General features: G+C 40.1%; 14 protein-coding genes across 28 annotated transcripts in view; 7 read left to right on the top strand and 7 right to left on the bottom strand.

The window, feature by feature from the left end:
• LOC108147681 (AF4/FMR2 family member lilli) overlaps positions 1-13,148 on the top strand; it is a 16,809-nt gene extending 3,661 nt beyond the window's left edge. The window contains exons 2-3 of one of the 2 annotated variants that reach the window (XM_017274379.2): positions 1-1,708; positions 10,917-13,148. The exon at positions 1-1,708 is cut by the window's left edge and continues 2,703 nt beyond it. In XM_017274379.2, the coding sequence (XP_017129868.2) occupies positions 1-1,708; positions 10,917-11,005 (1,797 nt within the window). In that variant the 3' untranslated portion in view covers positions 11,006-13,148. Of the gene's footprint in view, positions 3,237-10,916 lie in introns of those variants that run through there. The other variant, XM_017274378.2, reaches the window with a different exon arrangement.
• Positions 13,149-20,423: 7,275 nt separating this feature from the next.
• On the top strand, positions 20,424-23,014 carry LOC108147649 (endoplasmic reticulum-Golgi intermediate compartment protein 2). The gene is made up of 3 exons (XM_017274310.2): positions 20,424-20,897; positions 20,968-21,786; positions 22,446-23,014. Exons 1-3 carry the CDS (start codon positions 20,777-20,779, stop codon positions 22,862-22,864), a joined length of 1,359 nt encoding a protein of 452 aa, XP_017129799.1. The 5' UTR covers positions 20,424-20,776; the 3' UTR covers positions 22,865-23,014.
• LOC108147650 (arginase-1) lies at positions 22,919-45,647 on the bottom strand. Of its 2 annotated transcripts, XM_017274311.2 has the most exons (5): positions 44,999-45,635; positions 44,256-44,459; positions 43,969-44,155; positions 24,757-24,856; positions 22,919-23,406 (listed from the first exon to the last, which is right to left on the bottom strand). In XM_017274311.2, the coding sequence occupies exons 1-5, from the start codon at positions 45,219-45,221 to the stop codon at positions 23,047-23,049; spliced, it is 1,074 nt and encodes a 357-aa protein (XP_017129800.1). In that variant the 5' UTR covers positions 45,222-45,635; the 3' UTR covers positions 22,919-23,046. The 2 variants fall into 2 exon arrangements, 1 of the variants encoding a protein (XP_017129800.1); XR_005977282.1 differs by lacking the exon at positions 22,919-23,406 and having other exon boundaries at positions 24,772-24,856; positions 43,216-44,155; positions 44,999-45,647.
• On the top strand, positions 29,895-39,332 carry LOC108147648 (protein elav). Of its 4 annotated transcripts, none has more exons than XM_041708453.1 (3): positions 29,895-30,115; positions 31,531-31,825; positions 34,532-39,332. In XM_041708453.1, coding segments are annotated over exons 2-3 (1,464 nt in total). In that variant the 5' UTR covers positions 29,895-30,115; positions 31,531-31,824; the 3' UTR covers positions 35,995-39,332. The 4 variants fall into 4 exon arrangements, with proteins under 4 accessions (XP_041564387.1, XP_017129796.1, XP_017129798.1 ...); XM_017274307.2 differs by having other exon boundaries at positions 34,481-39,332; XM_017274309.2 differs by lacking the exon at positions 31,531-31,825.
• A 344-nt stretch (positions 45,648-45,991) lies between the features above and the next one.
• Positions 45,992-62,383, bottom strand: LOC108147647 (carboxypeptidase D). 2 transcript variants are annotated; one of them, XM_017274304.2, is made up of 9 exons: positions 61,482-62,383; positions 54,009-54,244; positions 53,460-53,939; positions 53,280-53,380; positions 51,113-51,230; positions 49,182-50,508; positions 48,887-49,110; positions 47,607-48,817; positions 45,992-47,528 (listed from the first exon to the last, which is right to left on the bottom strand). In XM_017274304.2, the coding sequence occupies exons 1-9, from the start codon at positions 61,929-61,931 to the stop codon at positions 47,359-47,361; spliced, it is 4,317 nt and encodes a 1,438-aa protein (XP_017129793.1). In that variant the 5' UTR covers positions 61,932-62,383; the 3' UTR covers positions 45,992-47,358. The 2 variants fall into 2 exon arrangements, with proteins under 2 accessions (XP_017129793.1, XP_017129794.1); XM_017274305.2 differs by lacking the exon at positions 61,482-62,383 and adding an exon at positions 56,455-57,096.
• A 108-nt stretch (positions 62,384-62,491) lies between these two features.
• Positions 62,492-64,552, bottom strand: LOC108147651. Its single transcript, XM_017274312.2, has 2 exons — positions 64,351-64,552; positions 62,492-63,545 (listed from the first exon to the last, which is right to left on the bottom strand). The coding sequence occupies exons 1-2, from the start codon at positions 64,393-64,395 to the stop codon at positions 63,210-63,212; spliced, it is 381 nt and encodes a 126-aa protein (XP_017129801.1). The 5' UTR covers positions 64,396-64,552; the 3' UTR covers positions 62,492-63,209.
• A 1,873-nt stretch (positions 64,553-66,425) lies between these two features.
• On the top strand, positions 66,426-69,470 carry LOC108147692 (probable methylmalonate-semialdehyde dehydrogenase [acylating], mitochondrial). Its single transcript, XM_017274406.1, has 2 exons — positions 66,426-66,556; positions 67,675-69,470. Exons 1-2 carry the CDS (start codon positions 66,527-66,529, stop codon positions 69,205-69,207), a joined length of 1,563 nt encoding a protein of 520 aa, XP_017129895.1. The 5' UTR covers positions 66,426-66,526; the 3' UTR covers positions 69,208-69,470.
• A 316-nt stretch (positions 69,471-69,786) lies between these two features.
• On the bottom strand, positions 69,787-73,309 carry LOC108147691 (ATP-binding cassette sub-family B member 10, mitochondrial). Its single transcript, XM_017274405.2, has 6 exons — positions 72,770-73,309; positions 72,502-72,708; positions 71,467-71,669; positions 71,110-71,391; positions 70,304-71,047; positions 69,787-70,238 (listed from the first exon to the last, which is right to left on the bottom strand). Exons 1-6 carry the CDS (start codon positions 73,176-73,178, stop codon positions 69,969-69,971), a joined length of 2,115 nt encoding a protein of 704 aa, XP_017129894.1. The 5' UTR covers positions 73,179-73,309; the 3' UTR covers positions 69,787-69,968.
• Positions 73,310-73,720: 411 nt separating this feature from the next.
• LOC108147665 lies at positions 73,721-78,478 on the top strand. The gene is made up of 6 exons (XM_017274349.2): positions 73,721-73,828; positions 73,893-76,262; positions 76,328-76,998; positions 77,064-77,426; positions 77,488-78,048; positions 78,220-78,478. The coding sequence occupies exons 1-6, from the start codon at positions 73,813-73,815 to the stop codon at positions 78,379-78,381; spliced, it is 4,143 nt and encodes a 1,380-aa protein (XP_017129838.1). The 5' UTR covers positions 73,721-73,812; the 3' UTR covers positions 78,382-78,478.
• On the bottom strand, positions 78,106-80,986 carry LOC108147668 (apoptosis regulatory protein Siva-like). Of its 4 annotated transcripts, XM_017274355.2 has the most exons (4): positions 80,863-80,986; positions 80,505-80,787; positions 79,174-79,531; positions 78,106-78,665 (listed from the first exon to the last, which is right to left on the bottom strand). In XM_017274355.2, the coding sequence occupies exons 2-4, from the start codon at positions 80,650-80,652 to the stop codon at positions 78,602-78,604; spliced, it is 570 nt and encodes a 189-aa protein (XP_017129844.1). In that variant the 5' UTR covers positions 80,653-80,787; positions 80,863-80,986; the 3' UTR covers positions 78,106-78,601. The 4 variants fall into 4 exon arrangements, with proteins under 4 accessions (XP_017129844.1, XP_017129847.1, XP_017129845.1 ...); XM_017274358.2 differs by lacking the exons at positions 80,505-80,787; positions 80,863-80,986 and adding an exon at positions 80,021-80,131; XM_017274356.2 differs by lacking the exons at positions 80,505-80,787; positions 80,863-80,986 and adding an exon at positions 79,666-79,787 and having other exon boundaries at positions 79,174-79,605.
• Positions 80,987-80,997: 11 nt separating this feature from the next.
• On the bottom strand, positions 80,998-84,163 carry LOC108147667 (28 kDa heat- and acid-stable phosphoprotein-like). Of its 2 annotated transcripts, XM_017274353.2 has the most exons (3): positions 84,086-84,163; positions 82,017-82,076; positions 80,998-81,963 (listed from the first exon to the last, which is right to left on the bottom strand). In XM_017274353.2, the coding sequence occupies exon 3, from the start codon at positions 81,913-81,915 to the stop codon at positions 81,313-81,315; it is 603 nt and encodes a 200-aa protein (XP_017129842.1). In that variant the 5' UTR covers positions 81,916-81,963; positions 82,017-82,076; positions 84,086-84,163; the 3' UTR covers positions 80,998-81,312. The 2 variants fall into 2 exon arrangements, with proteins under 2 accessions (XP_017129842.1, XP_017129843.1); XM_017274354.2 differs by lacking the exon at positions 84,086-84,163 and having other exon boundaries at positions 80,998-81,971; positions 82,029-82,136.
• LOC108147666 (exportin-6) lies at positions 82,564-89,300 on the top strand. Of its 2 annotated transcripts, none has more exons than XM_017274351.2 (11): positions 82,564-82,753; positions 82,859-83,382; positions 84,435-84,590; positions 84,669-85,051; positions 85,187-85,383; positions 85,977-86,413; positions 86,483-87,032; positions 87,184-87,353; positions 87,433-87,642; positions 87,873-88,308; positions 88,379-89,300. In XM_017274351.2, exons 1-11 carry the CDS (start codon positions 82,751-82,753, stop codon positions 88,454-88,456), a joined length of 3,144 nt encoding a protein of 1,047 aa, XP_017129840.1. In that variant the 5' UTR covers positions 82,564-82,750; the 3' UTR covers positions 88,457-89,300. The 2 variants fall into 2 exon arrangements, with proteins under 2 accessions (XP_017129840.1, XP_041563079.1); XM_041707145.1 differs by having other exon boundaries at positions 84,669-85,063.
• A 675-nt stretch (positions 89,301-89,975) lies between these two features.
• LOC108147672 (tyrosine-protein phosphatase 10D) lies at positions 89,976-109,137 on the top strand. 4 transcript variants are annotated; one of them, XM_017274363.2, is made up of 12 exons: positions 89,976-90,053; positions 91,439-91,817; positions 99,349-99,595; positions 99,752-100,030; positions 100,913-101,591; positions 102,547-102,995; positions 103,543-103,971; positions 104,073-106,225; positions 106,298-106,556; positions 106,634-106,762; positions 107,299-107,818; positions 108,203-109,137. In XM_017274363.2, the coding sequence occupies exons 2-11, from the start codon at positions 91,644-91,646 to the stop codon at positions 107,793-107,795; spliced, it is 5,295 nt and encodes a 1,764-aa protein (XP_017129852.1). In that variant the 5' UTR covers positions 89,976-90,053; positions 91,439-91,643; the 3' UTR covers positions 107,796-107,818; positions 108,203-109,137. The 4 variants fall into 4 exon arrangements, with proteins under 4 accessions (XP_017129852.1, XP_017129853.1, XP_017129856.1 ...); XM_017274364.2 differs by having other exon boundaries at positions 89,997-90,031; XM_017274367.2 differs by lacking the exon at positions 89,976-90,053 and having other exon boundaries at positions 107,317-107,818.
• A 4,953-nt stretch (positions 109,138-114,090) lies between these two features.
• Positions 114,091-114,943, bottom strand: LOC121467938. The gene has a single exon (XM_041710688.1). The coding sequence runs from the start codon at positions 114,815-114,817 to the stop codon at positions 114,413-114,415; it is 405 nt and encodes a 134-aa protein (XP_041566622.1). The 5' UTR covers positions 114,818-114,943; the 3' UTR covers positions 114,091-114,412.
• Between the last annotated feature and the right edge of the window lie 25,873 nt (positions 114,944-140,816).

Raw genomic sequence — 140,816 nt, 5'->3', positions numbered from 1 at the left:
AAGAGCGAGCAAATGGAGGACAGCAACAACCACACCCATCACAATCCCAATCACAGCCAGGACAGGAGCCACAGCACCAGCAGCAGCTCAATGGCCACGGAGGAGGCGGAGGAGCTGGAGCTGCGGGATCAGGAACAGGAGCAGGCGGAAGATCACCTGCAGCAGCAGCAGCATCAGCAAGCGGCCCAGCAATATCTGTTGGCGGCGCGTCACTATCACAACAGCACGCCCAACACGCTCAGCAGCAGCAGCATCATCAGCACCAGCAGCAGCAGCAACACCAATCCCAGCTCGCCCCATACTATTTACCGGCAGGAGCCGCCGGGAACGGATTTCTCGCGCACCACCCCGCCGCCGCAGCCGCTGCCGCCTATGGGAATGCTGCCGCCTATGGCAATGGACTACAACATGCTGGCTTTGGATATGCCCATGCCCATGCCCACGCTCATGCACAGCAGTATGCTGCAGTGCAGCAGCACCAGCACCACGCCGCTAGCTACTACCACCACCACCAGTATGCCGGACACTATGCAGCCGCCGCAGCAGCAGCTGGTGCACCACTACCACCAGGCGGTGCTCCACCCGCACCATCAGCAGCTGGCGGAGCAGCATCAGCGCCAGGAGGACCAGGAGCATCATCATCAGCAGCAGCAGCGGGAGCTTCACCAACTGGATCATCATCATCAGCAGCAGCAGCAGCCGCCGCCGCAGCAGCAGCAGCAGCAGCAGGCACTAATCCTGGCGGACAGTATGCCGCACAGCAGCAGTTCGCCCACCAGCAGCTCCCCGCCGCCCACCATGGCCATGCCCATGCCGCTCACCACCATCACAGCGCCGCAGCTGCTGCCGCTGCAGCCGCCGCCGCCGCACATCACCAGCACCATGCCCATGCCGCCCACCATGCACATGCCCATCATGCCGCCGCCGCCGCCATGCTACCAGCAGCTGCAGCCGCTGGACCCCACAATGAGCTATCACACTATTATTGGTAGTGGCTCGGAGGCGCATGCGCATGCCCACGCTGCCGGAGGTGGCTACGGATCGAACCAGATTGCCACCAGCGATGGACAGATCCTGCAGCTGATGCCAGCCTCCCTATTCGCGCCCTATGCCCCGCTGTCGCCATACTCGGTGGCCGCCCAGCGGTCGCCGCAGGAGGGCGATCTGCCGCCGGTGCACACGCTGACCACGGCGCTTCACGCCCATCAGCAGGGCGGGCAGCAGGAGGCCCAGACGACGCCCACGCTGACGGTGCTCTCCACACCCTACTCGCCCACGGTGAGCAGTTCGCGGGCCACTCCCGCGCTGGAGATGGACATGGCCACGCTCATGCAGCATCAGCAGGACTACGAGATGGAGCAGTACCAGCTGCAGCATCAGCAGCTGGAGCAGTTGCAGCAACAACAGCAACTAGAGCATCTGGAGCAGCAGCAACAGCAGCAGCATCAGCACCAGCAGCAGCAGCAGCAACAACAGATCCTGGCGGATCAGGTGCATTCGATGGGGCAGCAGCCGCTGGCTAAGAAGCGGCGCGCCGCCGGCACGGGAACCACGCCCTCGACAACAAAGCGGCGGCGTAACAGCAGCGTTGGATCGACATCGCCGCACTCCACCACCCTGCCCTCCGGACGGATCAAGTGCTTGGAGTGCGACAAGGAGTTCACCAAGAACTGCTACCTCACGCAGCACAACAAGAGCTTCCACTCCGGTGAGTACCCGTTCCGCTGTCAGAAGTGCGGCAAGCGCTTCCAGAGCGAGGACGTCTACACCACACATTTGGGGCGCCACCGAACGCAGGACAAGCCGCACAAGTGCGAGCTATGCCCCAAGCAGTTCCATCACAAGACCGATCTGCGCCGCCACGTGGAGGCGATCCACACGGGGCTGAAGCAGCACATGTGCGACATCTGCGAGAAGGGCTTCTGCCGCAAGGACCATCTGCGCAAGCACCTCGAGACGCACAACCGGCCGCGGGTGGTGGGCAAAAAGACCGCCGCCGCTGCTGCGGCCGCCGCAGCAGCAGCAGCAGCAGCAGCATCCTCTGTCGTCTCGGTGGCGGGATTGGGTGGTGTCCCAGTGGGTGGGACCATCAAGGCGGCCTTTGCCCGCTCGCTGACAGTGACGGCTGTTAGCGAGCCCCCAGCTCCTGCTCCGGCCCTGGCTTTGGCCCAAGTCCAAGTCCAGGCAGTGGTCAATCCCAGTGTCAGTCTGAAGCGGCCCATCGACGATGTGGCCGCCGACGACGACAGCCTGCTGGAGGAGGACGAGGATGAGATGGAGATGGAAATGGAAATGTTGGAGGAGGAGGACGAAGAAGAGGAGGAGTCCTCCGATCTGGGCGATCACCACATGATGATCAAGAGCGAGTTCGTGGAGGAGGATCGGTACCAGATGATCGAGAAGAGCATAGAGTTGTACTAGAGTTGCAATGAGGACAATAGCGCTGGCCAGGATCTGGGTTTTGAAATGCTCTGGGCTTTGAGCTGGGGGTGGATCGGTATCGGTATCGGAATCGAAGTCGCAATCGGAATCGGAGGGCAACTGAGCGCGGCTTGGACTGCGGGCGCAGTTCGAGCGGCTCTGCAGTTGAGTGTCCTGTTCTTGGCAAGTCAGTTAGCCAGTCAGTCAGTCAGTTAGTAACGAGTTTAACGCCCAGTTTATTAAACTTGCTCGTTGAGAAAACACAATTTGTTGCTTGGCAGGCAATAATTCGATGTTTTTAACCGTTTCATTAAGTTTAACATATTTTTTTTTTATTTGGGGATAAAAACGACGAATGTACTTAGAATTGATCGCAAAGCCGCAGCATTTCAATAACTTAGACAGCCGGCCACTCCTTGACAATGACCCCCAAATCCAAAATCCAAAACCCAAAACCCAAAATCCAGAACCCAAAAACCCAAAATGCCACCCACCGCGCCACAATCCATTCCTGTAATTTGTGTGAGTTTGCCATATGTGTGAGACAAAACGATTGAAAAGACAGACAGAATTCCTAATTGTTGTAGCAGCAAATTATTTAATTTTATTTGTATGTTAAAATTGTATTATTATTATTTGTACTTTAACTATTATTACGATGCTTATTTGTAAAGCCTTATTTGTACGTGTGAACCTTCAAGTATACCTCAGCAACAGCAGTCCAAGAAACGCTTAAAATCAGGGCGCCTATAAATATATATATATATATTATATACATACATATTCCATTTTTATATATGTAAACACTAGTTTTAGCACTTTTTTTTGTCGTATTTTAATTTGTAACTTGTTTAATTATTATTTGATTATTGATTATATTTTGTAATCGAGAGAAAAACAACCACAACAAATGCCATATACACGATATGTAAACTAAAAATCAGCAACTATATGCCAATTGATATATATACCTATATCTAGTTACTAGACAAACGCATATATACACGCATATATATTACCATATATATATGTATGCTAGCCTTAAAAACGCCAAATTGTCATAGCAAAGGAAACAAAAACTCAAGAAAATGCGAAATCAGGGATATTATTATGTTTCTAAGCCACAAAACGAGAACGCAAATATTCGCGTATTATTATACCTATATATTTATTACGATTAGTTGCCCCTAACTTATGTTCCACCAATAAACCATGTGTAATTATTTAAAACTTTATTTGATCCCTATCGTATCTCCCCCATCCTCGAATCTTAAATCTTGTTTGTAATTATTTTTTTTTTATTTTAATTGTTACCCATTCAAATGCTTTCCCTCCTGGCACGCCTACAATTTTTTTTTAAATGACAAATATAAACAAAACCAAAAAAAAAAAGTGAAAATTACGCAAATTATGTTTTTTCTTTATTTGATTTGATTGCTTTTACTTTTCCTTATTTTTCAGTTTTCAGTTTGGCTCGTTCTCGACGGATTAAAATGGAAACATTGGTTTGAAAACTCTATTCTCCACCTGGATATTCTCTAATTTTGCAGACCTTGTGCCTTTCGACCATATTTTTATTATGAACCTTCCCCTCTTCTTGGCAACCATAAGCCATAAACTTTTAAATAAATGTATGTGTTTTCTCTCTTTCCTTTTTCTTAATTATTTTTGTAGAAATTCGTTGTTGTTTCTGTTGTTCTTCGCTGCTAGTTCCAAAGAAATTACGTGCGTGTCTTTAATATTTATTTTTCGACGCCGTCTTTTCACCTCTCTGTTTTCGGTGTTTCTCTTTATGTGTTTTCTGATTCTGATTCAGTTGTTGTTGAAGTTGAGGTTGAGGTTGAGAAACGGAGAATTCGGAGTTCGGGTAAGATAGAGATTTTTTGTTTTGTTTGAGGCTCAGTTTTTGCGAAGAAAGAAGCGAAGCAGAAGCAGAGAACGAAAGACACGCGAGACATGTGTAGATACAAAGATAGGCGTCGCTGAGAGGACGAGCTCGTTGTGCGGCAACTGGCTACCCGTTCCACGTTTGCCGGTGCCTCAAGGATCCTCGGCATAAGGGACTCCGATCCATCCATTGGATTCGCCATCCTTGCGATGCCAAACGGTGATCTAGGATTCGCGCAGCCTGCGAACATCGCGCCAACACATGTTGAAGTATCTGTTGCCCTGCATTCCCTCCATTTCTTCCTGTGGCGAACAGATACAAAAACAGAGATACAGATACACTCGGGCAACGGATCGGAAAATTTGAGGCCCAGGGGGTGCAAATAGACGCACATTTATATATACATACATAAGTTTGGATTTATGTATGTAGCAAGCCGACGCTAGAGAATTGGCAAGCAGCAGAGAAGTATGTCTTTCAAGTTGGCCCTCAAACGGTGGCATAGCAACTAGACATTTCTAGCGCCTACATTCGAAATGCATACGAAATGATTTTATGCCATTTTTTTTTAGAGCAAATTCGAACTGAATAACTTAAAAAAATATATTTTGAAAAATGGAACAGGGAATATGAAACTGGCAATAAAAATTATATATTGGTAAATGCCTTCCTCGATTAATATACCCTTTCTCCTCTCATTGTATTTTATATATTTCAATTTTTTGCCAAATGTATGCCTTATAGCACAAGTTTTATTATGGAGATAAACAATTTAAACAGTCAACATATTTTTTAATGCATATTAACGTAAATTGCGAGTGAAAGAAATAATATTCACTCATCGCTGTTGAAATATTAATGAGTGTCTAATTTTAAAGAAGGACTGTAAACTCATTTAAGTATTTTGTTTAATTAGAATAATTTGGTAAGAGGTATATAACATTTACATTTGAATTGTTTTAAATTTAAGAAAATATTTATAATTTTAAAGACTTCAGATAAGGATAAAAAACGGGGCATAATAAGTTAAGGAACTTAAGTATTTGTTTTTTTTTATAATTTATTTTTAATTTAATACAAGAGTGGTGGGACTATCTCTAGTTCTAGCATAGTTCGATTTCGCAACCAATAATCTCGCGTTTGCCGGCTTTGCGGCGTGTATCTCAAAAATACGTTTTGGGGGCTGCGCTTGCGCGACACTCGCGGCAAAGGCAAAGGCAACAACAGCAACACCAGTTGCGGCAGCAGCAACAATTGTGGCTATGTCATCATAACGTTGCCGTCCTCTTTCTCTGCTTCTTCTTGCGGCGTTTGGTCGCGCATTCGTATTGGTGTATACCTGTATCTGTGTCTGTGTCCCCATATATCTGTATTTGTATCTTCTACTCGGTTTTCGGTTGCCCGTGCGTTTTTCTTGGGTTTTTGTTTGGTTTTGTTGAACATAAAAACTGGTTTCCTGTACATATGCTCATCCAGCAACAAACCATCTGTAATTTTAATTTTTCGGCAAGATGTTGCGCTCTGCCGCTGCCTCCCTCTTTCGCCGTTTCTATCTGGCTCTGTTCTTTTTTCATTTTCGTTTTCGTTTTCGTTTTCTTGTATTTTTCGGCAGAGATTTTGATCGGTTATCCAGGTAGAAATTGTCTACCTCGGTGAGTCCGTGTATCCGTGTATCCGCGTGTGTGTGTATCTTGTAGATACGCGTACCCTCGAAAGACAGTAGATCGCTCCGTCTCGCTCGCACACGACAGTGTAATCCTTGAAATGTGCTCGTTCTCTCCCTTTTGTGTTGTTCTTTCCTTAGCCTCTTCGCCTGTTTCTACAGATTCTCCAGCAATATATATATATATATGTATATAAATAACTATGTATGTATGTATGTTTGTGGAGCGTTAGCACTTACCATGATTCATAGTTATACACACACAGATCGGGCGAAGGAAAGAATCTTCCTGCGAAGAGGAGAAGTAAAAAAAAAAAAAAACATACATATATAGACCGAAAAACTTATCGCACAATACACAATAGCTTCGCCTTGACAGGCTTTTGTGTCTTTGTTTTGGAGGAGGAAGCAGAAGCAGGAGAATATTGAGGATGGGGAACTATTCAAAAGAGACAGCCACAACCGAAAGTTTATGTATGTGTTTGTGTGTGTGATGTGCTATATGATCGATGTGCAAATCTGGACACCCTCCTCCAACTCCAGCCCCTTCTTCCCACGCAACCAGCGAACATGTGTGATCTGCGCACTTCCTTGGTTCTTTCCTTTTCGCCGACTGTGTTTACTTTCTGCCCGACATTTGGGTTCCTTGCGCATAACTGTTCTTTTGTATTTGCTGTTCTCAGGGTCACCCCTCCAGCTCCATTCCCATTTCCATTCCCATCTCCATTCCCATCTTCATCTCCATTCCCATCTTTATCCTGAATTCCCGTTTTCCTCTAGAAACCAGAAGTTGTGGACTCTGTAATTTACAGTTGTCTCTGGCCAAATAAAAACAGTATTTATTTGAAATAGGTAAAATATAGGGTGGTAATATAAATACTATAATATTGAATACACAGGGAAAAAAGAGCTCTAAAATTCGACGTCTTACGTAAAAACACTTTAGAAAGTAAAGCAAAGCCATTTAGTAGCACTAAATAAAATGCAATTTGTATGAAGCGTTTTACTTTTTAAAATGTTCCAACCCTTGTTTGTGCACCTAAAACTCTTTCGGTTTTTTTTTCTGTGTACTTATCTGTGTAAGATGCAGTTTAAAAAATACTTGGATTTTTAATTACCCTGATCTTGCCAAAATTATCAGATAATCATATATTAGAACCATGTTCTGATATTATGTGTGTTTATTTCCGATACCCGCGGACTTAACTTAAAGTAATCACATTGTTTATTATCAAATATGCTCGTGCCTTTTTACAGGTCTTGGTTTCGATGAAAAGGTTAAATTGGAGCTGTCACAGGGCTTCGGCTCTCTTGACATCTAACACAGGAACTCAATCAAATTAGCCCTCCGAAAAATGAAAATTAACCAAGTACCCAACTCCCTCCCTTTTCACACCATCCCATTGCGGGGATGCGAAGTTTTCGTTTTGTACATGGAAATGATGTACAATTTTCCATCTTTTTTGTATTTTTAGTAGGTTTTCCCTCCTTTTGACTTTGGCTTAGAGCAAGAAATCTCTTTTTTAATTACCGAACATTTGACAGCATCCTAAAATGCTTATTGTGTTCTATATATAAAGGCTCACAAACACACACACACACAAAAACACACAATCAAAAGCATCTTAACAATTTCTTGCTTTCATTTTTGGGCATGTGTGTGAGCGAGCTCTAGAGGAAACCAACCCTCGAGCTACGACCGTAGATATTTGATTTCCAAAATTCAATGACAAACGGCAACAACAACAGCAATAGCAGTACGAAGAACCAAAAACAACAAAAACAAGAACAGCAACAGCAACAGCGAGCGGACCAAGATGACAGGATAGCATGGCGGCCGCATCATCATCGGCATCATTATCATTATCGTCTCGCTCAACACTGTTTCGAGCATCTGCCATGTCTGGCCAAGATTCTGAACGTCTGTCTAGAACCTTAATTACGCCGCTTGGAAAATGGCCAGATATAGATACAGATACAGACGAATAATTCCCTACATCTAGGATGAAGGCTCTCATTTGAAAGGGGATTGCTTAGATAAAGGGTTTCCAAGAGCACAAATCTAACATAGAAATTATCCATGGGGTATGCTTTTCTTGAAAACGTTATATACGGTCTGCTTTAGATCAAAATATTAAATACACTTGTTTTGAAGGAAATGCATAGAAGTCCAGGTGATTTTAGCCTTGATAGTTCCTGAGATAATAGTTTCGTTCAACTCCTATTTCAAATCTTTGCATTTAGATATCCAATCATTAAATCACCTTTATTAAAATTTAAGGATTAGGTTCAAAAATTGATATATTTTTTCAGTATGCTTCTGTTGGCATTTCTCACTAATCTTTATCTTCTTATGCGCATTTTTTTTTATTATTTACCAATGTGTGTGCAGATTTCTGTGCCTTTATTAAATGTTCACTGTTCAAAAAACAATACTTTTTGCATATAAGCACTATTTTTCATGAAACAATTGATCGGGATTTCTTACTGTTTGCTTTATTGAAATAAAAAACATAATTTAATAATTCTATTTATAAATGGTTATGTTTTCGTTATTAATAATATTATGATCCATATATTTTTTTTATGGTAGCCAATCTTTTAAAGTTATAATTATGTGTCATAGGGAAAAATAAAGGTGGTTTTCGTTTCTTTCCACGAACAAAATAGGAATTAAATAGGTTGATATTTAAGTTGAAATAATTGACTCCAGCGCTAAAAAGAGTTTTTAATACGGTAATTGCTGTAGCTTTACTTTATTCTTTTTGTCCTGTTTCGAGCCTTTTGGGATCAGCTTTGTCTATATCTATATCGCTGTTTCAGTCCGAGTCGATTTTCTGCTAACTGTGTCGCCCCGATGGGCATCCAAAACAAAAGACTTAGGCAACGAACTTACTAACGAACATCGAATTCGAATCCTCTCTGCGAAAAGTGTGCGGCGAACGGCGGGGATGGGGGCGATTTTAAAATTTTAAATGATATATGCGGAGCAGGGGGGCGGGGCTGAATGGGCGGGGCAGCGGTGCTGCCGCATGGCAAAAAACGAGGAGCGTCATCAAATGGCGCACAGCTGCGCCAAGCGAAACAACAACGCTGTTTTCATCGTTGTCGTCGCCGCTTTTTTTGGCCGTCCAGAAATTGTTGCTACATTTTGAAGCTTCACTTCATGTGTGTGTCCTAATTCCAATTCAACCGAAATTTTGTCTCACAATCAGTTAGAAACAAAAAAAAAAAAAAAAAAAAAAAAGACGACAGAAAGAAGTAAAGTAAAACAAAATAAATCTTTTTGAGCCCCGCAACGAACCAACGACTGAGTTTCAACCAAAATACAACAGACAACAACAAAACTAAACTATAGCCAAAACTTTTTTTGTTGTTTTTTTGTTGCTTTTTTTTTTTTGTTGGTGTCTTGTTGCTGTCGGCGCTTTATCCGATTTTGTGTTGTTGCTGCTGTTCTCTTCTCTTTTCGTATTTTTTATGACGAGTTTCCGCTAATTGCTGATGCGCTGCAGATTAACTGAAGCCCGGCGATCCAGTAACAAAATTCAAGCGCTAAGATAAATGGCCGCTGAATAGGGGCGGCGTGGGAGGGGCGTGGCGGGGAGGGGCGTTTGCTAGGATAGAAACGGCCGCATTGCATGACCAAAAGTTTATCCGTGTAACTTTTGGTTTGGATTTGACTGCCAAATTAGATAACTATATTAGCTTTAATTGTAAAATGAACAAATAAAGGCTGGTAGAAGGTACTGTTGATAGTTGAAGTTCCTTCCTTTTACGGATATAACTGTAAGGGAACGTTAGGACTTTAAGGATCAAGATCCAAAGTCATTGAAAACAATTCACCTCAGTGAAACAATAAATAAATCAATAGCCATATAATAACCGTTACTACATACAGTGGGCAAAACAAGTTGACGAACGTTTTATATGCAGTTCCAGTGCAAAGTGTACTTAAAGATTTTTTAACTTATATGATAACCCTATAAAAATTCGTTATTTTCATATTATCCAAAAAAATTGGTAACAATTTGCCAGCCTTCTTAGATTATTTAGACAATAACTAAATGTATATATATAATTAGTTTTGTAAACAACTTAAAATTAAGTTTTTATTCAATCAATTAATTATTAGCAATGATATTTTCTTAAAACTCATGAAACTAACTGTCCTTGAATCCTCCCCGATTTCGCGCCGTGTATAATCTAAGCCTTAGTGTGACGCATGCATACACACATCAAAGTGTAAGAAGAAGACGGCCGAGCCGAAATTAAAAGAGGAATAAAATAAAGGCGTTCCCCCTTGTTGTTGTCGTTTTTTGTGGATTGTGGGCCACAGAAACACAAAAAAAAAAAAAAAAAACAAAGCGAGCGATGGTGATGAAGAAGCAGAATCATCCGAATTATAAGAATTACGCCGAAACCGAATCGGTGAGGAATATGGGAAAGGGGAAAGGAAAAGAGCAACATCTTAGATATCAGATTATAGAGCGCTGGCCTTATAGCCATATAGCCTTAGCTAATAATTCCAGCGGACGGCATTTTTCGATTTTTCGAGTGCGAGCGAGATCGCTGTGGGACCGCTGTGTGCATATAGGCATAATGAGTTAAAATTGGATTAGAGATTTATTGGATTTGATTTCGGTGTGATTCCTTTATATCAAGTCTTACATTGAACCTGAGCCCCCGACTTCCCCCCCTCCAAATCCCCAGCTGCATACAGATACAGATACTGAAATTGAAACTGAATCTGAATCTGAAACTGAAACAGATGTTTGAAATGTCGCAGATACAGATAGATACTTGTCATCATCTGCTTGTCCGGCGGAGGGGACTTTGACTAATTAGCCAGCCAGTCGAGCTTTCGGCTTGGCCTTTTCTCCACCCAGCACTTTGGCATTAATCTCCGTCTAACCTTTCGATCCCCTCACTTTCGTTTCGTTGCAGCATCCAGGAGGCAGCCCAAATCGCATCCATCTACTATGTACTCAGCGGTGCGCAGGCAGCCGAACGCCCACAAACGGATCAAAATTTAAGTGAAATTGAATCATTTCGGACAACCCGTGAACTTTGGGCTTTGGGCCAAAAGAATGTAAGGCAAACAAAAAAAAGGGAAGGATGTAGCCCCCAAGTAAAAACACCATTCGAATGGTGTACAATTTAACCCCGACCCCGATCATCACCACCAATGGACTTCAGGATCAAGACAGAAGCTCTCACCACCCCCCCACCCCCACCCCGCGTACAAAAATGTTTTTCATTTCGAAGGTTTTGTTTTACATATTATAGTAAAATCAGTGAACTAGTTTGGTTTTCGAATGGGACCTACACTCGAGACGTACTAAGGACAACCCAGAGGTTATTCGAATCTCCTTAGTGCAAATTTAGTATAACTCCCAGTTAAATATAAATGTGTAACAAAAGAAGTAGTAACCCGAATAGCTGTACCAAGTGGCTATAATCTTGAAGCCCACTTGAAGCCCCGTTTTATCCACAACAACAATTACAAACACACACGCGATTGCATTCATTAAAGCTGTACATAGGCGTGAAAAGTCCAAGGACTAAAACGCAGAAGGGAAGCTGCAGAATATTGTCTCCTATATCAACATTGTGCATATCATTTATTGGGCAAACGGTAAAAACAAAAAAAAAAAACAATAATTAAACTTAAATAGCAAAAGGTTAAACGCAGGAGAGGCAATACTTTTAGTTGAAATTTAATTGAATTAACACTATTTGCGAAACGCATTTCATCCGTCAGTTGGGAGTGTTTACTGTGCAATATATAAAGTATTTTTTTTTTTTTTATCGAAATGTTAAGGACGAAACTTAGCGATAGCAAAGAACCACAAACGATTACCTCGGCAGAACAGCTCATTAAGTAATAGAATCTACCTCGTTAGCAATAAAATGAAAACACAAGTGCAAGCAGATTAATTTTAGTTCGATTCTCATTTTGGAACAGAGAACAAGCTTATACATATATACAAAACAAGCGCCGCCAAGGCGAACAAATCGAAGAAAATGTCAACTAATTATACGTAAAACTAAAACAAATAACTTTAAATATAATTGTTTATATGCTATTTATACACACTATACATTATATACGATGGATACTTCTAGGCTTAATGAAACCTGGCCACCCAAACCCCCCTCCCCCACTTTTCCCCCCAGTTGTGCGGCATTGTCATCAGTTTAAATTTGAATCTTTACAGTTTGGCCAGCTATCATGAATTTGTTGCTCATATGACAAGGCAACCAACACCCACAACCCCAGGGGGGCGGTGGCCAAAGGTCATAGGTCAGGGGGCACCAACATCCCCACCTACCTACCCTCTCAATCTCAACAACGAAAATCCAATTGAGAACTAAAAACAAGTGATTTTGATAGTCCTGCAAGGAAATAATCTTGCAGCTTAAATTATAAAATTTGTCCGCCAGTCTTAGAAATTCCGTTTCAAGTTTAAAACAGCTTGAAAGTAGTCTTAAAAAAAACCCTATATACCTATAAACTCAATATCATCAAGTTAGTAGAACCCCTTGGAGGACTATTACATTTTTTCGGACCACCGAATATATTTTTTCTTCCCTGAACTTTAATACAGTTTTGTTTGTGTTTAGAATTATACGTAAATATAGTTTTTTTTTTCCTTGACGCAGAACACCTAAGCAATACTTGATGCAGGCAACTCTTTGGTTCAGACCATAACGATTCTTTCGATCTAAGCTAAATGCTAAATTTCTTGAGAGAAAACTAAAGAGAGAAACTAAAAAACATATTTGAATTATGTAGCAACTACATGTTAAATTTTAGCAATTAATTATTAAATAAAAGGGAGCACAAAACCCGCATGAAACTTACAAATTATACACACATATACGAATATGATGATCGGGTATATATTTAAAGGAAATTTTAAAGCAGCACCAAGTGAAAAATGAACACTGAAATCGCCAAAGAGTTTATAGCAAAAGTTGAACAGTGGCCAAATGCATGATACATCAATGGGAATTTTTTGTACAAAAACCGAATTTCACAAAAGGAATACATTTTTCTTTGTATTTCATGTGTATTCTGTATCTTGAACAAAAGGTTTTTTTGTATCATTAATGTTTTAGTTTTTGAAAAATAGCAATGAGAATATTGTTTAAATATTTAAGTTAGACCCCCTGAAATGGGGGGAAAAAAAACGTTTAAGTTATCAGCTTTTTCAATAATTTAATGCCATTAAAAACCTTGCAATAAATATTATTTGCCGAAATTCCCACCCTTTCAATTAACTGACAAAGAAATCGGTTTGTACAAGAAATTGCCCACTTATGTGTAGTAGAACTTTGTAAAACAAAAGATGAGAAAAAACCCAATAATTTGACAAGGAACCATGTACCTCACTCCACCAGTAATGGCACAAAAAAAAAAAATAAATAAATAAAAACCACAGCACACAGATGAAGGATCACTAAAGTCAGAATCGTAAGCGATAATTCCCAGTTATTTGTTTCTGTGTATGTTGTGTGTGTGTGTGTGTGCATTGATATTTGTACATTTTTACAAACTAATAGCAACCTCAGATGCAATCGCAACAGTCGCCAACCAATCTCAAGAGAACCCAACTTGTATCAGGAATTTCAACAAAGATTTTATATAATAAAAGTTAGGAAAAAAAACTCAGTGTTAAATGGATTTGGCACCAGGCCAATCACATATATATATGTGTGTGTTCTCTAATAAGCACATCTCAATGTATGCCAACTCGAATCGGAACTTAAGTTGTAATCCCAGGATCCGCAACCGAATGAATTTATGCAAAAAACAAAAAACCAAAAAAAAAAAAAACATTGGCTCCCTACATATATCTCTATCTCTAAAATAAACCTGTACATACATTTATGTGTACGTATGTATGTACATATAGACGACGGGTCTGCCACCCCTAACCACCCCTTTACACACAAGGAGAAACGAAATTGTCAAACCAAAAGTAATGGAAACAAGAAACTGACACATGACAGAAAACATAAAGTGAATTTTTTTGAACCGAAATAAAGAATGTAAACTACAGTTTTTAGTTTTACTGGGCCAAATTGGTGGAAATGCAACTTTTCGATTTAGTTGTGGAATAACAATTATTATAATTTGACAATATCTGTAATGTCATTTTTGTCTAATAAAATTTAATTAGATTGTTGCTAAATATAAATGATTTTGATTTTGATATATATATATGTTTTGTGGCAAGTTCCAAATTTTTAATAAGATATAATACATAATAACCAATTGCCAATATAGCAGGTTATTTACTTATGTTAAACGATTTTTTTGTAATATTTCAAATTATGATTGGAAGAAACAGTGATTTTTCAGAGTGTATCCACGTCTACACGTTCATGAAATGCAGCAGGTACATGCAACGTTACAGGGGATGGGAAGGGAAAAAGTCTGGGGCGGAATCGTGCAGACCGTGTCCAACTAAAAGGCGCCGTGCATCATTTGGAATGACGCCATCGCCGAAGCCGGGGAAATCAACAGGTAGTGGCGACGGCCCGACGACCCAACGACCGAGAGTTTCCTGTGCTCGGAAAAACTACGGTTAACGACAGCAAGGACCAAGCGGCCAGAATTGATAAACGAAGACCAAAGACGATGAGTGACTCGCAAAGTGGACCCTTGCACTGCTTGCAAGGTCGGAATGGTCGGAAAATCAGGTGAGATGCATGGGAACAACGTTTATGCGTGGCCAATTCTCGATATAAGCAAGTTAAGGGTATCTGAATATCACTTTTAGCTATTCAAATGGGTTAAGTGAGATACTACTTAATTACATAATAAACATTAAGCCAAATATATTGACATTAAATGCAATGCATTTCAAATTCCGTATTTTGATATTAAAAATATTAATTAATGTGAAAAATATTCGATTTAAAATAGTTCCTATTGGATTATTAAATATGCCTCAAAATTAAATTAAAATTCGCTTATTGAAATCAAATCAAATGTTAATTTAATCAATTTTTGAATATTTTCATATTTAAAGTAAACATCAAAGGGAAACTATTTAAATTGAATACAAAATATTTGGATCAACTACGTACTTTGAGCAGTGTATAAAATATAATTAAATTAATTTACAGTTGATAGCTTTTCAAACTTTCAAAGCGCAAATTACTCAATTCAAAGTTCTTAACAAAAAAAGTTTAAAAGGAAATAAATTTGTAAATATTTACAAAATTTAAAATTGCAAGTTTTTATAAGCTACTTTGATTTGAACAAGAATCTGATTAATAATATAGGCAACATATGCTTTTTGTAAGCATTTCAAAACATGACATTGATTTTGTAATATTCAAGTTTATAATATTTAAAGTTCTTGCTACTTTTTCAATTTTCAGAGTTGCAGCTTTACCGTGATATATGCCATCGCATAAACGCCCCGCACTTACACTGAAAATATTAACGCAAAGTCGACCTTTCCCCATTCTTGGTCGATCTTTTGTGGCTGTCATATTGCCGTAATTTATTGTTGCATGCCATGTTGTTGATTCCCGTGTGGCAAGAATAAGGAACCCAGAAAGCCAGGAGGTTTCGTTGCACCACCTTAGTTCAGTTGCAGGAACGCCCTTTTGCACCTAAAGAAAATAGTGGAAGTACGACAGGATTCGTTTATGTTTAAACATTGTTTATTTGTCCTAAGAAGTAACTTATTAGACTGTAAATTCTATATGAATATTACTCCATTTTAAAAATAAGGACATAATTCGTATGAATTTGTTTTAATTAACATTTTTAATTAAATTATTATTATTATAATTATTTAAAAAATAATTTGTATTTAATATACATAAAGCGAAGTAAAAAACTTAATTTAAAAATATTATTATTTAATGTAGCTTAGCAATTGTATTACATTTTTGTACATTTTTCGCTGTGTGTGCACTTAATCCAGCGGAAAATCAAGAAACATAATGGCATTTCAGGTATAGCCAGGTACAACAGAGCCTGAAAATCGATTCACATTCATGTCCGTCGTTCAGTGTCCGATTTCCATTGTCCAAATGATTTCGGGACTGTGTGGGTGTGTGTGCGTGTGTGTGGGTGTGTGCGCCAGTCTTTTGATTGAACAATCCGATTTGGTTGCATTCGCTGCAGTCGCGTTGGAAAAAGGGAAAATTTGGGGAGCGGGCAATCACAAGGCAATCGCAGTTGAGGCGGGTCAGGGAAATGAGTGCCGATGCGCAGACGAGTGAAAGTGGGAAAGTCTTCAAAGCAGGTCCATCGATCAGCAGAGTTTCCGTATGCTCTTGATTCAATATAAACAGCCTGTGCTGTTCTTAAAAATTAAAAAACTTCTATTGCCTTTATTTGTCTATATTATTGATTAACTCAGATAAGTTTTTAAGAATGTTTGTATATTCGGTTTGTTTTGCTACCAATTTTAAGGCCTGTATGATGGAACTACATTTTGCCCTACAACTAATGACATTCACAACGATTTCCATATGCCTTCCCATCCCTTTTTCAGGTTAAACTCCGGCCAAAGTTTGCTCCGGGAAAAATTGAAATCGTTTAAGGCACTTTATGCTCTTAGCTGCGATTTAAAGGAGCTTAGACTTACGCCAGGGACACTCGCACTCAAAGGCAAACACTGCTGATGGCTGGGCAAACAAATGATGAGCATGTTTTGTGTTCAGCAAGAAAATGCTGGGGCTTACTTAAAATACCCACAACAATTTCATTTTTATTTCTTCGTTTTTTTTTTTTATAAATTTGTTTTCTTTTAAATAAATATGTTTTGTTGGATATACTTGACTAAATTTTAGTTGCGGTCAAAAGGCGAAGAAAATGTACTGCAAATCGAAATACAATTTTTGAAGAACTATGCAAGCCTTCAGAGCGGATCTAAACGTTCAATTTATTTGCTGGGAGCACGGAAGACGAGACCTTGAATGCTGAAAGCCCCCAGGACCCAGCCATCCATCCCAGCCACCCACTCGACCCACTCCCCGCCCCCCTCTTCCCCCTCTAACCACTCTACCGACCCCTTGGTCAGAGCCCGATGCTTCCGCTTTGAATAAAACGCATTTTTCAGCAGCGCCAGTGTGTGTGAGTGTGTGTGTACATGAATAATGTAAATATATACAAGGACAGTCACATTTGCACGTATGTGTGTGTGTGTGTGTGTGCTTATGTGCTGTCACTGTGGGCGTTTTTTGGGCAGTTGGGCAAATAACCCCCCAACTCCATCACCATCCCCACCCACCTTCAACTGCTGGCTGGGCCAATATTGAAACTTTCCACTATACAACGCCAGCACATACACACAATTCAAATTTGGCATGTGTGTGGGAACAGGATTTATGCACTGAACAAAAAAACGATGGTTTTTTTAAGCCAGTGAGAAAAGCCTTCAACTCCCAAAACGCCTGCTTTTAAATTTAGTGATTAAAAGTATTTTATTTTAGAAATTTACTTTGTTTTCTCAATCCAAATATTTATATTTTTTATTATTGCTCCTTATCTGTTTAATTAAAAAAATTAAAACATTTATTTATTTAATAACAATAATAACCAGATGTTTCCTTTTTCGTTAAGTGGTGTTAATGATAAATATCTAAGCTGTATGCGTTTCAAAAGACGTTCCACAAGTTTCTAAACATTTTATTTGCTTAGAATACAAGCTTTTAGGAAACAACATTTTAAATCGTATTTCGGTATCAGTTTTAACAATTTCTCAGGTGACATTTTTATAGGTTCGCTGTTATGGGAGATAGTTCTTTTTTTGTTATACTATATTTATAGGAAATAATAATTTATAAAATATTGAAAGAGTTTTCTTATGTATACTTAAAAAATAATGATGTTTTTTATAATTGCAGATATTACTGGAAAAAAGGAAAATAGAATAAATTTGTGCACGGGTACTGGACTTGCGTGGCCTTAAATTCCGACTTTTTATCCTACTTTCAGTCGAGTAAGCCTTAAATTCCATTTCCCTGCCCCTTTTGGATATTTAATTTTGTTTAAACATACATACATACATACATACACATGGGCACCAGAACACGGACACAACGCACACACGTGCGTTACATTTCAAATAGCGCATAAATTTTGAAAAGTCCATGCAAAATCAAAACGAATTTCCCTGCTGGACAGCATCCCTCTGTTTTTGAGGAGTGGGTTGGAGTTGAACCACATGTGCGTTGCCCACCCACACGAGCACCCACACTCCTCCCTCAAACCCGCCCACCCCCAACCCCCCTTGGCGTCGCAGAATTACGCATGCTTTCAGCTCTAGGCATTGTTGTTGATTGTGCGTTGGGTGGACCATGGGCCTGGGCCAGGGCCATGGCCAAAATGTGCAGAAAGCATAAGCCTAAGCTTTTTTATCGCTTCGAAAATGAGACAGACTGAAAAAAAAGTGAAAGTAGTCCAAGCACACTCAGAGGAACAAAGTCTTTAATGTTTTGTTACAAATGGAAAGCAAGGTTCTATTTGATTGGTCTTCAAAGGAAATTAACTAAATATAAATACATGAGTTACTTGGTCTTAGCTTTTTTTACAATTAGGAAAACAAAATAAGAAACACTCAAAGAAAAATCCTAAAATAATTAAAAATTTTAAAAAATCGCAATTAATTTGTAATTAATTAAAAAAATATACAATTTTTAAAACAATGCGAATTTTTTTGGAACTCAGGCAAAAAAATCATAAATTTAAGAACTGATTTTTAAAAACACAGGAAATGTTTCTATAAATGCAAAAATTATACATAAACAAGATAACCTTTTTTTGTTTTAAAACAAACAAACAAAAGAAACTTACAAGCAAGCCGAAGTTTATATGTATACCCTTGCAGCTATTGCAAAACAAAATATTCCTTAAATCAACTTTTTTGCAAAATTTAAACATTTTAAACTGTGAATGCCGTTCGATTAGAAATTTTATGACGATTTCACTTTTTCTGTCCAGAGTTTTGATACAAAAAACAATTATTATTGTCTTTTTGGTTTTTTAAAGAAGTAAGTAAAAAAAACATTTCCAAAGAGTCTTTTTGTTGTAACTTGGCCAAAATAATAGCCTGATTCCATTGCCGCATTAATGGATTTTTTAAATGTTCCTGATTCCATTGGCGAATTAGCATTTAATGCTACTACGTCATGTGAGTGGCACGAACAGCTGTTCTGAGTTTGTTTACTTTTGAATTTTGGCAAATCCAAAAGAAATAATTAATAATTAAATAAATCAACTCTATAATGCTCACATCCATAATGCGACCGAGGCGTTTGCCAACTTGGACGACAAGGAAGGGAAGCTGATGGTGTTGTTTGACGGGTTTGCAAAGGAGAACACCACAGTTTCTAAAAAGGGCAAGGGATCCCCGTATATGTGGGAGTTATATCCAGCAGTAATGCACTGTGGTACTGCAAGCAGAATTTGCAGCGTGCACACTTGTTTTCAGTCATCTTTATACAAAATAGATTTTATATTCGAATGAAATCAAAAATTGCGCCAACCATGCATATAGAAAACAGCTGTTGTAGTGGTGGCACAAACAAAATATCGTTAAACATCGGTATTTTTCGGTATTTTTTCTAAAAACGTTAGGGGCGAATGATTTTTTATCGCAATTACTTTAAATTAAGCCTTTAGCCTTATGAGATTCCCTTTGTAAATAAATGCGCATTAGGCTTAATGCGCCAATGGAATCCGCCAATAAGACAGACATACAAATAAAACAAACAACTTGAGAATATTTAAATATAGATAAAATGGGTTTGATACGTTATTATACGTTTACGTGTAGATGTAAGTATAATGTGCGTAGATAGTATGTATTCAAATGTAAATTAAGTAAAATTTGTGAATAAGATGTAGATATTATGGTAGATGTGTAAATTCAAAAAAGCAAAAATGTAAATAACCCTAATCCATGAATAAATAAACATACGAATTTACGGCAAGCACTACACGATAAAATAATTAATTATTCTAAAATCTAACAACAATAAAAACAAAAAATCTGGCTGGAGCGGACTGGCTCCCGTTGCCGCCTCTTGCTAAGCGTGCCGGTCCTCCACGCCGTAATAATTTTCTTATCAACTCTCTGGCCGTCTTTCTTGTCCGGGCCTCACCTCTTCTCCTATCACCTTCGCGAACTCCGGCTCTCTTGTTTTAAATTTGGCGGGTCAACGACCGTCTGACATTTGGGGTGACCATCCAAAAAGAAACGCAGTATTTTTCAGTATAAAATCACCCCTGCGCTGACATTCGATATGGCTATCGATAACCCGGCCATAACAAAGAATTCAAGCCCTTGCTGAATTTTCAAATTTGTAAAAGATATTCCAAGCTATCGATAAATATCGTTATGAGTACACGGATACAGTGCCAGCTTAGCAAAGTTATCCACCAAAGGCTGCCACTAAAAAGATAGTTTTGCCAGGTGGCAACATTTCTCCCAAACAGCTGTTTTATGCACCGGCTGTAAATAAATCGTGAAATCTCCGAACAGATTTGTTTATTTTCCACCGCCTCTTTTAAACTTGGCTTAATGGCAGTCACTAACTAGGAGCGATCTTACCACACAACCAGGAGCATTACGCCCACACCAACGCACAATCCGTAGAAGGAGGCAGCGGTAACAAATCGGGAGGGGGGCGGTGCCTGCTGAGCTTCGGAGTACGTGGCAATGAAACTGAAACCGAAACTGAAACTGAAACTGTGTTTGAAAGCAAATTGAGCGTGCAATTGTACACTTAAGACCAATCCCGTTTGCATTCCCAACCCGCGCATCAAGATGACGGCCACGTTGCGTTATCGCGGCGACAAGAGCAATCTGCTGGAGTTCGCCAAGAACCTAGATGCCTTCAAAAAGGTGCCGGAGAAGTACACGGAGACCACGGAAATCGGGGGGACACGTAAGTGCACTTCACGATTAAATCATATTCTCCATGCAGATTATATATGTACTCTTCCAATTGCGTATAGTCTCGCTGCTGAGCCGCCTGCTGATTGTCTACCTGGTCTACACGGAGCTGCGTTACTATTGGCATGAAACGGACATCGTGTACCACTTCGAGCCGGACATTGCCCTGGATGAGCAGGTGCAGATGCATGTGGACATCACGGTGGCCATGCCCTGCGCCTCGCTGTCGGGCGTCGATCTCATGGACGAAACGCAGCAGGATGTATTCGCCTACGGAACGCTGCAGCGCGAAGGCGTCTGGTGGGAGATGTCCGAGCATGACCGACTGCAGTTCCATGCCATTCAGATGCAGAACCACTATCTGCGCCAGGAGTTTCACTCGGTGGCCGATCTTCTGTTCAAGGACATCATGCGGGATCCGTATCCGGCGCGGGAGAGTCCATCACAGCTGCCCGCTGCCGCGCCGCCAGGAGCCCTGCCCGTGATAATGGATCTCCAGCTGCCCAATGGCCAGCAGCACAATGCCGTGCCGGAGAACAAGTACGATGCGTGTCGGCTGCACGGCACTCTGGGCATCAACAAGGTGGCCGGAGTGCTCCATCTCGTGGGCGGGGCACAGCCCGTGGTGGGCCTCTTCGAGGACCACTGGATGATCGAGCTGCGACGCATGCCGGCGAACTTTACGCACCGCATTAACCGGCTCAGCTTTGGCCAGTATTCGCGGCGGATTGTCCAGCCGCTGGAAGGCGATGAGACCGTGATCCACGAGGAGGCCACCACTGTGCAATACTTCCTGAAGATCGTGCCCACGGAAATCGAACAGACATTCAGCACCATCAACACTTTTCAGTATGCCGTCACCGAAAATGTGCGGAAACTAGGTGAGAATCTAGGGTTTTATTTTGAGAGGCTTATTAAGCTTATACTACAATTATTTATGTCACTGACGAACGAAGTTTTTAAAATATTATACAACTCTTAATAATCCAAGCTATAATGCTTTAATGATTATTGATGGGAACTTGGATAGTCCTAACAAATTTAGGAAAAATTCCTTTGCCCTACTTAGAAAAAATTGAATTTTTAGACAATAGTTAAAAAAAGGCTTTGGTTCTATCATGAAAATAGCTTAACTTTATATTTTTCAGCAACTTTTCCTAATCGTTTGCTTTAACCAGCAGATTGCGAGCACAATTCGTATAATAACTATATTAAATAACTGTCTGAAAGTTAATAACTATACTTATTTAACCAAGTTAAAATCCAAATTCTAGAAACGATTTAAATTTATAGACTTAACTTAAAAAGAATTTGGTTTAATATAGTTTCCATCATGAAAATAGCTAAAATTTATTTTTTATCGATTTCTTTTAAACCAACAAATTCCCAAAGCCATTCGTATAATAAATATAATAGATATCAGAACTATACATGTTTAAAGAACGCAGATAGTTTTATCAAATTTTAGGTAAAATTCCTTTGAAAATAGGTTTACTTTATTACGCCTACAGCAACTTACAAATTTCCCTTAAACCAACAGATTCCGAGCGCAATTCGTATGGCTCCCCGGGCATTTACTTCAAGTACGACTGGTCGGCTCTCAAGATTGTGGTGGGCAACGACCGTGACAACTTGGCCACCTTCGTCATCCGCCTGTGCTCGATTATATCCGGAATCATTGTCATCTCGGGCGTCATCAATTCGCTGCTCCTGGGCCTTCAACGTCGCGTGCTGCGCACATTTGCTCCCGAATTGTACCAGCGGCTGAACAATGCCAGAGCAGCTCCGTTGGCTGCTCCGTCGTCTGTTGCTGCTGCTGCTCCATCGTCGATGTCCGCCGTCCAGGCTGCGGCAGCGCCGCCCGTCAACGAACTGCTGCACACGGCCAATCTGATGGCCAACGTGGACATCTCGGCCTATCTGCCCACGGCGCCACCGAAGCTCAAAGCTGGCCTCTAGCCGAACGGCCAGCGAATCTCAGTCTGCAATCTGCTAACCGAATCTTCCCCCGTCTCTTTAAACTAATTTTTTTATTCTTTCATTAAGATATGGAAAAAAACAAAAAAAAAACGCACATACAAATATGGCAAAAAATGTTGTACATAAATATTGATAAGTTCAAGCTGGCGGTGTTGTGTCCTTTAATCGCTGCCCAAGATGCCGGTATCGATGTTGCTCCAGTAGCCGGATCGTCGGTAGCCAAACATGCTCTTCAGGATCTCCAGCCCCGACTCCACGGTGGTGCGCACGTCGCGCTCGCTGCCCAGCTTCGGGTTGATCTCCACCAGATCGACGCCCTGCACCCGCTTGGTGTCCCTCAGGGCCTCCACGATGCTGATGCCCTCGCGAAGCGTGAGGCCGCCTCGCACCGCAGTGCCCGTGCTGGGCGCCACATTGCTGTCCAGGGCGTCGATGTCGAAGCTCACATGGATCTTGTTCTGCGGATTCAGTGCGTCCAGCGTCATCTCGATGATCTTGGGCACGCCCACGCGGTCGATGGTCTGTTCAACAGAGTGCACAAATGAAGGGCATTTTAGTCAGAGGCTAAAAATTCTCTATTGTGAATAAAGGCTTTCTGGTCAGTAAAGGACTATGGTATTTAGCTTTTGGTTTAGTATCTTCTACAATGTACGTTATGCGATTGGGTTCTAAAAATTTTCAAGTTATGATCATTGTATAAATATAGATAAAAATAGGATAAAAAAAAAAATTTAAATTCAAATGGGTTAGAGCAAATTTAAATTATGATTGCGAAAGCCAAATGCTTGCAATCATCTATGAAAGATGAAGAACATTATAGATTTATTGCAATATTTTTGTGAAAATGCGAATGGCTTACACAAATGATGCCGCTTGAGTTGGTCCTTCAATTATCCTTCGTTATCGCGACTGTACAACAAAATCCCCGCCCATTGCAGATGCAAAATCATCACCACTTCCCCACCCCTCTGTCGCCATTTCGCATACCTATTGGGAAAATTCTATTCCAATTCCGATCGAACTAATGAGCGATAATAAATTTGCAGCTTTGGCTGCCCCGGAAATTCACAAGCGAAATCGGGAGCGAGAGGGCATTAAACCATTTTTCAACAGACGTCGATTTTGCACGAGCCATAAATAATACATAATGGGCAACGAGCCGTTTCTGACAAGGATGCGGATGCGGATGTGGCCAGGCACGTAATTTCGTGTGAGTCACCACCACCGTTTCTCGGTTCTTGTTTCTCGGTTCTTGTTTCTCGTTTTCGGGATCGCATCGGATCGGAAGTCCTGTAACACAGGGGGTGGCAAAAGTGGGATGGGGCAGTGGTAGGGTCTGTGACAACCCCTATAAATGCCAAGCTTACAACGCACACACACACACACACAGAGAACGAAGGACCTATGTGTAATGCCGTCGGCAGTCACGCACGATCGTCATCCGATCCTGCCCTATAAAACAGGGATCAGGGGGAGAAACCGGAATTTTACAATTTTTACAACTGCCAGCGAGACAGTAAAGGATCAGATCGGATCGGATCGGTTTGGATCGACAGATCTGGGAAAACAAACTGGAATGCAGTGAAATGAAATGCAATTCGGTAAAAGGACTATCAAGGCTTTCTACCTAGGTGCCACAGCCTTTCTCTAGTTTCTACACAGTAAGAAAATGTATACCAAACAAAATATATATATCATGTCTTACAACATTGCAATTTTTCTCAAATAATAATCTACGATATCATCCAACCTACTGTTTGTATTACATCTTGACTTTATATTATTAACTAATTTGATTGTTATGACGGTTAGAACAAATGTGCATGGTAATGCTTATGATAAGATAGTAGATCATCTCTCAGTGTACTCACATCCATCGCATAGTAGCGTATCCCGACTTTGTTCAATATGAACGCCTCGTAGGGGTCAATGTCCCGCAGTCCGATGTAAACCAACTGATCCTTGGGCAAACTGAAATGACAAGCAAAAAACAGTGGGATCAGTACGTGGCCAACTATCCGAATAAGGGATAGGAATGGAATTGGGATTGGGATTGGGGCCTCTTCCATATGGGAATACGGATAGTTCAGGGGAGTGGGTGGGCCGCAAACAGCTGACGTGTAAACAAATAGTCGTGGGTTCCGCTCGAAGGATCATTAAACTAAAAGGTAGGAGGAGAAGAAACACTAGAAGCCCTTTAAGTGCGGGTTGTCTTGCATTATAAGTAAAACAAAAAACTGGTGCAAGGATCATTTGGGGAACTCTTAATAAAGAGGAGGGGTCATAAACTTCGGTAGAACTTTGGGTTTCCGGGATCGTGCTTAAGTGTGACAGCTTTAAAATTCTGTAAGGTCAGGCAAAGATTACTCTGAGAATTTTGGATTTACAAAGTTATTGTATTTCAAATTTATTTACATTGAACTTGCATCTCTTTCGCTAAATCTTGTAAGTAACAATTCAATTAACTTAATGAAGTTCCACCCTTTAAGTCTTGAGATCACGTCAGTAATTAACCTTTTATAAGCCTTATTTAAAAGAATTTATAGATCCTCACGAAATCTGACAGATAGCACACCCTTTCACAATGTGAAAATTGGATTATGAAAATCGGAAAACATTTTGTAGAGTCAAGCGCTATCTTTCCCTTCTGTCTTCTCTTACTTCTTTTCTTTCAATATTAGAATATTATTTTTAACTGTTTAATAATTTAATACCCTTAATTTATTAACTTAGGTCAATAGGTATATTTAAACAGAAGAAAAACCAATTCTGTCTAGACAAACTTTTGAAAAAGCTTTTCCGCAAATTTTAAGATTATTGGTAGCACATAAATGATTTAAAACTTTCGATTTTTAATTTTTCGAATGTTTTCCAACGTCAGACTGCTATCTGATCCAGTCTCTCTGCCCCTCTGCCCTCTGCCCACCATCCGATCACCCAGTGCCGTTTGCCATTCGTGATCCTGATTAGTAGGCCAGGTGGCAAGTCCTTGGCCCGATCTCGATCGCAACCCCAAGGACTGCAACCGAATCGGATTCCCAACGAGAGCAGCCGCCTGCACCGCGACAATGGTGAAAATGTCTGAATAGGAAAAATGGGAAATATGGGAAAAATGGGGAAAACGGCAACAAAAACAGAACACAAACGGAAAACAATGCCGCCAGCGGCAAAAAAAAAAGAAAGGGAGAGGGGAAACACATGCCACGATTCAGTGCCAAATGTCCTGCGATCAGGGGGATCGCCCTCCGAAAGTACCTATGACTATATGAATGCACCCCTCACCGGTTTTCTATTCCTGCATCGATCGTGCATTGCTCCTGGACTTTGAACCCGGTGTCTTATGGTAATTTTTATGATTATTACTTTTAGTTTCGGGGGAAAAACTGCATCTGTCGCCGTGGCCGTGGTCTCAGCTGCGGATCGACTTGGATCGGTTTGGATCGGTTAGGATCCTGCCTGCCCAATCCGAATCCGGCTCGAGATCGTGGACATTTGTGCAGTGAGACGTGCAAAGTTAAAAGCGCCCTAAGGATCATTATGTAAATATGCGAAAGAGAAAGGAACAGGCAGAGAAGGGGGTGGCTTTCGCCCAATGAATACACAGAACGAAATAAAAACTTTCAACTGAAAATAAGCAATTTATATTATTTATCAATTTTATGAGCATTATCTTACTGTAAAATCTCCAAAACACAGAATAAAAATTGTATTATTTTCGCTATAAGAAAGACAATGAAAAACAAACTTCAAAAACCGAAAACTGCCAACTTTATATTGCCTATTTTTTACTTCTTGAAGTAGTTTAAAAAATAAGAACAGCTAAAAAATAAAACAAATTTAAAAATAATTAAATTTTTCTTTATAAACTTAAACGAAAGAAATCATGTTTTCAAAACGTGTTATTTTTGTAAGAAGCTGATTGAAAAATTAGATCACTAATAAACTGAATAAACTTTTCCTTTTTTCAAAATATGGGTCTGTTAACTTTCGCGTTTTAATTTAACATCTAATTATATATAATTAAATTATAAACTAATAAAATGTACATATAAAGGGGGGGTGATAACCATATCTGCTATTTATTAAACTAAGCTACCGAAGGAGACACAAAAATGAGATTTTGTTGGATTTTTTTGCCAGTGTACTGTGCATGAACGATGGCCAGTTCGCCCAGTTCGCTGCAGTTCCTGTTTGAGTTTGAGTTTGAGTTTGAGTTAGAGTCCTTGCTTCTGGTTGCCGTGTCTCCTGGCCTTTGGTGCAGCATAACTTTCGGTTCGGTTTGTTTTCGTTGCCGCTATTCTATTCGGCTAGGTGTTTATGTAACGCTAAGGGTGGGCAACGGCTTTTCGGAGTCCCTCCCCTTCGAGCCGGGGAAAAAAAGAGCAGACCATCCCATCCCATTGAATTTTGCAGCTTTGTTGTAATCTTGTGTTGGGCCTGCTTTTTTAATCCCGCTTTGTTGTAACGCCAGGCGGTTGTTGTTTGTGTTTTGTTTTTGCCATGGCTAAAACGGATTAGGCAACCCTTTCGAATTTGCTTTGTACTTTTTTCTTCCTTTGAATTTTTTTCAAAATAAAACTTGCATTGCCTACTGTTTGGGGGTAGAAGCTGTGGTGAAATTTTCGGGGGAAAAAAGAACACGTGACCGCCAACTTTCACTATCAGCATACGTCAGCGAAATGAAAGCTGATGTAATTTTAATGGTATTATAAATGATCCCATCATCGAACCGATAACACTCACTCTTATCTGATGAGTGGTCCTAAATTTCGATATCAGTTAAAGCTCTAAAAATAAAATAAATATCAAACTATTTGGGTTATACATATGGCCTTTAAAATAAATGTATTCCTCAATAACTATAATTAACTTTAAAACAAGGATATTTCTGATACCAAGCGGACTGTTGAAAATGTTTAGAATCCTAGTTCGCCAAAAGACTTTGTAAAGTTAAACTTGCAAGTCCATTGATTCGACGACCACGGCAGCGGCCTTAAGCTTAATTTATTAAACATCAAAAGGACGTATGTACATATGTATGTATGCACATATGCAGATTTGTATGCTAACCAAACACTTGCGACGCCGATCTGTCTGAATCTGAATCCGCATGAGGACAGCAGTAGCACCACCCCAGCACACTTCCGTTGCCACTAGCACCGCACCACCATCACCATTCACCACCCTTTGGAAAGGACGACAAAAACCACCCCCGGCTAAAAGTTGCGTTACACTACTCGACGTGCAGTGCATTCTCGCTATAGAGAACCAATTGGAAACAATGATTCACTGTAAAACGTTATTAAAATAAACACATTTCTCATAATAATTTTTTGTTTTCCGCAAATAAATCTACAAAATTGTTTAACAATATTCTTTAAACGTTTATTAACAGAGGAATTCACTGTACCTCATTTCGCGAGCCAGAGACTTCGTCTTCTGTTTGTAAATTGGAACAGAGCGTCCGACTGGAACAGGGTAAAAAATCAGCACATGGAACAGGAAATTACAAGGGTTGGGGGAGTCGGAGGGTGGCTATATTCGATACGATATATGGCATATAGTATATACTATGTGGCGTGTCGAGTGCCGAATACAAGCGCAATTAGGCACACGCACGCAACAAAAACGAAGGGAAACATTGAAAAACGGACACGATTGCAGTGTGTTGAAATTGAACCGGCTCTCGAAAATGGGTCCTCGGTCCTTGTTTTTGGGTTCTATTTTCTTGGCTAGGGGGTGTACGAGGCATGCTGCATGCGGAAACCACCCCAACCGTTGGCGTTGGTGGTTGCTGGTGCAAAAAAAAAAAAAAAAAGTATAAAGGAAACGGAACCAAAAACCAAAACAGCCCTTAGAAGGCGGCTATTTGGCAAGGATAATGGTCGCGTGCATCATAAAACGGTTGACGACCTCGTTGGAAAAAGCCTATAGCAATGATTTCCATTAGCACTACCCATACGATAGTCTAAGCGTGGGGTTTTTTTAAAACGTCTTTTTTAAAACGACGGCGAATTCGGGGCTCGATAGGACGGTAGGTGGCATCCCCAAGCGGCTCACAAAAAAGGACTTCAATTATATGTATGAATTACATAAATTTCCTTGAGTATGGATTATTTTTAAGGAATTTATTAACAAACTTAACAAGCAATGCATAAATATATTTTGTTATTGGCTAAAGTCAATTGCCAAAAGAGCGCGTGGATTCAAATATTTCCCAACGCTGGAATTGGAATTGACAACACTGCCGCGGTCTCTCTCCGTCGGGCTCAGAGAATAACCGCCATTTTAGTTCCCGGCTTAAGCCGTTAAGAATATCTCTTTAAGTCCACCAATTGTGTTTAATAAACTAATGATTTAGGCATAGGACTGAATTTGTGGATTTCTATTTCTGCTAAAAAGTATTATCTCTTGTGGAATAATATAGCCATCGCTCGATCGTTTGATTTGTATGAAAAACTTTCGGTTGCTTGTGCGAATGAGGCAAAGAACAACTGAGGGCGCAGTCGATGTGCAGTGGCGCAGCAAATGGGGGCTATCATGTAAAAAAAGCAAACACTTTCATTCGTAAATGAGGTGAACAAATTAAAGCGTACATATACATATACTTTCCTCTACACAAAAATTTTTTTTTTAAAAAAAAACTTTCTATTTTCCAAAGGAACATTAAGTGCAAAAGTCAAAGTACTAAAGCTTAAATACAACAGAAAAGATAAGGAATTTCTTTTTCAAATACTTTTAATTTAGTTCTCGTTAAAAGCTATTTTTTAGAATTTGTCAAAGCTAAAGTCATCATATGAACATGATTTTCTTTACATTTAGTTAAACATCCCCAACAAAATGTTTTACATACGCCCATGTCGCCGCTCTCTTTCGCTCTCTAACTCTCTTGTTTTCCACGTTCGCTTCGAACACGTATTGCAACCCCGAAAGCAAGAGCAACTAAACTGGGAGGTTTCTCAATGTGGAAACCGAAACCGTCATTCCCTCAATTTCGCATTTCATTATTTCATTTCATTTCCACGCCAACCATCGTGCGCCGCAGTTTGAACGCTCCTGCCACAGCAAGAAGAAAAGCCAGGAAAATCGAAATCAAAATCTCGTGCCTGTGTGCTCTTTCTGCAATTGATTTTTTTTCGAAAGTAGTGCAAAACAATAACCGTTGAGTTGACAACTACAACTACAGCTTTGGCCGAGCAGTAACAACAACAAGCGAATCTCAAACGAAATGTAAGAATATCTCTCGGATATCCGTAACTTGTGCAATCGAACGAACAACAATAACAAACAACAAACAAACGATATGAAAATGTTCATTTTTTGCAAAATGATCGCGCCGCGCTGAATAATTGTGCAATTATACACACATATATTTTAGTGTTCACATATATCTATTTTTTTTCTACCCGCTATACATAGTGGGTGAGTGAGTGTGTGGAAGTTGTCTACATTCAAACAAATATTAATAGGCAAAACAACAATATGCAATTCGGTGGAAGAGGCTGAAGAGAAGAGGGACCCGAAAAAGTTCAGCAAACGGAGAAGAGATGGGCGGCGGTTGGCCAGAGTGAAAGAGGAGGGCTAGTCCAGTCCCAGACCGGAGATAGTAGTTGCGTTAAAATCTACTGCTAATGCGAGACGAGACGCCTCTGTGCTGTGTATCTGTAAATGCTTCCCAACTGTATGTGTGTGTGTGTGCGTGAGAGGCGGTGTGTGCCAGAGCGAGAGAGCGCCAGTTTCAAAAAGGGCGCAGCTAGCATATCGATTTTATGTGCAAGGAGCATTGTACGCAACAACAACAGTTACAGTTAACCGATAGAAGTAGACATTTTGTCAGGCGAAAAGAGAGAGAGCGGGAGGGTGAGAGTGTGTAGGTGGCTGAGATATTTGCAGTAAACAAAACGCCGGTTGCCATAAAAAGCAAACGCACACACGACCAAACAAACACCAGTGTAGTAGTAGTATCAACAGAATTGCATTTAAAATTGGGGAAAAACGCGCGGAAGGGCAACTTATGACAGCTCCACAGGGATCTACATCCAAAAAAAGTTAGCCCAAGAAACGAAAACACAAAAACAGCAGCGCGTGTTTAGTTCCAACAACAAATAACTTATAGATACTAAGTGTCCGTGTGTGTGTGCCTGTTTGTGTAAGAGAACGCGATCTGTTTTAACAAAAAATCAAATACATACGCACGCACAAACGTATATGTGGGTATAAAAACAATAGCAGCCATACATTGTATATCCGCCCCGCCACCCCCTCTTTAACCCTCGACTACCAAAAAAAAATATACAAATCAGTGCAGCCGCAGAGCGAGAGATACTGTTATAATGAGCATTTGGGTATTTGAAAAAACGCAAAAATAGCCACTCACACAATAGAATTGTATAACAAACAACAAAATGTTCTCGCTACTATGTATCATATTTTTTGTTTGCCTTTTTTTGTCAGTGAAATATGAAATGAATGATGTGATTAAGGGAGAAAATCAATAAAATCGATTGCGATAACCATCGCTTGCACACACACACACACAGGCACACCGCAAACACCCCTCAACTAAACCAAAAACTAAAACTAAAACCAGCAAATACATCATATTTACCGCTTCTTTTGTTTTGTTTTATTTTTTATTTTGTCAGACGGCAGCGACGACGAAGACGCCAGCGTTTATTTATTAACAAAAACCGATTACATTACAACAACAACCAACACGAAAGTCCTGGACCACCGGAGAGTGTGTGAGCGAGAAAGCCAGAGTGAGAGAGTGTGCAAGAAGGAGCGCCGTGAGAGCGCGCGCGCGTACAACAAGGATTTCCAAGCAAACGAAACAAAAAAAAACTTAGCGAATTAATTCACTTCACAAACAGCAAAAACAACAAATATCCTCCCCCAAAAACAACAACACACACACACTCGCTCTCTAAACTATAACAAGTGAGTATTTAGACTAAGAGAGCGTAGTATAGGTTACGAAGATCGCAGGACAAGAGAGAGTCTTTTAAAGGGTGCGGTGTCAAACCGATACAGTCAGAATTCAAGAGCTCAAATATTTTCAGCTCTTACTAAATTTGCTCACAATATATTGTAAAATCTTGTAATAACTTTAATTTAAAATATTTTTTTGTCACAAAGTGGTTTGAGTAATAGAGGCTCTACTGTAGTTGCCTTGACCGATAGCTGAGTGAGCGAAACCACAGTCTGCGTGTCCCAGTAGGTGGGCATAAGTGGGTGGGAACGGGTGGAATGGGATGAATGTGTGTGCGCGTGACCTTTTGACTCTTTCGTAGGCACTACACAAAAAAGGTGAGAATTGGCAAGACGAATTTATGAACTTCATTACAACTTGTCCAATACGAACTACTCAAAATCTATAAAGGTTATTTAGACTGCCCTTTTGATTCTCATTTAATTACATTTTCCTATATAAACATTAAAAGTATTTAAATACTGCTTGTTGAAAATTATTCGCACATTTGACTTGAGTCAATTAAAAAACACTTTCTTAAAACTAAGAATTATTAATTCTTTGAAAAATTATCTACGCTTTTAATTAACCATTCATCCTACATCCATAGATTATTTTGCTTAAATAGCTGAATATCAAGAGTTTACCCATTCCAATTAGGTCAAAATTATTTGTAACACCATTTTCAAGACTCTTAAGATCTTCGTAAACAATTGTAGTACGCGGCCTTAACTTAAATAGGTAGTAGTTATAGTAGTTTTTGTTAACTTCCAGTTTAGTCACCCTGAAGAAGTAGAACCGTAAAGGCCATATGCAAATTATGAAAATACTGTCATTTCCACCGCGATCGCTTTTTTTGACAGCCCTCTGACTCTGTCGCACATATGTAGTTCATTGAACCGAAACATCCTCTAGTTTTAGTTCAAGCAACAGTCTCTGTCTCTCTCAGCCGCCCCCTTTTCCTTTCCCGCAGCCTCTGCGCCTTTACAGCGTTGCCATGTAAATGCGAAACGACCCGGCTTAGGGGGTGGCAATGTCGCGCGTTTAACCCTTAAGCGGTGGCAAGTTCCGCTTTTACATAGAAGCCGCCGTTCTGCGTTTCGCAAAGAAATTTTACAACTTCTTTGGCTAAGGGTGGGTCCTGCCTATTGCTCATTTTTGGTGTTTTTTCCAAGGGGTGCGAGTTGATTTCTCGCATATCCTTAACCCTCCGGTTGCCGCATTACATAACTGGGCGGGGTACACAGTACAACGCACTCACACATACAAATTGAGAGCGCTGTAACAGTTTGCCGAAAAGGAAACGGTTGATTGGTGGGGTAGGGTGTGAGGAGGGGGTAGAGAGAGAGAGAGAGAGCAAGAGCGGCTAGAGCGCAAAGCCTGGCCAGAAGGTCCTGCGCTCGCCTCAGAAGCATCCTGTGCCTGTGACGCAGCGGATCTGGTATCGCTTTCGCTCTGTAACCACTAGCGTAACAACTATAATATATAAATTCAAAAGCAGTATCGGATAATTTCAATAAGCGTACGAACAAAAGCAATAGAAAAGTCGCAAATCACTGACAGAGCAAAAGCAAATCCCGTAAAGTTCAGTTCTTCTAGTGCCGGAGGTGTGTGTTTGTTTAAGTGTGTGTGTTTCTGTGTCTGGGGAGCTTTGATTGACAGTGCGGGGGTGTGGGTGAGAAAGGGCGGAATAGAGACCGAGAGAGAGAGAGTGGCTGGACAAGAATGTGGGCCGCTGGGCGGCGCCAGTGAGCAAAGCTCCCTTAACTAAACGTTAACCGCTAACCCACTGTAAAAGAGAATGCAGACAACCGCAGGTCCTTAATTTGTACGAAACCAAAAAAACAATAAAAGTAACTAGTGGGGAAATGTAAGAATAGGTTTGTACGTAACAACTAATACATAAAAGTCCTTTTAACAACATTAGACTCATAGACCTGAAATGCAAACAAGCCTCGGTTCATAAAAGGTATGAATTCGAGAAACTTACAAAAAACAATTGAGACAAAAAGGCTTGGGCTTCAAAAAAAAATAATTATAAAGTTTAAAAATGAAAAGTAAATTATACACTATTTAATCAAATTTAGGAACAATAAGTATAATTTTTAAATCATTTCAAAATAAAAAATAAAAGTGTGGAGATTGCTAACAGAAATATTATGTTTGTTTCATAAAACTATTTTAAGAATTCAAATCCACAGATTGAACAGGGTTAGGTGGCTAATAAAGGGCAACACAATATTAGATAAATATAAGATTATATCTACAGACCCCAAAAGACAGAGGGACTCGTTGACATAAATACCATTTTATCATTATATTTGACTACAAACGCAAATGTTATAAGGACATTTGTTTTATGAGTCGGTCAGTGAACACTTTTGGGATCGAAAATAACTTCTTATAGCTCAAGAACAAACATACATACATGATTTAAAAACTAAGAAACCTTGAGAATGAGAAATTAAATCCAATTTCTATTATACATTACTATACCGTTGTAGACCCACTAACCCACAGTAATCGTAGACATTTTGATAGACAACCAAGAAGTACTAACACATCATGCAAATGGTTTAATCTTGACATTTAACTATTCTTTCCATGCGCCTGCCCCTGCGTTGGTCGTGCCAACCAATTCTAACTCCTCGAATCTTCCCGATCCCACCACCCAGTGGACTTTATGATGGCAAATACCGGAGCCGGTGGTGGAGTGGAAACACAGACGCAGCTTATGCAGAGTGCAGCGGCCGCCGCTGCGGTGGCGGCAACAAATGCGGCCGCCGCTCCCGTACAGAATGCGGCCGCCGTGGCCGCTGCCGCCCAGCTGCAGCAGCAACAGGTGCAGCAGGCGATCCTGCAGGTGCAGCAGCAGCAGACACAGCAGGCTGTGGCCGCGGCCGCTGCCGCCGTCACCCAGCAGCTCCAGCAGCAGCAGCAGGCCGTTGTGGCGCAACAGGCGGTGGTGCAGCAGCAGCAACAGCAGCAGCAGCAGCAGGCGGCGGCGGTGGTCCAGCAGGCGGCTGTCCAACAGGCAGTCGTACCTCAGCCGCAGCAGGCGCAGCCCAATACCAACGGCAATGCCGGATCGGGTGCCCAAAATGGCAGCAACGGCAGCACAGAGACGCGCACCAATCTCATTGTCAACTACTTGCCGCAAACAATGACCGAGGACGAGATCCGTTCGCTCTTCTCCAGCGTCGGCGAAATTGAGTCGGTGAAGCTGATACGCGACAAGTCGCAGGTCTACATCGACCCCCTCAACCCGCAGGCGCCTAGCAAGGGCCAAAGCCTGGGCTACGGATTCGTCAACTACGTCCGGCCGCAGGATGCCGAGCAGGCTGTCAATGTGCTGAACGGTCTGCGTCTGCAGAACAAGACCATCAAGGTGTCGTTTGCCCGCCCATCGTCGGATGCCATCAAGGGCGCCAATCTGTATGTGTCGGGGCTGCCGAAGACGATGACCCAGCAGGAACTGGAGGCCATCTTCGCCCCCTTCGGAGCCATAATCACGTCGCGCATTCTGCAGAATGCCGGCAACGATACGCAGACCAAGGGCGTGGGCTTTATACGATTCGACAAGCGGGAGGAGGCCACCCGAGCCATTATCGCGCTGAACGGCACAACGCCATCAAGCTGCACGGATCCCATTGTGGTGAAGTTCTCCAACACGCCTGGCAGCACCAGCAAGATCATCCAGCCGCAGCTGCCCGCTTTCCTCAATCCCCAGCTGGTGCGACGCATCGGTGGCGCCATGCATACACCCGTTAACAAGGGACTGGCCCGGTTTTCGCCAATGGCCGGCGACATGCTGGACGTGATGCTGCCCAATGGACTGGGCGCAGCGGCGGCGGCGGCCACAACGTTGGCCAGCGGTCCAGGCGGTGCGTATCCCATTTTTATCTACAATCTGGCACCGGAAACGGAGGAGGCAGCCCTGTGGCAGCTATTTGGTCCCTTTGGGGCTGTGCAATCAGTGAAGATCGTTAAGGATCCCACAACGAACCAGTGCAAGGGCTATGGCTTCGTCTCGATGACCAACTACGATGAGGCGGCCATGGCCATTCGGGCGCTCAACGGCTACACCATGGGCAATCGGGTGCTGCAGGTCAGCTTTAAGACCAACAAGGCCAAGTAGAGCGGGCCAATTGGAAGTGGATAACGATGCAGCAGCACCCCCAAAACCATTATCCTGAATCTAAACATCCTGACACACCCACACCCACAAACCCACACACACACACACACACACAACACACATATATAAATATGCATGGTATAACGGTAACTAAGCGCAACAAAACAGTATGTGTAAAACACACACGAAAAACAAGAAAGTAACAGGCAGGAGAAAGTACTCTCTCTCTCTCTCCATACGACGACACAACGAAACGGCGAAAACCCAAACCCCAAACTCCCCAAAAAACCAATACCTTTTTAACTACATAAATATCCCCCTCCAATATCCCCAAATTGCCGGCCTAAAACGTTGCAATAGCAAAATTCTTCTTGTTTAGCATTTAAGTAACAAATCGTTAACTAAACGAAACAAACAAAAGAAAGGAGCTGCCTGGAGTTAAAACAGAAAAAGAGAGCAAAGCAAAAAAGCAAAAAAGCAGGGGGAGTGAGAATGAACAATGAGATTATAAAGAAAAAATTGCAATATGAACAACACACTCTGGCAGCTGTGAAAAGGTCAAAGGTTGCCGCAGTCAAATTACTCGCAAAGCAAAACAAAGAAATCAACCAAACACACATACACACAAAAAACTAAGACAAATTTAACTTAACTAGCTAAAAAGAAAATGAGAAATTTTAAAAATTTATTAACCTTAAGTAAAACGCAGCAATGAAATCTTCCAAACAAATGAAAACAAAAAACAAATCTGTTAGTTACACTCCAAACTTTTCTACCATAAAAACTTTGAAACTTAATACAAAAAAAAAAAAAAGGAAACAAAACAGAATTAAGAAATTAGAGAAGTTCAGTGTCTAGGATTTATAAATGGTGCTTATAGGACATCAGTTTGGCTTGATCGATGAGGGCGGGGCAAAAAGTATTCGAGGGGCGATCGAGATGATCGCGCGCATATAATATTTATATATACATAACATGGAGGCTGCTACAGTATTACAAGAAACATAAAAACAAAAGCTACATACTTAACAAACGAATGGCGAACAGAGCACGTTTAATAATTCTAAATATATATCCATATGTATGTGCGATATTTCTATATCTACCTAGATATACACTTAAATATAGAAGTTTAACGAATTTTTTTATGTTTTGTGTTTGTTTTCTACACTTAGAGAACGAAACCCGATTGGAGCAAGCCAAACTCATATCCTGTAAGCACAACCAAACACAGTGAAAACTGAAAAAATATATAGAAAACATATAGCATGATCAAGCGAAAGTTAGCGAACGGAAAACAAAAGTAATACAATAATTTATGCGCAAACTTGAAACGTTTTACTAAAGTAAATAATTGTTAGTGAATATTAATACTGTAATTGTGTGCGTGTGCACCTGTGTTGCAGGTATGTAGTCCACTATATACAGGCACATGCAGGCGTAGGCACACCCTATATACTTTATATATTGTATAGTTCAAGGAGCAAGTTAGCATAAACAAAAATATTAACAAAATACTTGCTAAACCAAAACATTTTTAGCGTTTAAACAAAGCGTAGCACAAACAATTTACTAAAAACAAAAAGGTACAGCAGCAACACAACCATTTTTTATATGAGAACAGTTTAAAACAAAGTAAAAACAAAAAAAAAAAAGCAATGGAAAAAAATTAATTAAGGGTGTAAAAAAAGCATTAGCAAACCGATTTCTCTAGCCAAGTAAGTGAACAGAGAATAAAGGGAAGGGATACATATAGACGAGGATACCTTCCAGCACATCCTACATTTATAATATCCCATAAACCCCATGTCCAAACCTAAAACTTTTGTGCAATTTTTGCGTTACTTTATGAGTTGAACTTCTGTAAATTTTTCTTCTTTTTTTTTTGTATCTTTTTGATTGTTATAGCGAGAGATTGAGACACACACCGAACACACATAAATATCTACATATATAATTTCGATTCTGGATTCTATATTCCGTATTTAAATTAAGTTTTGTTTGATTTCTTTGTTTGCTTTGTATACGAATTAAAATTGATAATAGGATCCTGCATCCAGTCCATAAAACCAGTCCGACCCAACCATGCATATTTATACGAATGATTTGTGTTTGATTTGTTTATAAAGTTAACCTAAGATGACACAACCCCAACCGATTTTGAGTTCTCTCTCTCCAAATAGCATAAATTCTAAACCTAAGATTCAAAAAGCATTGAACAGAAGCCGAAAAGCGAAATAGAAGTGGAATTAACTTTGATTATTATTACGATACCTAGCGCTATGTGTAATCAGATATATATATATATATCTCCCTAACTATAATTATTTTTTTGTATAACTATAGGCCAACAAAGAAATCTTTTTTTTTTTGTTTGAACAAAATTCGCAACAAGAAATCTAGTCAGAAGATGGAAAAGAAGAAGATTACGATGAAAAGGAGCAAGAACTTTCGAGGCAGCCGCATATAGGGATGTATGGTAGATCAAACCAAAAGAACTATGGCAATTTCTAGCTAATGAAACAATCGATTGAAGCGGCCTGCTCTCCCCTTTCCAAAGATTTAGCCCCTCGAAACCCTCAAAAAAAGAAGGGAGCAAAGCAAAGGGCAAGCATCAAGTCTGAATGGGGAATCCCCAACTTTGACTTGCTGCTTCTCCGGATATATTTGCAATACATTTTATACAATCTGCTAGTTTATTTATACACCCACATAAGAACACACACACACACACACTATAGGACAGGACAACAGGGAGAAAATCCTGTAGAAGCGAAGATTATGTACTTGATTTTGTTTAATTTGTATTTCTGTCATCACATACTCTCACACACAACACACTCACATATATATGTATATTCAATATTTAATTTAATTAACTAATCCTTTACTATATATACTTATATTTTTTGTCATCAATGATCTAATTAATTGTATTAATTCTAATTCTTGTGCAATAGTTTTAAAATGCAACTAACGGCAAAACAACAGTAACAAATTTTCATGCATCTCAAACTATAAATTACAAATTATAATTTTATTAAGAGAAGAAAATGAGAAGCGAAAAATGGAATCTATTACGAATATGTAACTTAAAACTATCATTATTCTATATACCGCAAAATGAAAAACAAAAGCAAGCCACAGCAAACTAAAAAAAAAAATTTAACAAAATATACAACAATTATTTTTTAAGCGAATTAGATATGTATTTCGCGTACATATATTTATATCTCATCATTTTTCTTTACATATTTAGTTAAGTAAGCAAAGAACCAAGAAAACAAATGGAAACGAAACAAAAACATTATTTATTGTATTTTTATAATTACGTAATTTAATTTAATTCAATTTGAATTCAATATTCCTTTGATTTTGAGCAAAGCGAAGATGAACAAGATGATTACGATGAAGAATTAGTCTAATTATACACACAACACATGAACAGAGAAAGAGAGAGAATAAGCGGCTATATTATATTGGAAATATATAACTTCAAAACTCTCAATCTCCTCCCAATCTCCCCTTTTCTCAATATCTCTCTCTCTCTTTACCCCAATGTTTGGTTTAATTTTAATTTTGTATCTTGTATTTTATTTCGTTTACCAACTATTTTGATTTCGTTTCAGCAAAAACCTTTTTTGTTTCAGTTTAAGTTATAATTTATGATTTTATGCAATACCCATTTGATTTGTCACAGCGACGTGAACACAACACATCAGTTTTAGTTAATATCTCTAGCTATATACGATCTGTGTGTATGTTACCATGTAAACCCACGTTAGCTGAGAGATTCCTGTGAATCCTATCGAATGATTATGATTACGTTTATTTAATATGGTTTATTTCCTTTCTTTGATTTTGTGAATTTTGCTTTTTGATCTAATTATGCAACGAATTATGTTTGACAATTACGATCCATTCAAAAATTTATGTTTACTCTTATGATTTCATTTGATTTTCGCACCAAACAAGTAAAAAAAAAAAACGAAGAAAAATTTATTTTCAATAAAAAAACACTTGAAGAAAATTTTAACATCATTTTTATTTATTTGTTAATTTTTGGTTTTGTTTGTTTTTTTTTTAACTGTATGATTTTCCCACCTCAAAATATATGTTTTCCCAATCCTGAATCCCCAGGATTTGCTTCTCTCTCTCTCTCTCTCTCTTTCTCTCTTTTTGAAACACTTAAAAAAACCAGACGGTCACTCAAATATAAAGGAATCGATCTAGTCAAGGCTCATCTATAAAGAGGTGCCATCGGAATCCGTTGATCTCAGCAGAAAAGACATTCCCGACCGACCCAGTTTTGGTTTAGTCCTCGTAACCCTAAGATCTAAATGGGATCCCCCCCGCAAAAAAAAAAAAAAAAACAACCCAAAGACATGCATTCCAGTTTTTGTTGCTCGGTTTAGAGACTCTGCCAGTTGCGATATTATTTGTGTGCAAACGAGAATACTTTTAATTTTTGTAATGCCATTATGTTTAGCGCTTATGATTAATGAATCTCTTAGTTTAGTTTATCGGAGAAAGTACAGTCACCACTCTCTCAATTTACATAAATTTGGGGACATGTCACGACATGTTCTGTGTATAATTTTGAACCTGTATCCTTGTATTGCTTAATTGTGTAATTTTTGTAATTTTTAGAGCAAAGTTTATCTATCATTTCGATGGGCAGAGAACAGGAACTGCTTAGCGATAGCTATAACGATTACACAAATAATACCGTAAATAATCATTGACAACAACAACAACAAGGATATATATACCTTTCTATATATATTATTATAATTAAAATGATGCAGACGACGACGACGACAAGAAGGAAGAAACTATTTAATTTATTTTATTAACATATTTATATCGATTAATTAATTAATTATAATATTTATCACACATTTCAAATGATATTTCAAAATGGAAAACAATACAAAACCTAAAAAAAAAACGAATACAAGCAAATGAGAAAAAGATATTAATATTATAAATGTATTTCAAAATATATGATTATGAGTTTTTCTTGCTTTTTGCATATATATGTATCTCTCTATATAGTATATATCAGAACACACCGAACTTTTGTTTCAAGATTTAGTTGGATTTTGGTTACCTTGTTTTCAATTTGTATTTCAGCTGGTTCTTGATTCATTTCAATTTCAATTCAGACTATGTTGGAATTTCTTTCAGAGTTATTAATGAGTTAAAATATTTTCATTTTTTCTTTGAAACATTACACTTTGGGCTTTCTTTTTCTCTATTTTTGATGGCATTTTTCATCTTAGATGGTTTGTTGTTTTAATTCATTTATATCAATAAAAATATATTTTTTAAAGTGTATCTTACACTTACACACAACTACACAAATCACTCTCTATATCCAAAATTTGTTTCAGTTTGTTGTGTGCCCCCTCTCGAAAAGAGTATGCTCTTTGTTTGGTCTTATGATTTCGCTCAGTGTATTTTAAAAGTACGCTTCTTTGGTCCCAGTGTATAAAGCCAGCTAAGAAGGAAGATTTAACGAGAAGATGATGATATGGAGGGCATTACTTTGAAAGGAAGATCCGATCCGATCCGATTTTGACATTTGAGTTGATTCCCCCCCTTTCGTTCCTTTCGTTGTGGGCCGAATATATATGTATATATACATATATACATATGTATATAGAACCGATCGATCCGTAGCCGATTTTCGTTTCCGGATTTTCGATTTTCAGTTCGTTGTTGCCGTTGTTATATATTGTTGTATTGTTCGTATTCCTCACTCACTTTTATTGTTTCGTGTGATTTTTCGGTAAGTAATCGGAGAAGAAAGCGCGGCGGCGATCAGACCGATATAACGCCGATCTGTACTAATTTTGGCACACCTTTTTTCCCAATAAACATTTTGTCAGCCAAACTGATGATTTCTCTAAATGGTTTTTATCTCTTTTTATTGATCTATTTGTAGCAAAAAAAAAAAAAAACTGTAAAGTTAACACATGAAATCCTGCAGCAAGTATAATAATTTATGAAGCATTTTCTAATTTGTTTCTTTCTCTTGATTTATTTTCAGGCGTGTGTTCTTGTTGTTCGTTCGATTTTAAATTGAATTTATGCAAAAAAAAAAAAAAAAACGAAACCAAACAAATTTCAAACACATTTCTTCAAGTTGAATTTCGATTGAATTAATTAATTGATTACTTGGTTAAAACGATAATGATTGTGTAATTATATTGATTGATTGATACTTTAATATTAATTGTAATTATTTAAAGCATAAACCACAAATGTCCACAGATCCCGATCCTTGATTCCAGATCCCGAAAATCCTCCAAATTGATGTACATATAATGTACATACATGATTTGTATTCCCCACACACGTACACACAGAGAAACACTTACGTTTTGTATTGTAATTTCAAAAGAAAACCTTAGCGAGCCACAGATAATTTCAAAGAATTTCAATTTAAAAGCTTTTTCTAGTTTATAGATTTGATTTTCAACCAGCTATGCACAATCCACAATCCAGCATCCTCACACCAACCACTATCCATTGATGACTCAGAAACTCGAAAAAATGTCAGCCAAATATACAGTAGAACTTTTATAACTCTAATGATCTCCAAGTCATGAAGTATTTATTTTGGTACACAGACGTATCTTCAGACCGTTTCAATCTTCAATTACAAGGATCAATACACATTTAATGTCAAATTATTCATATCGTTTTGTACATAAAATGAAATATGGGTTTGATATTTTTTTTTTTTTAACAATTGGATATTTTTATGTACTTCAAAATTATATGATCTTCAAAAATGTCAATGCATTAATTCTAGTTTAGAGTTATACAATTTCAACTGAGTAGTACAATTTAAATATTTATTTAGTTGGTTGAGAGTCTTTTGTCTGATAATGTATATAAATCTGATTTCGATTTTCGTTCTTATTTCGGTTTTTCACTCCGTGCCAGTCATTCTGTCCGTTCTGTGTGATTATTTGTGATTTGTCGTGTAAATAGGAGTATGCCTATTAACATATCGATTTGTATAGTAATATATTTTGAGTTTGAGTTTGAGATCGAGTCGAGGAGAATTTGAGTTTTTTACCAAATCACTGAACCGAAAAACAAAAGCACCAACCACGCCCAACCCCGCCCCCCGAGATCTTATGTATTAATGCCTAGTTATTTAGCGCTACATAGATACGATTTAGAATGCGAGAGTAGAGCTCGAACTTTCGTTTGATTTCCGGGGATTTCCTGGATTGGGTTCCTTTATTAACTGTGATCTCTGATCTCTGATTTGATCGCTCTTCAGTTAACTTGTTTTCTACCGTCTCGACTGACTTTCCAAAGCTTGGAAGAAAAGCACGAAACCGAACTGCCCAAGGCAAAAAGCAATGTGTAAATTAAATAATCTATAAATAAGCAGATGAAAGGTTGATAGCAACTAAACCCAAAGACTGAGGCAAGCACAAAAAATAATAATGAAACCAGAGAAAAACAAATCGAAAAACGAGAGTCAAAGCAAAGAATACAAAAAAAAAAAAAGCAAATAATTCTTAGTTCGTTAAGGCAACTGTGATAAGGCGACCAAACCCCACGCCAAAAAACCCTCAACCCAGCAAAAACCCCCAACCCAAGCCACCCACCCCCCCAAAAAAAAAAAAAAAAAAAAAAAAAACAATATATAATATACATATAAAATATGGAATAAATAACCCCCCGAGAGACTTAAGTGCGACTTGTCTAGCTGTAAGCCGATCATTTCTGAATTATGTGTTGTTTTCTACTGTGTCTAGTGTTTTTGTGTTTTAACTAAAAACTGAAAAAGTGTTCTAAAACAAATCTCTATTAGGCCAAGTGGTAATGAAGCTCTTTTAGCCCTATATACCGCTAATGGACATTTGTGAAGAAATCTTTTCGAGCAAACACAAAAACACATGGTACACAAGCCAGTGTTAAATGCATATTCATTTCGGAACTCACCAATTGGGTGCGATTTCCTGGAGGCCAGCGTGCTGCCAGGTGGTCCGGAGCTGTTCCAGCAGAAAGGACACGGGCATCCCATGGATGTTGCCCGACTGCGAGGTGCTGTGCAGATTGATGTCCGCATGTGCGTCGATCCACACCAGCGACAAATTCGGCGTGTGTTGCAGGTGTCCGGCCACAGATCCTGCAAGATGCAATCGCTTTTGGATTCCGCAGCAGGACAGCAGGATAGCAGGGGAGCAGGACGAAGGATATGGATATGGATATGGATTGGGGAGACTCACCGAAACCGATCGCATGATCACCGCCAATGGCCAGGAACTGCGAGTTCTCCGCCAGCATCAGTTTCACCTGCTCGATCAGTGCCCGATTGCAGGCCATGAAGTCGGCGTAGTTCCGAATGTGATGGTAGTGCACCCGCTGCTGCTGAAGCAGGGGCTCGTCCACGGCGTACTGCAGATTTCCGTAGTCCCGTATTACCAAGCCATCTGGGCAATAAATCCATTTATTTACACACGAATATTCAAGGTCTTTTATTGCTGGGATTTGAGGTCTTTGAGACAAAGCTTCTAATTGAAACATCCCCCAAAACTCTTTATGAAAAAAAACCCATTTCCATTGGCCGTTTTTTTACTATTAAACATTTAAAAATCCAATTATCTTCTGTATCAATTAATAATCAAATCCATTCTTATTTTTTTATAAATTAAAAACCGATTATCTAGTGGATCAAATATACATAAATCCTCTGAAAATGTACATTATACGATCGTTGAGAAATTCCTTTTTTGCTTTAAGCCCTGTCTGATGTAATCCACATATATGATTTTGAATGGAATGATTAAGAGCACTATATAGTTTCCAGAGTTGAGAGAATATATTTTTATAAATCAAGTATTAATTGTCAAATCTTTTGGTTATAATATTACTTTTTGATGACCAAGGCAAGAGCGTTTTTTCCGTATTTTAAATTTCTTAAATTGTTCGTATTTGTATTTCGTATCGAATGAACAGACATCTCACTCACCATGACTGCTCTGGAGCACCTGGCGCAGACTGCTCTGCCGGAGGAGATCCGGCGCCAGTTCCACGCCCTGTTTGCCCTGCCCCTTGGCGAAGGGCACTCCGATGATGCCCAGAGTCTGCTCCGGTTCTTTGGAGGCGCCAGTGTTGGTAGCAGTGCCAGGGGTTGTGCTCTTTCCCCGATGGAGGCGGAGACACCTTGTGGCTAACTTACGGCTCCACCACATGCTGAATTGACTCTGTTCGCTACGCTGAAAGATCCACAACTGAGTGACAATACAACGACATCGACAACTTGGGAACGACAACGACAACTTGAGAACGACAACTTGAGAACGACAACGACAACTATCTCTTGGGCTCTGGACCCCCTGATAAAGCTGGTGCGACAGTTCAGCTCAGATCGGTGGACATTGTAGTGGCTGCTGTGTGGCCATATAACAGTGCGAGAGCCGCTGGATGGGCGATAAGGCGGCTATCGCCAGATGACCTTGATCCTGGCTCTGACGACAACAGCGACGATGGCCAAAGCGTCACTCTCCACAAAGGCAAAGGCCCGATTTGGCTGGGTTAATAGATGCCAACCTTTGCACATACAGTTCAATTATTACATTTAAACATGAAGTAATTTTCAAATATTAAAAGAATTTAAAAAAAAAATAAATACAATGCGGAGTTAAGAAAATACAATTAAGGTAATACAACTGAAACTCCAACAAAAAATAAACAAAAATGCCTAAACTCGATTTTTTGTTCCATTTTCTATAAATTGAAATTCATTTTTTCGTTTGATTTTAATTTGTATTACCTTTGAGTTTAGATGTAAAACAACTACATCAAATAAATACAAAGCGGAGTATTTTTTCTCTGTGCACTGTGTATTTTTGCACTGAGGAAACATCCATGTGATTCATCTGATCAGGAAGCTCGAAGATGAACTCGTCCAGTTTGAGATTACACCTCCGCAGAGCTACTTTACGCTGATTTCAGTTCGTAGTTTTTTAGGTACATTATTATTTTATTCAGATAATTGCTTACATTGATATAATTGCCATATTTGTGGATATGTATACGATATATGTATATATATAGTATGTATATTTATATAAGTAAATGCTGCACCTCGTGAAATATAACTTATTTCCTTCTTTTTTCATTTTCACTTTCATTTTCTAAGTTTTTGTCTTTATGTGCTCTATAAAGTTAAAATCGTGCAGTACGTTTGTTTTTTTTTTTTTTTTTTATCATTTTTGTAGTGTATATTTGTATTTTATAAAGTAGGCGTTTCCAAGAAAATATTACATAGCTGTTAACTGGTTATGTTTTGATTTGTTATTGTTTTATCATAGCTGTTTTTGAAAAATGTTAATTTGAAATCCAGATGGATTGATTTGCCAGATTTACATATGCATACGGAGAGTTCAAGTTTATGACGCTATATATAACAACGATATTGATTTATTTAAAGCCAACCAATTGCCCGATAATAGTTTGATTTAATTAAATAAGATTTGATAAATTATTAAGTACTAAGATTCAAAAATGTAAAGCTGTCCTTATTATATTTAATAGCAATATCCTTTAATTACTAAGGCGTTTTTGAGCAATTCAAAATTTGTGTAGACACTTGCCAGTAAAATATATATAAGTTAAATGAAGTATTCACATTGAAAAGGATTTATTTCGATGTCCAAATTTTTAATCAAGTTATATATAACGAACTCAAACCACGATTTATGCATTTGGCTGGGAGTTTTTTTTTTTTTAGTAGAGCATTGAAAGGGTCTTTAATGTACAACTACTTCGCAAGATTCATGTCTTTCATCTTTCATCATTAATCTTTCATCATTCTTTTCACATATTTTGTTGTCTTGTGTTTTTTGCTAGAGTTGCAAGGCTCTCAGTCTTAAGTTAAGTTACACTAACGCTTGGCTGGACAGATATACATGTTTATAATCGCTATTTAAACGGGCTATAAGGGCATGGAAGAGAGATTCGCCGAGTGGGTTGGTTTGGTTGGAGGTCGGAGGTTGGAGCACAACATTCTCTATTTAAAGCTGACGATTGTGATGCAGTTTAGGTGCAAGATTCACTAACATTAAAGCGCAGGCGTAAATCGTATCATTGTACATCGAATAATTAAGTTACATTTAAGGAGTATATATATTACACAAAAATTAAAAACAAAAATAAAAAAAAAATAAGAGGGGAGGGAAGGGAAGGGTAGAGCAATGCCTTGCGTTGGTTTCTCTTGAAAACGTTTTGAATCACAGTTATGTTGTGTGTGGTTGTCGTGTGGTTGCAGTGGATCTTGGATCTTGGATCGAATAAGTTAAGACGAGACAGTTGATCAGTAGATCAACTCTAATGCCGGCGCTTGTTGCCGGGATTATGCAGCATCACTATCTCGTCACCACTGTCGTCGGCCACATCCAGTTCCGGCTCCATGTGCGGCCCATCGTCGTCCTCGTCGTCCGTGTGCAGGATGCGCTCCAGTTGCTCCTCGTCGAAGTACGGCTGTATGGTCATGCCGCCTGCGAAAAAACATAAAACATAAAGAGTTATTAGCAAGGCAGCTGGAAAAGTATTCCTTCCCATTTGGCCCAACTCACGTTTAATGGGTGAACGGAAGAGTTCCGTCTCCCCATCGTCGCCCGCCTCATCGTCCTCCAGATCGAACTGCTCCTTGCCCTTTTGCGTGAGCAGCGAGAAGTTGTAGTACGGCTTGTTACCCCGATGGCGTCGATAGAACCAAAACTGGGCGCACAGCACACAGACGACGACGCCCACAATGATCAGTATGCTGGCGAACAGGATGAACAGCAGGCGTGGCAGTCCGAAGACATGCTCGTTGATCTTCAGGTGAAAGACCACATTCTCGGTGGCCAGGCCACCCTGGATCAGATGCATTTGCCGTGTGGCCTCCACATGGCGCGGTGCCTCCACCTTGAGGACAACAGTGCCCAGTGGCACCGCCGATATGTGATACTGTCCCAGACTGTTGGTGAAGTTCCTCAGCTGCGTCTGTCCCACCACAGAGACCTTGGCATTCCGCACCGGATGATTGCTCTCGTCCAGCACCATGCCGGCAATGCTGGTGGTGCTGCCGCCATTGGCCTTGCTCGCCAGCTCCACCACCTCGCCGCGAATCAGCGTGAATGGATGCAACCGTATGGTGCCCAAGTCCGTGATCTTGCCCTCTTCGATGTTCGCCCGGATCACCTGTGACTCGTAGTTGGGTGCGGTCACCTCCAGGCCGTAGAGACCATGGGGCAGCATCAATTGGAAGCGCGCAGCGTTCTTCGTTACATTGATGATACGTTGGTGCTCCAGCAGACGGACAAAGGACTCCCGCAGCGGTTGTCCCTTGTCGTTCTGCACCAGGCCACTCACTCCGGTCCTCACCAGAGCCAGGAAGTTCTTGATCTTGTCGATGTTCTTGCGCCACACGGAGGCAATCTGCTTGTGGTGCGGCATGCGGCAACAGGAGATGCCCAGGGTGAAGACGGGCAGGTCGTACATACGGTACATCAGGTTGGTCAAACGTTCCGTCGTCTCACGGTGCGCCTGCCTCGTGGCGGATGCGGGACACTGAAGCGGCGAGTAGTTGAACTCGGTGCGCTGCATTCCATGGGCAAACTTCTCCAGCACCGAGTCGCCCCTGGGATAGCTCAGCTCGGAGCTACCGGCTCCGAAGGTGAGCATCAAGTCAAAGTGTTCGCTACGCAGGAACTGTAGGAACATGTCCTTGGCCAGATCTGTCTCGGGATTAAGGATGCGCTCGGCCAGCTCATCGCCCAGCACGGGATCGCAAATGGAGGAGCTATTTATAAGGTTATAAGGCAATAAGGTTATAACGATCCCTATGGCTATACGTTTGGTGTTAACTCACTTGACATTGTACATGGCAAAGACATCCGGGAACTTGTTGGTCTGTGGCAGGAAGTAGATAACGCTGTGCTTTAGCAGATCGACCACAGAGGCATCCTGCAGCTTGAAACCCTCGACGAGGTGACGCACCAGGTTGAGCACAATTTCCCTGCCCAGCGGAGCAGCTGTGTCGTACAGGGAACTCACCACCAGCAGCTTGTACTTGTGCTCCTCGGGTTCACCAATCTGTAAGTGGTTACAAATCATTGGGCTAAGAGATTACTAGTTCTACAAATAAAACTGCATTTCACACCCACGTCAGAGGTCATCTTGAGGTAGTTGAAATATGTGCTAAACTCATTGTCCGCATAGCCAAAGCTGGCAATCTGTCCATTCTGGTTCTCCAGCTCCGCCAGACGTGCACGAATCTCCGGATTGGTGTGATATCGCGTGTTCACAACGTTCTCGATTATCCGAAAGTCATTCGCCGAGGCCCAGTGCTGCGGATCATCGGGCATGAGGGTGACATCCATGCGCATCGCAAAGGGCTCGCTATCGGGCACCTCCACTTCCACCCGCAGCGGGGCATAGTTGTCGCCCAGAACGGTGAGATTGTGTCGACCGGGCAGCGCCAGTTTCCAATAGTCGCCAAAGGTTTGGCTGTAGCTCGAGTGATTGGCCCCGTCCAACCGGACGACGGCTCCAGCGATCGGTGTGCCAATGGTGCTGTGCACAAACCCATGGATGCCATGATGCACCTGCTCGATGAACTGCAGCAGTGCCTCCCGATGATCCTGCCAGTAGCGCGGCAGTTCGGCGGCCATCGGGTACTTATCGCAGCCCATCTCGATGGTTAGCTCCAGGCATCGGGCCCTCACATAGTTCCAGTCCTGCATTCCACCCGTGACACTGTACCACTGGGCCCCGTTGGTGATGCCATCGGCGAAGAACTCGTTGCGGAAGAGCTCACACGGCTGGCCCAAGTGCATGGTTGGGTGTGCCCTGGCATAGATCCCGGCCAGATGTCGGAACAGCGCATTATCCTCCGTGGGATTGGCCTTGCGTCCATTGATACTGGAGTTCCTTTGCCGCATATGCGGTTCGTTGAAGTCGTTCTCGTTATCATCGTACGGATAGTTGGCCACCAGGGAGCCACCATGGAGATTGGCGGACAGAACGAATGGCAGCGACAGCGTCCAGTTCATCAGGGCGGCCACCTCGGGCTCCGTTACCTTATTGTACCTATCCGTGCCATATTGATCCGGGAAATTCCGGTTCAAGTCAATGCCATGGGCATTCGCCCGTCCCACGCCACCGGTTCGATCGCCCTCCACGGATATCTCATAGCCATCGGGATTCATGCTGTACAGGAAGTGCATGCGGGTGCCGTTGATCAATTTGGTTATCCTGTCATCGTTGCCATAGCGTTCCAGCATGTACTTGGTGAGGAGCAGGAGCAGCTCCTTGCCCACCACCTCGTTGCCGTGCATGTTGGCCACATATTTGAATTCCGGCACGCCCGGTACATGGGTGCCCGGCGTGGCAAAGATCTCCAGCACCCAGAGATCTCGCCCCTGGACACTCTTGCCAATGCTGTAGAGACGGGTGAGCGATGGATAACTGGCGGAGATCTCCCTCAGGTAGCTGGCAAATCAAACAAATATAGAGTTAAATGGATTGTAGTTCGGAAAATGTAATTATAATAACAAAGGCGGGCCACATAAATGTAATTTGATTCGGATTTTGTGTTCTTTTTTGGTAATATAAATAAATATATATTTATAGGTATAGTATGAGAATTAAATGATTTTGTATTCATTTCCGGCAATTTAAGTCCTGCATAAACAGATATAACTATTTAGGTTCAATCTGTTAATAGTTTGCAGTTACACTGCAAATGTCTTTTACATTCATATAACTATACCTTCAAAAAAAATATTAAACAAGGTAATTTGTACCATTTTATCTGTAACTTTGTGCCTATTGATCAAGCATATACAGTTTTGAATAAGAGAAATTATTTTAAATATTATAAATTTTAAAGTACGTTGACATGATTTGACAAATAAAAAACATTTTAACGAAAACGTTTTCTTTTTAAATATAATAAAATATCTGGCTTATGGTGATTTTCAATTAGAGTAGTGCGAATATATACAACATATGTTGCGTTTCTTTGAACTACCCAAGTTTCCTGTTTCATATTACCAAAAAGGTGAGAAATTTTGATGGAAGCTGCAGTTCTTACCTCTCCATGGCCGTAAAGTTGTGGTGTTCGAACTTCGTGGGGGTCAGGAATCCATCGAACTGCTCCTTGCGCTTCTCTGGCGGCTCCGAGCGTTCCACCTTTACCTTCCGGAAGTTGCCTGCGTGGAGGGGAGAGCGGAAACGGAAATGGGTGAGGAAGTTGTGTGTGTGTGTAATCATGCCAGTTTTTCAAAGGGGTGCCACATGCGGGTGCCTGGTGAAATCGGGATGAGGATTGGATGCAGTGCGTCTAAGATTCAGAGGCGGAGTAAGCTAGAATCAGCAGCAGAATCACAAGCACAAGCAGATGCACAAATATCGGTTGTTTATTTTGCTATAATTTCATAGTTCACATTTATTTGAGATAAAATCCAAGAAAAATGCCAAAGAAAATGCTTGACTCTTGTACGATTAAGTGCCATACATACATACATATATATATATATATATATACATATATAAAACATATCAATTTTAAAATCTAGAAATATAGTTTAACTTTTGGCACACACGCTTTTCATTGGTTGTGATTTTTAGGTACTTAGTGGAATATACAATTAAAGTTTCTTTAGATTTGACATGACATTTCTCGGACACGCCCCCAATTTTGAAACGATCGTAAGGCAAAGGATATATACAAATATATGAGGCCAGCGAAAGAGACTAAAGAAAAAGAAGAATAGGAGATAAAAATAAAAATAATATTAACATAAAATAAGCAATTAAGAAAAAAAATATAACTTAAAAAAAACCATCGAAAACTTGAAATCTATGGTAAAGTAATGATGAAGAAATACTTTAAAAACCAATTTAAAAAAATCCATTTTCAAAAACACAAAAAAATGCGGTGAAAACTTAACAATCTTGGGGTATTGCATGAATATATGTGGTGAAAATCTTTAAAAAAAATTCAAACAAAATTAAAAAAAATCAATAAAAATAATGAACCATGGGTGAAAATAAAACGCAGCAAGCGAAAACATAATTTTATTGAACCCTAAGCAAAGGATTTATGGTACCCCTTAATACTTTTAGGCCATTCCATCATTGTTCATTCGATTTCATCCAGGTCATCGTCAACATCGTACATACATATATTTTAAAAGTCAAACATGTGAGCATGTGTGCTACATAAATAGTCGGATCGTAATTGATAATAATTTCACTTTACTTTCAAAGGTTAGAAATGCTCAACAATCGTTTCTGATAGGATTGAACCATATGGTTTGCATACAATCTATATCGATAGTGATAATATATAGAGCAGTATATGTATATAGTGGATATATATGCGTGTGTTCATCATAGGTTTTTGCTCATCGTTGCTAAAATGCTCCAAAATACTGGGGTGGGGGAGATAATGGGAAGGGAGATCAAGCAAACACCGCTTCGTTATTGATTTTTGTATCTTTTGTTCGTGTAGGTCATTCGATGACCTCAAGTGGGCTGATTTCTTTATAAGTTCCTAAGTACATTTCGCTTATTCGATTATTGTATTTTATTTCGTTATTTGGTTTGGTATTTGTTCGTGTTCGTTTTCTATCCGTTCTCTATGTACAAATCAAACATTTTTTCGCTTAGTGAGTGCGTGACAGAGACAGATAAAATGGGTTCGTGAGAGAAAGAGAGAGAGAGATAGCTAACATAAGGTGGCAGTAAAGCAGAAAAAAACCGCTAAGAACTCAGGAGATTCCAAAGTGAAAGTGAATGGGAATGCAACATAAATGTATACAAAAGAGATTAACGAAACATTAAGGTATACAAAAAAATAGATCAAACATATATGTATATATATAAAACAGATTCGAGGGAATCCAAAACCGATACGCTCCCATAAGAAAGCCAAACATTTTATATTTCTAAGCTGCTCTCACGGGAAACGAATCTAGTTATGGATGACAGGGGGTAAGGTAAATGAACATGTCAATGGCATAAAGATCGAAATCGGGATCAGGATCGGGAAATGACGGAGGTAACAGATATAGTACAAGGTATGTGCGGAGTGAGCAGGAGGAGCAGGCCAACTAGGTGCAGGTCATGGCATGGCTATGTGTGTGTTTTTTTTTTTTGTTTTCTAGCTGGCGACTAAAATATATATGCGCATATATATATGTATATCCGTTGCAGCCCTCTCTAGAAATAATAGGGACTGTATAAACTGCTAATACCATCAAAGTTCGTCTCGACGGGCGTCAGCTTGAAGTCCAGGCGCACGGCCTCCTGGTTATCGTTGGTCACCTCGACTTTCTGGGGGGCACTAGCCTGGTAACTGTATTTTGTGGGGGCGAGAAATAAATACCACATTAGCAAGGCTTTGGGGCCACATAGAAATCGAACCAAGAACCCACCCAAAAGCGGCAGCATGCACACTATAGATTCCCGGAGTCAACAGCCTCCAGTATTCGCCACGTTTCGAGGTGCGCACAGGTTTTTCCTCCAGTCCGGTCACATAGATATTGGCATCGGCAATTGGGAAATCACTGGCATCCTTCACCAGACCCTTGATCCCAATATGCGCCTGGCGCAGCAACTGCAGCAGCGATCGCTTGTTACGCTGCCATTCTTGGGGCAAAGTGCTGGCCACCGGATATTTGCAGCATGACAACTCGATGGTCAGTTCGAAACAGTTGCTAAACGCGTAGTTGAAGTCCTGCATTCCACCGGATAACTCGTACCAGTTGGCTCCGTTGGTGATACCGCCTGCGAAGCTATCGTTGCAGTTGTTTCCCCTGCTCATAATCGGATGGTTGTCCGAATAGGTGTGGGCCAACTGCTTGAAGACACGATCATCCGGGGTCAAACTCTCCTCACAGCACTCGTTGTGGGCCCTGCAAATTGGGATAATGAATTAGTTGTATTCTTAATTAGGGATATTCCGTTGCAAATGCAAAACCTACAAGGAGTTGTCGTATGGATAGCTGGTAACAACGGCTCCACCGTGGAAATTAGCAGAGAGCACAAAGGGTTTGCTAATGATCCAGTTGACCAGGGCCGCTGTTTCCGGTTGGCGGGATTGGGCGCGCAACTGGTGGACATGACTCTGTTCCAGGCGATCGGGAAAATCGCGATTCAAATCGATATTGGCGGCATTGCCTCGTCCCACATAATTGGGCAGCGATTCGCAGTTGCCCTCCTGCAATAAAAATAAATATTATTCAGAATAGAAATTAAAAACATTCGGTTTTTTTATTAGGTAATTGATTGCCAGTATCAGTATTAGTATTTAATGTATTGAGCTTAAAAAGAAGAATTTAAAATCTGAATTAGAATTTTGAGGAGATCTTAGTATTTCTTTGTGCTCACTAATTGAACAAATTTCTGGAGAAAAAATTTGGATAACAGATGTTCAAGAGCATTGTTATCATAAAAACGTTTCATTATTTATATATTTATTTTCCAGATGATGGCAGTGGATGATGGAAATACCCATCTGTTTTAGGCAAAAGTTAAAAGTTTCTCTTTTGGTCTTTCACTCTGTTATGGGCTGATTGGCATGCAGGTCAGTCCTGACCGGAATTGACCATTTAGCATGGCAGTCAGGTGTCAAGCGAGTGATTACACCATAACAATCGCGGCGCAAGAAAGGGCCCCCGATCGATATTCGATTATAATATTGTGCAATGGAGCAGACAAAACAGAATGCATTGCTTTCCCCCCTTTTTTTTCTGAAAAGTCGGAACAGCAATCAATCAGTCAACGCAATATATATTGGCCATGGACAACAGAAAGTGTAAAACATTACAATAAATTCAGATGGCTCAACAAAAGGAGATATTTTTTACCCCGCGAATAGAGTACAGACCATCATTGCATAATCAACAAATTACACCATTATAGGGCCAGCTTAAATGGATCATGTCATCATTATAGCCACAATGGTCACGCTACCGATCGGATGCTCACTTGGGAAAACATAAAAAAGGCAGTCGTGGGATAAAGCAACAAAAGAGCAAACGGTGCAAAAAATTCTCTCTCGACAAAGTGACGAATGAGTGCAATTGGAAGCCAAGTAGTAAATCGAAAGATCTTTGTTTAAAGCATTATAATTGTAATGAATCATGGGAATTTTGGAGATTGCTTACGCCAATACTTTAAATAAACTTTTACTTTTCAAAATTGTATTATTCAATTTATACCTTTTTTTTTTGACTTTCGGGTTCCTAGAAATGTGGAAAAGACCACTTAAATATACATATATATACAAATTATATATAGAGTTGCTTGAAATTGGGTTATATATTAATCATAGATTATTTTCCGAGTAGTAATATGCACGTATTTGTGTGCATATTGCTTATCAATTGGAAATACCAGCAAATAGCATCGGCCAGATCGTATTAATCTGACCTTTGGGGCTGTGGCAACAACAAAGTCACATTGTGTGAGAGAGAGAGAGAGAGAGAGAGATTATAATAATTGTATGTGCTTACTCCACATTAGACACGATTCAAGAAGTTAATGATAAACAAACGAGCAGAGCCTAAGAAACCAGGTGTATTAGTGGGCAATATGTCAACATTCTCAATGGTGCTGTGCAAGGGAAAGAGCACCAGAGTTTGGCCTAACGCAATTTACTTAAGAGTGCGAGTGCCAAGTTTTGGGAGAAACAAACAAGTTGTTATTTGCTATTTACACTGTGTTGTGTTCATGATTCAGTGATTTGTGTTAACCGAAATTGTTTCCTACGCAAATGTTTTTTATACCTGCTAATGATAAAAATGTGTACCATTTCTATCAACACTAGGTTTCATAAAAATTTGTTAAGATAGCATATTAACGCGTAACGCCTTCTTTTTTTTAAATCAAACGGCGAAGGTGAAGAAAATGAGTGTTCTTTGGGGTAAAAAAAAACACTTTTTTATATAGCCTTTTTGAATAATGGACTGATCGATTAGATATAGTATGTAACGAACAGTACGATGGTTCTATAAGTATACATCTATACATCTGTTCTGCTGCAAGTATACTTTATGTGACGTCGATTGTATACTCATAGAAGTTTAACTGTTTGTTATTATACTTGTTTAAGAAAATCCCTTGTTGGCAGTGGCGTAGCCTTCCAGACTCCTTGTGGATTCTGCTGCCCCACACTCTATGTTTTCTACGAGTCAAAAGTTTCCAGTTTTCCATCCGCAGCTCCCACTTTGGTCCTTGGTGTTCCCGAAAGCCCAACTAATCTCTCCACTGTTCCCGAAACACACACAACAGGAGCACCCGCTCGCACTCCCCAGAAAACCATGTACAGTGTTACCGCCTCTCACTTATTGATTTTTCAAAGCCTGATAAAACAAAACATGCGCCCCAACAGGTGAACCCGGGATCTGCAGGCGATTAATTCTTTACCTGGGACAACGCATAACCATCTGGATTCATGGTGGGCATCAGATAGATGTCCGTGCTGTTGACCAGCTGGCCCAGTTCGATGACCCGTTCGTAGTTTCCGAGCAGATACTGGGCCAAATAGACAAGGAGCTGCCTGCCCACAGTCTCATCGCCGTGCATATTGGCAATGTATTTAACGGGTGGAGTCAGAAGATTCCGCGACCTGGTGTTCCTTGAGATTTGCAGGGCGAGCAGATTTCTGCCCTCCAACGAACGGCCCAAGTAGTGAACTCTGGCCTGCTCCGGATAGGCCTTCTCTAGGCCGGCAAACAGATCCTCCAGCTGCTCCTGGCTGGTATAATGCGGGTCCTGCAAGAAGGACTCGTCCTCCTTGATGATATAGCCACTGCAGGTGGAAATGGCCAACAGAAGGGCGATGAATAGGGCACCCAGAGCCATCATCTTGTCGTGACTGGCAATCTTTTCGACTTCGAGATGGTGTTGTTTTTATCACTGGCGTGCGAATTGAGCGAGATACAGTTATTTTCTTCCAGCAGCTACTCCTCCGCTCTCGCTCGCTCGCTCGCTCGCTCTCTTTGTTAGTCCGTCGGACGTCCGTTCGTCGTGGGTCGTCGTTGCAGCTCAGGCTCGAAAAATCAACTGTTTGAAAATTTGCTGCGTTGATTGGCCTTAAGCGCCCATTCGCCCGCCGCCTCTGCCGCTGCCGCTGCCACTGCCACAGTCGACGGCGCACAGTGGGGCGGGACACACACCCAAAAAAAAAAGCCCATGACTAATTCTGACGCCGACTTTTTGAATTGATAAAACTTATTTAAAAACACACAATCCAAAAGCCTTAGTTCTGAGTAAGTAAATAGAGAACACGTCACAAAGTAAATATTGGGAATCATTTAAATATTAGGCATCACGCATAAACCAAATAATATAATTAACTATTATTAAATATCTTGTTGCTGTTTGGTAAGTCAAAAAGTTATAAATTTGCACATTTATTGATCTAATAAATTATAAAGAATTTTAATTTTTGACCCTTTTGGGATCTTTGACCCCACTGTGCTCCGTTCCAAGAGAGCAGCCCCAAAAGCCAAAAGAGAGGCGCTAATTGTAGGGAAATTACACGCCGGAGCGAACGTCAAAGCCAACTAAAACCCCCGGTGATGGAAAAGCTTTACTTCACCGTATTGTTTCGGGTGCCACGGATTAATAGTTTATAGTTTATTTAGGTGCTTTTAATTATGTTATTATTACCGGAAGGGGGAGTTGCCAGACCCAAAAAGTGGGGCGCCTGCGCAAGTGTGGGTAGGAGACAGACAGAGAGACAGAGAGAGCCACACAACGCACGTCAACAGGATATTTTTACACGAAAATCGATAACTCCACTCCCACGCCGTGACGTCACAGACAACCCATCCTGCGTGGGTTCAAAAAGGCCTCACACACACAGAGCCACGTTTGTATATTTACGTGACAACGTGTTGGTGCTGTCTTATCGATAAACAAAATAAATTGGCACATTCACAATTGAGAGCGGCAAATCGCTATTATCAGAGAATACGGGCATATGGCCACTTTCAGCCCCTCCCCTCCCCTCCCACTTCCAGCCGTCATTTCCATTGATTAACTGCGGGTGGCAATACAAAGACAAAAAACTTAGCTCCGATCTGCTTATTGGAAAGCTGTTCATTGGAAGAGAGGGGGCTAAGTGGAGAGAGTGGTGTTATATTGGAATGCACTTCCTTAAGGAACTGCGGTTTTTCAAAGTGGGGAGGTTGATACGAATTGTGTATACCCTACCATGTGTCTGTATCATATGCATTTTGCAACCAAACATGAAAATAGATAGTACTTATTGTTTTAACATTATTTTTTAAATATTCATTAATAAATTTTTCCCTAAACAAGTAATATCTGCATAATATTAGGAAATTTATACCCTTAATTCTAGAACCCCATTAAAGAGCTCGGTCTGATAAAAATTTAAATATAAATAACATGAGTTACACGTCTTTGGTAGTCAACTGATTTTCAACGTGTCTGCATACCTGATTTATATAATCTGCATTATGTTAACCGAGCGAACAGCTGTTGATTGGCAAGTGCACTCCGGCAAAAATAAAGACTGTGAAGGCGCGCGTGTGCAGCGGAAATTGGCAACTTTGTAGCGCTCTTAACTCTCGGTAGCGAAACCCCATCAACAACAACAAACCGGTTGCGAATAAAGTGTCTCAATTGCAGTAAAATAATGTGAGTAAAGTGAACCGCGCGAACACGAACGTCATCGGGGGTTTACTTCTGTTGCTGTTATTGTTATTGTTGTGACATCTAACCAGTTTCTTGTAAAGTAATTGCCATTTGCACCCGCTCAATGTGCCACCCCCTGTAGTCAGAAATTTTGCGCTGCCGCTGTTGCAATTGCGAAATCATGACGTCAGCCGGTCGTTTTAGCGAACCGACAAACTATGTTTACTTTATCACCAGATTATTGGAGAGGCCATAAAACTGTCACCACTCACGCCCGCACATAGCGAAAACAGCAAAAGATTTAGCACCACCATATTCTTGGATTAAACACAGTTCTTTTCTGAACCAAATAAGCGCATTTTAGATAGTGTATCAGAGGATAACAATTTAAATATATGTATGTATCATTAAGCAAACAAATAATAGTTAAACTAATTTTCTTAGTTTATTTTCTCCCAGTGCATGTCGCATTTAACGGCCTGTAAAGTTTGTTTACCAACATTTTAATCTAATCCAAGTAAGAAATTGTCCATTGAAGTGTTAAAAAGCGGAGGCGAAGAATGTCATTAATAATATTTGTTGGCTTAACTAGGAATGGCATTTGGAATGCAACTCAAATGCTTTATTTAAACAGCATTTTTATCTTGGTCGTTTCAGCCATTAATGCCCATGTGCAGTATACATTTGTCATTTAGGCAAATAAAAAAACCAGGCAAAATCCACACAGATCTCTGGCAATTAAAACGCTGATAAGGAAAAATGCCCGTTTAATTGTTGCTATTTTTGCTCTGTTTTTGCTCACTGAAATTAAACTCATTACCTTGCAAGTGTGTTAAGGTTGCCATTTGATTGAACTCGTATATCATAAGATAAATCTCAATAAAATGTTGCTGGGATAAGGCAAGTTAATGGAAATTATAAAACTACAAAAAGCCTTCTCATTAATTTTAAATACGCTATAATCAGGAGTACATATATTCCGACGCAAAGACCATGGTGTGATCTTTAAATAAAAGATAAGGCAATACATTCCTGTTTGAAGAAATATGTATTATTACTTAATCTTAATGATTCTCGAAGTATAATCTAAATCGGGAAGTATAGCAGGGCATTATCGTCGAACTAATTTTCTTGAAAACAATTTATATATTCTTAAAAATGTTATGAATAATATGGTATAGTTTTTGGTGCCTTTTTATATTTATTAAAGACAAACAAAATGAATATACATTACTGAGAATTCACACTTCTTAAACTTAAATATTTAATTATTTTTCATTGTCATTCAATAAGAAAAAAAATCTATTCAAAACCCAGCATTTTAATCCATTGAAGAGCTCTTGGGATCCATTCAACGAGTAACCATTTGAGGGGCACTCGAATGGCACTTTGCGAAGACATTGAGTGAGAAGATCTAATTATCTAGTACGGTCTGGAGAAATGCATTATTTCACCAAAGATTTGTCGAGTTTAGATGGCAATCTCTACTGCTAATTGACTGATCATTCACTTTGGTTAACCACAAGCCAGAAAAAGTGGGTCAAAACATTCCGATCACACTTTCCGTGTTGATGGGGCATAAGATCTTGTTTTTCTAGAGATTGTAGATTGTATCCACATCTCTATTTTGTTCTTCTCTTTTTCTCTGCAAGCAAAGACCCAGTTCTGACAAAAGCTGAGCAGATTGAATAAGAGAATGGAGAGTAAAGGTGTCTATATAAGCACTGAGAAAAAAAACTGCTTGGGTTTTAACATATGACGAAAATCCTATTATTTATAATAGAAATAAACACTTTGTAAACCAGTTAAATCGACACTTATGAACATAAACATAAATGATAAAACTGTTTTATATTTATATGATGGATCCAACAATTTCACAACGTAAATAAGAAATATTTTAATGGTGATAAATGGAAAACTTTCCCACAAAAATTTGAAGGTACACCACTTCTAAACAAATTGAAATTGGCAAAGTTAAGGGCACTTTGGAACGATTAAAAGCTTAGAAATGTTATTAATTTGTTATTTTTCATTAAAATGCATGGAACAAAAATTAAACATTTTTGTTTAGTACTTTATAATATTAAAATACCTTGTATCTCCTTTTATACACGTATGGATGTTAAAAACAAAATAGATTAAATTATTATCAAGACCAGTTCCAAATAAAAATCCATGATGTTCTTAGAAATGGTTGACAAAATATTTTCAAATGTATTCAAACAAGAGTTTTTATACTTTTACCTTACCCTTATATCCCGTGGGTTTCTACGCAATCAAGTCTAACAGCTTTTAAGGTTTTTTCAGCATCTAAGTACGTAAGTATGTATAGTATGTATATATGTAAGTAAGTCGGAACGGTTTTATTTTTATAATAACCGGACGACTATATAGTTTGTCATCGTTTAAGATAACTTTCGACTTAACTTTGTTAATTTTAAATATATGCGCAAAAAACTCGAGATTAAAATGTTTTTTACTTATTCAAAAACTTATAAAATCACAGAACTTTAAACATTTAGCTGCCTTAGGAATTATCAAAAAAACAAGTGTACTAAAATCGGCATAACTTAACATTTGTATGAGTGTAAAACACAATCCATAAGTTATAGATGAAAGGGGATTGCAGTAGGGTGGGGCACCAAGCAGTCATTTACAATCACTTTTATTTGCGTCGCCAGCTGGTTTCCCCCTTTCTTTCGTTTCATTCGTTTCTTTAGTTTCTTTCCGTCGATTCTTGATTACAGAGAAACCAGACTGGAAAATAAAATCTAGTGACTCACCTGGGCTTTGGCAAATCCATCTGGATTGCAGGTGGGCAGGAAGTGGATCTCGGTTCGATTGAGCAGGTCCTGGACCTCCGTGTCGCCGTCGTAATGGGTGGCCAGATATTCGGCCATATAGAGGACCATCTGACGACCCACCGTTTCATCGCCGCGAATGTTGGCCACCAGCTTTACCATGGGTCTCAGGAGATCTCCATTCTTGGACTCACCAGTGGGTGCACTCAGGGCCAGGGCGTAAATAGGTCTATCCTCCAGGGATTTGCCTATCGTGTAGGTCTGTGCCAAATCGGGATAATCCTTGGCCAACTGAGTGAAGAGTTCTCCGATTTCGTGGTTCTTCAGATAGTGGGGATTCTCCAGGAAGTTATCCATTTCCTGGACCACCTGCACTTCGCTGTATTCCCCGGTTGCGCAGGCCAGGATCAGAACTAGGCAAATACCCCACATTTTAGGGGGTTCTTAGGTGTTTTCGGGGAGTTTTCCGGTTTTTTTTGGACACGTTGGCAGGCGAAAATATAACAAAAACAAAAGGCGCAGGCGCGCCAGCTTTCACAGAAAATTGGTACTAAAAACAGGGGGCAATTTGGTTGGGAAAAATGCCTTAAAACCCACTTTCTTACACTTTCTCAGGCTAAATATTCAATTTTTGCCACAAATGTTGACACGCACACACTCACACACCGCCAACGCTTACACCTACACGGGCACACACACGGGCGCACACAAGTGCCGCAGAATATTTCGCTTTCTTTTTATTGCACCGATTTTATCACAGAATTCTTTTTTCGATAGCCGACGAACCTTTTCACGCTAATTTAAACAGTTGCAAAATCAACTTTCATTTGATCCGCAAAAATGGTAAATAAAAACACAATAAATCACAAACTACTACGCGATCGCAACCGCGAACAGTGTTCATTAACTTCGCAATCAGTATTGGAAACTGCCAGTGGGCTATACGATCGGATAACGCTGCCAGATGGGTTTAAAAAGGGCTGCCAGAAGATTGACAAGTTATCGATAGCTTACAAGTAATTGGCGGCAGATTTGAAATTAATTGTTATAAAAATGCCCCTATTTACATAGTAAACAACTATTTGGGCTTAACTAGTTTTTATTTTCTCTAAATGTCAACAAACAAATCTCCAAAAGTGAAACGAACACAAGAATAACCAAAAACAGGTTGCCATTGTGTGTAGCTTAAATACGTAATGTTGCTTGGTATCATTATTAAAAACGTGTCGTATCAAAAACTAGCTCAAAATACGATTATGTTAAGGCAAATTTTGGAAAAGTGCATCAGACATTCCGGTTCGTCATAAAGTACGCTATTCATCCTACTCTAAAAGTCTGCTTTATATGTTTCTTACACTATGTTGTGTGTTAGAGTTCTTTTGTTATTTATACAAATGTTTAATAAACCGAGTGATAACAAAAATGGTTTAAATATTCTCTGTCTTATTTTGTATCATTTAAACTCTAATCACACAAAACACAGTGTGAAAAACACATTGGTGTGCTTACAATTGGGTGTTTCAAGTTTTGTTTTTCTTTGAGTGTATATATATAAAGTATAGGATCTGATTTCGAGTCTAAATGCTTGGTGTGTGTTTGCGATATATAGTTACACAGTTGATTGCTTCAGATTGGTGTCTATAGTCCCTACTTAACCGCCCCTTTGACACAATTTCCCCTCCATTCGCCGGGGAGGGCAATCAATAAGGTTCATGGATTATTCATATCCCCCTGCCCCGTTAAGGGTTTTTCTGGCTTTTTGCGACCCTTTTGGGAGCTGGCTATCCGCTGTTTTAGTGTATGAAATGTCTGCTGCATGCTGCGCATTTGGTAGCGTATGGAGCTGCTGACGTCACGCTGCAACTGCTGCACCTCGCGAATGTCCTTGCGCAGATTCTGGTACTCGTTGGTCACCTCGCTCATCGACTCGAGCAGCTCGAGGACCTCCATTTCGTCCATCTGCTCCATCGTCGTCTGTTCGAGGCTGCGCTCTACCTCATGGAGTTTGTGGGCCATCGTATAAAGCTGTGAACCGGCATTGGCCACCTTGAAACAGAGAGAAATGGGGTTTATTTTTAAGGATATTGTTCTCCAGAATTTGCGTAAATAAATACCATTTCATTTGATGAATACTTAGTTCACACAATAAATTTAAATGATGTTGCAAGCCAGTGACTTTAAACTGTAATGCCTTTTTATATTATGGTAAAAAAAATTTGTATACCTTATTTGGACAGTATTTTCTATATGTTCTTTTTAGTTCCTATTATAAAAACTTAATAATTTGGACAGACATTTATATTTGTTCTTCCTAGTTCCTTATATTAAATGTTCCTTAACAATATACCCATTCATATTTTATAATATCAAATAATTTGGAAAACAAAAATCCTTTTTATAAGGCCTTAAATGCCGAAAATATTCAGATTTTATAGTCATGTTTCAAATACATATTTCTAAAAATTAGTCTGATGTAAGTTTTTATTTACAACATTTTTAAAATCGGTTTTGTTACTGTATATGGGCTCAGGTTCACTATGCTCTGTTTATCACATTAAATTATAACACTTAGTGTTCGCTTTAGAATTTTGACACCAATATTGCGAATATCAATTTCAAGTACTCTATCCAACGACATTTTAATCACATATAATAATGTAACATGGATTGTGGAAAGTCGCTGCCTATTTTTAGGCGCAAGCACAAAAAAATACTTTCTTTGTTACAATGGCCTGCCCTATAATTGACCCCTTTGGAACGTATCAATTTCTCTCACTGCAATCCAAGGGCCTATACTTGTGTACTGATAAGTGGCTATTCATATAGTGCTGGTCGATTTACATAAACTCACAGATTTTTCCAGAGCGCTGATGTCCTGGTACCCCGTGGTCTCCATCTTTCCTAGAGCTCCTTGACTTTAGCTTCCTGGCATGGCAGTGAGTAGTAAATCAACGTAGTAAACGCAGACTGCGCAAAATATCAAACTTATTTATCGTGGGCCAAGTTTTAGGCGCCTCGGCTGGAGCGCTGACACTCCACTCTAAGCTCTTAAAGCTCTCCAAGCAGAGTGAGCGAGTCCTGCGGGTCGTCCTGCTATTTATATGCTTCTGCACACATATTGGCTTCCGCAACCGCGAGAGAGATATTGAGAGAGAGAGGCAGTGCCGACGCTTTTGTGGCTACTTATAGCCACAGAAAATCCAAACTTTAAAGTTTTGTAATTCTGTAAAAATACAAAAACCACAATATTAAGAGCACCTTTTATAACACGCTGTTGATTAGCTAAACATCTTTAAAAGCTAAAGTGGTTGAAAGTTTTGTAATCACAACTTAAAAACTTATCACACATAAAAAACTTTATTTCTCTAATTCTCGCCTCTTTTGTTATTAAATATATATAAAACAAAACAATCTTTGGATATTTTATAGAGATTGTATACAAAAGACAAAAATTAAATAGTACAGCCATTCTGTATAAATTCGTAAACGTAAAAAAATATACATATTTTACTCTTTGAAAATGTTGTCAAGCCATTGTATTTGAAACTTTATTTTCCGTTTCAGCCATTTTTGTTGTGAAAATGTTGGCATCACTACAGAAGTAGAAGAAAGGAGAGCACCAGCGTCCCATTGAAATTCAAAACAAACACGCTCCCCAAAAAAGAGAAAGCCAGACATTCGTGTGTGGTTCTTTGGATTCCGTTACACGGTGTGTAGGGAAAGTACTTTTAATTATGTTGACCAGGAAGCGGAAGTCCGAGTAAAACTTTGTTTGCGCCGGCGAAAAGCGAAATGGGGAAAGCTTAAACAAAAAAAAAAAAAAAACGACTGAAAGTGTGATTTCAATAGAACAAACGCCTAAAAGTAGGCAGCACTATTTTCATTCACTATCTGATTCGCAAGCGCTTCGGCGTTTTTTAGCCCATTCAGCGGTTCGCGTTTGTTTACCGGTTGCTCAGAAGGGATTTTGAAGAGCATTAAAGATATTCAATTAGGTAATCCTTATTATATCCTATGGTAAATTAATTTACCAACATTAAGTTAACGCCAAAACTTTTAATTTGGTTTGGTGTTAGATACACTTGCACACACGCCGGTTGACACGTGCCATAGCACGTACCTATAGGTACACATATGTACATATATATGTACATTAATGGAAAAATACACAAATACCACTACATTGAATTTTGTATCTCCGCGGGTGTTTATAAATACCCAATAAAAGTTTAGCTTGCCTAGCACCGACAGTTTTATGCGCTTTCCAAACAATAATTTATAAACGAACAATAATTAAATAGGACTCGAAATAAAAGGAAGCAAAATATACAAGAAAGTACAATTTATAACACTCCAACTGCATGAATTAAAAATAAATTGCTTTTGAAATAAATACAGAATTAATAAAATTTATAGAATTTTTTTATTCATTTTATAAACGTATATTTTTAAAAACATACACCAAATGAACTGTTGTGTACTATTTAAAAAAAATCCAAATATATATGTATATATATATATATATATATATATATATATATATATATATATATATATATTTTACTTTACTTTTATGGCTAGCCCATATGCCCTTCCAGCAAGAAATTAGATGGAAAGACAAACACCGCAAAACAAACTCACTCACACACACACACACGCACACAACGAGCCCCCAACGAATAGCAACAATAAAACTGATAACAACAATAACAATAGGAGCACACCAAAAACAACAGCTGCTGCGTCAGGTTCTTAAGGATGTGTACGTGTGAGTGTGGGGCTACGGCTATGGCCATTTGCTATCGTTAAGCACTTTTTGACGTGGTCTTCGCCTCCGTTCTCGTACCGCCCATCCAGTTTTTTGACTCGTATATCAACAATCACACCACCACACCACTATATAGTAGGAATAATACACAGGCCCCCACATTGGCATCGAAAGTCGGCGGCTGCGTTCAGTTCTAGTGGAACCACCGTTTGGAGAGCACGCGATCCCCGCCCCAAAGTCTCTGCTATATATCCCCAAGATGTCCCTAGTGCGTTTGATCGGTGCTGAGGTGAGTTTTTTTTGTCAAAATTAGAGAATTCCTCATTTTATTGTGATTTGCGTGAGTGCATGCAAAAAGTGCATAAGCTATTCCCTTCTCTTTCTATTTGTGGATTAAAAGTCACACTCTCACTTTACTCAATTAAATGGTCAAGTTCTATATATGTGTGTGTGTGTGTGTGTGTGTGTGTGTGTAAGTGGCCGTGAATTCATCAATTGACAAGCCACATGTAAAATGCATTTTATCCGCCCACATCTCTCCCACTTTACTCAATAAAATGGAAAAGTTTTACAAGTGTGGGTGAGAAATCTTCAATTGACAACAACACATGTTACGTAATGTTTCGCTACGAGCAGAAGAATAAGAAGAAGCAAAATTCAGAATAGATAAAGCGAAAACAAAAACAAATGTGGCAGGGGGGACTTAGCGGTTTAATGTTTGAACTGGCGTAAAACCTAATAAAACGCGATAAGCGAAATAATTCCACGCGAAGCGATCCATAAAAACGCATGTCGCCAGATGGACACTGATAACCGTGGGCGTGGCGCACCCCGCGTGTCCGCCTCTCGAGGGTTATCAACATCCAAAAAATAAAACACCTCAGCCCACTAAAAAACGAAATAATCGGGGCGTTGAGGTTAGGATTCCAGGCACTTGCACTTGCCAATTTGCATTGCAAATCAAAGTCAAGGGCAAGAAATTAAGCGCATTAGGGGTACTCAAGTGACTTTTTTCAGGACTAGTGACAAATAAAGAGGTGATTATATACTAAAACTATAACAAATTTTCATCACTGTAAATCATGGCAGATTTATACAGTTTTAAGTTAATTTATTTATTGTTAATATTTAAAGTTTGTTTTCTAAATTATGTTTATATTTCTTCTTTAAAAATTATTTAAGTTTTTTAAAAGCAGTCGATTTTTTGTAAAGTCCACAAATAATTTAAGTTAGCTTTGCAAATATTTTTTTTACTTAGTAAATATAATTTAGTCAGCTAGTTTATGATTTTTAAAAAAAATTTTAAAGTCTATAATTACTAGGCAGAATTTATTTAGTTACCCGGAAATCTAAAGAAGTATAAACCAAATAATTCTTTACCGACATGAACCTCTCTTTCGTCACCAGGCCCGCCATTTGGCCAAGAGGTCCTACTCCTCGGCCGCTCCCACCACCAAGCTGTTCATCGACGGCAAGTTCGTGGAGTCAAAGACGACCGAGTGGATCGATGTGCACGACCCGGCCACCAACCAGGTGGTTACCCGAGTGCCCAAGGCCACCCAGGCGGAGATGCAGACGGCTCTCGAATCGAACAAGAAGGCCTTCCGCTCGTGGAGCAACCAGTCGATCCTCACCCGCCAACAGGTGATGTTCAAGCTGCAGGCGCTGATCAAGGAGAACATGGGCGAGCTGGCCAAGAACATCACCAAGGAGCAGGGCAAGACATTGGCCGATGCCGAGGGCGATGTGCTCCGTGGCCTCCAGGTGGTGGAACACTGCTGCAGCATCCCCTCGCTCCAAATGGGTGAGACGGTGGCGAACGTGGCCAGGGATATGGATACCTACTCACTGGTCATGCCATTGGGTGTGACCGCCGGAGTGGCTCCCTTCAACTTCCCGGCCATGATCCCGCTCTGGATGTTCCCGGTGGCCATTACCACGGGCAACACCATGCTGCTGAAGCCATCGGAACGTGTGCCCGGTGCCACCATGATGCTGATGGAGCTGCTCAACGAGGCCGGCTGCCCGCCGGGTGTGGTCAATGTGATCCATGGCCAGCACGATGCTGTCAACTTCATCTGCGATGCTCCCGAGATCAAGGCCGTGTCCTTTGTGGGCTCCGATCAGGCTGGCAAGTACATTTACGAGCGGGCTGGCAAGAATGGCAAGCGGGTGCAGTCGAATATGGGCGCCAAGAACCATGGCATCGTCCTGGGCGATGCCAACAAGGAGAACACGTTGAACCAGTTGGCCGGAGCCGCCTTCGGAGCTGCCGGTCAGCGATGCATGGCCTTGTCCACGGCTGTCTTTGTGGGCGATGCTCAGGCCTGGATTCCCGATCTCGTGGATCGCGCCCAGAAGCTGAAGGTGAATGCCGGCCATGTGCCCGGAACGGATGTGGGACCCGTCATCAGTGCCGCCTCTCGTCAGCGCATCAACGACCTGATTGAATCCGGTGTCAAGGAGGGAGCCAAGCTCATCCTGGACGGCCGCAAGGTCAGTGTGCCCGGCTACGAGGATGGTTACTTTGTGGGACCCACCATTCTGAGCGATGTGACGCCCAGCATGAAATGCTACACCGAGGAGATCTTTGGCCCTGTGCTGGTCATCCTGAAGGCCGACAATTTGGACGATGCCATTGGTATTGTTAATGCCAATCCCTATGGAAACGGTACCGCCGTGTTCACCACCAATGGTGCGGCTGCCCGTAAGTTCGTCAATGAAATCGATGCCGGCCAGGTGGGCGTGAATGTTCCCATTCCCGTGCCCTTGCCCATGTTCTCCTTTACCGGAACTCGTGGCTCCTTCCGCGGTGACCATCACTTCTATGGCAAGCAGGGCATCAAGTTCTACACCCAGACCAAAACGGTCACCCAATTGTGGCGTGAGACGGATGTTACCCACACCCAGGCGGCCGTGGCCATGCCCACCATGAAGTAAGCGGACATGGAGTAGATCGAAGGAGATTACCTGGAGCACAGCCCAGGTGACTCTTGGGCAGATCCGGACGAGATGTAGCTGTTCCACGTATTGAATTTCTGGATGCTTGCACACAGGACGTATTTAGAAGCTAGATACAAAGAAATTATTGCATTTATTTTTGTGCCTGTTTATTAGATTTAAGAAAGTGTTTAGAGAAAACAAGAGAAGCTTGAAAAAACTGAAATGTAAAACATAAAAATAAAAATATCAAAAACGTAAAATTTGTTTTTTTTTTTTTTTTAACTGACAAACTTTATTAATAAATAAAGGAAAGCCCTTTACTTTTAATAAATAGATTCTTTTTCATTTATAAACTACACGACAATGTTGCTGAACAAGTCGAATATAATTAAATATACAATATAGTTTGTTAAAGCAACTAGTTTTCAAATTAATAAATACAAAAAACTATAATCATTATATTCAGCCCATAAAGCTAAGTGATTGCAATTTAAGATGTAACAAAATTCTGCTCACCTGGTTATCAACATTTTATAGCTTATGTTTCCTGAAAAAAAGACATACTCAATTTCAATCTTTAACAATGGTCAATGGTGTATTTTACAAAGAAATAAAAACATTTGATTTATGAACACAAAGCCGGGTAACAGTCGCACCAGCGGAGCCACCACCAGCCAGCGGTGGGCCCACATCTAATCTAAAGCCGTCTATTCCACCTAATCTAAAATCCCGCACCCACGTCTCCGACTCCAGCCGGATTAATCACGGCCGGCGAATGCCTGGCTGGCCACTAGTTCCCGAAAGACGCCCTCCGTTATGCCCATCAGCTCGTTGTAGCTGCCCTGCTCCACAATCTTTCCGTCGCTCAGCACGGCAATTTGGTCCGCATTCCGGATTGTGCTTAATCGGTGGGCAATGGTCAGCACAGTGCGTCCCTGGACAAGATTGTCCAAAGCGTTCTGCACCAGGTGCTCTGAAACGGCATCCAGCGCGCTGGTGGCTTCGTCTAGGATCAGAATGGCGGGATTCTACAAAGGGTTAATATAGTTAATTAAGTACAAATGAAAAGGCGCCAACCTCATATGGACTTCACCTTAATAAGCGCCCTGGCAATGGCCACTCGTTGTTTCTGTCCGCCACTTAGCATCATTCCCCGCTGGCCGACGAGCGTCTCCAGGCCATCCGGCAGCTGGTCGGTGAACTGGCTGACATTCGCCTCTTCGACGACCCGCTGCAGTTGCTCCTCGCTGGTCTGCTGGCCGGGATTGGCGCCATACAGGATATTCTCCCGGATCGAGCATGAAAAGAGCACCGGCTCTTGACTGACGGCACCGATATTATTCCGCAGCCACTGCGGATTCAACGTACGCAAATCAATGCCATCCAGTTGGACACTGCCACCTTGGGGATCATACAATCGAAGCATGAGCAGGGCTATCGTTGTCTTTCCGGATCCAGAACGACCCACCACGGCCGTGGTTTTCCCCGGCAATAGATTAAGCGAGAAATCGGACAGAACAGCGGCTTCGGGACGAGTGGGAAATGTAAAGTAGACGCTCTGGAAGCCCACTTCGCCCAACGGCTTGTCCACCGGCACAATACCCTTGTCAATGGGTATCGTGCACTCTCTGTCAAGGATTTCCCAAATCCGCTCCGAGGCCCCGATGCCCTTATTCAGCTGGCTGTAGAAGTTCGACAGCCCGTTCATCGAGATCGCCACGTAGCCGGCGTAAAGCATGAAGGCCGTCAAAGCTCCAATGGTCAGAGAGTCTTGTAAAACTAAGGTGCCGCCGTAATACAACACTGATATAATAATAAAGTTGCCACAGAAGCCAGTCTGGAAAATGGAGTTTACATCAATAGACAGATGACTGTAGCCGCAATGCCATTTGATCTTACCAATCCGAAGAAAATAGATCGGGCGCGCGTCTCCTTGTAGCCAATCTGCAGCGCTTCATTCAGTTTGCCATCAAAAGCGGCCACTTCGTGCTGTTCCCGGCTGAAGGTTTTCACCGTCTTCACATTCCCAAAACGCTCCTCCCCGAACTTCATTATCTCCGCGTACTTGTCCAGCTCCCTTTTGGTGATCCGCCGTACATAGCGTCCGTAGACGATGGCCATGCCCGCCATTGCAGGCACCACCAAGGCACTCATGGCCGCCAGCTGAGGAGATGTGTAGATCTGCAAAGGAAATGTCAATAATACTTATCATTTATCATTTATCGTTTATCATAACAATTCCTTCTGTGCACCCACCATCATTCCTGTGCCCACGCCAATCATGGCCAAAGATCGCAGGCCATCGGAGACGTTCTGGCTCAGCGAGATGCCCACCATGTAGGTGTCGTTGCTCAGTCGGTTGATCAGCTCCCCGGTGCCCTTGGTGTCGAACCAGCCAACCTCCTGCATCAGCATGGATCTATACAAGCGGGACCTTAGATTGCGCACTATGCGGAGAGCTGAAAAAGATTATAGCCATAGGGAGTAAACTAACTAACGTATTGACTGTTGAAAATAGTTGTCTTGCCATAAAGGCAAAACCGTATCATATTTCTTTATAATTTTCAGACTAATTTATGGCACTTAATTATTTAGTTTTGTAATTGACGTATTCCTTAAATTAAGGTAAGATTACTTAAAACAGCTTGAAATTTCAAAATTTTACAAACGAATTTTTATTTTCATATTTTTTAAGTTATCTTATCAATAATACGTTCTTAAAGTTTTAAGTCGATCCGAAAGAATTTCGTTGAATGAAATAAATCTTACAAAACCGAATTTCTCGCAATTAAATTTTTAAATCGGTGACCAAAATAATTTCAAAGGGTTTATTTAATAACCAAAAATGTAAGTTTCCCAAAAAGAAATAATTTTTGTTTAGTGAAAATCGGCCAAACAGTTTTTTTTTAATAATCCTTCGATTAAAGACTAGTTTATAGTTCTATTTCACAATTTTTATTTCAAATGATCCAGATTACTTTGGTCTCCGATATGTCAGATATGTTATTTATATCTATTTACTAAGCATATATTTTTCAACATTATTATACAATATATTAAAATACTTGAATTTACTTAAATTAAGTACTTTTAAATAAATATATTTATTAGTTAAAACAATTTATTAGTTTTCGTAAAAAAAAAAATTCCCGAAAACAGCTTAGTTATTTTGCTTGAACTGAAAGACTTGGAAAGTTTCTAAGTACTCCTTGTCAAAACTTGATCGATTTTTCCTGTTTTTTTTTTTTTTTTTTGTTAAATTCACGGTCATATATCCCGGCTGCTACTCACTCGCATTGCCGAACAGGTGGACACGGGCAAAGTTGGCGATGCCGCCCAGCACGAATATTCCGAAGAGCAGCAGCGAGTACTCGCCCAGTTTGGCCATGGCCGCGCTATCGATGCCCGATTTGTTGAAGACCACATCAATGACCTTGCCGAGGAACAGGGGAACCGACATGGTGATGGCCGAGGAGACCACCAGGCAGCCAATGCCCGCTGGGAATACAGAAATGAGCTAGGGATTAGGGAGGCCGCAAGAGGAAGTAGGAGTATTAACCTGTCAGCACCCATTTCTCCGATTTGGTCAGGCTAAGCAGGCGACCGTACTGGGATCGGCCCATTTTCAGGGGCACGGGTTCGATTGCGGCTCGAACTGGAGGTGGTGCATTCGCCTTGGCATTCCTGGCCAACCACTTGCTGCTCTGGGCCAGTCCACGTCGCATGCACCACAATGGCATGCGTAGCGTTTGCAGCAGGTGGTTCTGTTCACTCGGAGGCGGGTGACTGGATGGCGAGCCTGGGAGCGTCCTGGTGGCGCGTCGATGGAGACACCTGCCCAGGTGGTGATTATATGATGTTGGGGATGATGTCTGGCGCAGTGACGTTCCTAGCGTCCTGATTCGGCTGATTTGCGTGACCCGAAGGGTCGTGCAGCCGTGTGTCAGCCTCGTGCAGTTCAACAACATTGTGATTCCTGTCTCATTCAGCAAAAGGGAAATAAAATACAAGGAGTGATTTTGAAATGAGTTCGAAATGGTCAAAAAACAACAAAACGAATTCCCATTGGTGATGCTTCTTCTTCTTCTTCGGTGGTGGGAACGATCAGCTGGTCAGCTGATCCGGCAGTGTTGATAAGCGACTGTTGTAAACATAGCTTGAAAACCGCTAAAGTTTGAATTCATTAAAAGTAGCTAAAATTGTTTAATTTTGCCAACAACATTTATGAAATATTTAAGTAATTCCTCTTTAAGTGCTTCCTTTTTAAAGTTGTAAACTTGGTTTTAGCTCTTTTATGAAAAGTTTAATTTAAGTTTGTGAATCATTGATATATTAACCTACTTTTATTATCGAATTGACCTTTAAAAATGTATTTTGTTTTAAAATAGTTTCTTTTTAGAAAAACTGAAAGCTTAAAACTATTATTCACATGAAAACCAAACTACTATTAACACATATTTATTTCTTTTCACAACCCAAAAAAAGTCAGTTTTGGCTAGAAAATAGCTGGCCCACTCACATCACTAATGTTTAGCTGGTCGTTACACGTGCGGCATTCGAACTTGGCGTTTTGCATTTAAATTTCACCTGGACGCGGCGAAAATGGACACAGGCGAAGGTAAGTGCCAGAGCATATGCTTCGCAGGGACCAGTACAGTAAAACCCAGTGTGTTCGCCCGCAGAGCTGAAGTCCTGGCTGGAGGAGAAGAGCAAACCGTATCCGGCACGTGTTGAATTCGCCCTGAAAGTCTGGCAATCCGTGGAGTTTCCCTATCCCAACAAGTACGAGATCATCACCCAATGGCTAGATGAATCCCTGGCCAGCTGTGGGGATCTGCCCACGCAGCAGCTTAAGGATTTCCTAAAGCTAAGGGCACAGCCCGGCTGGGTCACTCAGAAGATTAAGGTCCAGCTGATCCAAACGCTGGTGAAGATTGTCTCCCAGGATGGGAATGCGAATGAATCGGCATTGGAACTTCTGCCCTTGGCCATCAACTCGGAGCTGCTCCAGGATGCTCTGCGTGCAAACAACGAGTTCCTAACCGAATGCTATGGCAGCATGTTCAAGTGTCACCACAGATGCTTGGAGCTCCGCAAGAAGAACAAGTCTGTGGATCCGGAGCACTGGGATGTGGAGTTCGTGGTGCCGGTGATCAAGCAGCTGGCCGAGATTGCCCGTCGCTCTCAAAACCCTCACTTGTTGCTCAAGTCTTACGATGCGAATACGGTGCGTCCATTGGTGGAGCTCCTGCTCAGCCTCAAATCGCCGTGCCTGGAGGAACTGGCCGAGCTGGAGAAGCAGCTCAAGGCAGAGTTCAGTGCCGAACGTATCGCCGAGCAGCCGCTGCATGTCAGCCTGCTGCTTTTGGAGGCTGCCATCCTGAACAATCGCTACGAAACGGTATCGCTTCAGAATATCATCCCCGCGGTCTTTAAAATCAGTCAGAAGTCGGCTACATCGCTTCCCCTGGCCGCCTATTTGCTGATGTCACTGCGCAAGTACGACATCTCCCTGCAGTTTAAAATGGCAGTCGGCACCGGATTTAACTTTATTGCCCAGCACCTGCTGACTTTGGTGCGTAAGTACAGAAAGTCGCACCTGAAAGAGGTTCTGATACTGCTCCGCTCGGCGCTGCGTTTGAATCCCCTGCTGCTGGAGCAGAGTGTCTACCAGATCACCGTTTGGCTGCTAACTGCTCCCAAGGCGGATCCCGAGGAGGAGCAGCTGTACTCGGAGTATCTGATCCTTCTCCTGGATATGTTTCGTCGTTTGAACCGTGCCGAACGGTTCATCATGAATCTGCTGAAGGCCCTAAAAGAGTGGCTGGGCAAGTATAAGCTGGATATTCCCTCCAGTGACGCCAAGAAGCGGCGCATCCTGGACAACGAAAATGGGGACAACGAGGAGCAGCAGACGGAGAAGCGCTATCTGAGTCTGATCTTCGCAAGCACACCTTTAACTGTGGCTCCCTCGGCCAACGATGCTTTCAGGCAGCTCTCCCACACCTGGCCAAGTCACTCTGCCGGCACGGCCTTCACTCGCCTGGTCAGCAACCTGATGTCAAAGCCATCGCTGGTGATTTGGAAGACCTTGTTGTTCGCCTTCGCAGAACTGCTGGAGGAGGAGGATCAGCCGCAGGGAGTGAGGGCCGAGAATCTGGACTTTGCCCGTGAACTGCACGCTGCGCTGCTGTGTCAGTATTTGAATGGCACCCGACTGGCGGAGCAAGTGCATCTCCATCAGGTTGAAGTGGAGCAGCAACTGCAGCACACTGCCCAGGTGCTGGAGCAGTTCGGACGTCGCTTGCTGAGTCAGGAGCACAATCGTCGGCTGATGAACGCCTTTCTGGAGTGCACGGAACGGGCCAGTGGCTTCGAGCTGCTCCTCACCCACTACTGGCCAGATGGTTTCCCCGCCAGCCAAAGGCCGCTGCAGCTGAGGGGCTTCCTGCCCGCCGCCGAGTGGACACTGATCCAACAGAGGGTGCACAACTTCGGCAAGAGTTCCTGCCGCCAGCGGTTGCAGCGTTTGGAATTGCAGCTGGCGGAGAGTGGTTGGCTGTTGCATGATCAACATGGGGCAACCAATTGCTCCGATGCCCTGGCAGAGTTGGTGCCACCGCAACAACTCTTCCGCCTAACCAGGCCACAGAAACAGCTGCGTTTGCATCAAAGGAGGCTGGATCAGGACTTGGACTCCCATCTGGAGGATTCGGAGTGCGTGGAACTGCTGGCGCTGCAGCTGCTAGGGGAGTATAGAGCCTTGGTCAAGGAGGCCAAGGCCAAGGGTTCGCTGCTGGTCAAGCTGAAGCTGGAGGAGCCGGTGGAGGAGGCCGCCCTGGTCGGTTTCCTGCGGGAGAAGGCCTCTGTCGACAAGGAGCTTCAGTTGCCCTCGGCCCAGGAGCTGGTGGACTCACTGCTGCGCTTGCCACTGGCCCAGTTGGCCAGTCCCATTCGCTCTCGCCTCTGGCTGGTGATCTTTGTCCTGCACAGGGATCTCAGTCGCAGTCAGCAGGTGGAGCAGGCCAATCAAGTGCTCGAACTATTGATAGGTAAGTTACTTGGCCCTAAAAATCATATTCCAATCAGTCTTGGTAATAACTTGCCTACTCTACAGATCTTATGCACTTTGGTCAGCCGCTTCCCATCTGCAGTTACTTTCCGCAGCTCAGCGAACTGCTCATCCTGATCCCCACCAGCTCGACGACGGGCTGGAGCTTCTACGAAACACTTTTTGCCCGCTGTATTCGCCGCCAGAGTGCCGGCAGCGAGGCATTCCTCGCCAGCTGCACGGAGTACCTCAAGGACCAACTGGCTGCCACCAACAAGCTGCAAACGGAGCAGTGCCGTCTCCTGCTGCTGGCCATCGAAACGCTGTCCAGTGTGACTGGTGCCCAGGGCAGGCGGATGCAGCGCCAGCTGCAGCCACTGCTCGAGATCTATGGCGAGATGGTGGCCCACAAGTTTCGCTCCAAAAAGAAGGAGGCTTCCGTGTACAAGGAGTTCGTGGACAGCACTCTGGCGGGCTATGCCACCTATGTGAGCAGCTGCATCAATCGAGTGGCCAGGCAGGAGCGCGAAATTGAGCAGCAGAACAAGAAAAAGGAGCAGGAGTCGGTACCGGAAACGGAGCAGCAAGAGCAGCAGGACAAAAAGAAGAAAAAGAAGGATAAAAAGAAGGCAAATGCTGAGGAGGAGGAGCAGGATCAGGATCAGGCAAAGGTGAAGGAACAGCAAGCCATTGATGACAACTTCCGACGCATCTGTAAGATCTACATTGGTCACTCGGTGAGTTTGTTTTTGGGATACAACATTTAATTTAAATAATAAATAATCCCTTGGATCTTCAATAGTTAAACTATCGCAATGCCCACGCCATTCGCCTGCTGAATGTGGCCCTCACCCATCGTCAGCGCCTGCACTTGGATCCCGATGAGATCGAGTTCGTGTTGAGCAGCTATTGGCGGCAATTGAATGCGGATATCGAGACGGGGGACATCTCCGCCAGTTCGGCGTTGGATTGCCTGGAGCCCGCCGTCAAGTTGATCATTGGCTACAAGACCAACGAGGATTTCCTGCTGCTCCTGCGGCGCCTTTCCTCCCAAGTGGAGCAGATGCCACGCCCCCAGTCGCCTGCCCAGCACACTGCACTCCAGAATGTGCTCACCCTGCTGGCCCTGTTCGCCAAGTGCTCACTTAGCAGCGTGAAGGGAGCGGTTAGTGTTTTCTGGTCACATATTCCAATTTCCTGGCTAATAAAAATGGTTTTATACCTAGATGCTCAACGAACATTTCGAGCTGATCAGCGTCAGTGTGGCACTGCGGCTGCCCGAGCCCAAGGACGCGGCCTATCGTGTCCATGCGCTTCGTCTGCTGGAGGCTCAGCGCAATCTGGCCGAGAATCGCACGGTTCCGCTCACTGGGGAGACACTGGATTGCCTGCTTGGCAGCATGTTGGATGTGGACATCAAGCACTTGATTAGCCGCGACGGCAGTTGGCAGGACTTTGTGGATCTGTACGGAGCACTCACGGATAATCTGGTGGTGCTGTTGAAGCAGCACAGCAACCTAATGTCCGATCGAGCTGCCCAGCTGAGTGCCTTGTGCCAGGATCTCGTCCAGGCCATCGTTGGCTATCGAGCGGAGCGTAAGCAGACCCAGGACATCACTGAGACAGAGTTGGATGGCCTGGCCGACTTGGGCCTGAAGTTGGCCACTGTGATGGCCACAGTGACCACCACTCAGGCGCTGGCCGTGAAGCGAGTGGCGCCCTTCCTGCTCATATTCACCATCCGTCAAATGGTGTCCACCGAACGACCCACCACGCTTTTCGAAAAGGTGTGTTTTGTATACTCTTCAGCACTTGCGATCGCAGGAAAAGTGACAATAGATATCTTTTGGTGCATTGTATTTGGCATATTTTTATTCGATCAACACTTAAACCTAGTACATTTTTCAAGGGATTGTGCTTTCTCTAACTAATACTTATACTACACGTTTTGTCTCCAGGTCAAGGTCCATATAGTGCGCGTCTGCCACGAGCTGATCCGACTTTGCGATCACCGCGCCGGACACTTCATCCTGCGCTCCAGCAGCGAAGCGGGCGCCCGGATGTACGAGGGATTGGTGAAGGAGCACGAGAAGTACCACAAATTCAGGGGCAAGGTGTAGAGAAAGCAACACTGAACATTTCCTTTTTGTTCTTTTTTTTTTGATTAATTCTGATTACTTCAAAATTTATACATATAAAAAAAAAAAAAGTTCCCTATGTACTCTTCGAGTCGTGCCTAATTTGTACTGATTCAGAACTTAAAATTTAACTACAAAATGAGTTCCTCAGTGTTTGACTATTCGTGAAAATGGCTGGAATTTAGTAGTTGGCTGGCCCGTCCTAGTCGAAGAACATCTGGCAGCGTTCGCATAAGGGATCGTCGGCTTCTTCAGGACGATTGCCACTGGGAATGAGATAGGTATGGTTAGGCTTTTACGAAAGTAATCAAAAATATACGTGTTCTGTACTTTGGTTCAATACATGGATTATTTCTAGTTACTTAATGGGGGACTGCAGATTTGAATAAAGAAAAAAAAAAGATTTAGAAACATAAAAAAAAAGTTTTGAATAAATTAGAAAAAAATTATTTGAAAATATTAAAGAAATTACTTGTGTAAAGTAATTGTAATGCTATTGTGTTAAGCCGTTTTATAAATATACAAGTTTTTTAAATATATTTTAGGGAACAGAATAGAAAATTCTTTGAATTCTTTAAAGCTTAAAGAATAGAAATATTTAAGTCATATGCAAATACCTAAAACCTATTCAACCTCTGCGCATTTAGAGTTTCTGAAAATCGTATTGAATATAATGTCGAAGTGTATTGAAAGTGTAGTAATATTAAATAGTAATTTAGAAATGCAAGCAATGGCACAAAAAAGAATCGCCTTAACGTCTAGATAGCAACTCACAACAAGGTAACGCAACTGCGGCATATAAACTGGAAGCATTCGCCACAGGAGTAGCCGCACTCCTCGCACAGATCCATGTTGCAGTTGACGCAGACGTCGTGGATGAGGGTTGGGCGCTGGCAGCAGCGGGACTTCTGGCGCTCCAGGCGCGGATTGGCCATGTCGGCTCGAAGGTTGCGCAGCAGGATGGTTCCGTCGCCCATCAGCTGGTACTGCCCAAAAAGGGCGGGCGGCTGCGGCTGCTGCTGCTGCTGCGGCTGCTGCTGCTGCTGCCCTTGACCCAGTCCGTTTGAGGTGGTCTGACCTTGACCTTGTCCGTTGCCGGCTGCACCGTCGAAAAGCATTTTTGTTGTTTTTTCTGCGGTATTGAAGAGGGAATTAATAGAGGTTCCAGGTTTAAATACGAGTGACGAGTGATATTGAAAGCCTCTTCTACATGAAATACTCAGGGGTTTTATTAAACGAAAAAATGGAACAGTATTGTATGCTTACAGTTTTTTTTTATTGATATGATGAATATGATACGTTTTATACTTCTAACAAAAATGGGAAAATATTCTTGCCTACGATTTCTTCTTCTTTCTTCGAATTTGACATATTTTATATTGCCTTCTAAATGCTAGGAATTTTGATAACCTTAGTGTTGGAAAAAATAACCTGTACCTTCATTTTTTTTCCTACGTGGGGTAGAAATTGGTTAAAAAATCAATTGAGGTTTAAATTTTTAAAAGGAAATTAACTATTTGCCAAAAACGCTGCCTCATCGCTACCTTCACTGCACTGGGGTGGACTATTAAAGAGTACGATTATTTCGCTAGCGTACTCTCCTTAACAACGCTAAACAAACCTTGGTTTAACAACTTGGACTGCAACACAAACAGCTTAATGAGCGGTAACGCTTTTCATAATAAAACTTTAAACGAAATGCGCGTAGTAAGCAATCGCACATTTTAGTCAGCTGTTCCAAATACAACTCTGCAAGTAACACTATCCAACACTGGGAAAATACCACGACATTTACAATTTCTGTAAACACGAACTAACAAACAAATTATAATTGGCTATTTTAAATTAAAATAAACCATTGAGCAATCAACGCATAACAAAACAAATAACCTGACGATTTCCACGTACGCGAGGGCGACCACATTATTTCACAGCACTTACAGGTGCCGCGGTAACCTAAACCCAAAAAAAAAAAAACAACAAATAAATCGGGACTTGACCTTCCAATTGGAAATTCTCCATTCTCTTAACCCCCTTTAACTATGCCCATGGTCGCTTAAAACCGTAACTGAAAAGTGGGAAAAATTAGGGATCGCTGTACATACCGTGCACCTGTTTCATTTTTTCAGGATCGCGAGCATCGCTCATTTTTTGGTTCACCCAGATTTTCCTTTGGGTCAGATTATTGTTGGCGTCGTCGTCGTCCGCCGATCGCGATCGTTTCAATGCCTTTGCCTGGACAATGTTTTCCATATTTTTGGACTCGGATTACCACTTGCCTTTTCCGATTTCCTCGTTTGTACCCTGGATTATAGTTAATTTGAGTTTAACTCCGCTTTTTCTTAACTTGATGCCGGTAGCAGTGTTGCAAAAAACGCGTACGCAGTGCTGCATATGGACGTCGGAAAAAGTGTTGGGCAACGAGAACAAAATTGTGATGGCTGCTATGCAATTTGAACTTACCCGCTATTTAGGACTAAGTAAAAATTTCTTCACTTTTGTTTATTTACGGCAAGCTGCGATCAACAAAGTAATCTTTATGTTCTTGTAGAAAAAATGTGCAATACGAATTAATTTAGAAATAAATCAATGAAGCTCTTTTACTTGTGACTTTTTTGTTTATTAGAAAATATCAAAAGAAATGACATTTAAAAAAGCGATGTCTTGCTGGTCGCCAGTGATTTGATGTTTTGAATTTTTCAACGACAGCTTTGGCTTTTGGATTTTGTTTCCTAATAAACTTCTAATTTGGGTGATTTTCAAATCATTTTAAAGTTTTGTTTTAGATTAAGCCCTATTATTATTTGGGCTTTTAGTTTTGGACGTTTTGTCGAGTTATTTCTGGTCGTTCTAAATATATGTACATGTTCTACCGTTTTTTTGTATTCCATTTTTGTTGGTTAATCTCATGCTTTACTTTTTGCTTCCAGTGCGGTCTTTGGCTTGATAGCCCGAGGGGCTGTTTAGTTCCAGGACCTTACGTGGTGAGTCCACAGTCACGAGCGGTGGCTTGGGGTTGATCTTCTTGAGAAAACTTTCAGAACTGGACGTAGCAGCCTTGGCGGCTGCTTTTTTGGCGGCCAACCGACGCTCGGCAGCCGCCTCCCGTTCCTGGCGAACCAATGCCAGTCTGGCCAAATCCGCCTTCGCCTCCCTGCTCCTCTGCATATTTTTGCTTTCAATCCGCTCCCGCTTCCTCTCATGTCGCCCCCATTGGTTGGCTTCATCCAGCTGGGAATGTTGATCCCGAGTTGTCATGGCTGTGAGAAGGCTCAATGGCTTCTCTCGTGGCAAACGATTCGGATTGTAGACCTCAATCAGGCTGTGGACACCACGGATACGATCGAAAGCGTGCCCAGAATCAAGGTTCAAATTCTTCTTCCGCTGACTTCCCGATTGATCCTGGCCCGGGTCCACCTCGTCCTGGCTGATCCCGTTCCGCTCCAGTTGCAGTTCATCCACTGGCGTGAACTGGCGATTGCGACCCTTGTGATTCATGTTCTTGCGACGTGGCATGATACTGGCAATCTAGAATCCTTATTCTCCAATCGACTGGCCAAAATACTGAGAAACTGAGAAATAAGGAAACTATTTAAAGCCAAAAGAGCCGTCCTTACCTTTTTCGTTACCTTTTTGAGAAAGTGCAGTTACACAGGCAGCCTTCAATAAGAAATGAGCTAAAAAAAATGTGCTAAAATATAGAAAATATTCCCTGTGTTTGTGTCGTTTGGAATGAAGTTTGACAACTAAATAGGTTTGATTTGCTATGGTAAGACAAAAATCTGGCTATAGTTACTCAGATAAAGATTAAATAAACCTAAAAGGGCTGCCCACCATACAAAACAATAGTGCACAAAAAAAAAAAGTTATAAAATTGTTAAAATTGCATAGAAAAAACAGTGAAAAAGTCTTTCTTTCGGGAAGTAGAACTCTTATATCAATTATAAAATGCATTCAAATAAAATATGTTAAAAGAATATATTATTTTAAAGTTCTGCGACCCAATTTAATAGCGGTTTTTCCTTATAATTTGAACAGATAAGCAGACCGCAAATTCAAAAACACCAAAAACCGATGATCAACGATGAATATCGATAGGCAGCCAGCCAGTGCTGGGTAATGGCTGTCGCGACCAGGGTTGCCATGCCATGTCATCTTGTTTTAGAGTTTTGCAGTGTACGACTTTTTTGGCCACCTTTCGTGTAGACACAACACAAAGAACAGAACCATGAAATTACTGCTGGACGCCAAGTGCTGATGCGAGTGAAACCAGAACCGCGGGCAAGCGGAGCACACAGTGACCCCCACATCCAGATCACAGGAGCACACAGGATCGCACAGGACAGGGAAGATGGTGGGTGGTGTTTTGCGGTGTGGTGCGGTGCTCCTGGCCAAACCCACTTTTGCGTTTGAGTGATTCACTTAACTGGGGATGGTTTTCGATCCGCTTTCCCTGTAGCATGCCGCATCCATGACAACGGTGGAAGGTCTGCTGCAGGAGTTCTATCAGCCCAGTACCTCGAATGCCCGGAAGCGAGAGATTGAGACGAACCTGCTGGCCTTCAAGTCGCAACCGGAGGCGTGGCAGCTTTGCCTCCGTGTGGCCACCGCATCCGACATTACCGAGAATCAGTTTCTCTGGTTCTTCAGCACCTCCACGCTAGAGCACACAATCACACGGAGATGGACGCAGCTGACGTCCACGGACAAGACATTGCTGCGGGAAGCCCTGTGGAACTCGTATGCCCAGCTGGGCAGCACACCCAATGCGGCCAAGCGGCACCGGGACACACTGGCCCAGCTGATAGCTCTGCTGGGGAAGAGGGAGTTCCCCGAGCAGGACCCCAACTACATGCAGCACTGCATGGAGCTGACGAAGACCCGCTTTCAGCTGGGCATCAACCTGCTGAGGATCACCTCCGAGGAGGTGGTGAGCAACAGGGGCGATCTGACCACCGAATGGAAGCAGTACTTCTACTCCTGGTGCGTAGCCACATCATGAATGCCAGGGTCTAACCGCAACTCACGTTCATGTCCCCTTCTCTTGTTTTTTTACACCTTCTCATCTTTGCACTTTCTGTTCTATTGTTATCTTTCTGAAAGAGTTACGCCCTGTATCTAATGTATTTATTCCTTATCAGAAATCTTAATTCTGGCTAGTTTTTCTTTGCAGTATTTGTTAATTTCTGCGCATTTTCATGTCCTTATCAGTAGTAAACACATGTTTTTAGCCTTTTGTTTCGAAAAGACCAATGCCTGATTCTTTCTTATGTAAATGTAACCTTTTTAAGCATTATGGTTATATTATTTCTGGGCATATAGCTGTAAGTCTTTTATAGAAAAATGCTTCCTTTTAAGCTACTCTCTGTTCCTGGAGTTCTTAATCAACTTAAATCAACCTTATCATAAGTTATACCTATGTTTTAACGATCCCTTCCACGTTATTTTCTTCTTTCCTTCCTTTACCCTTTATCTAAATTAACATTCTTACGAGTTCCTTATCAATTTTGGTGCCTTCTGAAGTTAAACCCCTTTAATATTATTTTCTTCTATGTACATAAAGTTTTCCCTTTACACTCTATATGTATTTAATTAATGTTAGTAATGTTCAATTAAGAAAAGATCGCCCACTGATTTAATTATCTTTTTAATGTCAATTGGTTAATTTCAATAGTAATATGCTTACCAAAAATAATCACTTTTATTAGGAGTGTCAATGATGAAGATTTTTGCTTTGCCAATTGCTACTTTTTTTAACTGCAGTTATGGCTTTTAAAAAAGGGCCTGCTGTGGTTTTAATTTTTGTCAAATGAAATCTCTACAGAGGTTTAAATCACAGGTTACCAGTAGGCTTTAAACTCTAATTTAAACTAGTGTTTTTATATATTTATCTTTACTTTTGTTTGTTTTCTACATCTCGATTTACTGACCTCTTTTGGGTATTGCAAATGTACCTAAACAATGAAGCCCTTGTCACAGCACTTGTCCTAATCATTTCCCGCTTTGTGTTCCCGTGTGCCCGTGTGTTTCTGTAGCATCTCCATGTGTATACCTGATGTCCTGGACCTGGTCACCAAGTATCTACTAATCGCTGTGTGCCACATCAATGGCAAAGACATCCAAACGACCATACCAAACACCCTCATGGACTTTAGTCTAACCTCAGCGCTGCCAAATGACAATCAATTAAGGTGGGTCATCGTCAAATATACAATCTAAAATTTCTAAAGATGTTCCGAACTAAATCGCAATGTGTTTTGTATCCACAGTTCCTCTATTTTGGAGCTGCTCGGCTGTGTGCAGCACTTGGTCTCCTGGATACGCACTGAACTGATCTCGGAGTACTTCCTCATGAGCATACTCGACCTATCCCAGTGGCGGCCTGCCCACGAACCCATCTCCCTGGCGGCTCTATCGGTGCTGAACGAGCTCCTCTACCTGCAGAAGCCTTTGCCCTTTGCGGGCACTCTGATGGGTGGCGTTAGTAGCCTCCTGGAGCAGCATAACAACAATCGGCGGCAGAGCGAGATGTACAGCGATAAGTTTCGGGAGCTGCTCCGTCTCTACACCACCAAGTATGCCGGCAAGCTGATGCAGGAGCCGGAGCTGCTGGAGACCTTCCTGAATCTGCTATACGGCTGCACCACAGAATGTGAGTCGCATGGTAAAAGTCTTGCCCTTTTGTTATAGATTGTCCTTTTTAAAAGATTTCTGTGAAGAAAAGCTACCAACGAAAAAAAAACACATATATAATAGACGCTTGTTAACTAAATGATTTTGTAACTAGTGCACGGCGCTTTGGACTTTACCGAAAAGTTGGAGATCTGGACGCCAATCATTAAAGGCATCGCCCAACAGCCCGCCAAAATCACGCGCTTCAACCATGTGCTCACCCAGCTGGTGGATGAGATCATGCGGCGCACTCAATTCGAGGCCAACAAACCCGAACTGGAGGTGCTGGATAACGAGCTCATGGAGGACGATGTGAGTGGCTCTAAGTTTTGTTTGCCTTGTTTGGAGTGTTCGAAGTGTTTGGAGGTCTTTGTGTATGTGCGTGGAAATAGAGAAAGTTGTACGCCCCAGATGGCTAGCGTCGAATGTTTATTGTTTATTGATTGACGCAAATCCTAACTTCCGTTTTGGGCGGAATACGCAAAGAGAATACCAACAGTTTCCAAAAGCAATATCTTTAATATGCATATTCATACCCTTTAACATATAGATATAGTTTCTAGTTAGTGGTAATCATTTATTTAACCATTTTTTTTATTTACACAACACAAACTTATTGCTTAAACTAAAGACTAATCGCCATTTTAATCATTTTTATTTGGGATATATACATTTTTTCAATGGCTTAGCCGAGAGTTAGGTTTAAGTTTATCCTTATTATGTTCTCTTATATAATTTAAATAGGTATATATATATTTTCTAATTTTTTTTATATTTTTTTTACATTACAAAGTGCATACTTTGTATTTTGTAGAAATTGAATAGTGGAAGACATATATTATTAAATCTTCTATTACTTTTCTAGTCAGAAATTGTCCAAATGTTAAATGCTTAACTTATTTTAGGCTTCCGCCACCGAGTGGCAGCAGTTCCTGGACCAATGCTTCGAGTCGCTGGCCCTGCTGGCGAACACCCGAGGTGCTCACATCGTCTTCGCACAAGTCTATAATCACTGGTCAAGGCCGCAGATGTATCTGCTGTCGCTGGAGCACGCCCTGGATCACGGAAGTGCGCGCAGCTATGAGGCGGCACGCAAATTAAAGGGCGCCAATGTGGGCGAGATTCTGCGTGACTTTGCCACCGTCTGTCAGGCGGTGGTGCGTCTGGCCCCGCTGATGGACACCACGTCGGCGGCGCCCGGAGTGGCGGACGAGATGGAGTGCCAGCTGCAGATGCTGTCCGACAGTCTGCTGCAGACGCTGCAGCTGTTAGCCAGCAATCGCTTGGGCAGCGGCGGCAGCGAAATGGACAAGGCCACGTTCCAGACTGATTTGGATAACCTGTAAGTGGAGAATTGATTGCGGATGCGTTTTTTGCTTACCTACTGTTTTGATTACTTGTACTGTTACAGATACGCTCAAGTTCTGCTCGCCATACGCAGCATCTTTCCGCTGACGAAGGCCATGAGCGGCGAGGAGCTGCTGCACCGCCTGTTCGCCATCTTGGGCAGCATCTTTGCCTGCAACGGATCCCTGTCGGCCGCCTCGCCCATTGTGCAGCAGGCGGCCAGCGAGCTGTTGCTCTTCATCTCGACTGTGATACGGCCCAAGTGCCTGCTGGATATACCGCAGATCCAGAGCCTGCTGCAGGCGGGCTCCCGCCTGGGCGCCCAATTGCCGCGCCAGGTGTGCATCAATGTGCACATCAGTCTGGTCAGCTACATGGTGCTGCCGTGGAAGAGTGTGCCCGAGCAGCAGCAGGACTATCCACGTCGCCTCTGGATGCTGCGCGAATATGTGCAGGGGTTGGCGCAGAACTTCCTGGATCTCGATTTGGGTCAGGTCAACGAAAGCAAGGTGGCGGCCACCACGCTCAGTCTGCTGGGCACTTTTACGGCTCTCATCGAGTATTTCAAGGCCACTGGCGGCAATGCCAAGGATATGCTGGCAAGCACTTTCAAGGTGATTCATTTGATTTAAGTAATCTAGTAACCTAGCTTCTTTCCTCTGTGCAATTGTGTTCTTTGTATTTACATTACATTTCCTACAGGTATTTTTTTAAATTTTGTAGATACAGTTTTAATTTTGTTTCTCTATGTGCTTTATTTTGCAGCCCATTTTGACCAAGGCCCTGATGATCTTCAACAGTTTTGGCCTAAGCAGCATTGCCATGGCCATCACGGTGGCCGAGTTTAGTCTGAGCATGCTCCGCACATTGCCCACCCACTTGGGGGCCCAGTTCATCAAGGAGATGATCACGTTGTTCATCAATGTCAGCAGCAGGTGGTTGTGGGCCTCTCTTTCTTAATCGTGTGAAATTCGCAACTAATATGCTTGATGTGTCTCTTTACGATTCCCCCAGGGAGCAATTGACGCTGAGCCGACTGGCTGTGATGGAAAAGATACTGCAGATGTTCAAGCTGATTGTGGAGCAGCCGGGTAGCGCTTCGTTGGGCCTGCTGCCCTCCATTCTGGACTTCAGCACGCAGCAGATATTGCCGCTGTTGCAACAGCAAAATGCAGCCACCGATAATAGCGAGATCACCAGTCTGCTGTACGCTTTGTTTGACAGGTGAGAGGATTTATTTAGATATATATTTATATAGAGCTAGTTTAGGGTTTTAAACTAAAATATTATTTAGGTTTTAAGAAAAGGTAACAATTGCAAGGAATGAATTGAAATGGTTCGGTTTGCTATGCTATTCTATGTTGGATATGAATATATATTTAATGCTGAAGAATTCGCGGTTCTAATCAAATTGATTTTAAAGGATACATTCATTGTGATATCTTCTATTTCAGCGTACTCACCTGCAAATGGCAGTTCTTCTACAAAAACCAGCTGTCCAATGGCCACAGTGGCGGTGGCTCCGGCAACTTCAACTGCAGCGACAACCTGCATCCGGCGCACTTCATGGCCATCCTGAATGCCTACGGTCAGATGCTGGTCAGCGGTACGGATCCTTCCAATGTGCGCAGTGTTCTGTTCTCGATGCAGAATGTGAACGAAAGGAGTCGGCTGTATCAGCGTGCCTTGTTCAAGGAGCAGCTGTTGGCCTCCTTTCAGCGGGCTTTGCTCAACTTGCTGCTGAGTGGAGAGGGCTCGCTGCACTTCGACATGATTGCCCAGGCGTTGTATGCGATGGGCCAGGTGGACCGACGCCAGTTGCTTGAGAGCTTCGCCCATGCCTCGCTGCCGGTGGCGCAGACGGCGCTGGAGGAGATCTGCCAGACAAGTGTGAGTTGTTTGCCAAGAACAATGATGCCCGAATGCGATAGTTAATGGTTTTAATTCTCTCTTTGGCCAGGACATTCCAACGTTTACGCAGAAACTCACGCAGCTCATGCAGGACGCCCACTGTGTGCATCTCAATGAGACAGCGTAGGCCTTTCCTCAAACCCGGGACGCCTTCCACTGCCCCCCCAACCCCCCATCCTCGCCCCATACGCTCATATGCTCATACGCCCTCTTTTTTTAAAAAGTCACATCTTGTAGAGTACTTACATGTAAATACTTTATTGTTTTATGTTTTGTAACTTTTATTTGTACTTTGCTGTCGCTTCTTGTATGCCATATTTTCGGTGACTGTTGTGTCATCCTGCTCGGATCCCGTGTCAAGTGTCCTGTGACCCTTGTCCTGTGACCCTTGCCCTGTGACCCTTGTCCTGTCACCCTTGTCCCAATTTCCCATGCTTGTGACCCAATCCCCGCCAGATTGCGTTTGCTTTCCTTCTTTTGTGCGAGGTTGTGTTTCTCGAACAGAGAATCGAACAGCATTCATCCCGATTGATAAAAGACATTAATTGTTAATTGACAACAAAAAAAAAAAATCGTAAGTTTAAAAGCATTCTTATCTTTAATTTTATGTTTACCACATACAAAAAGTACTATTACTCTGCTTTCTGTGCTGTCACCGCAAATCGATAAAAGTCATACCTATATCTTAGTAGCATATATACCTACATAATACATATAATTAATTAGCATATATCAATATGTAAATCAGTTACGTCATAAGCAAGTGAAAAGTATCAAGTAAAAAAAAAAAAAAAAAACAAAAACGGGACGGAGACAAAAACCCAGCCACACATTCATGTAATTTATTCTGCGAAAACAAAACAACACCATACACAGATCCAAGTCGTTTAAACTTTGTTGTAATGATTTTAATTGTAATTGCTTACGTCCCTTCAATCAAAAACTCAATAAAACTATTTTTACCATTTTAATTGGCCGTTGCATTTGATTTGGATACTCTACCGAAACTCTGTTCGGTTTTAACATTTTCTGGATATTTGTATTTATTTTTAAATATTGATTATTGTTAAAAGTGGGTTCGAAAAATTAGAAAATAATTTGAATTTGATGTTTTGGTTTTACTAGCAAGCTATTAATTTGAATTTAAAGCCAAATTATTAATTTTTAAACCGTTAAAAAGACGAATATGGGTAATTCTCTAATGTCGAATGCGACATAAGTACGCGTTCAAACATAATCGAAGATTTTGATGAAATTTTTGTTAATAATTGATCGTTCTTAAAATTGTTTTTTGTTTTACCTTAATATACTAAGTCCTTTTATTAAATTAAAGTGTAATGCGACAGCGATAGATACTGATAAGCTGATAAGAAATTCTCCGTAACTATGAATCGCGTCGTTTCTTTTAATTTTTTTTTTATATTTTTAAATATAAATCGGGATTTAAAAGCGCGAATATAAATGCATAGCAATAGAAATGTTTAAAACAGAACCATCGCACTTGTTTTTCTTGGCTTCCTATGTGACGCCACCTACTCAGTGTGCCCGTATTGCGTTATCGGATAAAAATACTAGAAAAGAGAATGTTAGAAACGCACTAACGCCAAAAACATTTAAGCCATGTATTTCCATTTATTCCGGCCACAGTCACACTCGTTGTTTTTTGTTGCAGCGGCGAAGTTCGTCTTGTCTGGTTTTTCGTGTCCGTTTTCGTCACTCTTTTCGTATGTTTCGTGTTATTCGCCTCCTTTTCGTTGCCTGTTTTGTTTTCAATATAGTAATCAGCAACAAGTTTTCGGCAAAAAAAATCCCTGAATCTGCTCATAAATATCGGTTACTACTTTGACTGCACCCAAAACAAATTTTTTTCTGTGTGATTTACTTTTTTTAATCCAGTTGCGCCGACGCGCGAGAAGTTTATGTTCTTTTTTTATGTTTTCCATTTAAAATGAAACGTGACTAGTTTGTTTTTAATTGGTGTGCAACAAAAACAACAAGAAGCAGAAGAAAAAGAGCAACAGTCAAGTGAATTTTTTTGTGGATGACGTCGCTGCCGACGTCGACGCCGTTGCGCCGCCGCATTTAGTTTTTGTGCTTGTGTGGGCCAGTGCCTCAGTGTGCGTGTCTATGTGTATGTGTGGGAGAGAGAAGTGGGCAGAAAGAGAGTAAGAGAAAGGGCGGAGTAAAAGTAAATGCGTGCAATTAGCATTTAATGCAATCACCATTAACCGCCCGCCATTGTAATTTATTTTAACTTACTTCACACATACAATCGCAAAATATAGTGGCAGTGCAAAAACTAAGTGCACAAAAATCGGCGGCAACAACAATTGTCTGTTAATTGCTGGATATTTCGTAATGCAGCAACAATAACAACGGTAGCAAGCAGTGAGCACACGCTAACGTGTACCAAAAATTAAGATCAAAATATAAACCATACAAAAAAGTTAAATCAATTTAAAAAAAAGATGATTCATAAAATAATATTAAGTAAATTCTCAAATTTTCAACAGTTTGTTGCTTTAAATTGTTTTAAGAGTTATTATTAGTTTTGTTATTGCATTAATTCAATTAATTATTTGAAATAAATTTTTCACAAATTAATTGGTTTAGTTTAACATAACTTTAGTTTACAGATAGTCTGGTTTCCCTACATCGGTTTAATTACCGGGTAGCCCACTGTACTCGTAGTAAAGCACCGTTACAGTCAGCGTTTACGTGTGTCTGTGTGTATCAAGCGACTGATTTTGTTCACTGTAAATCACACACTTGCATACATGCAACGCACACGCACTTGTGCGTGGTTTATATTTTTATCTCCCCTCTCCCTTGCCCGTTGACAACAAAGATAAAGATAGTAGTGCCTCTCTCGTACTCTCTTATGGTTGCTTTTCACCTGCAGCTTTCGCTTCTGCTTCTTCTTTTTCTACAACTGATATGTGCATGTGTGTGAACGACAGTGCCGTTATAAATTTGTTTGCCCATTAAACATATTCGTTGCATTCGCCGGCGGTTGTACAAACATATATGAAAATCAGATTAAAAAACAATTACAATAGACCCACAGATCTCCTCCACTCATCCATTATTCTTCCATTTCCCGTTATAGAGAGTGCAATACAAGTGCAATATTAATTAAGTAATAATACAAATGTAAATGTATATCGAGTGCATATATGTGTATGCGTGTGCAATACAAACGAATGACCATGTTATAGCCATAAAAATATAAAACAAAAGCGACAAACCCCTGAAAAGGTAAAACAAAAATCTGCGAAATCTTCGACAATCATCGAGTTTTACTGTACTTGAAAATGGACTGTGCCACGCTTAAACAACAACAATTACGGGCACATCACCAGCAGCAACAAATACAAAGACAAACACATGGACGAAAGCGGCGGCGATTACAACAACAACGTCACCACCAACAACAACAGCAATACGTTTGGCTTGTTGTTGGCATTTTGACAATTTTTTTGACTCAGGTGAGTGAGAAAAAAAACATCAAGATAAAGATAAAACGACAGGTAAACCCCAAAAAAGGTGGTTAGTCTTAAGGGACATTTTGAAAAAATTTGTAGATTTTTAGGGGAAATATTTGATGAATAATAGAACCAAATTAAAAAAAAACACACACAAAATGATAAAAAAATACGAATTGGTTAAAAAATATTTTGTAAAATAAAAACGTCGTAAATAAATCGAAGTAATTTTTTTGAAACTTGTTTAAAAATACTATTAAATAAATTGGTAATTAAAAACAACAAGTGTATTTTATCAATTGGTTTATAACGTTTGGGATTTAACGATATTACATCTTACATTTTTTATAGTCAGAAAAAGCCTTTATTTAGTTTGTGCTTTGTTAGTAGATTTTTGGGAACTTGTTTGGCCGGTTCTAGTTGAGCTTAGATGTTTGTTATATTTTTTAATATTAACTCGCTTAACCGCTCATTAAAATAAAAGAAAAATCAAATTAAAAACAGCTTTTAAGTAAACCTGATAGGAATGGTATAAATATTCATTTTTGGTCGATGTTTTATGTTTATTTTAATTTTTTAAACCTTGCTTCTATCTTTTATGACCAAGTTATAATGGATATACTCATTGGTCTCTTAATATCGACAGAATTACTTTTCTATAATATTATGATCATTCATGTTCATAATTTGTAACTTATACTTTATTATTGAAACCTATGTATGTTTGATTGTGCTAAAGCATTGTAGACTTAATGTTTAATTTAAATTGCCAATTTGGGAACTTATTGAAAGTACGTCAATTTAAAATGAATGGCAGGTACTTTCTGACTTCTTTAGATGATTAATCCCGTGATTATTGGAACCCAAGTGTGCTTTGTTTGATATGTGATTTGTGGACCTATTTCAGCCATTATTCCTTGTCTTATTGACTGCATTTTTTTTGGTTTAGCCGCTGTTGTTTCGTTTACAAAACTCGTTTCGTTTTGCATTGTTGTCGCATTGTTAAAACAATAAAAACAAAATCCCAAAGCAACAAGTAAAAAGTAAAAAAAATTAAAAAAAGAATAAAAAGCGAACGCAAGTAAAACTCAAGGTTGGTTCTGATGTCGCTGTCATCGGAACTTCCTCACTCAGAAAAAATTTCGAAGTTCCTTTTATGCTGTTCGTTATTATTAAACATGATTTTAAAGCGATCCTAATTTGTTGTATCTTTTGTAGGTTTTTATTTTTTAAAATACTATTTTAAATTAATTTTTTAAAATAATACATAAACATGTAAAACAAAGATACATATTGTATCTTAAATAATACTACAAATAATAATATAAGATTCACTATCTAGTTTTGATAAAATTGCAAAACGGGAGGTTATAACGTTTTGTTCGGTCGAAATATTTTGAATTCGTTTTGGATAAATTTTGGCGACATGTTTTATACCTCACGTGTACCTACCGCCTTGACTTTGGCTTTCATTTTATCTGGGCATTGGCGCGATTGCGGATCGCGGGTCATTACGTGCTGGCTTATCACCCGAACTTGGCCGAAAGTGTTCGTATTACTAAGCGTCCAAAAAAAATGTATAAAAAATGCCAGCAAAGAAGAGTGCCGATGACATCAGCCAGGTTTTTTTCCGGGTAAAGAGAGAGTGGGGCGGAATGTTGGCAGCGTAACCACAAAGTGTAAGTGTGAGTGGTTTTGGATTTTTTGTAAGACCCAGGGTATCATTAAATTGGTTAGGCTCCCAGACATTTCTAAACAACTTAGTTTCACTGTAAAAGAATGCTAATTTAACTGTTTTGTATAGTTTTAAAGTACACTGGGTGTATATCTAAAATAATTCATGCAACAGTTGAAACAGATTTGTGTAGCATCGCCTTTCTCTTTGAAATGCACCTTACGATTCAAGTTAACAATTCATTTCTATACCCTTGCAGAGGGTATTATATTTTTTTTATTGCAACGCAGTGATGGAAAAATTTCCGACTATAAAGTATATAATATGCATGTATTCTTGATCGGCATCACTAGCCACGCAAACTCGTCTCTCAGTTTTAAAGCTTTCTGCAAATGTTTTCCTGTTGCAGGTGGTATATAAGTTTGAACGAGCTGAATCGAACGACTGTATCATATAGCTCTCATAGGTACAATCGGGTAAAAAAATGAAAAAAAAATTAACTTTGTTTTGGTTTGTTTATAGTAAAGTTTTATAGTTTTTAGAATTACGGCTTAAATTTGATCGAAATTTTATCAAATTTGATCGAAATTATTCAAACAGTCAGAATATTTAAAACAAGTAAATGAAAATCAAATTTTAAATTTTCTATAGTTTTCAATTTTTTTTAATTCTTTTTGATATAGCAATGGTTTATTAATTCAGATTTACGCTTTTTATTTTATTCAAATCGGAAAACGATATCATATAGCTGCCATTGGAACGATCGAATAATTGAGCTGAAAATCATTTATTTTTTGGAAGGCTGCAAGGGTATTTAAGCTTCGGCTTGCTGAAATTTGTTTCTTTTCTTGTTGTACATACTTTTGAAAATTGAGTCGTTTTTCTTCAAAAATTCAAATAAAAAATTTTCTTAACTTTCAACAACGTCGAGCTTATTTTTTATATTTCAAAGGGCACTTGCATGCTTAAAAACTTTATTTTCTTTTGTTAAATTGGCCGTTAGCAAAATCCATTAATGTCTCCATTTTGTTCAGTCATGTCATTTTTTGAGAGCTATCTTAAAATTCAATTAGAATTGAAGACATCAAATATAGTGCCGGCAATTAGGCTGATCCCTGCCCCTTTTTTCGGATAGTATTGAAACTGTGTCAAGTGTTTGGAGATGTGTTGAGGGAAATTAACCAAACCACCATACGAAAAACCAAATTAAAGACGAAAAACTACTCAATAGCAACTTGATGCTCCCTTCGTTTTGTTTACAATTTGTAGGATCGATGTAAAATTAACTTTGGCTCAATTAATTGAAATTTTGTTTTCTTTTTCTGTGTTCGGGCGCTTGGGGTTCTCTGGCTTCTTTTTTTTCTGATTCTTCAGATGCTACTGTTTCTTCCACTTATTGTGGGTGCTTGCCTGCTTTATGGGTTGTTGGCACCTTCATTTCTGTTTTCTTTTATTTTTTTGTATCCCCATTGTTTATATGACAGCTGAAGAATCACAAGAACTGGTGTGTGGAGTGGGGCAACGAGGGGTTAGAAGGAGATATTTACTACTAATTGGCATGCGGGTGGAGTTGGGTGTTGGGTTAAATGGAGCACACGCCCATTGGAATGCTAGAATTTCACAAAATTTTATGTTAGCTTACCACCTTTCAAAGAATGTACAAGAAGAAAAAAAGACCAGTGTCACAGAAGAATCTGTTGCTTTCTCTCAGTAAACTAAAAAACTGAAAATAAATAAGACAGGAAGCGAAATCTGTATGCAAAGTGGCAACTCAAATAGAGAATCAGAGAATATATATATATATATGCACATATATGCATAACCATTTATGGCTCGTTTATCTCTATTTGCACTTGACTATAGACCCCATCAATTGTAGTGAAGGGCTCTAAGAATAGATATCTCTTGCTTGGGGACCTACAATATAATTTATTTACTTGAGAGGATTGAACTCTTGGTTTATTTTGTAATTAAAAATGAAGTATAAAGTGCTTTCCCTAAAACATCTTGACATTTCCTTTGCTACAGTTTTGGTTGCTAAAACATTAATTTATCACTTAATATTTTTTTTTTTTTTACCATTTTTCTGACCTTTGAACTTCCATGACTGCTATATTAAACTTCCATGACTTCTGACTAATTTTTGTGCTGATACTCAATTATTTTTGTTCGTTAATCGTTGTACCAAATTCTTGCTCTCTCTCTCTTTCTCTTTCTGTTCTGACAAAGCAACTACTAATTAATTGTTATTAATTGTGGGGCCAACACAAAAAACTGGGCCAACTCGACCTGAACAGAAATACAAAAAAACAAAAATCAAGTTAATAACCAGCTGGCGAAAAAAATATTTGCTTGGTCAAAATAAGTTAAAATTGCAGGTGGAAGAGGAGGGACATAAAACGACAATTTGTTTATTGAACACAAAAATATGAATAAAGCAAAAAAAAAAAAAAAATACACCCAGAAAAAACTACGCATGACAAAAATTAAAGCAAAATTCAAGAGAAGTTTGTGGCTCACCTAACTGGTTTTGCTTTTTGATTTTGAGTTGGATTTGTATTTTATTTTTTTGTCGAGCTGTTCATCTCGCTTGCACGCGCATAAAAATAATTAGCAAACAACCTACAGCGTTTTATACTCACAAAAAAAAATCACACAATCACAAAAAAAAACAAGCCTCAAATTCGATCTCACGCATTCCACGTTTGCGATTTCAATTTGCGTATTGTTTATTTATTTTTTTTTTACCGCCCGGTTTTATTTCGATTTATGCGATATTTTCGCACTGACTTCATATTTTCATATCCATTAGTGAAAAACTATTATAATTGTGCTTACTATTAATTTAGTAGTTATGAGAAATTATCAAACAGTTTTTGTTTGTTTAAGTTCAGTCGTATATTTTAGAGGCCGTGATTAGACTTACTTCTAATAATCGATTAGGAAAATTATATTTTAGTGAAGGCCATTAAATTGATCAGATGTGAAGGATTTATATATTAATCCGAAATTTTCCCAAAAATCCCAGTAGGTAAGCAAACAAAAAAGTGAAAGGCAAATCCGAAAAAAAAAAATAAAACTTAAACTGTCGATCAAAATAGCTTAACCCAAATGTAAGTAACTGCCGATTAAACAAATGATAGTATGTGCAAATAAATCGAAATAATCGATTGCAGCATTTACAGACTAATCGATGTTCAAAGGAAGTATTTATTTAGTTCGATGTCATTAATTCAAACCATGTTATTAACTATGACAATCTAAATTGATTTGTGGTGATTACATATCGAGTATCTTGTTTTTGTGTTATTTATTAACTGGGATTTCATTGTTTTGTTTTGCTTAATTATTTTCTAAAATTTATTGTTAGCCTAGAATTTTCTTTAATTTCTGTTGGTATTTACATTTTGTATTTTATGTTGTGTTTTTTATTAATACCGCAATAGTTAAACCGTTTTAGTTCATATGATAATGATTGTACTTTGGTTTCCGCCTCATCACTGTCAATATCGTTTCCATCATCCTAATTATGACCATTAGTATGATCGTTTAGGCTTAAAGGTCATATTAATTTTGCAATTTGAAGGACAAAATATGAAATAACAGTGGAAAAAAAAGATAGGAGGCGTGATCAGAGGTGTCGATGATAAAAGGGGGGCTGTTATTGTGAAAAATGGGCGACTGAATGTTTTTGGTTTGATTTGCCTAAAAACCACTTTAACTTCCGTTTTCACATGCAATTGGCTATTGTTATTAATCATTGCCAGTTGCATGTGCATGTGACATGCAATAAATACAACGACTGCTAAAGCAAATTAAGAAATCATATTCAAATTGCATATTTACTTCAAGCGTAGGAAAATTTGTTTTTCCTACCATTCAAGTGTTTCCAACTTTTTTCCATTCACAGTTTTCAATTGCCATTTTCCGGATATGTTTTCTAGCACTAGCATGGTCGGAAATTTTACTTCGGTTACTTTTTTGGTTAGCCCCAGAAATCCGATATTCCATATCCGTTGTCGGGCTGACGTCAGCACTAGCCTAATGTCGGAATAACGTTCCCCACGTGATTAGCGTCATTATCATTTATATATATGTATATGCACTATACTAATACATTTATCACCCATCAGATGATCGGGTCATGGGGTATTAACAAGTTGCCAGTAAAAACAATAAAACAAATAGATCGGCATCTGCTAATTCAGTTTTATGCATTATATTTGTATTTAAAAATTGAATTTTATTTGACTAATTAACAGGTACTAAACATATATGAATATAGCAAAGTTATAGCTTCAGGATGCGAATTGTGGTTTCTTTCCGTTTGTCTCTTTGTTGTTGGCTTATTTATTCAAAGCGTTCATATCAGTTGAATAGACCACTGAAATTAAAAAAAATACAAACAAAAGGAATATTTTTCATTAGGTAATGCATGGCATAATTGATAGTTTTATCCATAAATAAACGTTCAACTGACTCCCTAGAAAGAAGATCACCTGAGATCAGTTTACCCTATTGGTAATATAAATCCGCACATTCTTGAAAATCCTTGGAAATTTCTTAGGAGACAGTTCGCATTTCTCTAATGAGCCAGACAGGAAATACGATCGAAGTGCTGCAACTCTCTAAGGAAAATGCCTAACCGACGATATCGTAAACAGATATTGTATATATTTTCGCATACCTACAGGTAAACCCAAACAGGAAGGGTAAAGAAATGCGAAGATCTGTCGTGATTTTCCCTATTTTTGTTAAACAACAATGAGGTCGGGGCCGTGTGGAAAAACCCATTGAGTGCTCATTATATAGATGGCCATTCCAAAGGCCGACCAATGAAGATAACTGATGTCGAGGCCGGTCATGTGTGGTCCATGTGTTTGTGGGTTTGGCTTATATAATTTCAATTGCAATGACTGCACAGCACGAGATGCAATCACTTGCGCCCAAACGGAACCGCCGTGAGTCACTTTCATTGCCAATGTGATGGTGATGGCTTTGGCTGGCCAGCCATATACATATGTTATATATTCTCATGATCACCAAGAGATTCACGCTCTTATCTCTCGATTTGAAAGTATGTTGGGAGCGTTATCTGTGTGATTAATGGGGGGATTGTCGGGCATGAATGATTGCACAAATGTAGGTCAGTTCTGAGGTAAGCACTGCGGATCTACTAAGGAGACTGCCCACATCAGAATATAATACGGATTGATATACCCTTGAGGATTCACGGGCAAACTTGTTTACACGATTGTTTCGCTAGGCGCGCTAGTATATCATAGGCAGTGGAAAAATCTCAATAGGTCCATAGGTATTAATAATAATGATTAAAAATATAAATTCATTTGATACTCAATAAAGATTATTAACCACAAACAAAATTACAGTTCTTACAAGAATAAACTACATACACTACATTTGTGTTTTGTTTTTTATTTAAACCTTATAAATCTTCTCTTTCTCTCTCTATGACTTTAATACTTCAGCAGGTGATTTGTTTTAGTCATTATTTAGATTTACGTTTACTTCGTAGTACGAGATAAAAACTACAACTTACGTAATTTTTGCGGTTAAAACTTGATTCATTTGTTCAGTACTAATTAAACTGTTTTTAAGATTATTTATAGACGCTATTAACCACAACTGTTCGTTGTTTGGTTGTTTTTTAATTGCTTGGAGCTCTTGGTTCTGTTTTACTTTATATATTGTGTTTATTCTTTTAAAAAAGTGAGTTGATTTATTCGCTTTTACATAATTTAAAGTTAGTTGAACTTTAAGCGCCAACTTTTTTTGGTGTTGCTTTTTAGTTGTAAAACATCATCATAAATTTTAATCTATTATGCCTTTTTTTTTTAGCACACAAATGCCGCTGATCTGGTGATTAACGTGCCAAATGCGAGCAGCAATGACAACGCCTTTTACAGGATCGACTACAGTCCGCCCTTCGGCTTCCCGGAGCCGAACACCACGATCCCGGCCAGCGAGATTGGCAAGGACATCAAGTTCTCGAGGGCTCTGCCGGGCACAGAGTACAACTTTTGGCTGTACTACACCAACTCCACGCATCAGGAGCTGCTCACCTGGACGGTGAACATTACAACAGGTGAGCTTTGCACCGCAATCTTTAGAACTCAAATATTTAAACTGTGTTGTTTGCACTCCCTTAATGGTTCTATGGAATCTATTTGAAAGCAATATAAACAAAACATTGAATATATATTGAGAGCTTAATAATTGTATCCTCCGAACAAAAAAACAGCTCCCGATCCGCCAGCCAATTTGAGCGTTCAGCTGCGCTCCAGCAAAAGTGCCTTTATAACGTGGCGACCGCCGTTAACTGGTCGATATTCGGGATTCCGGATCCGGGTGCTGGGCCTCACGGATCTGCCCTTCGAGCGCAGCTACTCGCTGGATGGCAACGAAACGCTGCAGCTTTCGGCCAAGGAACTGACTCCCGGGGGGAGCTACCAGGTCCAGGCGTACTCCGTCTACCAGGGCAAGGAATCGGTGGCCTACACGAGTCGCAACTTCACCACAAGTAAGTCGGGTCAGCGGACAGGAACGCGCAGTCCGCACCGCAGGTGCAACTTCTAATCAGCCTCAGCCTGGAATATATACATCTATATATATATTCAGGATAATCCGATATATCCGATATATCCGAATATCCGCTAACTGCAACCCGTAATATTCGGTGATGGGTCATGACTAACATCTAATTCTATTTGTCTCTCACTTTAAAACTATAATGCGCTCAAGTCGGCGGAAATCTGAAAATCTGAGCACCCAGAAGGTAACCGTTTTTCAAACACACACACACCCAACTAAATCCCGAATTCTCAATTCTTTGGTTAATTTGTTAATAAACGGTTGACATGTCAGTCGATAAGTATATCATTCGTAATGCTTTTATGCAGTGGCGCCCAACTCGATTTAAAAAAAAAAAAGCTGGTAGAAAAGATTAGATTAGTAGATTAGTTCACACGGATTGGCTCAGGATTTGGGTACCACTGTGTTGGGCGTGTCGCGTCTTTATTTGTCTTAAATATTTCCCTACTTTCTTGTACATTATTTTGGCTAAATATTCGTAAATTACTCGAAGACTGTAAATATTTGTTGATACATTTTGTTTTTAGATATGCTATTTAGAGCATCTTTCAAGGTTGGCACATAACGTTATACGTTTTCATTAAACATAGTATTTGTATTACTTGGATTTACAATGTTTGAGTACAAACTCCCTTTCTTAGTTATAGTTTCACTCTTTCAGCACCCTAAAAACCTAATCCTAATAGACTGCACTAACCCCAGCTCATATTAATGCACCCACCTTAGACGTTAGCTTAGATTCTCATTGATCCAACTCTCATTGCATCTCCGAATCCCTCTCTGCCTGCTGCATCTCCTTTTTGCGGAACAGAACCGAACACGCCTGGCAAGTTCATCGTTTGGTTCCGGAATGAGACCACACTGCTGGTGCTGTGGCAACCACCATATCCTGCCGGGATCTACGCCCACTACAAGGTGTCCATAACGCCGGACGATGCCATTCAGAGTGTTTTGTATGTGGAGCGGGAGGGGGAACCGCCGGGACCGGCTCAGGCGGCCTTCAAGGGTCTCGTGCCGGGCCGCGAATACAACATCTCGGTGCAGACGGTCTCCGAGGACGATACATCATCGATACCCACCACGGCGAGGTATCTGACCGTGCCAGAACGAGTCCTGAATGTCACCTTCGACGAGGCCTTCACCACCTCGACTTCCTTTCGGGTGAAATGGATGCCACCGCGAACTTATAGCGAATTCAATGGCTATCAGGTGATGCTCTCCACCTCGAGGCGAATATTCAATGTGGCACGCGCGGCGGAAGGTGAATCGGTCTACTTCGACTATCCGGATGTTCTGGAACCGGGACGCACCTACGAAGTGGTGGTCAAGACCATTGCGGACAATGTCAACTCGTGGCCAGTCGCCGCGGAGGTCACGCTGCGTCCCCGACCCGTTCGCCTTCTGGGCGGGTTCCTCGACGATCGCACCAATGCTCTCCACATCTCCTGGGAGCCGGCGGAAACGGGACGACAGGATGCCTACCGCATCAGGTGAGCCATTTGAAGAGGAGGGATTTCTAAAGCCAACCTATATAATGAAATACAAAATTTCAGTCGCCATTTAAAATGCTCAACCAAATAAAAATACCTTGATTCAAATATGCATAATTGATCAATTAACTTATTGCCAAACTAATCTTTAGATCTTTGCCAAAAAGGAAAAGAACCATTAATGTTTACCCTTTTTCCTACAATAAGCAGAAAAAAGTATCATCCATATTTAATAATTTGTTACAAAAATGTAGCCAACTTATTGCTTAACTAATCTTTAGTTCTGTCAACAGTTATTTTTATACCCTTGCAGAGGGTATTATAATTTCAGTCAGAAGTTTGCAACGCAGTGAAGGAGACGTTTCCGACCCTATAAAGTATATATATTCTTGATCAGCATCACTAGTAGAGTCGATCTAGCCATGTCCGTCTGTCCGTCCGTCTGTCCGTCTGTCCGTCCGTTTATATGCAAACTAGTCTCTCAGTATTAAAGCTATCTGCATGAAACTTTCCCAAAAGTTGTCTTTCTATTGCAGGTAGTATATAAGTCGGAACGAGCCGGATCGGACGACTATAGCATATAGCTCCCATAGGAACAATCGGAAAAATAAATGAAAAAAAATTATAACTTTTCTGTTTCTTAATTTTTTGTTTAGTTCTTCGACATATAGCAATGTTTAATTATTTCAGAATTATGGTTTAAATTTTATCAAAATCGGACGTCTATAGCATATAGCTCCCATAGAAATAATAAAAATATATAAAATAACTATCTAATAATTGAGCTGCAAATCATCATAGTTTCATGTTTTTCAGCATATACTCAAGTAAATCATAATTTAAATGTTTTCAAAAGTATTTAATTCATGCAATAGCTGCAAGGGTATATGAACTTCGGCTTGCCGAAGTTTGCTTTCTTTCTTGTTAACAATTAATTTGTAACCCATTATTTTAGCTACCATGAGCAGACGAACGCGAGCGAAGTGCCGCCACTGTTTCCGGTTGCCACGGAGTCACAGATCACCACGAATCTCACGGAGTACACGATAGACTCCCTGCTGGCGGGACGTCGCTACCTGATCTCTGTGCAGGCCTTGTCCAAGGGGGTGGCCTCCAATGCCAGCGACATCACCCGCTATACACGTCCGGCGGCGCCCATCATCCAGGAACTGAAGAGCATCGACCAGGGTCTCATGCTCAGCTGGCGGAGTGATGTGAACTCTCGCCAGGATCGCTACGAGGTGCACTACCAGCGAAATGGAACGCGCGAGGAGCGGACAATGACCACTAACGATACGAGCCTGACGATCCACTACCTGCATCCGGGATCCGGTTACGAGGTCAAAGTGCACGCCATCAGCCACGGAATCCGAAGCGAGCCGCACTCCTATTTTCAGGCAGTTTGTAAGTGGATTTTTACTTACGTTTATAAGCGAACTGATGGCCTTGTCATGTAGCGTAAATACCAGTTATTTTGTTCAATTCTTCTCTAGAATTCACGTCACCACGTCTGTCGGCTAACGCAAACGTCTATCTCAAAAATCTGGTTTAAACACATTGTTGCAGCGCTAGAATTTGATTTGACATAGCAACGATTGATAATATATGCCATAATCCTGTTAAAAATGAATTCAATTCTTGTATTAAGCTTTATAGTTCCTCCCAATCAAATTAGTGGACGGGCCAAACAGGTTGTAGTGCAACCACTTTTTGTCTACTTATGTCATAATTCTTTGTATTAAAATTGTTATTTTATGGACCAATTCTAGATGCAATTGACTGTAATGAATATAGTTTATATGGAAAGAATAGGTTAAACGATCTAAAGTTATAGGGAATTTAAGAGGGTCTTAGTTTCAGGCATTTTTAGCATTTCACTTAATGAACCTTCTTAATTTAGATGCAATTTTAATTCTAAATAAACATGCCCAATCCTTGTATTCCTTGACAGTTCCCAAACCGCCGCAGAATCTCACCTTGCAGACGGTGCACACGAATCTGGTGGTGCTTCATTGGCAACCGCCGGAGGGCAGTGATTTCAGTGAGTATGTAGTGCGCTACCGCACGGATGCATCTCTGTGGCAGCGGATTTCCGGTTTGCATGACAACGAGGCAAGGATCGAGGATATGCACTATGGCGAACGCTATCTGGTGCAGGTCAACACCGTGAGCTCTGGCGTGGAAAGTCCTCATCCACTGGAGCTAAATGTGACGATGCCACCGCAACCGGTTTCGAATGTGGTGCCGCTGGTCGACTCACGTAATCTCACATTGGAGTGGCCCCGACCCGATGGTCATGTCGATTTCTACACTCTCAAGTGGTGGCCCACCGATGAGGCGGACCGTGTGGAGTTCAAGAATGTTAGCCAGCTGGATGATTGTAAGTAGATATGGAGATGGAGATGTCTCATGTCTCATGTCTCATGTCTCATGCCCGTGTACACCCACTTTAATGCCGTTCTACGATTTAAATCCCTTTAGTGAGCTCGCCCAGCGTTCGGATACCCATTGAGGAACTATCGCCAGGTCGTCAGTATCGCTTCGAGGTACAGGCCAGCTCCAATGGCATCCGTTCTGGGACCACTCATCTCTCCACGCGCACCATGCCACTGATCCAGTCCGATGTGTTCATCGCCAATGCGGGTCACGAACAGGGTCAGGATGAAACGGTGACCCTCATCTACACACCCACGCCGGCGGACAGCACTCGCTTCGATATCTACCGCTTTTCGATGGGCGATCCCAAGATCAAGGATAAGGAGAAACTGGCCAACGACACGGAACGCAAGTTGAGCTTCTCGGGACTGACGCCCGGCAAGCTGTACAACGTTACCGTGTGGACCGTGAGTGGGGGAGTGGCCAGTTTGCCGGTTCAACGGTTGTATCGACTGCATCCGCTGCCCATCAGTGATTTGAGGGCCATCCATGTGGATGCACGTGAGATAAGTTTAAATTGGACGGCTCCTGCTGGTGAATACACCGATTTTCAACTGCAGTACATTAGTGCCGATGACGAGAAAAATGTGCTCCAGAATGTGACCGAAAAATCAGAGATTACGGTGCAGGGCCTGCGGCCGTATCACAATTACACCTTCACCGTGGTGGTGCGAGCGGGTTCCGTTCAGGATGCGGGTGCGGGTGCGGGTTCGGATGTCTCCGGCGGCATCCTGATGCGCAGCAGTGCTCCCATCTCGGCGAGCTATAAAACATTGGCCGCTCCGCCCGGAAAGGTGGACTCCTTCCAGCCGAGAGATGTGCAGCCCGGCGAGGTGAGCTTCGAGTGGAAACTGGAGCCCAGCGAACAGCATGGACCCATCGAGTATTTCCGCATCACCTGCCAGAATGCCGACGATGCTGCGGATGTGGCAAGCTACACATTTCCGGCAAATGCCACGCAGGGCACGATCAGTGGTCTGGTACCCGGCAACCAGTACATCTTTCGCATACGCGCTAGATCGGCCCTGGGCTATGGCGCCGAAAGGGAGCATATCCAGTTGATGCCCATCCTGGCACCTCCGGTACCGGATCCCAGTGTCACTCCCCTGGAGGTGAGCAGAACGAGTAGCACCATTGAGATCAGTTTCCGACACGGTTACTTCTCCAATGCCCACGGCATGGTGAGGTCCTACACCATTATTATAGCCGAGGATGTGGGCAAGAATGCGTCGGGTTTGGAGATGCCCAGCTGGCAGGATGTGCAGTCCTATCCGGTGTGGTTGCCCTACCAAGCCATAGAGCCGTACAATCCCTTCCTGACCCCCAATGGCAGCAGGCGGAGCAATCTGGAGGCCGAGCACTTTACGATTGGATCGGCCAACTGTGAGAAACAGCAGGCTGGCTATTGCAATGGTCCGCTGAAAGCAGGAACCACCTATAGAATCAAGGTGCGTGCCTTTACGGACGATGATAAGTTCACGGATACGGCGTACAGTTCACCGATCACCACCGAACGCAGTGAGACCGTCATCGTGGCCATCACCGCCATGGTGACCGTGCTGCTGGTGGCAATGGTGCTCGCGGTGATCTATTGCCAGCACCGCTGCCAATTGGTCCGCCGCGCCTCCAAGTTGGCACGCATGCAGGACGAACTGGCCGCCCTGCCCGAGGGCTATGTGACGCCCAATCGTCCCGTTCATGTGAAGGACTTTGCCGAACACTACCGACTAATGTCGGCCGATTCGGACTTCCGTTTCAGCGAGGAGTTTGAGGAACTGAAGCATGTGGGTCGCGATCAGGCTTGCAGCTTTGCCAATCTGCCGTGCAATCGGCCCAAGAATCGCTTCACCAACATCCTGCCCTACGATCATTCACGCTTCAAGCTCCAGCCGGTGGACGATGACGATGGCTCGGATTATATCAATGCGAACTACATGCCGGGTCACAATTCGCCGCGCGAGTTTATTGTCACCCAGGGACCGTTGCACTCGACACGCGAGGAGTTCTGGCGGATGTGCTGGGAGAGCAACTCGCGGGCCATTGTCATGCTGACGCGGTGCTTCGAGAAGGGTCGCGAGAAGTGCGATCAGTACTGGCCCGTGGATCGGGTGGCCATGTTCTATGGTGACATCAAAGTGCAGCTGATCATCGACACGCACTTTCACGACTGGAGCATATCCGAGTTTATGGTCTCAAGAGTGAGTACTTCAAGACATACTGTATACAACTTGTATAGCTTTTCTATTAACCATCTTAACTCCATCTTACAGAACTGCGAATCGCGGATAATGCGGCACTTCCATTTCACCACATGGCCGGACTTTGGAGTCCCGGAGCCACCGCAATCGCTGGTGCGCTTTGTGCGCGCCTTCCGCGATGTCATCGGCACGGATATGCGTCCCATTATCGTCCATTGCAGCGCCGGTGTGGGCAGATCGGGCACTTTCATAGCTCTGGATCGCATTCTGCAGCACATTCACAAGTCCGACTATGTGGACATCTTTGGCATCGTGTTTGCCATGCGAAAGGGTGCGGTTTTCCACTTACTCTTGTTGCCTTTTTATGTTTTTTGTTTTTATATCTCAAATGCATGGTTTTGCTTTCAGAACGCGTTTTCATGGTGCAGACGGAGCAGCAGTACGTGTGCATTCATCAGTGTTTGCTGACGGTGCTGGAGGGCAAGGAGCACTTGCTGGCCGATTCCCTCGAGCTGCATGCCAACGATGGCTACGAAGGTGAGTTGAAAGGATGCTCTTCTCTTCAGTACCCTCTTCCTCAGTCCCCAATCCCCAATCCTCAGACTGCCAATTCCCTTTTCCTTCTCCTCACTATTCTATCTGATTTTTCTCTATTTTTCATCCTCTTTTCGGATCAAGTTTTATAATTAATTTCTACTGAACAACTAAATCTGTTTTACAAACACACACAATCGGGACACGGGCTGCTCTTTAACTTGTAAATGGTGTTTATTTTATTTCTTTGTTTATATTGATTTTTTGTGTCTGCGGTTTCCTTAGGTTTTCTCTTAATTTATTTGAGATTGTCACTAACCAAATATTTTTCAATAATTTATTTTCTTCTTTCTTTTCACAAATCATACACAAACATCCATCACACAATTAAACACAATTGTAAATCACACAAAAAACGCCTAACCTACACATTCCATATGCTTCTTTTCCTGCAAACAAAACCAATTGCAAACAAAAAAAAAAAAAAATAAATAAAACCAAATCCAATCGAAAACCCCGAAAAAAAATACCACAAAAAGTGACTAAAATTTACTTAGAGCGCCAACCACAAACGAAAATGGGAACCTTGCCCATAAGAGCTTCTTTGGCCAGGGCCGAGGAACTGGATGCGGATTTAATGGCCGACAAGGATCAGGAGCAGCAGCAGCTGACCAATGAAGCGAAGCACAAGTCCAGTAATGTTGATGATGATGTTGGTAATGATGATGATGATGAAGACGAGGACGATGATGATGATGATGATGATGATGACCAGCAGCCGTTGAACAATGAAACAACGGCTACTCTATCATCGGCGAGCTGCAGCAGTAGCATTCAGGAGCATGTGGATCTCCAGGAGGTCATAGAACACCCCAACAAACAAGTGCAGGAAAGAATCTGCAATAGCACAAAGTCACATTCACACACTGACACTGACACTGAGGATGACGATGAGGATGACGATGAGGATGAGGATGAGGATGAACCGGTGGCCAAGGATGGGGCTGTCGCCGATGAGGATGGCTGGTGGTATTGATAGAAAAGTCGACTTTTGTTTAGGTTTGTACCCACAACAACAACACAACAACACAGACCCATATATAGTAATGTTGCCTTATTTTGTATGTTTCCATATGTCATAACCAAATGACTTGCTTTAACTCTTAACGCTTTTACCCAAAGACTAAAAACAAGAACACAAAATTCTAACCGCACTGGCAAAGTCACTAACATGGACACATGAACACGGTTACGGGCTAAACAACTACAAGTACATCAGATATTCAATCAACAAAAGAATAGAGAAAAATTGAAAACCCACATTAGCCTGTCTTAGTTTATGTGTTATGTTCTTTTACATTTGAATGATTTGTAGCATTTTTTTGTACATTGTTCAATTGAGTAAATGCTTCCATCTAATACAATATTTATGTACTTTTCTAGATGACGAGGGCATAGCTGAGACGGGAATCTGAGGATGCTTGCTGCGCGGAAATATCAACATATGATATACAATATAGTACCTATAGTTATTTTTTTACACGTTAAATCTGCCTGTGATGTGCTGGATGTGATTTGTCTACAAAATGGCATTCGGAGTTGCTGTCAAATGAGTTGAGTTTGTGGCCTTTGTTCCTCAACAACCGCAAGCCGCATTTACTTTGGAGGATCGGTGGGAAATCGGTAGGAAATCGGGGGACGAAGGCCTCGCGTTTTGGCCTGTGCCATTTATGCGTGTACGCCGTACCGTCTGTTTGCCATAGAGCTAAGCTAGCTAGCCCGCTTATTTTATGTAATGCCGCCAAATTAGACCAAACCAACAAGAGCGTAAACTTAAGTTTCAGGTGTAATAATCTATTACCAATTTTTGTATCTATCCCTCTGTACCTATTACCTACCACTATTGCCTATTATATTTTGCTCTATCGTGTTGTGTATAGATAGATGTGTAAATTTGTTTCCATTTAGTGTGTGCGTCGATCGATATTATGATTATGTTACTATTACTATTACTATTACTATAACTATTACTATTATTACTATTACTCTAAACGATTATGTATTATTTTTTATCATAAGGCTTAGTTTCGTTTTATCGATAGACTTTAGTCCATGATTAGTCAGCGAAATGTTGGCTCTAGCTGCATGCAAGCTTTCCATATGCTCTTTGGCCATTAGTGTCTCGAAATAAATAACTTTGACTTTATTGGATCTGGCCAGAGCAGCAATCGTTATTGTAATACACCATGCAGTTAAAGTTATTAGCATTTATTTTATTGTATTTAATTATTTAATTTTTTTTTTTAATGTGCATCTACACAAGATCAACAAGTTTGTATTGAGAACATGAACAAATAAACAAAGAAGTAAAAATTTGATTTATATTTGATTTAATGGGAATTATGATCTGGTTCAGAAACAAAGAATGGGGATGGGTAGTCTAGTTTTGTCTCCTCTTTTGGCCATGTTTTCTTTCGGTTTTGGTTATATTATACGAAGGCCAGTGCTCCCTCAATCATTTGGCCACCATACCAGTTTTTCGATGCGATCTATTTGACCGCAGCCCAAATGCGTGCAACACTTTTGCAGTTTATGACTGAAGAGAATTAGCGCTAAAGTATGCTACTTTCCAGCTGAGCCCTGAAGTTAAATACTTAATGATAAAAATATATACGGGAAATGCGATTCCGTTCTGAATCCGCTTCTCTATATTCTGATTACTAAGATTTTAATGCAGATGAAAAGAAAGTTCAGTTAAGAATGTAATCTCATCGTAAAAATATAAAGTTCCTAGAAATGTTGGTCTAAACTAGTTTAAAGTAGGACTTCAAACGTTGTTACATGGCCAGCGGATTCCAAATTTAAAAAAAAAATTGCTTAATCTCATTTTTATTAATTTAAAAAAAAATTGGGCTTCGCTGGCCATGTTACAACGTTTGAAGTAAAAATTTTAATTCAAATTATTGAAAGTTAGGACACAAACTTTAAGAGGCAATGCAAGACAGATAGTTGTTAAATGATGCCTTTACTAACTTAGAAATATAAAGCATTAAATTTAAGAAAAAAAGTTCAGTCTTAAGTCCAGTAAATAAAGTAATTAAATTCCGGCTTTAACACTTCAAATTTTATTTGTAATAAAATTAACGGTCTTAGAAGTTTGGGGTTTGTGTCACATATGTGCCTATCAATGCCTTATTGATTTGAATTAGATATTTATTCAAAATTATTAATTGCAGAAATAGATTACTGAGAACATATGAAAACTATTGATGTACATATTGAGGTAATGCCTTTTATTACGAATTTTCAAACGCATTTGAAACGCACAAACGAGCTTTCTCCTTAACAAGATGGCCAGCAAATAAATAAAATATTTTGTTAATTGTGATCCGATTTCGATGGGATTTCTCAATTTCCCAGCACCAGAGTCACAAAAGGCGGGCATTTAAACCATCTTAATGGTCTGAGCACGCCAAATACAGCGAAAATCATCGGAACAATTACAAAGCATCTAAATGTTGGACCGACGAGGAGTTGCAGTTGCAACATGATGCATGCGGCAAGCTGCATGCTGCATGCTGCTCTTGATCCGTGTGCAACAAGTTCCAGGAAGAGGAAGACGAAGACGAGGATCGAATCGAATCGGATCGGGACCACAACCGCGATCATCAAATGATCGCAATATGAAGCTGATCGTGTATGTCAGTGCGAGTCGGCATTCGTTTAAACAAATAAAGCCCGCGACTAATTGCATTTGCACTTGTTGTGCGATATTTCTTTGCTGGAAATTAGACGCGGCCACATTGGATGTGGGATACGAAAGAGTTGGCATATGTGCTCTCTTTGGTTGAAGATGGATGCTGAGCACAGTTTAAGACACGTCATTTGTCATTTATCTTTCGTGGCCTTTTAGCGTTTGGCTTAATTGACTTCTTCTCCATCATAATAGCTGCAGCGAAAAACAAAAACGACGTAATGGACAAGCCAAGCTGCAAAAAAAAAACGTTTTTAAAATCAATTTCTTCATTTTAAAGTTTAAGATCTAGTTAGTTAGTTAGTTAAACTGTAGCAAATAATCCAAAACAAAACACAAAACGCCCCAATTTTAGAAAACTAATTTATAAATTATTTTTTTATAAATTAAATTAATTACTTACAAGCTATTTATAATAATAATAATATTCTGAAAATATTCTTAAATTAAAATATTAAATACTAACATTTATTGTGTTAATTAAAAGTGTAGAAGCATTGATTTTTTTTTTACTCAAAATGTTCATAAAGAAAAAACATAAACCTAAATCAAAGCAAGAAGAGCTGTTGCGTTTTAAAAAATTATTATACTATGTGTGGATCAAAGCAATATTTTTTTCTGTGCAGCAACTTTTCTAAGCTAAAATTCTTAGTTGGAGTTTTGGTCTCAACATTTCTCGGCTTCTCATCCCATCGCATCGCCTTGTCTTATGGTCAACCAATTGACCGTAGTGCGGAACATTTAGCTTCATTACGTCGGGCCATGTTTGCTGCCTTGGCCATCATCGCACTGCAAAACCGTTTTAATTAGATGTAACCATAATAAATCATAGGAGAGCCAAAGTCAAATTCAGTCAGAAATGCCGACGTATCGAAAGAAAATTTCCAGGTTGCCATCTTGGGTCCTTGGGTATAAAGACATACAGTGAATGCTCTATAGATAAGCATAGTAAATTTTGAAATTTTAAAGATTTAAAAATTCGAAACAGTGCTTAAAAGTTTTATAATTCAAAAATTCTTAAATCAACGTAAATAAAAATGATAGACTGTTAATGATACAGATATTTTTGAGAAATAAAATGTTCAAAACTTTGGCCAAATGGAATTTCGTTCCAACATTTTATTTTTATCCCTACTTGAAGTTAATCAAGTTCGAGGTATGTAAAATGCAAAACAAAGACTTGGACTTTCTGACTGTTAATTTTTTTTCAGTTCCCATACCAAAGAGTGATGTTCTATTGACATGCAAGTTGGCAGTTTTGGTCGGGCCATAAAGTTCTGGCTGGCAAATGAGGTTTTGCTGCCCACCCTCAAAGCCTGGCGGCCTTTAGAGAAATTTCGTGTTGCTTTGGTTCTTCGGCTGTTGCTGCTGCTACTGCTGCTGCTGCTGCTGCTGCTGCTGCTGCTGCTGCTGGTGATGTGTTCAATCCAATGGATTATTGTCTACCCTCGGTGTTCGGTTCTTTTAGAGCTGTTCAAGAGCTGGACTTAACCCACATTGTGGCCATTAAAAAGCCATTCCCCATTTGCCGAGGATGGCCATTTGACAACGCCCGGTGCGAAATGCAAAATGCAAATTGCACTGGCAATTGCCACGCTTCATTCCGCCCCCTCATTTTCCTTTCCATTCCATTCCATTCCATTCCAGCTCCCCGATCCCCTATCCCCAATCCCCAATTCCCAATCCGCTCCGGCTCAGACATCACCCACTGCCTTTGCCACATCTTAGATAAGTGCATTGTGCATTGCATGCAATTTGGTTGCATGTATTGCCGACACAGCAACAACAGCAACGTCAGCAACAACATCAGCAACATGCAACCAGACCCTGCAACTTTGCCTTGCTCTTGGTCTTGAACTTGTGAATTTGCTAGACAACAAGCCAAAAACCAGGAGAAGCAGCCACCATCGGCAGCAACAACAGCAGCAACAACTGCCAGCAGCAATCAGCGGCAAGTGAATGAGCTTAAATTGTCCAAAGCACTGTGGGCCGGAAAGTTTGGTTTTTAGCCAAAAGTGTGGCAATTACTCTTCCCAACGGCGAGGTTTTATATAACAAAATAATTTGAAACATAATTTATGTGTGTTTTTTAAATGAAGACTACTCTTGTACTAGTACATGTCAGGACTGTACATTATTCTAATATTTTTTTTAAGAAATCTCCTCTGAGGGTTGAAACTTTACTTGAAATTTATGATTAAACAGATTTTTTTGTTGAATTTTTTAACTATTTTTCGTGTCAGCCGAATATTTGTATTTAAATTACATAAACGAAAAGAACAAAACTTAAAAAATGTTATTTTTAAGCTAAATGTTAATTTAATAAATGTTTTATAATTATATGTGCTTCTTAATTTCATGTTTTTAAATGCAGTAATTCTTCTTTTAAATAACCAGTTTATAAAACTTTTATAAATATGCACAGAGAAATTTTGGCAAAGAACAAAGGTAATTTCATTAGTTTTCCCATAGTGCAATAGCCGGAGGTGAGGTGGCTTTTGGTCGGATTTGGTGGTGGCCATGATGATGGCTTCGCTGGCTGATTCTGCAACCCATCAGTTCCCCATTCCCCAAGTTGCTGCCTCAACGCCCTCAGTACGTTATTATATAGGTATATAATATATATACGGCTGATGTTGCTTGTGTTGTTGCTGTTGCTGCTGCGAGTGATTTTGCTACCATTGCCGTTGCTGCTGCTGTTGTTGCTGCTGCTGTTGCTGCTGTCTGGTCGTCTGTGGAGCATCAAGGCACTGGGGCAGCGAGGCATCAAGTTCGCAATGGGCGACATGAGATGGCTAACACACACACTTACACACACACACACATACTAACATGCACACCAGCAGCAGCAAGTTAAACCGAAGAGCAACCGCAGTTACTTTTGGCTAAGACTGCATAGACAAGCCTCAATTAAGTTGCAATTGCAGTTGTTGCTGCTAGAGTTGCTTATGTTGTTGCTGTTGCGTCTGATGTTGCTGCTGTTGTTGCTGCTGCTGCTGCTGCTGCTGCTGTGAGTGCGACTGATGTTGCTGGCGGGGAAGCGTTGGCGGCATCGGAATTCCACTCTGGAGCTGCCCACGCGCGCGCTGCTCGGCTGCCTGTTGTGCTGATAAAGTCCGAAATGATGTACTACCCATGTGCTGGTGGCTTATTTTACTTTTATTTTATTTTATTTTCTTTTCTTTTCTTTCGTTTATTTCTTTGCAACCTCGCTAGCCTTCTCCCACCCACAATTGCTGCTTTTTAGTTTCAGCACAGGAGCGCACTTTTCAATGGAGTTCAAAAGTCAAGTTCGGATTGGTTGATTTAGTGGATTTATCCACACTGTTGAATATTTTGACTATTTAAGTCTTTAAGGCTTCATCTACATAATAATACAAGTATTAAGCTTCTAAAAGCAAAGAAATATATTATATGTTTTTGCTTAAAGTATGTTATTTTTTTTTAAGTAATAGTGTTATCTCAAAACTCTTGGGAAAGAATTTATAAAAATTAAATTTGAGTTTATTCGTTTTGCTTGTACCAAGTAATAATACCAAAAACTTCCACCCATAAATTTCAATGTTTAAAAAAAGCATTTTTACTTTCAATTTTTTTATTTTTGTTTTGTAACATTTCCAAATGGCTGCGTATATTTCCTTCTTATAGATCTTCTGCTATTTGAAAAGACTCGGATCTCATCAAAGTGAACTATATTTAAGGTTTAGTGTGTTTATTCTTTCTCCCTTGCATGTAATTTACATATCCTTCATTTTTATATCCAGAGATTTTGCTCAGTTTTTTTGTATATCATTTTTTTTGTTATTAAATTGCATTTGTTAGCATTTCTCCGAATTTCACTTCTTTTGTTTTCTGATAATTATCGAATAGTTTCTGATTATTCCTCTCATTGTATCGCTTTAGGTTGCAGGGTTCTCCATCTGCCATTCATCTTTTTCGGTACCGAATTCCATATGTAGAAATCTACGAATCCGACGCTGCAGTGCCTCCATCTGCTGGATTATGTTGTCCAGATGCTGAATGGTACGCAAGGTGTTCTCCTCCTTCTCGAGCAATCCGGTGGTCAGCAGATCCGACTCCTCCTTCTGCGAGAGTGTTGTGCAATCCGCTTCTGTCGACGCCTGACTGACCATCGAAAAATCACCATTGTTAGACATGTCACATTTCGCTACCACATCAATGTCCGCCAATTTGGTCTTGTGGCAATCGTCCAGTTCGCCCAGCAGATCCATCTCCTTGTCGAGCATATAGTCCGTGGGATTCTCGGCATCGGCAGCGATATTCACCTCTGACATCTTTTCCATTTTGCAATTTCTTTTACAAGTTATGTATTTTATGTAGTTGGTTTTGTATTATGGATTTTAGATCGTGTTTATTGGATACAAACTCTATATTGTAGGTGTACAAGTTTTAAACATATTTGTGCGACTCTCAGCAACGCCTACTTCAATAAAACTTTACTATTCTACTAATACTATTATTTATACAAAATACTTTTGATTTTAAGAGGAAGACTTGAAAAATTAAAAGTCAATCAAAACTAAAAAGTCTTTGTATATGTATATAACAGACTGAAATAAAATATTTGTGAATTTTAACAAAGGTAGGAAATTTCTAGGCAGATATTTAAACAATTTAAGATGTACTTTAAACATTTAAGAACGTTTGCTCGTGCTTATAGTTATATAAAATAAAGTTCTTTACCATACGTATCTTAGTTTTAAATCCACTTTAGCTTAAGTAGGTTTTAAAAGTTGTTTAAAGTAGGTTCTAAACTGCCAACTACCACTGGTGTTCTCCGTTTTAAAACCTACTTATAGCTTATAGTGAAAACAAAAAAAAACTTATAAAATCATTTTTCTATAATGGTATACCATAGTGTGTTGGGTGAACTCTGATCCGCTCCTGTTTTTTTTGAGTCTGTGCTGATAAGAAAATTTATGGTTGCCCGGTTGCTCTGGCGGCATAATTGCGCACCCACATCCAGAGGGCCAGAAACATCCACTCCACATGAAGTCCGGCAGCAGAGAAAAGACCAAATAAAAACGAAAGAATAAAAAAAGGGGGCGGTGGAGAAGTGGCTTGTGGGCTGTCTTTTGGCGTGTGGCTTCATCGCCAATTCTTCTAGCCATCCCTCCCCCTTTCTACCCCCATTCATTGCCGGCAGTTGACTTTGTTTACCCGCAAGTTGTAATTTTCTGCGAAAACCGTCGGCCACAGAATTGCTTTTCTCCATCTCCATCTCCCAAGCTGAGTCTTCTGTCTTCGATAAATCCCGCTTCTGTCTGTCTGCTGCTCAGTCACTACACTTCACTTCGCCCCTTTCTTGTGGAAATCTACCCCTTTCTCTTCTTCTTCCCCCCTTCCACCCCTTTCTCCAATTGCAATTGGTGCCCCCAACTGCGGTCTTGCGGTGATCTTTCTTCTGGGCTTTGCCTTGCTAATTGCTTGCCAGAGATTCGGGCCTCTACTTAGGACATCATCCCAAGCCCATTTTAAGCAGAGAACAAAAATATTGTACTGAACATAAACAATAAATGATAAAGTTACATATATACTTATACTAAATATATATTTAAAACATTGAAATATTTATAATGTGTGGTTTTATTTAAAAACCATAAAGAAACAATTAAAAATTCTGAATGAATTCATTTGACTATACAACAATAATCACATCATACTGAATATTATTATATTATTATAAATACGTTTTGAAATAATTAAATACCAAATTGTCTTCACTCTAATATTAAAAGTTTTTAGTTATTCATCGATTCAAGAAGAAATTAAAAGTTATGTTCAGTGTTTTTCAAGTAACATCAGCGATTGACAGGCTTTTAGCCAACTTTGCTATTCCATTTGGAGCCATCTCGCCATTGAGGCATTTCTTGAATGCCGAATTGTCACATGTGGAATTTCGCAGGTCTCTAAGAAAACGTTTAGGCATGTGAGCTGCGATAGGATACGAAAACCGAAGAATGCGGTCAGGCTAAACAAATATTAATTTAAGCCTGGCAGCATTGGTAGACACAAAAAAAGAAAGACTCACAACTAACTCAAAGGAATTTTATGACAAATTTAACTTCTGAGCATTATTTCCTAGACTTTTGATTTTTAAAACGATTTTTTGAAAAATGTATTTGATGAAACATTTTAAAATTTTTTAATTTTTTGTAAAAATTTGAAAAACTGAAAAATTTGATACTGTGAATGTCATTTGACTCTTTTTGTTGTAACTTGGCCAAAACTAGACGTATAGCCATAAAAGTGACTGTTTTGTACAGCTGGCGACCTATACTTTCCATCCACAATCGGTTTAGAAAAATTGTTTTGATGCAAAAACCAATTTCTAAAAATCAATTTATTTTTTAATTCATCATAATTTTTTTGAAAAATTTTTAGTTGTGAAGGCGTGGGTGTTTGGAGAAATAAGAAAATTAACCCTTTCCAAAGAGTGTTTTTTTTGCAACTTGGCTAAAACAAGACGCAAAGCTATATAATTGATTGTTTTATACAGCTAGTAACGTAAACTATCCATATCCGATCGATTGAAAAATCAATTTTGATTTGCTTAAAATCCCGATTTTTAAAGTGTTTTTTGTACATTTTTTCTTTTATGAAAAATAATTTAATTTTTAACAAAAATAAGTAGCTCATAATTTGTTTTTGCAAAACTTAAACATTTTTATCTGTGAATGCCATTCGATAGAAAATTGCATGACGAATTAAACGATGTATGACATTGCTACCCTTGTCCAATCTGTCCAAGATAGAACGATCTAAACTATCAATACCGGATTTTTTTGTATATTTTGTTTTGAAAAACATTTTAAGCAGGGAAAGTCATTGGATTGGAATATTGTATGACAAGGTAAATGCCTAAACGATTTTTGGTTGTGTTTAAACATTTATTTGTGGTTATCTTGGTTGTAAAGCGGGGACATGTTCTATGTTTCACATTGAATAATAAAACAGGCGTAAGCACTTTTTGTGAATGTTTTATTTTATTTATGGACAAATTAAGTTTAATTTGTTGATGTTATTTAAGTGTTGCGTTTGAATAATATGTGTTTTTTTTTCCTAAAGTGTTTTAGCTTGAGATATTTAAATGTAAGCAATCTAAATTATTCCCACAACTTATATAATGTGTTTTATTTTATTTTGCATTTCATGGGTAAAAAAGCGAATTATGATGGAGAATAAAGAAGAGTCTGGGAGAACTGAGAACCGAGAAGTGTACCGCTAAGATGCCTAATTACATCCAAGACGAGTGATGACCGATGATGGCCATAAAAGTTCACATGATCTGCTGATCTCCCGGAGGCCTTGGTCATGCAGGAAGTTCAAGTGTGTGCGAGAGTAAGAAGAATACGATTCCAGACACTCAGACACTCAGACACTCAGATACTCAGATACTCAGACATTTAGACATTCATGTATTCGTCCGACTGGAGTTGGCCCAAGTTGACTTGACTCGACTTGGCCCGGTCAAATCTTCGTGGCTTCAGCGTCGCGTCGGTAGCAAAAATCAGCAGCACTAGCAAAAGACTGTGAAGAAGATAAGCGATCATAAAATAATAATAAAAAAAAAAAAAACAGCAGACACAGAAACAGAAACAGCTGAAAGAAAACGAGTAGCGAATAATGCAATATACATTAGATATAGAACAAGTCTATAGAAAATTACGATTTATGTAACAAGTCGAGGAATTCAAGTGCATTTATTTCCGCATCTGGAACTAAGTGGAGAAGCAAGCGCATAAAAAATAATTCAACAGCCCAAGACTGATCGACATGGACGTATCCTGAAAGTACTAGAATATATAAGCTATCTTGAAAAGAATAAGAACGGATCGTTAGATGGTTACTGATTTTGAGTGAGAATTGTCACAAAGCATAGTTTATTTAATTAAACATGATTGATATTATTGTAGTATTCTATAGGGTCATTTGGTGTTTAAAATAATTCAAAATTCTTAAAATTACATATTGATAAATTGAAGAAACGAAGAACAAGTTGTTACATAACTTTATTTTGCCATAGATTGTGGTACCTTTATTAGTTTATTATACCTTCTTTTTATTATTTCCGCTTAAAGTACACTTGGCATAGATTTTAGTGCCTTTACTCCCCATCAGGTCTAATATACCTTTTGAGATGCCATTTAAGAGTAACCTGCCGATCAAAAGCGAAGCAAAGAAAGCGATTTTCCGATCTGCACTTGGTTGGCGGAGTGGGGAACGGTCCAGGATCGGTTAGGATTGGATCGCCGCAGATCGCTACATTGCATCCATCAGAGCAGCGCCGTGAGTCAGTCAGTCACCCATTTGGACAGTCAGTTAGTCAGTTAGTCAGTTAGTCATTCAGTCAGTCAGTCAGTCAGTCAGTCAGTTATTAAATGTGACCATAAGAAATAGGAACAACACCAGACAATGTTAAAGGGGAGTTATTACATAACAGCGGGCACAATTGCGAATGGGAATGGTGTGTACAGAAAGCGAGAGAGAGAGATGAGATGAAATGAAATGAAATGAGATGAGATGGCTAGGTGGACTTGTAAAAATCATAGCGCTGCTAAAGCGTAAAGGCAAAGAATTATAATTTTCCAATCAACTGATAAATTTTTAATGATGCGACGGGCCGGAGGACTTGGGGATCTATAATATGTTGTCCAAAGTGCATGCTGGAATCCCGCCGCGATCATGATCATTGCGCCGACTTGTGGTAATAGTAGTGGTGATAATGATCATCATCATCAACATCATCATCATCATTATCATCATCGCGCGGACATTGGACATGTGTAAGAAACATTCCCATAGGTGTGATTGCCGGCGCGCAAGAACAAGTAAGACACCAAATTACTGTTACCTAGACGTCCATATGGGCGGGTGGAAAACCCAAGGGGGGGGAGGGGTCTAAGAACGGGGGGTGACGGGGGAAAATCGGTGGAAAAAGAGGCGCCGCAAATTCACTTGGTGACGAGTGACCAGTGACTGGTGACTGGTGACTGGTGACTGGAGACTAGTCACTAGTCACTAGTGACTCCTCCGTTGCCATTGGCACTGGACCAAAAAGTGGTTTCGTGATCGATGCGGGTATTTGATGCCCCTGACTAGTTTGATTGCTTGACAGCCCCTCCCCTTTTTGGCTGCATTTTCATCGCTGTTTTTGCCGCACATTTCCCATGCAAATATCCCCCCAAATCTCCTGATGAAGTTGTCTGTCTACCTGTCTGTGGTTTAAGCCGACACTTTTAAGCCGGACATTTGAAAAGTGCTCAATCAACGAATGACATAATAAAATACCATATAGATTTGGTAGTTGAAGTGTGTCTTTGGAATAAGTTTGAGGTGTGTAATTAGCTATAAAAATGAATATAAAACTTCAAAAATGTGAGACATAAAATATTTATTTTAATGGATATGCATTAAAAACTAAGCTCAGTTAAAAAAAAAACAAAGTACCAATTACTCAAATATTCCAAAAATTAAGAAACATAGCAAAATTATTATGTCAAGGAAACTTAGAAAAAGCTTTGCAGTTAAATAAATAAAGTGAAGCTTCAATTTTGTTTTTTACTTAATCAAAGAATTGTGTAAACTATCAGTAAAGACGTAAATAAGCCTTATCTTTGGTTCTATAATTTCGTATGAGTTTTTTAGCCACCCAGTCCAACCCCTCAGTTAGCCATGAGAGAATTCACATTTTGGCAACCGATCGATTGTGACCGTTATTTAATAAGGAAATTTTATCAGGCAAAAGGGGCGGGAGAGATGGGTGGGATGGTTCGTGGAATGAGGGGGGTTTTTGGCCAGACTCAGGTGGCGATGTGTCCATGTCCATGTCCAAGTCGAAAGGCGCCAAAAGCTCGCAACGTTTTTCATTTCGTGCCCGCAGCCGTTGCACGCATACAAATTACAAATGCAAATGCGAAATCCCAGACTCAACGTTTTTTTTTTCCCGCTTAACCGCTTAACCCCTCTGGGCCCCCCTTAACCCCTTTTGGAAAGCCTCAAGGAAAAGGGGAATCGAATGGACAGCAAATTGTTCGCACGCTTCGCTCCCAGGTAAAAAAAAAAAAAGCAAAATCGAAGAGGGGGTCTGGTAAATGCGTTTGGGATTTTCGCGCATTTTCTTTTATTTTTCAATTACGACGTGGTCGAAGTAAGACAAAGCCAGCACACACAGATACTCACAAAGTCAGCTAATGTATCCACATAGAAAAATAAAGTGTGTCTTACATATATTTCAATTAGATTAAATCGTTTACCATGTTGATGTTGAATTCAAAATGCAACAAGAGATCCTAATTATTGTTTAAATAAATCAATCTATGTCAATTGCTTTAAATTATAGTTTCAGGTACATTTGCAAAGCCATCAAATTTTAGAATTTGTTTTGTCAGTGTACAAGTATCGAAGAACGATCGTGGTTCGAACCAAAGCCAATAAAAAGTTGATCGTCGCTGCTTAGCCACATCTCGTTTTATTTTTTGCTTCTCCCCATCTCACTTATTTCTTCACTGATCATCGCAGTTTGTCAATTAATTGATTGCATTCCCCACAATTGCTTGGCTAACAATAATAACTGTCGTATTTGCGCTTAAATATGTGCATCTCTTTTGCCCTCCCCCCATCATTGTGATCTGCGATCTGCGATCTGAACTGAAAGATCCGAGATCCAAGGAGAGATCGTTCTGCGATCCATGTAAAAGTTGTTTCGTTTCGTTTCGGCTCTTTATACCATCACAGCCAAAAGGACTAAATAATTTTCCATATCTTGGGAAAGTAATAGTTTTGAAAAGTGGGTTGAATTTGGAACTTCCTTAGATCAGTAAGCTTAAATTGTTTAATTATGTGGAAATCCTTAATTCAAATAATACTTATATATGTCAATCAAATCTATAATAAAAATTAAACAATTTTAATAAAGTTATATTTGTCAAAGCCAAACTACATATTTAAAAAAAAATTACCTTGAATCTCTATCGTTCTAATTATGTGCAATTTTAAAGGATACATTTTCATTTATCATTTTCTAGACAGTTAGATCTTATAAAAATATTAAATGGTTATAATAAAATTGTAAAGATGTAAAATTTTAAGTTCTGCATTTTTTCTTAGAGCATTTTCTAGTCGTGACTTGATTTAGGTTTATCCATACACCTGATATCCTCACAAAAAAAAAGCCAAAGCTAATGCAAAAGACCAAGGCCCGGGGGTCCGGCATCAATTGATTTATCATATACTTATATTCGCTGCCATAGACCGATTTGCAAGCCAGCCATCGTTTACCGTTTATCGTTGGCCCACTTGGGATTGTTCTCAGGCTCAATTAGCCAGCATTTGAACCTGCATTTGAGCCAGCATTTGAGCCACAGTCCGAAGCGAATTTCCATTCATTGCCTTTAACGTTGGCCCATTCATTTCCCATTTTCCAGTGCCATTTTCCCCCAGCTGGGACTTTTCTTTCGCCAAATAAATCATCTAAGCACTCATCTCATTTGAGATCTTCTTATTTAATTGAAATTAAAGTGAATGGTATTGAATTAATTCGGTATGGTTGAGAAAATTTACCGATTTACTGACAGTTTTCAAATTAGTTTCTTTTCAAAGTTTTTAAGAATTGTTTATAATGTTAAAAACGGTGTCTTATTTTCGTTTACGAAATGTAAAATTACAATTAAAATTACCTTACAATTTCCTTGCTTAAAAGTGCTGAATGAATTTCATTTAACATAATTTAATTAATTTAAGGTTTATAGTATCGAATTTATTTCTTTAAGTATGCTCTTTTCTCAAGTTTTTCTGCAGTTTCCCTTGATTTCCATTTGAATTAATTCAGCTCAAGAACTAAGAGTGTTTCCTTGTTTTCAAAAATCAAAAGAAAACCAAAAATAAAAAATGTTATCTACTTTATCGGTTTCCACTTCTCGGATACAAGTTTTATGGTCTTGCCTTAGTGCCTTACATTGCCGGCGCGCACTGTCCATTGGCCGTACGGCCGGTTGCATTAAAGAATCCGAAATATATGCGTATATTTGTTTATTTATTTTGGTTTATTTTCTATTCTTCGTCTGCGATCGAGGCCCAACTCGTTTCATTATTCTTTTCATTTCGCCTGGCTTTGTTTCTTTTCATTTTTTAATTGTCCCCCTTTGGTTTTGTTGCCCAATTAGGATTTTCTATAGAAAGCCAATGGGTTTATTTCGTTTTATTGGCTTTTAATGAATGCAATTCCAAATCCACACACCGGCCATTGTCGTGCCTTGATTTTTATGGATTTCTAATTGGGAGACCGACGGCGAAGAAAAGTCAACTTGAGTTGCAATCGATCGAATCGAAGGTGAGGAAAGGTAAGCAAGGTCGCCCTTAAAAAAAAGGGGAAAACAAAACCTCCTCAAATGTTAAAAAATAAAGCAAACATTTCTGGTTTCCTATGTTTTATGGCCGGCCCCTTGACTCGATTTCGTCTCCATAAAAATGGGCACAACGCGTGATTGCCGTTCATCTATTTAATACCTGAATTTAGCAACTATATATTTTGCATAAGAATAGGGGAAATGGCCTTTCAGTCTAGACCTAATATTTGGTGTTTTTGTTTTCTTTTGCAATCGGGTCTTTTGAACGAGATTGGTGGTTAGTGAATCGTTGTTAAAACAATGCTATTTCCTAAATCAGTTTCCTTTAAGTTAATCAATACGAAAAGTATATAATTTATTTACTTTAAGTTCTGTGATAAATATGCACAGGTGGAGTTCTTTTTCAGTCCTTCGTTTATTGTACTCATTGTCATATTTTTGATAAACCATTCTTGAATTTCCGCTTCTCATGAATCGCGTTCCTTCGTTTGTTCCCCTTTGCGGAAGTAAACCTATGAAAAGGCCAACAACTTGGGCCATTTTCTAACCCAAAAACTGAGTTCCCGCCCCTGCTCCACCTTTCCTCGGAAATTCCCATGTCCGTTAAACGCTGAATAAATTTATAGACATGTCTATTTAGGGGGAGCAGCAGCATTCATCCATTCATTCCCATAGATCCAGATCCAAATTCAGATCCAGCTCTCTAGATCCATCAACCCTTCTGCGCACCCTTGATCATCTGTTGTCTATCTGGAGATCTGTCACAGGTAAATATAGGGTAGTGGAGGGTTGAGATCCTAAAATAGGTGAATATTTTACCTGCTTTCAGAGGCGGATGCAAAAAAAAAAAAAAAGAAGATATGTGTTCAAGCTAAGTTCTCACATATCGATCAACACAATTTGATTCGCATTTCGATCGCACCCTCGCCTGATTTTCCATCCATTTCCCATTTGGCAGCAGTCGTGGGAAAGCCTCACAGGTGCTGTTTCCAAATGGCTGATAGGAAATTCAATACTTTTGCTCATATTTTTCACCCTCAAACATTGTTGCAAATATTTGCTTAATCCGATTTGTTTTGTGGGAATTTTCCTTCGAGGGCGTGTGCGTTGGATAATTTTTCCGAGGGGACCTACTATTTTTTTGTCTCTTCTTTATTTGGTCTTGTGTGGTCAATAGGATTGACAAAAGAGTCGAAGATCTGGCAATTAACGAAAATGATTTGATAAAACAGAAGCTGGACAAAACGACAACCGCAATAATGACAGTCGCACAAATCAACAAATCACGATCACACAAGAATCACGATTTCTTGTCCCAAAAGATCAAGTCCATTGCAGAAGAAATGAGCAGAACAAGAGAATCTCAAAAACAGAAGCTAAGAAGCGGACAATGTAACCACAGCAACAATGTACAGCAGCAAGCCCCTTGGCAACTAACAATCGCTTATCCTAAATCCAAAAACCCAACCCAAATCCACAATGTCTATCTTATGCCAAATGCCTTAAGTCTTTAATCTGTCCAGGCAAAATATTATTGAGAAAATTCGAAGCCCTAAATACTCTTGTTTAAAACAATAAATTATAAAACCAAACATGTCTTGGTTACTAAATAGCATAGATATGGAATATTAAATTTCCCATTGTCAAAAGTAATTAACGTTTGAAAAAATACTAAAACTAATTTAAAGACAAAATGATAGGACCCCTGCAGGCAACGTTACCCTATCGAAAATCAATTTATTTTGTCAACATTTGATCATGGCGCATGCTGCAGCAGCTTATAGAAAACGATGTCCAACAATTACCGGCCAAATCGAAATGTGGCCAAAATGTGTAAGCAATTTGTCAACATCATATGACAACCGAGCCGAGCTAAGCCCAACGAACAACCGACAACGAACGAACAGCAGCAACATGGGCAACAGCAACAGCAACATGAGCAGAAACATCTGCAGCAGCAGCAGCATTATTGACATTAGGGCACCTGTTTGTTTGCCAACTAAACTATGATTACCGTTTGCCATACCCTAACTGAAATGGGCAAACAAATATTGCAAAGGCTTGACTGTCTTGCTAAATGGGTAAAACAGTTATGTACTAAAAAATTGGACTATTAAACCTACCATTCTCTAATTATAATTAAATCTTTATTATGGATTCAAAGATTCATCCATTTATAAACAGTCTCAATAGAGTAATTTTCCATTTTAGATTCAAAGTTATAATAATTTATTAATGTTGATAATTTGTTGGATCCACAACTTATTTATTTATCTGTGCTAGCATTGATCTATAAATTAAAAACCACTATTTCCAACATATTTCACTTGTAAAATAGTGTATTCTAAACTCCGTTCGATCTCCTTAAGAACTGCGATTGCTTTCTTGTCTGTTATTGAGCCGACAGCACGCGTACCTCCAGTAACACAGTAACAACAACCACACTGACAATGGCAACAATATCAACAAGTTGGTCATAACTCGTGACTGACTACACAGATGGCTAAGACGAGGTTGGCGGTGGTTGTGAATATGGATGTGGCTGTGGATGTGGATGGGTAGACCAAAGTCAACGTTAATCACAGACAAAATAAACCCAAGTTATAGGGGAGGAGGAGGAAGAGAGTCAGGTTAGGAGGTTTTTACAGGAAAAAACTGGACGACCTTTAAATTAATTAAGATGTTTGGAAAAGTTTACAGAAAAAATGTTATCATAAAAGGGACTGCTCTTTTTGGCCTTAATTGAAATACTATTGAATATTGAAAGACAATTAATAAATATAAATTTATGAATGAGTTTATATTATATTTATTTAAAATTAGTATATATATATATATTTATTTGTATTATTATTTGTTTTGTTTATTTATTTGTATTATTTGTATAGTTTTCTTTAATACTTTTGTTAGCAAGTATGAAAGTTGAATATTTCAACTTCAAGCATGCGATTTTTTTGTATGTTTTGAAAAATACTTATAACAGCCAAGAACTAAATAATAATTTGTAATATTTTGTTTCTAATTTTGTTTAATAAACTACAAGCTTAAAGTTATAATCCTTTAAGTTATCTACAAAATTTGAGTAATTTTATGGTACATTTGTATAGGGGTGTGATTTTTGAGTTTGTCGTTTTTTTGCCAGTGTAGTTCAGAGTCAAGTGGCCAAGTGAAAGACCCAAAAGTCTAAGAGCAGGTCCCAGACCAAGTCCAAGCCGCACTTTGTGGCCACAACTCATTGGCAAAATGTTTTCGTTGGTGCTTTTTGGTCAATGAACAAGAAAAATGGGTTTTCACGGTTACATGCGTCCGCGGTTCGAATGCACGAAGATATACTTACTCATAAGTATATGCATATGCCCCAAAGAAAAGCGGAAAACCAGCCGCATGCGCAGGTGTGTGATATATCAGCGTTTTTTATTTTTTATTTTTTGTTTGGATGAGGGGGAAATGGTAGGGAAATTGCATATGCGAAGAGCTCGACAAAAACATCCTGTCAGCAGCGATGGAGTTTCTCACGATAACAGGGGATCGCAAAAAGGAGCGATCCCGAGAAAGGACCACTTCTCGATTTCCCATTCACGCCTCTTTCCAGGTAGAAATCAAATAACCAGCAGGTAGTAATAGATGGAGAAATTACGCCGGGGAGATTTAGACTCACAGATAGGACACTTTTCTCGTATCCTTGCCAAAAATTACATTTTAATCAAGGTCCTTGTTGTTTTCCATTGTCCTTGACCCACTTTCACTTTTACCTTTGTTTTTTTTTTTTTTTTTTTTTAGATACTATCTTATCTTAATGAGCTCAGTGAGTAGAACAAAATTGCTTGCACCCTCTTAGTGAACTAAAATGAAATTATGGTAATTTTGAATTTTGAGAGCTATTACATGGCTGAGCAATTTTCCGTAACCCCGCGAAGAAAAGCCAACGAAGCAGCTGCTGATACCCAGAAGATCAGGTGTTGAAAGCATTTTCATGGCTTTATTCCTTAATTAAGCAGTTGATTTTCCTCGAACAATAAACAAAAGCAGAAGAGCACACTGGCAGAAATTAGTTCAATGGTATGTAGAGTTTAAATAGATTAGTTTAAAAGACAAATCCAACTTTATCCTAAAATAACTTTTTAGAATTTTATATTTAATCTTACAAAAACTTTTTGTTTTTCATATTTTTTGAAATCATTTCAAAAATGTTACTTTAAAATGTTATAAAATTATCAAATTATTATAGGGCCAACTATAATATAAAAACGGAACATATGATGGAACATAGTTTAAATTCAAAATACTAAATATAAAAAACATTGGTGTTCTACTGCAAAATTAGTTTTACTTTTTCTAATATCTATTCTTCTTCCTGTGTATAAGGGCTTAAGTGGTTGGAGTTAGACCCACTTTCTTAGCCAACGTTGACCACTCGATGGCTAATGACAAGTATGTTGTTGCTCGTCCGGCATAATTAATGTGCATTAAAGTCGTAGTCTAAAAAGTCATAACTAGCATTTGATATATGTAAAGAGGGGATATTTTCTTTAGTGGGCCGCGTGCTGACCTGCGTTCGTCTTGGTCGCGTGCTCATCCAAAACCCCGCCCACAAGTCCAGCCCCCTCCTCCAAATATTATCAAGTGGACCCTCTGACTTTAGCATATATAGTAGTATAGTATAGTGTTTCTAGCCAAGATCGAGCATAGAGTACGCTTGGTGGTCAATCATGGCAGTCAGCCGGCCGTTAAGCTGGGCTCAACTGAACTTTTGGAAACACCCCTCTTGGGTACAGTGATAACTCTGCATAATCATCTGTCATGGGGGAAATAATCGAAACATCATCCATGGATTTGCTTTAACTGGATGAAGTTATTAAAACTTGTTGATTGAATGGAAATAATAGAGAAAGAACTGGGTATTTATGTAGAGATGTCAACGTGAACGAATTGCAATATGTTCTTTAAAATATCAAAACAATTATATATCTACATTTTATATAACGATATTGCGATATTACATTTAGATGCAATAGATTTTATCCTGAAATGCTAATAATAAAATAATAAGAAAGCAAATTTGCTCTACCATTCCTGTGATCAAGACCTTTCCTTTCAAAGCTAGAATAAATTTAGCATAGTCACACACATATGTATGTATAAATTATGAAAGAAAAAATGTATCGAGACATGCAACACGCACGAAACGTGGAGCACATCTCTATTAGAGAGACGGTGCAATGAATGTTGCATGTGGAGCAGCTGCAACAACTGTGAACTCGAACTCGTCTACTCGCGGCTGCCTTCACGTTGTCTCTCAAGTATTTGTCAATTAGATTTTTAATTGCTGAAATATGAATGTAGGCGCAACAGCAACAAATGCCTTGACTTTGACATTGACAGCGGTAACAGCAACAGAAGCAGCAGCAGCAGCAGCAGCAATTGCAACAGCAACAGCAACATGTAGCAGCAACATGCAGCATTTTCAGCATTTGCAGCCTGTTTTGCCTGTTTTGTTGCTGCTGCAGACGAAGACGACGACGATTATTATTAAATGCAACTTAGATCAGATCAAAAAAAGCAGCAACAGCAGCGGGGACAGCAGCAACATAAGCGGCAGCAGCAGCAGCAGCATCAACGAACGCGATTAAATCGAAATTCTATGCGCCATCGACCGCTCCTCCTTCTGCTCAAAACGAAATATAAAAAAAATATAATCCCCTTCGTCTAGAAAAGATGGATCGCGTGCCGGGCGACTGCGACTAGTTGAAATATTGTTATTATGCTTTGGCTAAAAGTGAATGATTGCCGGGAAATCTCGGTGCTGGCCAGACTGCAAGTGCTGCAGCTGCAGACTTGCAGCATTTGCAACATTTGCCCAAACAGTTGCTGCACTTGCAACATGATGCATGCTGATAGACGACGATAGATTATCAGCAACAGGCTGCCAACAGCAACAGCAACAGCAACTGCTGCAGCAGCAACCTCTGCGAATCTCGATTGGTGAAGGTTGTTCTTTGGCCAGCATTTAATGGCTTATCAAACAGGTGATCAAAAAGAGTGGCGAGGAAAAGTCACAAATAGATTCCCAAAAAGCGGCAGAATCAGACAGAGTAATACAAATACAAGAATTAGCCATTAGAACGGAAAGACTTCTATTTCAATGACAACAAAAAAGTATATATCATAAATTAAATATGGGGGGTTTATTAATTATGAAGTCAAGAATTTTATAGAAACATTTTGTAATTGATTTGCGAGCAGCAAAAGAACTGGGAATCTAGGACATCAGGCTACAAACCACAACTTGAGCTACTAAAACAGCAATTAAAGCTATGTCCAGCAGCAAAAAACAGCGGCAGTATCTTTAGCAACAACAATATCATCTGCAGCATCAACACCGCAGCAACTTGGCAACAACAGCCAGCAGTAGTAATAAATTAATTAAGCAGACAACTTGTCTTTCCCGACCTAATCTTCCTCAGGTTTGTTCGTTTGTTCGTTCTCTCTTATACCTCAAAGGCCTAATTAAAATTAGCGCCAGATTACGCATACGCCACGTGTGCGGAGTCAGGAAAATAATAAAGATAAAGATTACAAGGGGATTTAGTGGTGATTTTAAGGGGCAAGATATGGAGGGAAGAGGCGATAAGCTTCAGAGGGGTACTTATCCCCCAAGAGTCTGGAAGACAGTGAAAAGACAGACAGACAGACGGCTCATCATATTGCGAGTACCAGTACTCATACTCGTACTCGTATCGCTGATGTTTGCATAGAGTGCACTTACCGTTAACCGAGGAGGAATCAATGTGCGAGTCTGTATATAAATATTTTCATTTGCCGCACGGCTGCTGACTGAGTGACTCCGAAACCCTGACTTCTCCTCGCGATTTCAGCTGGCCAGGCAACGTGCCTCCTCGTTCGCAGTTGGCTTGCATGGCAAAAGGTGATGCAAATGTTGCCGGTGTTGCCGGTGTTGCTGTCGTGCCAAGACCAACAAGCAACACATAAGAAAATAATTTTTTAAAATTTATATTCACTCGAGAAAGGAAAACTTGATCTTAAACAATGCGCATTATACATTTTCTGCAGGAGTTTATTTAGTCTTATGATTTGAATTATTGTTGCAATTTTAAGCCACATTTTTTTAGTGATTTTATTAGTTCATTTTTTTTTTCATTTTTTTAAAGTACTTTTCTGTTCTTTTATTTTCGTAAGTGAATTTATGTTGGTACATTTTTTCCTTGGCATATTTTTTAATTTTTGGTTTATATTGCTTAACTATAAGGGCACAACGTGAACTGAAATTGTATGGTAATTTTTTTTTATTTGCTCTCATATTTCATCAGTCTTAAACTAAATATTTCTTTATTCATAAAGGCATTTGAAGGTATTTAGTATGTTCACGTTCCTTTCTCCATTCTGACTGGTTGACTGGTTCAATAAATTTATGCTTAATAGAACAAAAAAGGGCCAAAAGCATTCGAAACATATTAATTCATATTAAAGAAGGGGCATCTTGAAATTTATATTGATTTTAAATGAGATACGACGGTGATACCTAAAAGTATGATGGGTGTATACGTGGTATAGAAATTTAAAACTGTGGAACACAACAAAGCCGATATATTAAGAATTTTGGAAAAAATGTAAATTTATCAATAGTATATAGATTTGCGAGAACACAAATACTTACTTATATGAAATTTATTTAAGAAACTAATTGAGCAGACTTTAAACCTTTAGAAAAATTAAATTAAAACACAACTCTTCCCCTTGATTTCATCTAGGACATGCTATTATTTTAAAGTATTTTTAAAACTTGTCCACCTATTTAATTCTGATAACATTTTGTGTATGCCTTGAATGTAAGGAAAATGTTTCATTTCATTTGTTCTGCGCTTCGAGGAGTCTCTTCTTCGTCGGCAACTCGAGATTTCGATTCATAATTCAACGATTTGTCATTTTGTATTTAAATATTTTAACTTGTGGCTGTCGGCGGCATTTGCATTTCAATTGACTCGATGGTGACCCACACGAGTGTTGAACTTTAGCGTGCGCCAAGCTCACCTGTGATCCCAAGCCCCCCGATTCTCAGCATTTTTTTTTTGTTGTTTTTGTTCTTTTTAACACCTTCCACTGGCTAAATAAATTTAAGAACGCTGCTAACAAGAATATCAGAAGAGAAGGTCGAGGCCGAAATGGTAGATAGAGATATCAGTTTTCAATGGACAGCAGAGCAGAGGCACCTGTTCTTAGGCCAGTTCTATTGGGCATCGACTGCTTTTTGACACTTTCGAAAATTTGTAAGGCGGCGATTTGCATAAGTTCACAGTAAATTCCAAAACTCACATATTATCGATGGGGAATTGACTCCACAGCTTCACATCTCCATACCGCGGGGACCATCTCAATCCTAATCGCTAATAAATACAGACTCGTATTTCAAAATGATTTGAATATTTTTGAAAGGCCCTGTCGTCCACCCATTTCCACCCGTTGCGTTTGTTTTGTTCGAAATCAAAACATTTCCCGCTGCCCAGGGAGCAGAAGAAAAGCTGTAATATTTCACACCTTTCCCCGAGGGACTTTAAGACTTTGAGATGGGGTCTTGTGTCGATGGTCCACAGATTGTCTTGTTTCGATTTCAACCTGCCAATGTGACAGGGGACACACTAACAACTTAATCAAGTGTCCGCTGCGTATGTAAATTTGTTGTTCATCGAAATACTATATTCTTTCTGGGGAAAAAAGGCAAGTAATTTATGTAATCTTTATATTGATGTAAAGAGAGCTCGTAACTCTCAAGTATTTCTCACGATCTCCGCTCGAGTTTTACATTGTGCACATCTTTTTGCCTTATTGATATATTTATGATTGATCATTTCGGTTTATTGTATTCTGCGGGGAGTGAAAGGTTGTTAATGACGGAAAGTCGCCTGTCGTTTGGGAAATGGAAATTCAAAAAAAAGTTTACCCATTCTTTTCCGGTTTTTGGAGAATATTGTTTATGTTTCCGAGTGTACTTTAAAGGTTTATCGATTGCTGCTCCCATGGGAAATGTTGCTGTAAAATGTTAGGAAAAAGCAGACTGGTTTACAAAGAAATGCAAAGTTTTAAGTTTAAATTTAAATTCTTATAAAGCCAATTTCAAGTTTTGCAAGTTAGCTTTTTATATTTTTTTAATGGTCGCTTATAATCAAGGCAGCTAATAATACTAGCCGATCTTGGGCTATATTGTTAACATTCTTTTACAACATCTTTTCTAATATAATTCACACTTGATCAGGACAGACAACAGACAACAGACAACAGAAAGTGGCTGATGATGCTAATGATGATGTTTAGTGGTTCTTTCTTTCGATTGTTATCGCCTTGGCTAAATCATTCGTTTTGATTCGCTGCTGCCATTCTATTGACCAATACTTCCAATCGATTTTGAATTCATTTATCTTCTTTTTTTGCGACCAGGTAGCCAGGTGTCTGCCGGAATTGATAAAACTTCACGCTTTGCATTTAGGCGGCGCAGAAAAAAGAACAACAACTTACAGAGAAAATAAATAAATAAACGTGATAAATAAAAAGAGATTGTCAACGCGAATCACAACGATGATGATATGGGGTTCCTAGTGTCCAGAAGATGTTAAATAAATTAAAGCATTTGATGGCATTTCGGACTTATGCAAAGTTAATGGGGCAGAATATTAAGGAAACTGACAATTTATGCGGATTACGAAAACGAATGAAATTTATTGAATCAATGAATCGCAGAAATTGTCTCTCGTTTCCAGCTGAAATACGTTTTCAATTTCCACCTTGTTTGAGAGTATTTCAACTATTTTTTAACGGTTTTATTTGTTAAATTTTGTTAGTTTCCATGTTCTAAGATATCTCGAAAAAATTCACGTCTTTTGTGTATTTATTTAGATTGCCAGACAATAGTCCTAAAATTTGTATTGTCTAAACGTTGGCACAAGAAGACAAGACAGATATAAAAAAAAAAAAACAACACACGTAGCGAAATAATAACAATAAAATTTAACAAAAGCCTGCCATAAATTTTTATTATATTTTACCGATAGTTTTTGTCTTTAGTTTAAAGTGGTGTCCATCCATCTCTTTCCCACTGTTGGTTCATTGGTTTGTTTATTTTTTGTATCACTTTTTTTGTTTTTGTTGATCGATCTGTTTTGCAAATAGGAAGCTGAACCTGCTACAGCAAAATATGTCATTGCATACAAAATTTGATTTTATTGTTATCAGGTTCTGTGTTATATTTTCTTTTTGTTGTTGTTGAAGAACGTGAATCTATCAGTCGATTGATTGGGTTATTGAACCTTTTTTTTTTGCCCACAGGGCAAAGAGAGTGGACTGTTCGATGGGAGATTCTTAGGAGATTCTTTGCTCCAGCACAGAGGTGTAGAACTCTAAAAGGATTGCCATCTAATCGCATCTGAATTAATCCGATTCAAACTAATCCCATCCAATCCGATCCGTTCCATCCCATTCACAGTGTACAAGATATTCACTTTGTCTCGTGATTTTTTATGCTGCTGTTGTTGGCCACCAAATTAACGCTTGATTAAGAATCATTTTAGCCAGATATGATGTGTTCTCAGTTAGAGAAAAATATTATTTCTAAAAAAATAATTAAATCATGTAAATGTAATTCGTACTTCTTAATATTCTTACTAATTCTGAGTTTATTCATTGAGCTAATAATATGTTACATATTTTTTTAACTCTAAAGTATATGTATTGATTTTTAAAAAATTTAAAAGCTAGTATAGTTTTTCAAATAAGTTATAATAGCTTAGTTTTATAGCATTGACAAGTTGATTTTTTGTCTTAAACCCTCTGATTTACTCAGTCTAAACTTGAATCTCAATGGAAATGGCGAAGTGATCAGTGGGATCGAGGAAAGCAGCTGGATACTGGTCGGCAAAATTTAATGTCGCCAAGTCCCCCGTTTCCCTGAGAAGCCCCAACTTTAACTGAGTGCCTTTGGGACTGTCTTCAGATGTCTGTTGTCCCAGAGTCCCCTTAAGTTTTGTGGCGCTTTGGCAAAATGTGTGGCTAATTGTTGCCACTAAACTGTTGTTGGCATGCGTTTGACAGTCGGTCAGGAACGGCCTTCTTCGACTAACTACTTGACTAACTGACTGACTGACTAACGTTAACTTCTACCCAACTTAACTGCTCAACAGTTAGCCACGCCCCTTTCGCCTCAACCTGTGCAGGTTTTTTCCTGCCTCCTTTGACTAATTTATTTTGATTGAGTTATTAAAATACTTGTTTACACAAGCTCAACAACAAACAAGGCGGAGCAAAAAAAAAATATATATACAAAATCGAAATCATCAAAAATATTAACTAATATTGGTGGAATGAGGGAAGAACCGGGTGCATTTTAATCATTTATTTGCATCTCTCAGCCCATAATTATAAATATTATTATTTGATTTTACAACTTTGTGACTTTGTGTCGCTTTTTATCTCGCATTTCCGTTTCCGCACAATAAAAGAGGATGTTGTGCTGGCTGGAGGGTGAGGGGTGTAAAAGGTCTTGTCGGTAGCTTTAAATTAGCTAGGAATTAGCCTGAAATTAGTTGCAAATTAAAGCGACAGGTAATAATCACTTATCTGCACGGAAAAAAATTAAATTGCATTGCATTTGCTAATCAAATTATACGACATAAAAATTAACTTATTTTACGATTAAAAAGAAGATAGATTAAAGTGAATTAAAAGTTGTATTCAAATTAATACATTTTTTACCAAAATATTTAAAATTATATCAAATATCGAAGTGACAATTAAATAAATGTGATACAGCAATTTTGATATCAACATTACATATCAACTTTTGATATTACATTTTTTTTATGTGCACCAACGAAACATTTAGCGCTGCATTACATAAAATTGACATTGATCGACGACATCGGATCGCATTGAATACGATAAATAAAGTGGATGGCTTCGAGATTACGGCGCTCCAGCTGCCGACATCCGCCGCATCTCATTTGGCGACACATTTGCATGATTATGAGCTCGGTTCCGGCCATGAAGTCATGAAGCTATGAAGCTATGTAGCTATAGAGCCCACCAACAACTGACTTTGCCTCTTGAATCCAAGTGCTAAATCGATTTTCAACGATTGCCGCGAAGCTGCGATACAAATTGTTTGCATTTTTGTGCAATTATTTATTTATGCGGCCGGTTGACTAATCAATAGCTAAATGCATTAACTGTTGATCGAACCATGCTAAATCGCTTGTGCGAATCCGATGGGCGACACACCACCACTCAACACTCAACACTCACCACTCACTCCGCAGTTAACTTAGCTTAACTTAGCATAAAACCCCTCATCCGTTTCCCAATCGGAAGAACAACAACCATGGGATGGAACAAATCCCAGTTGTTTGCCCACAATTAACGGAAAATGTCCACCTGCGAGGAAAAGTGCAGGGAAATGTGTCAAATGGCTCCTTAACTGAGTGCTGGGACTAATTGGTTGTTAAACGGAACTTGTCGGCCGCAAATCTGCATTTAATTAATCGAAATTATGGTTGGGAAGAAAGCTTATATAGGTTACTACTCATATTAAAGCTTATGTTTGCCAGAGAAAAAAAAATCATTTTAACTTCATTACAAACACTTAACTATAAATAATAAAATAAATACAAAAAATCATTGTATATTAAATTCAGGAAAGATAACTGAAACAACCAGAAATATATAAATTTTCACAGCCCCAAAAAAAAAAATGTATAAAAATCGGACAAACTTTTGAAAAGGAAAACCAACTTCTTGTCAATTGATAAGCAAGGTTTTTGTTTTTTGCTGACTTTTGCCTGTCAGTCGGCATTCAAGTTCTTTTCCTCGTTTTCATTTTTGCCGCGTTCTGTGGATTCTGTCCTTCGTCGTTTATTTTGTTTTTTGGGGGGTTTTTGCGTTGATCTTTATTTAATGTCGATTTTATGGAGCGCCACAGCGCTAAATTCTCTTGCCTTTTGCTGTGAGATGACTTATTTTGCAAACAATAAAACAATAAATCAATCAATTATAAGTTAAACTCTGCGACAACAGCAATCAAAAAGAAAATAAAGCTTAACAGCACAAAAGAAATGAAAAGGCAAAAAGCGAACATTTTAATACGTACAAGTTGTGTCCATTTTTGGGCAGGCGAACGGTAGAGTTGACGATTGAGATGGACGGGGAATAATATGATATATATATATATATATATATATTGTATATACCATTTATATACCTATATCATATGTTTGCCCATGGGCGGTGATTAAGGAATTTAAATCAATTTAAGTGGTAATGGTTTGAGTATGACAATGGGGCAGGTATTTTACAAATTTCGCTATGGTTCTTTAATTTCACTCTTTATTTTTGGTGGTTCAAATCTATCCTTATGATAATAGTTTATGGATAAAGTTAATTAGTTTCACACACTTTAAATTTAAGCATAAAAGCTTTTTATACGCTTAGAATTTCATTTGAAATTAAATTTGGACTTAAGTTTGCAACAAAAAAAGGTAAACCATGGTTTATTTATTTATCCTCTTGCGACGACGCCCCTGTTTGTTGCATATTATATGCATTATAATTTGTCAGTCTGGGCATCTCGGGATCGGATCGATGAACAACAACGCAAAAACGAGCCGCAGAATAAACAATAAACAAAAGAAGCTGGCCAAAATGGTGGGGGCCTTGCATTCAACTGCAATTTGCTGAACGTTGTTCGCCTGTCTCGTTCCCCGACTGTTTTTGGATTTTAGCCAAAAGCCAAAAGCGCCTCTGCCTTAGCGCCAAAGTGGGTCACTCGGCAGTAACAACAACAACAATAACAATAACAACAATAACAACAACAATATAACCAACAATAGCTGCCAATTTGGGCGCACAAAATTCCTGGGCTGACAGGCGTCGACTGGGACTCGCATTGGGATTGGGATTGGGATTGGGATTCGATTTCGGATTCAGAATCGAACTGCAGCGGTGGCGACTCCAAATTGGCCGCCTTACGCATGCCAATTAGGCAAAAATAGAGTTAGGCAAAGATCCCCCACCAACTTCTTTAAAGACCCCCTCAAACACGTAGCTAAAACTATATTTTAGACAGGTTTTGGAGCTCTTGAACGCACATCACATCTTTAACCTTAAATTAATTGCTACAAGATATAAGTTGTCAACAAGCATTATCAAAAGTAAATAGATTTCTGGTATTCGATCTATTTGCTTAGGAATTTTTCAACATTTTGTTAAAACTATATTTGAGACAGGCTTTAGAAATCCTTCACCTAAAAATATTATTTAAAGTAAATAGATCTCTGGTACGCTATTTATTTGTTTATGAATTTCTCCATATTCAAATCTCACTCGCCATATTTGTGTGACAGAAACAAATGAATTATTAAACTTATTCGAAATGTTTTGCGAATCTCTCAAGACAATGAAATCGTTTCTATTGCTATTAATTTTTAACGACTTGGCAAATAGACTCGATCGATTTGAGCTTTGTCTCATGCTTCTTTTGTCGATCATCGGCCATTGGGGCCAGAGACCGAGATCAGATTGTATCGGAGTGTATTTAGCGATGTGTTCCCGATTTTCATGCCAAATTAATGCGATTTTAATGAGTGAACAGCGATGAGCAATCAATTATACACACACAGTTTCCGATTCTGTTGTCGATATCGATTCGCACAACCAATTGAATGATCAGACCATAAATTGGAGATCACACAAGTTAGATGAAGATATATAAAGAGTTGTGGAGAACCGCGAAAAAACAGCAAGGAAGTAAAATTCAAGTAGACCAAGAGCCCATGAACAATTATCCGAAATTCTAGTAAAAATTATTTTAGCAAGGCTAAAAATTATTGCACTATTAGGCTCACAGAAATTTAAAAAAAAATGGTAAGGCAAACAAATTATCCAAGAATTTCCATATCCTTTGGTTTATTTTAGATTTGATACACATAAAAAATAAATACAAAAATTATAAATGAAATGGTTTTAAAAAATTCCTCATTCAGATATCTATAGAATATATTTGAAACTCTTCATTGGCTCAAATTTGTTCATCACTCCACCTGGGCTTATTTTCACAGAAGCTGCTGAAATGCCAAAGGCATTGGAAATGATGAAAAGCATTCAATTTTATATAACGGCTCTCGATAGTTAAATTTTTGTCAGCGCCTCAAACGATTTTCGGCCGCTTAAATACACAAACTTGTCCAGGGGCAAAAATTTACTCCTCGAACACACACAATTCCACGCCGATCGGCGACAAAGCTAAAATATTTGCCAAAACTTTAGCTAATGAACTGTTAATTGCCATAGACCCCCCAATACTGGCGGCTTAATTGCACTTAATGGGTTAAGCTCTTACCTATTTCTGACACTTGGCCAGGCTAGCGCTTGATTATGCAAAGGTCTCGGGTCTCGGGTCTCGGGTCTCAAGAGTCAAACTTACCCCTAATTAATGTCCACACCGCAAAAACTAACAATCCGAGTCGCCGGCTTTCGCCCGAGGACACGCGTGCGATTTGCTCGCGCCAAATTTGACAACATTTACGAAAAGCCCACAAAACCATTCGGTTCATAGACGAGATCTGTAGTACTCTACAAAAAGGCAACATATAAATATAGTACTTTAAGTAAATTGGGACATTGGGTAGAAATTAGAGGCTGGTCGCAAAAAGTTACTTTGTGGAACTCTTAATAAAATTACAAATCGTTTGGCTTTTAAACCATGCCCATACTAAAAAAAATTGAATGAAAATAAATCTATTAATTGAATTGTTTGGCAAAAAGTGATCGTTACTTTTAGAACAGGTCATCAGCTGCGCAAAACTGTGCTTCTAATTTTGACCATGTTTCCAATAAAAAGTCCTTACAAAATGTGACAGATCCATGGAGCCAATTTACTATAGCTTAAAAGAAAATACCTATACATATTTCTATGGAGTTGATTTAATTTGTTTTCTATAAAATAGCCAAAAATCTTTTAATTTCGTTGTATAAACTTTCTAAAAAAAAATAATAGCTACATTTTTATGCTTAAACTATTTTATGCATACAATTATTGTCTAAAAAAAATTTGCAAGTCTTTGAAATATAAATATATAGTTTAATAACTAAATCAGTTCCAGCTCCGGCAGCTCCCATTCTGAAAATTGCAGAGAAATCGTGATACCCTGTGGGAAAGAGTGGACGAAACTCTGGAGGCAGAGAACGCAGATATTTGGAAAATCTATTGAAATATGTTTTCATCAATAATTACATTTGCCGTTGGCCGTGGAGACGGACGACAGCTGCCACCTGGAGTCGGAGATGCGGAGGGGAGGGTTCGGGGGGGCTATAAAGGTGGACCAATCGACCGATGGACCGATAGACCGGTGGACAGGTGAGGTGGGTGAGAGGTGAGAGGTGAGAGGACAGACTGCACCGCTCTAATGGCATTTTAATAATAGATTACGACGCTGGCGACGACAACAGTAGATTAAGACGGAGCTGCCAGCAGAGATGCCCTGAGACAAATGATGTTTGCCACTAAAACAAATTTCGCAGACTCCTCTGTTTTTTTTTTTTCTTTTTATTTTTCTTTTTTTTTTTTTTAAATGTTTGTGTGACAGTTGACAGTTAGGAGAAGAAGCTGCAGAAGAGTCTTCTACACGCGAAGACTGAGGTGGAAGAGAAGAGACGGCGACTGAAATTGACTGGGAGTTGCGAGTTCATCGCAAGTCTCGGCATTATTTGCATAATTCAACTTTAATACAAATTGGCAACTCAAACAATTTGCGCTTGGCTGGCCACACATTCACTTGGACACTTTTACACGGGGAAACGGATATTAGGGATGGGAGATTAGATTGGTTGTAAACAAAATGTATAGAATATCAATTTAAAAATTAATAGAACTGGAAAACCATCGATAGTAGATGATACACAGAAATCACATTTGATAATAGTACCATTGTTTTAAGTACAGTCAGTGCTAAAACAGATTATATAAAATTATATTTTAGTTTTATCAAGTTTCCTATTAATATTGAGATGACTTTTTGATGGGAAATACCATTTTTTCTAGATCATAGTGATTTAAATACTGATTTGCCATTTAATATTATTAATTTTATATAATATAGAATTTTGTTAGACCTCTTGCAGGATGAAACAGTTCACAATTAAGTAACAAGTACCTTATAATATCAGTCAAAATACTTATTTATTGCGTAAAATTTCAAACGTTTTTATGCATTTATGGCCTCTTGATCTTGGTAAAATTGTGACCATCTCTACGCTGAGAACCAAAAGCTCTGCAATTCTGTTTTCTTTTCATTGGGCATGGCGTTTATTTTTGTCTTTTTGGTTTTTTTGTGCCAGCTAATCATGCGCATGATCTTTGGGATGGATGCATGTGGGCACATTAGGGTTACCAACCACCGGTTGCAGCCACTCGCCGCGATTCCCGATTCTTGGGACTTGGGGGCCTTAGCTTTGGAGCCCGGCTCTTCGTCTCACACTTGCGCACAATAAATTCCCATGACAACTAATTTAGCCGGCTTGGTCTTGGCTCCGATCTTTCGCGATCGAAGTTCGCCTGCATTTATTTGCTGCACTTTTTTCTCACTGAATCAGCCGGCGGCTGTCTCATCTTTGCCGACTCTAGAATTTTTATTGACTTTGACTTTGTCTTTCAGTTCGAGTTTTCAGTTTGACTTGTTTTTTCAGTGCTGGCTGGCTGCATTTGGTCAAATTATGTGGATGGCGGGCCTTAATGATCGTCTCTATGGAGATGCGATGCCAAGTTGGCCAAAGTCACCAAATTCCCCACATTACGTATTCGCCACGTGAGACGAGACGAATTGAAGCGCAATCTAAGTTGCGGCCTTAGCTCTCTATGCAATTAACCGCAAAGTGTCAAAGA

The sequence above is a fragment of the Drosophila elegans genome, unplaced genomic scaffold, assembly GCF_018152505.1.
Source record: "Drosophila elegans isolate 14027-0461.03 unplaced genomic scaffold, ASM1815250v1 contig_149, whole genome shotgun sequence".
Lineage (NCBI taxonomy): Eukaryota > Metazoa > Arthropoda > Insecta > Diptera > Drosophilidae > Drosophila > Drosophila elegans.
This window is presented reverse-complemented; position numbering and strand designations above follow the sequence as displayed.

Bases quoted from the DNA above. Each gene is read 5' to 3' on its own strand.
- LOC108147649 (XM_017274310.2), top strand. From the start codon at position 20,777: ATGACGGCCACGTTGCGTTATCGCGGCGACAAGAGCAATCTGCTGGAG. The intron at 20,898-20,967 runs GTAAGTGCACTT...AATTGCGTATAG, and splicing joins CACGGAAATCGGGGGGACAC to TCTCGCTGCTGAGCCGCCTG. The intron at 21,787-22,445 runs GTGAGAATCTAG...TTAAACCAACAG, and splicing joins CGAAAATGTGCGGAAACTAG to ATTCCGAGCGCAATTCGTAT.
- LOC108147650 (XM_017274311.2), bottom strand. From the start codon at position 45,221: ATGTGGTGGAGCCGTAAGTTAGCCACAAGGTGTCTCCGCCTCCATCGG. The intron at 44,460-44,998 runs GTGAGTGAGATG...TTTATTGCCCAG, and splicing joins GGTGCTCCAGAGCAGTCATG to ATGGCTTGGTAATACGGGAC. The intron at 24,857-43,968 runs GTGAGTTCCGAA...TTGTCATTTCAG, and splicing joins CAGGAAATCGCACCCAATTG to TTTGCCCAAGGATCAGTTGG.
- LOC108147647 (XM_017274304.2), bottom strand. From the start codon at position 61,931: ATGTGGGGTATTTGCCTAGTTCTGATCCTGGCCTGCGCAACCGGGGAA. The intron at 48,818-48,886 runs GTGAGTTAACAC...CCTTATAAATAG, and splicing joins TTTGCCATGTACAATGTCAA to CTCCTCCATTTGCGATCCCG. The intron at 47,529-47,606 runs GTGAGTTGGGCC...GTTTTTTCGCAG, and splicing joins CTTCCGTTCACCCATTAAAC to GCGGCATGACCATACAGCCG.
- LOC108147651 (XM_017274312.2), bottom strand. From the start codon at position 64,395: ATGGAGACCACGGGGTACCAGGACATCAGCGCTCTGGAAAAATCT. The intron at 63,546-64,350 runs GTGAGTTTATGT...CTCTGTTTCAAG, and splicing joins TCAGCGCTCTGGAAAAATCT to GTGGCCAATGCCGGTTCACA.
- LOC108147692 (XM_017274406.1), top strand. From the start codon at position 66,527: ATGTCCCTAGTGCGTTTGATCGGTGCTGAG. The intron at 66,557-67,674 runs GTGAGTTTTTTT...TTTCGTCACCAG, and splicing joins TGCGTTTGATCGGTGCTGAG to GCCCGCCATTTGGCCAAGAG.
- LOC108147691 (XM_017274405.2), bottom strand. From the start codon at position 73,178: ATGTTGTTGAACTGCACGAGGCTGACACACGGCTGCACGACCCTTCGG. The intron at 71,048-71,109 runs GTAAGATCAAAT...TCCATTTTCCAG, and splicing joins GATCTATTTTCTTCGGATTG to ACTGGCTTCTGTGGCAACTT. The intron at 70,239-70,303 runs GTGAAGTCCATA...AACCCTTTGTAG, and splicing joins TTGCCAGGGCGCTTATTAAG to AATCCCGCCATTCTGATCCT.
- LOC108147665 (XM_017274349.2), top strand. The intron at 77,427-77,487 runs GTTAGTGTTTTC...TTTTATACCTAG, and splicing joins TTAGCAGCGTGAAGGGAGCG to ATGCTCAACGAACATTTCGA. The intron at 78,049-78,219 runs GTGTGTTTTGTA...TTTTGTCTCCAG, and splicing joins CCACCACGCTTTTCGAAAAG to GTCAAGGTCCATATAGTGCG.
- LOC108147668 (XM_017274355.2), bottom strand. From the start codon at position 80,652: ATGGAAAACATTGTCCAGGCAAAGGCATTGAAACGATCGCGATCGGCG. The intron at 79,532-80,504 runs GTATGTACAGCG...TCAATACCGCAG, and splicing joins AAAAATGAAACAGGTGCACG to AAAAAACAACAAAAATGCTT. The intron at 78,666-79,173 runs GTGAGTTGCTAT...TCTCATTCCCAG, and splicing joins CGCAGTTGCGTTACCTTGTT to TGGCAATCGTCCTGAAGAAG.
- LOC108147667 (XM_017274353.2), bottom strand. From the start codon at position 81,915: ATGCCACGTCGCAAGAACATGAATCACAAGGGTCGCAATCGCCAGTTC.
- LOC108147666 (XM_041707145.1), top strand. The intron at 83,383-84,434 runs GTGCGTAGCCAC...GTGTTTCTGTAG, and splicing joins AAGCAGTACTTCTACTCCTG to CATCTCCATGTGTATACCTG. The intron at 88,309-88,378 runs GTGAGTTGTTTG...CTCTTTGGCCAG, and splicing joins AGGAGATCTGCCAGACAAGT to GACATTCCAACGTTTACGCA.
- LOC108147672 (XM_017274363.2), top strand. From the start codon at position 91,644: ATGGACTGTGCCACGCTTAAACAACAACAATTACGGGCACATCACCAG. The intron at 100,031-100,912 runs GTAAGTCGGGTC...TTTGCGGAACAG, and splicing joins GAGTCGCAACTTCACCACAA to AACCGAACACGCCTGGCAAG. The intron at 106,763-107,298 runs GTGAGTTGAAAG...TACCACAAAAAG, and splicing joins TGCCAACGATGGCTACGAAG to TGACTAAAATTTACTTAGAG.
- LOC121467938 (XM_041710688.1), bottom strand. From the start codon at position 114,817: ATGGAAAAGATGTCAGAGGTGAATATCGCTGCCGATGCCGAGAATCCC.